The 144,179-nt window shown below is 45.2% G+C and overlaps 1 protein-coding gene and 1 pseudogene across 5 annotated transcripts; both read right to left on the reverse strand.

The window, feature by feature from the left end:
* Positions 1-41,668: 41,668 nt before the first annotated feature.
* On the reverse strand, positions 41,669-118,375 carry GPBP1 (GC-rich promoter binding protein 1). 5 transcript variants are annotated; one of them, XM_077462695.1, is made up of 11 exons: positions 117,839-118,141; positions 113,606-113,662; positions 103,222-103,341; positions 95,189-95,312; positions 81,873-82,096; positions 73,614-73,680; positions 69,467-69,645; positions 64,888-65,004; positions 61,806-61,990; positions 58,635-58,737; positions 41,669-41,933 (listed from the first exon to the last, which is right to left on the reverse strand). In XM_077462695.1, the coding sequence occupies exons 3-11, from the start codon at positions 103,282-103,284 to the stop codon at positions 41,778-41,780; spliced, it is 1,218 nt and encodes a 405-aa protein (XP_077318821.1). In that variant the 5' UTR covers positions 103,285-103,341; positions 113,606-113,662; positions 117,839-118,141; the 3' UTR covers positions 41,669-41,777. The 5 variants fall into 5 exon arrangements, with proteins under 5 accessions (XP_077318821.1, XP_077318820.1, XP_077318819.1 ...); XM_077462694.1 differs by lacking the exons at positions 113,606-113,662; positions 117,839-118,141 and adding an exon at positions 118,247-118,375; XM_077462693.1 differs by lacking the exons at positions 113,606-113,662; positions 117,839-118,141 and adding an exon at positions 118,193-118,359.
* On the reverse strand, positions 79,362-79,504 carry LOC143941784 (U2 spliceosomal RNA; annotated as a pseudogene).
* Positions 118,376-144,179: the final 25,804 nt, after the last annotated feature.

The raw sequence follows: 144,179 nt of genomic DNA on the forward strand, positions 1-144,179 counted from the left end.
CCTTCCCCTCCCTTTTCCTTCCCCCCCCTCTCTCCCCCCTTTCCCCCCCCCTCCCCTTCCCCCTTTCCCTCCCCTCTCTCCCCTCCCTCCTCCCCCCTTCCCCCCCCCCCCTTCCCTTCCCCCTTTTCCCTCCCCTCTCTCCCCTCCCTCCTCCCCCCTTTCCCCCCCCCTTCCCTTCTTTTTGTCCCCCCAAAACCACGGTTTCACTCATCACGAGGTCCTTCCTTTCTTTCCCCCCCCCCCCCCCCTTCCCTTCCTTAATCCAAGATATACTTCTACCTAATTGATAAATTATTATAATATTATTTATCCAGAGCCGGCGTTTACCAATCCCCCATGTTCACCGTGGGGGGACTTTGTGGATCTCCTTACCTGCAGCCTGTTTCTTGAAGTGGGGTGAGCGGATCTCCTTTTTTACATATGGGGAATTTGTGTATGTAAAATCAATAACATCATGATAATTGTATTGCTTATATTTTTACATGTGTGTATTATTTAATGATTGTGATACTTTTGTATAGATATCCTCCTGAAGAAGCGGGCCTTTTCCCGCGAAACTAGTCGAGGAAAATTATTGTGCATCCTCTACGGTTGAATGTTCCCTATGGAGAACCCGTCAGGAATACCTCAACTGTGATGTGCATACCATTGTACTCCTTCAAGTGATATTTCATTATTGTCTTGTTTCATATTTTGATTAAACATTATATTGATTTTAAATTTTATTAGTGTTCTTCTATTACCAAGTACCGGTATAGTCCAATCTATTATAGGGCTGAATGGAACTACATATGGGGTTGGTGTGAGCGACTACCCGGTACTTCCATTCGAAGGCCCCCCCCCCCCCCTTTTCCTTTAAAAAAATCACTGCTATATAAATGCAGTGATTCCTGTGTAAATGACACTGGCAGTGAAGGGGTTAACCAGTGGGTGGCAGTGTAGGGGTTAAGTGTTCCAAGGGGTGTGTTACTAACTGTGGGGGGCTGGGCTTTAATTTAGTGAACACTGATCACTGCTCCAATCACATGGAGCAGAGATCAGCGTCACTAGTTGCTAGGCATAACGGGGAAATGCTGTTTACAACAGCATTTCCTCGTTCAGCCGCCCCGTGAGACAATCACAGGCATGCCCGCGGCGATCGAGTCCGCGGGACCCGCGACCGGGCTTACGGGGGTCTCAACCAGCACGTGAGCACGCCACCGGTAGTGCGCTCGCGATGGCAGGGCGGCATTAAAGATTGGACGTACCTGTACGACAATATGCCTGCCCGTGTCATTCTGCCGACGTACATCGGCGTGCGCTGGTCGGGAACCGATTAAAATGTTACTAAACCCAGGACCCTGCATTCACTAGATCTGGTCTCCTACTGTACACAACATGGACATGCTATAGTTTTTGCAAATATAAACTTCTAAATACCTTTTCTCATCAGTAGTACATTGCAGTCTTATGACTTTTAGGAGTTCTTGGTTAACCACTTGAAGAACGGGCCTATTTTTGCAAACTTGTTGTTTACAAGTTAAAAATTATTATTTTTTTTGCTAGAAAATTAGTTAGAACCCCTAAACATTATATATATTTTTTTAACACCCTAGAGAATAAAATGGCGGTCATTGCAATACTTTGTGTCACACCGTATTTGCGCAGCAGTCTTACGTTTTTTGGAAAAAATACACTTTTTTTAATTAAAAAAATAAGACAACAGTAAAGTTAGCTTTACCGATCGCAGCAATACCTCACATGTGCGGTTTGAACTCCGTTTTCATATGCAGATGCTACTCACGTATGCATTCGTTTCTGCACACGAGCTCGGCGGGATGGGGCATGTTAAAAAATGATGATTTTTTTTATTATTTTACTCTTTTTTTATTTTTACACTGTCCTTTTTTTTTTTGATAAAGTGTCACTTTTATTCCTATTACAAAGAATGTAAACATCCCTTGTAATAGAAAAAAAAAGCATGACAGGTCCTCTTAAATATGAGATTTGTGGTCAAAAAGTCCTCAGATCTCATATTTACACTAAAATGCAATAAAAAAAAAAAAAAAAATGTAATTTGAAAAAAAAAAAATAATCCCTTTAAGAGCTATGGGCTGAAGTGAAGTTTTGACATTGCTTCCGCCCTGCAATGGTATGGAGCCAGGTGGGGGCCATCTTCCCCACAGGGTGCGATCACCTCCACTGCTGCCAGTGGCTCCGGTAAACGTCGGAGGGCGGCGGAGGGCACCAGAGCGCGGGAGTAGGGACAGGGGTCCCTCCCCCGATGAAAGTGATTTTGCGGCGAATCTGCCACTAAGACCACTTTTATCTGAAAGCGGACTGCCCGCTGAAGAAGAGAATACCAGGGTTATGGCAGCTAGATGCTGCCATAACAATGATATTCCTCTTCAAAATGCCGCTGTATAATGACTGTAAGTGGTTAAGCTTGTAGGGGGAGTTTTCATACTGCAATGGCTGTCCTATCAGGATGCAGGACCCTTGACCCTCTGTCTGGACAGTGCTGACTGGCCCAGTGCTGATCACATGCACTCTCCCAAGAAAAAAAAAACCTCTAGCAATACACATCAAACTGAGCATGTGCAGCCTGACTTCAAAAGCTCTGTCTTATCCAGCCCCGTTCTGGAGTCAGTGAATGAAGGGGAGGACAAAGAAGACAGGATCAAACAGCCTTTTTACACAATGCAGAGGATTAACCCCTTGGGTTCCACAGTAAGTATAACAAGCATGTTTTACTGCATATACAGGCTGATTGTACTGTTGTGGGTTTAGTAACACTTTAAGTTAATCATTAATTATTTCTGCACAATCATTCGTCCTCTTTACACAGCACTGTGTTAGGAAAAAACTCAAGACCTTCCTCTTCTAGCTGATGATCAAAGCTCGCCACAGCGCCTTGAGACGATTCAGTGCGCTATACAAGTATTTCATTCATTCATTCACTGTACATTTATATGGTCAGATACTACCCTGTTTCCCCTAAAATAAGACCTAGCGGGATTGTCGACGATGGCTGCAATATAAGCCCTACCCCCCAAATAAGCCCTAGTTAAAGTCCTTCTATGTCTTATTCTCAGGGTAGGGCTTATTTTGCAGCCATCACTGACACTCATGCTAGGTCTTATTTTAGGGGAAACAGGGTATAACAAAAAAAATGCAAAAAAGTAACCACTTTTTCTAGGCCTTATATATTATCCAATCTATTTTCAATATGAATGGCTTCAGAAATATAAAATTATAATTCGACCAGGCCCTTAACTGTGGTGAATGTCTATTTTTCCGGTCCAAAGTTCTCAGCAGTGAACTGACATGTAGTGGGCACAATTCATTTTTTATTTTTCATTCAAGGAAGAGAAATAAACCCTGAGTGCCCTCTGCTGGCAAAATAGAGCAATGCATTATATAAACAAAGTGATGATTTTGTATACTTACCTGCTCTGAACAATGTTTTTGCAGATTAACCCAGATCCTCTAGGGTCCCCCACTAGCACTCCTGCCTCCCCCTATAGCCCACCACTTTCCCACTAAGTGCCCCCAGTCAAGCTGCTTGTTATGGAGGCACTCATGCAGGTTTGCTTCCGAGCTATGCTCTGTGTCCATTGACACACAGAGTGCAGCTCAGCCCCGCCTCTGCTCCCTCCTTACTGGCTGTAATTGACAGCAGCAGAAGCCATTTGCCTCGGAGCAGCTGCTCTCGGACACAGTGCTGGGATTGCTATGCACAGTAGGCTTTGTACCTTAACCCTGGGTTCACACCTATGCATTTTTTTTTGCATTTTGCAGTGTGCAGAACGCACTACAGTCCATTTAACATGGTTTTCTACGGTACAAGTTCACATCTATGCGTTTTGCAGCTGGTGCGTTTTTGGAAAGGGTCTGGGGCTGGGTAATAGGCTTCAATGGAACCTGGAACCGCACCAGAAATGCAAGTGTTATGTTAGTGATGCAATTGTTTTGCCTTTAGTGATTGTAAAGGCAGAAGTTTTTTTTTGGTTTTTATCTTAAAGTGGTATTGCCACCAAAAAATAAAAAATTGTTTAAAATTCTTTAAAAAAAACAAAATAATTGGGAGAAATTTTTTTTTTTACTCACCTCTAAATACATGTTGCTAGGGGGTCCCTCGTAGTCTGCCTTCTTCCTTGCCCGGGCTGGTGACATCACTTCCCCTCACGCCGCACAGTCATCTGGGACCTGTCATGTGTCCCAGGTGACTGTGCGACGTATCACGGTGCCCTGCGCTGCTCGCGCATGCGCAGTGGGTGCCCGGCTGTGAAGCCACAGCCGGGTGCCCACAGTACGAATGACGTCGCCACGAGAGGAGCGGGGAACGAGGGGGGGGCTTCGTTCCCCTGCATCGGTGGACCCTGGGACAGGTAAGTGTCCGATTATTAAAAGTCAGCACCTGCAGTATTTGTAGCTGCTGACTTTTAATTTTTTTTTTTTTTTTTAGGGGCACCCCACTTTAATGCCTTTTATGCATTAAGATAAAAAGGCTTCTGTGTGCAGCAGCTCCCCTCCCTAATACTTACCCGAGGTCCCTCTCTGTCCAGCGATGGCTAGCTCATGCCCGTGGACAATCGTGGAGAGAGGGGGTGGGGCTGGGTCGGGGCTCCGTGTCTGAATGGACACAGGGAGCTGCGATTCAGCTCAGTTGCCCCCATAACAAGCTACTTGCTATGGATGCACTGAACAGAAGAGGGACCCAAGAGGAGGATCCAGGCTGCTCTGTGCAAATCCACTGCAATAGAGCAGGTAAGGGGCGGTTCACACAGGGGGCGATGCGAGGCGACACGACTTGCCTCGCCGCGGCCTGCCGCGACCTCAGCGGCGACTTGCAAATGACTTCTGTATAGAAGTCAATGCAAGTCGCCCCGAGGTCGCCCAAAAGTAGTACAGGAACCTTTTTTCTGAGTCGGAGCGACTCGAGTCGCTCCTCTTAGAATGGTTCCATTGTACAGAACAGGGGCGACTTGTCAGGTCGCGGCACGGCAAGTCGTGTCGCCTCGTGTCGCCCCCTGTGTGAACCGGCCCTAAGTATAACATGTTTGTTATTTTTATAGAAAAGAAAACACGAGATTCTACAATCACTGTGACAAAAAATCCTGGAAGCAGATTGATTTCTATGCAGAGCTGTACCAGGTTTGGGAAGGTAGTGAAGGATGGAGTTTTAGCGCCCTCTGTTGTCTGAAGTACACTAAAAGCCCTGCTTAACAGAGTTAACATTGCCAGATGCTTCATATTATATATATATATATATATATATATATATATATATATATATATACACACACACACACACATACTCATGGTTTCAGTTGAACACCATTTTAAAGCAAAGGTGTAATGACAGAAACCGTAGTAATACAAAATTAAAAGAAATGTAGGAATATTTGTTGACAAGACTTTGTAAAACCTTGCTGTGCACACATACATGTTAAAGCCCATGTGCAAAAGCCCAATTCCCAAAAAGTTGGGATGCTGTGTAAAATCTACATAAAAACAGAATGCAATGATTTGAATAGAAAACTTCTCCAATGTTTAAGCAGAGAAAATGTACCATTTGAGGATAAAAAATAAGGTATTTTTTCCAATTGATGACAGCAATGATTTTTTTTATTATTTATTTTACTCTTTATTTTTTTATTTTTACAGTCCTTTATCAAAAAAAAAAAAAAAAAAGTGTCACTTTTATTCCTATTACAAAGAATGTAAACATCCCTTGCAATAGAAAAAAAAGCATGACAGGTCCTCTTAAATATGAGATCTGGGGTCAAAAATTCCTCAGATCTCATATTTACACTAAAATAATAAAATAAAAAAAATAAAAAAGTAATTTAAAAAAAAAAAAAGTCCCTTTTAAGAGCTATGGGCTGAAGTGACGTTTTGACGTCGCTTCCGCCCTGCAATGGTATGGAGCCGGGTGGGGACCATCTTCCCCTCACTCAGCTCCATACCACAAGAGTGGGCAGGGTTCGATCTCCTCCACTGTGGCCGGTGTCTCCGGTAAGCGTCGGAGGGCACCAGATCGCCGCAGTAGGGAGAGGGGCCCCTCCCCCGATAAAAGTGATTTTGCCGCGAATCTGCCGCTAAGACCACTTTTATCTGAAAGCGGACCACCTGCTGAAGAAGAGGATACCAGGATACCTTGCTGTGCACACATACATGTTAAAGCCCGTGTGTACAACCCCAATTCCAAAAAAGTTGGGACGCTGTGTAAAATCTACATAAAAACAGAATGCAATGATTTGAATAGAAAATAGAAAACGTCTCCAATGTTTAAGCAGAGAAAATGACAGCAACATGTTTCAAAAAAAGTTGGGACAGGGCAACAAAAAGCTGGCAAAGTAGTGGTACTAACAAGGAAAAGCTGGAAGAACATTTTGGCAACATGATCGGGTATAAAAAAAAAAAGAGCATCTTAGAGCGTCAGAGTGTCTCGGAGGTAAAGATGGGTAGAAGTCCACCAATCTGTGAAAAGCTGCGGCTAAAAATTGGCAAACAGTATCAGAATAATGTAAAATTGCAAAGACTTTAAAATATATCGCCAGCTACAGTATATAATATCAAAAGATTTTGAGAATCTGTGTGAGGGGGACAAGGCTGGAACAAAATATTGGATGACCATGATCTTTGGACCTTCAGACAGCACTGCATTAAAAACAGGCATGAGTCTGTTATGGACATCACTGCATGAGCTCAGGAATACTTCCACAAAATCACTGTCTGTGAACACAGCTCGCCGTGCCATTCAGAAATACAAGGTAAAGCTCTATCTTGCAAAGATATATGCATATCTGAGCATGATCCAGAAACTCCACCATTTTCTCTGGGTCAACACTCATATAAAATGGTCTGTTGCAAAGTGGAAGACTCTTCTAGGGACAGACAAATTGAAATTTGACATTCTTTTTGACAACTACGGGTGCTGCGTCCTCCATGCTAAACAGGATAGAGACCTTCCGGCTTATTATCAGCACTTAGTTCAAAAGTCTGAATCTCTGATGGAATGGGGAGCATATGCAATAGGCAGCTTGCACATTCACAGTCAATATCCAGGTTTTAGACAGCATGGCCCTGTCCAAACTTTCTTGAGACGTGTTGCTGCCATCTATTTCAAAATTACCTTATTTTTTTCTTAACCACTTTAAAGGAGAAGTATAGCAAAAGTATTTTTATTAGAGATGGCCTTGTGGTTCGCCCGGCGGTCGGTTCGCGGCGAACTTTGCACGTTTGCAATTCACCAAACCAGCGTACTTCTGGCGTTGTTTTGTGGCGGACATATTCGCTTACATTGTGAAGAACTTTGACCCATGACACATCCATCATGGGGTACAGGACGGCCAATTGAGACATTTCAGCACATGGACATACCCCCTACCTTTTAAATAGACTTGATCTGGCGGCCATTTTACATTCTGTCTTTTGTCAGTGTAGGGAAAGGACGCTGTGTGGAGCAGGGACAGTCAGTCTGTTACTATTAGGTCCACAAAAGTCCTTTTAAGGACTGGTATAGGTGTACAGTATATAGGGTTGTAATACATTATAATATACTTTCTTTCAAATATAGAAAGCATATTATAGTGCACTGCAGTGCTGACCGATTCTGCAGCTGTCATTTCTTGGTGTTGGGACAGTTTGGTGTTTGGAGCAGGGACAGTCTGCAATTCACTAGCTACTAGCTAGCTACTCTTAGGTCCACAAAGGTCCTTTTAAGGACTGGTATAGGTGTACAGTATATAGGGTTGTAATGCACTTATAATATACGTTCTTTCAAATATAGAAAGCGTACTATAGTGCACTGCAGTGCTGCTGACCGATTCTGCAGCTGTTGTTTCTCGGTGTAGGGACAGTTTGGTGTTTGGAGCAGGGACAGTCTGTAATTCACTAGCTAGCTACTATTAGGTCCACAAAGGTCCTTTTAAGGACTGGTATAGATGTACTATTTGGTGTGCAGTATATAGGGGTGTAATACACGTATAAAATACTTTCAAATATAGAAAGCATAGTATAGTGCATTTCCGCTGTGCAGCATTGTGACTGCTGAGTGGTTCTGCAGCGATACTACAAAGAGTGACAAACGCAATTAGAAAAAAGTATTATAACTGGTGTGATAGACCAGTGGCCCCCCAAAACGACAGATTGAAGCAGAGTGTTATATACCTTCTTCCAAATATACTGCACTTCTCTAGAGACTTTTGTCACAGGGTCATTTAAAAAATGACAGGCGGAGGAAGAGGCAGGCCCTTCCGCAGGGGTGATAGGGGTAGGGCAGGAGCAACAGGCTTGAGCCAAAGTGGCAAATTGCAGAAGGTGCGCTCGATTACGTCAAAGGACGCACCAGACTTGGTTGAGTGCCTCACTCAGCCTTACTCTTCTGCACCCTCTTCACTCTGCTGTGTGCACCCCCAAAGACACTACCACCAACACCACCATATACCCTCCGCTTGAGTCACAGGAATTATTTTCCGATCCATCACAAGACATTGCCAATGCGCAGCCATTCTTGGCATTGGATCAGGAAGAGGAGGTAGTAACAACCGCCACTCAGCAGTCCGACGACAGTACCCAGATCAGCCCAAGGAGGTTGGTCCCCGGTGTTGCTGCCTACTCCGAGATCTCTAATTATAGTGGTGGGGAAAGTGACGTCGATGATGACGTGCCTAGTGATGTCACGTGGGTGCCCACAAGAGAGGAAGAGGAGGGGAGTTCAGAGGGAGATATGGACCAGCAGATAGGGAGGAGAAGCAGGCGGGACTTACATTGCACAAGAGGGACAAACCAGACTGCTAATGTAACAGGAGCGAGGCATCAACCATGTACGGTCAACCATGTATGGCGCTCCCAGGACGCCGGCACATGGCTCCGCAGTGTGGGCTTTTTTTAACGTGTCCGCTGTTGACAATAGTGTTGCCATCTGCAAACTTTGCAGTCAACGCATAAGTCACGGTAAGCCCAACACTCACCTAGGGACGACCGCCTTGAGAAGGCACATGAGCTGCCATCACCGAGCCCAGTGGGAGCAACGGAACCCACAAAGCCACACTCCAGGCTCTCATCGTCCAGCCTCTTCTACTTCTCCTTCTCCTCAGAATTGTCCTCCACTCTACCTTCCATCATGCCGTCCTCACGTTTTTCTGGAAAAAGGCAGGCTTCCGTGGGCCAAATGTTCGAGCGTAAAAAATGATGACGCCGCATAACCCTCTTGCTCAACTGTTGACCGCTGGCTTGTCAGAACTGTTAGCCCGCCAACTACTGCCTTATAAACTGGTGGTCTCGGAGGCCTTTCGAAAATTTGTGGCTATTGGAACACCACAATGGAAGGTCCCAGGAAGGAAGTATTTCTCACAGAAGGGCATCCCAGAGCTATATGGCCATGTTCAGCGGCAAGTGAATGTATCTCTGGCACAGTGTCGGTGCCAGGATACATCCGACCACAGGCACGTGGTCTAGCAAACACGGGCAGGGAAGGTATACAACTTTTACTGCCCACTGGGTGAACCTTCTGACGGCCGTCAAGCATGTAAACCGTGGCACCCGTGTAGATTTGGTTTTACCGCCATGGATTGCATGCAGGCCTGGCTCTTCTTCTTCTCCTCCTCCTACTCCATCCTTCCTCTCCTCCTCGGCTGACTCCTCCTTTTCTGCTGCTAGCGTCTCTTCCGCTGCGCCGCCCAAGATCCCCAGAACCTATTCGACATGCCAGGTGAGACGTTACCATTCTGTGCTGCGTCTGTTGTCCCTGGAAGCCAAGAGCCACACTGGCCCTGCACTTCTTTCAGCTTTGCACTCACAGGCAGATCAGTGGCTAACACCGCTCAATTTGACAGCTGGTAAAGTGGTGGGTGACAAAGGTGCCAATCTGCTTAGCGCATTGAAACAGGGCAAAATTACACACATGCCATGCATGGCACACGTCTTAAACTTGGTCGTGCAGCGATTCGTTGTCAAATACCCTGGGGTCCAGGACATCTTGCGGCAGGCAAGGAAAATCTTGCCCCATTTCAGAGGATCTTACACGGCCATGGCTCACCTTGCTGACATTCAGCTGCGACACAATCTGCCGGTCAGACGTCTTTGCGATTCCCCAGCAGAAACGTGCAGTTAACGACTACATCGCGCCAGTGGCTGCTCATGCGCGACGCATGCAGACTTCTGCGGCCATTTGATGAGATCACCAAACTGGTCAGTCGCAGCCATGGCACCATCAGTGACATCGTACATTATACCTTCTTTATGGAGCATGCATTGCGTTGTGCCATGGAGGAGCAGGAGCAGGAAGATGAGGAAGTCGCAATGCTGGATGAATTCCCGGGGGGCTACTCTGAGACAAGTCATCAACAGGAGTCTGAAGAGGAGTCAGAGGAGGATGGTGCCGGGGCGGATGAGGAGGAGCAAGAAGAGCATGCTTTAAACCTTTCTGGGATCCCTGTTGTTGTCCATGGATGGGGGGGGAGGAGAACGAGGAGGACGACATTATCCTGGATGATGAGCAGGAGCCAGGCCACCACACCGCTTCCAGTTTAGTGCAAATGGGGTCCTTCATGCTTCAGTGTTTTAACAGGGACCCCCGTATAAAAAGCATAAAGGTCAAGGACCAGTACTGGGTGGCAACGTACTTAGACCCCCGGTACAAACACAAAATGGCGGAAATGTTACCACCATCACAGAGGGCTGTCATAATGAAGCACTTCCAGGCCATGCTTAGAGAAATGCTGCATTCTGCTTTTGCGTGCACTGGCAGAGGAATTCCCACTCCCAGAGAAAGAGTTGCGGGTACCAATCCAACAGCGCCTGCAAGAAGAGGGCGGTTTGAAGATGTGTTGGTCACTTCTGATATGAGATCATTCTTTCAGCCGACCCATCAACAGGTGTCATCCGGATCCAGCATCAGGGAACGACTAGACCGTCAGGTGTCTAACAACGGGTTAACGGCTGATGTGAATGCTCTGAGAAGTGATGAACCCCTGGATTACTGGGTGGGTAGGCTTGACCTCTGGCCAGAGCTTGCCCAATTTGCAATGGAACTGTTGGCTTGCCCCTCGTCCAGTTTCCTGTCCAAAAGGACGTTCAGCGCAGCAGGGGGGGATCGTGACCGATAAGCGTACTCGCCTAGCTCACGACAGTGTTGACTACCTCACGTTTATAAAAATTAATGAGGCATGGATCTTGGAGGAATTCAACACATGACCAGTAGACCATGTATATGCATAACTCTATAAACGATTTATATAATCTAGAACACGGACCTTTTTTCTACCTTTGGCTCACTTGTACAAAAAAAGCACACCATACTATATGCCCGTACCCTCCTGTTTGAAGAGGTTCAGCAGTGTCATATTTTTGGTTCCCGCAGCGAGTTGCTGGTATCAATGCTGCTGTCAGTGCTCTCTATCACGGTGCTGGTGTCAGTGCTCTCTATCATGGTGCTGGTGTGGTGTCAGTGCTCTCTATCTCGGTGTTGGTGCTGGTGTCAGTGCTCTCTCTCACAGTGCTGGCGTCAGTGCTCTCTATCTCGGTGCTGGCGTCAGTGCTCTCTATCTCGGTGCTGGTGTCAGTGAGGGAGATAGCAGCGGAGAAGCCAATCAGCAGGCAGTGCCAGCACCATGGCTGAGGATCAGCACTGGACTGGCACCTCCAGACCACTGCAGTGGAGCCCTGCATAGGTGGGGGGTAAGGGCCGGGCAGAGGGAGGGGTCAGGGGCTCAAGCACAGGTTGGTCATCTCCTGCACCCCCTTCATAGCCTGGCCTGACCTTGCCTCTCCTCCATGGCCTGCATGCGCTCCTGAATTGACAAAATTTCACAGATAAAAAAAATGCTTGCCGTGGTCGATCCCAGATTTATTAAATACTTCTGGTATGTCAGAGTCCATGTTGTGGGACTATGTGTGCACAGCTATTAAGTATTTTGTGGCTGAAAGTATGACCTGGAGGTTTTTAAGGTTCGCCTGCCATTAAAGCGAATGGGGTCCGCCACGAACCTTGCGGTTCGCGAACATCTGGGTACGTTCGCGGATCGCGTTCGCGAAATGTCCCGTCGGAAGTTCGACCATCACTAATTTTTATGCAGTACTTCTCCAGTGGTTTAGAGTCCAGTTAGCTCTGCAGTCCTGTGACCTGTTTTCAGCAAGTCCAGGCTCTGGAAAGATCCTGACCATATGGTTGGGATCCACTCAAAAGCCTGGATCAGCACCTGGCTCAGCCTCTTAGCAATCCTCCGAGAGCTTGAGCCAGCCCCGCCCCCCCCCCCCCCTCTACAGCCCAGTGGTTCAGTGAGTGCTGGAGGGGTGAGCAGAGATTCTGTTTAAAGCTTTCTGCTCATAGTGAAGGGGGAGAACTGAGCAATCAGCGGTGTTTAATCACTCATTTCTCACTGCAGAGAAGGAGGTGGATAGATGCAGCATTTTTTTTTCAGAAAACTATACTTCTCTTTTAAGACCAGGCCTTTTTTTACAAAGTACAAATCTGTATTTTTTGCTAGAACATTACTCAGAAGCCCCCGAACATTATATATATATATATATATATATATATATATATATATATATATATATATATATATATAGTATCTCACAAAAGTGAGTACACCCCTCACATTTTTGTGAACATTTTTATATATCTTTTCATATGACAACACTGAAGAAATTACACTTTGCTACTGTGTATTGTATTGTGTTTTGGGAAAGGGAGGGGGGCGGTTTCCTGGGCTCTCCTGTCCCACCAGGAACCCCTAGCATTGCGCTGGCTGACCATAGCGATTATCTGAGACCTGAACCCCTCCGATCATCTCTATGGTATAAGAAACCGGAAGCGAGGGAGCATTTTATCACTTCCAGTTATGCAATTGTAAACAAACCCTGATGGGTTTGAAAAAAAAAAAAAGCATTGAATAATGTCGATCTTGGTGTGATCCAAAGCTTTGGAGTACCTGTGACTGCCTATTGCTCCCTCAATGAACTGTAGCTCCCCAGTGCCAGCAGCACTCGTGCAGCCCCAGACCATGACACTCCCACCACCATGCTTGACTGTAGGTCAGACACACTTGTCTTTGTACTCCTCACCTGGTTGCCGCCACAAACGCTTGACATCATCTGAACCAAATACGTTTATCTTGGTATCATTAGAACACAGGACATGGTTCCAGTAATCCATATCCTTAGTTTGAAAATAAGCAGTTTGCGGCTTTTCTTTTAGCATCATCTTTAGAAGAGGCTTCCTTCTGGGACGGCAGCCAGCCATGCAGACCAATTTGATGCAGTGTGTGGTGTATGGTTTGAGCACTGACAGACTGACTGCCACCTCTTCAACTTCTGTGGCAATGCTGGCAGCACACACATGTCTTTTTCCCAAAGACAACCTCTGGCTATGACGCTGAGCATGTGCAAGCAACTTCTTTGGTTTACCATGGAGAGGCCTGTTCTGAGTGGAACCTGTCCTGTTAAACCTCTTTATGGTCTTGGGCACCGTGCTGCAGCTCAGTTTCAGGGTCTTTGCAATCTTCTTATAGCCTAGGCCAAGGATATGCAATCAGCAGACCTCCAGCTGTTGCTAAACTATAAGTCCCATCATTAGTGATGGACGAACTTCCGACGGGACGTTTCGCGAACGCGAAATGCGAACGGACCCAAACGTTCGCGAAACAGAACGTTCGCCGCGGGCCCCATTGACTTCAATGGGAGGCGAACTTTGCAAACCTTCATGTCGAATTTGCGGCCACGTGGTAATTATTAGGGGGTAAAACGTAGTCCCACCATCTGGACAATGACATAATACATGTATGAGGTGAATTTGGGATCGATAACTACAAGCATTTTTATTTTATTTGGGAAATTGTTCTAACAATTCAGGACTATGGAGCTAATGAAGGCAATGGAGGAGAGGGAAGGTCAGGGACCAGGGTAGGCAAAGAAGAGGGTGCAGGAGATGATCACCAGCAGCGTGACATACCGGAATGACACATGCACCGTGATAGAGGCATCTGACAGCAGCACCGTAATACAGAGCACTGACAGCAGCACCGTGACATACAGCGCTGACAGCAGCACCGTGACATACAGCGCTGACAGCAGCACCGTGACATACAGCGCTGACAGCAGCACCGTGACATACAGCGCTGACAGCAGCACCGTGACATACAGCGCTGACAGCAGCACCGTGACATACAGCGCTGACAGCAGCACCGTGACATACAGCGCTGACAGCAGCACCGTGACATACAGCGCTGACAGCAGCACCGTGACATACAGCGCTGACAGCAGCACCGTGACATACAGCGCTGACAGCAGCACCGTGACATACAGCACTGACAGCAGCACCGTAAGCAGCCCCAGGAGGAAGTCAGCACAGCACAGGGATGGTGTGATCCCCTCATAATAAGAACCCCCAGGAGGAAGTCAGCACAGCACAGGGATAGTGTGATCCCTTCATAATAAGAACCCCCAGGAGGAAGTCAGCACAGCACAGGGATATCATAAGCAGCCCCAGTAGAAATATGACACCGCTCAACCTCTTCAAAGAGGAGGGTAGGGGCATATAGTACGGTGTGCTTTTTTGGGTCAAGGAAGTGAGCCAAATGAATTAAGAAGGTCTGTGTGCTTGATTAAAAAAATAGTTTATAGACATATACATGGTCTACTGGTCACATGTGTTGAATTCCTCCGAGATCCATGCCTCATTCATTTTTAGAAATGTGAGGTAGTTAACACTGTGGTGAGCTAGGCGAGTACGCTTATCGGTCACAATCCCCCCTGCTGCGCTGAACGTCCTTTCGGACAGGACACTGGATGAGGGGCAAGCCAACAGTTCGATTGCAAATTGGGCAAGCTCTGGCCAGAGGTCAAGCCTGCCCACCCAGTAGTCTAGGGGTTCATCACTCCTCAGAGCGTCCACATCGGCCGTTAACCCAATGTAGTCGGACACCTGACGGTCTAGGCGTTCCCTGATGCTGGATCCGGATGACACCTGTCGATGGGTCGGCTGAAAGAATGACCTCATATCCGAAGTCACCAACACATCTTCAAACCGGCCTCTTCTTGCAGGCGCTGTTGGATTGGTACCCGCAAATCCTTCTCTGGGAGTGGGAATTGCTCCTCTGCCAGCGCACGCAAAAGCAGAATGCAGCATTTCTCGAAGCAAGGCCTGGAAGTGCTGCATTCTGACAGCCCTCTGCGACGGCGGTAACATTTCCGCCATTTTGTGTTTGTACCGGGGGTCTAAGTACGTTGCCACCCAGTACTGGTCCTTGACCCTCATGCTTTTTATACGGGGGTCCCTATTAAAACACTGGAGCATGAAGGCCCCCATTTGCACTAAAGTGGAAGCGGTGTGGTGGCCTGGCTCCTGCTCATCATCCAGGATAATGTCGTCCTCTTCATTCTCCTCTCCCCATCCACGCACAACAGGGATCCCAGAAAGGTTTAAAGCATGCTCTTCTTGCTCCTGCTCATCCGCCCCGGCACCATCCTCCTCTGACTCCTCATCAGACTCCTGTTGTTGACTTGTCTCAGATAGAGTAGCCCCCCCTGGGAATTCATCCAGCATTGCGACTTCCTCATCTTCCCGCTCCTGCTCCTCCACAGCCTGATCAATGACACGACGCAATGCACGCTCCAGAAAGAAGGCATAAGGTACCATGTCACTGATGGCGCCATGGCTGCGACTGACCAGTTTGGTGATCTCCTCAAATGGCCGCAGAAGTCTGCATGTGTCGCGCATGAGCAGCCACTGGCGCGGTGAAAAAAAACCCAGCTCCCCAGAACCGTTTCTTTCGCAGAGTTCATACAGGTAGACGTTAACTGCACGTTTCTGCTGGAGCAGCCTATCAAGCATATAGAAGGTTGAGTTCCATCGCGTCGGGCAATCGCAAATAAGACGTCTGACCGGCAGATGGTGTCGCCGCTGAATGTCAGCAAGGCGAGCCATGGCCGTGTAAGATCTTCTGAAATGGGCCGAGATTTTCCTTGCCTGCCGCAAGATGTCCTGGACCCCAGGGTATTTGACAAGGAATCGCTGCACGACCAAGTTTAAGACGTGTGCCATGCACGGCACGTGCGTGATTTTGCCCTGTTTCAATGCGCTAAGCAGATTGGCACCGTTGTCACACACCACTTTACCAACTGTCAAATTGAGCGGTGTTAGCCACTCATCTGCCTGTGAACGCAAAGCTGAAAGGAGTGCCGGGCCAGTGTGGCTCTTTGCTTCCAGGCACAACAGACGCAGCACGGCATGGCAACGTCTCACCTGGCATGTGGAATAGGTTCTGGGGAGCTTGGGCGGTGCAGTGGAAGAGACGCTAGCAGCGGAAAAGGAGGAGGCAGCTGAGGAGGAGAGGGAGGAGGATGGAGTAGGAGGAGGAGAAGAAGAGTCAGGCCTGCATGCAATCCGTGGCGGTAAAACCAAATCTACACGGGTGCCACGGGTTACATGCTTGACGGCCGTCAGAAGGTTCACCCAGTGGGCAGTAAAACTGATATACCTTCCCTGCCCGTGTTTGCTAGACCACGTGTCTGTGGTCAGATGTATCTTGGCACCGACACTGTGTGCCAGAGATACATTCACTTGCCGCTGAACATGGCCATATAGCTCTGGGATGCCCTTCTCTGAGAAATACTTCCTTCCTGGGACCTTCCATTGTGGTGTTCCAATGGCCACAAATTTGCGAAAGGCCTCCGAGTCCACCAGTTTATATGGCAGTAGTTGGCGGGCTATGAGTTCTGACAAGCCAGCCGCCAACCGTTGGGCAAGAGGGTTATCCGGCATCATCATTTTTTTACGCTCAAACATTAGGCCCACGGAAGCCTGCCTTTTTGCAGAAAAATGTGAGCTTGGCGTGATGGAAGGTGGAGTGGAGGACAATTGTGAGGAGAGAGGAGAAGGAGAAGTAGAAGACGAGGCTGGACGGTGAGAGCCTGCAGTGTGGCTTTGTGTGTTCCGTTGCTCCCACTGGGCTCGGTGATGGCTGCTCATGTGCCTTCTTAAGGCGGTCGTCCCTAGGTGAGTATTGGGCTTACCGCGACTAACGCGTTGACTGCAAAGATTGCAGATGGCAACGCTATTGTCAGCAGCGGACACGTTAAAAAAAGCCCACACTGCGGAGCCATGTGCCGGTGTCCTGGGAGCGCCAGATGTGACCGTACATGGTCGATGACTCGCTCCTGATACATTTGCAGTCTGCTTTGTCCCTGCTGTGCAATGTAAGTCATTGCTGCTTCTCCTCCCTATCTGCTGGTCCATATCTCCCTCTGAACTCCCCTCCTCTTCCTCTCTTGTGGGCACCCACGTGACATCACTAGACACGTCATCATCAACGTCACCTTCCCCACCGCTATAAGTAGAGATCTCGGAGTAGGCAGCAACACCGGGGACCAACCTCCTCCTTGGGCTGATCTGGGTACTGGCGTCAGACTGCTGAGTAGCGCTTGTTGCTACCTCCTCTTCCTGATCCAATACCAAGAGTGGCTGCGCATCAGAAATGTCCTCTTGATATGGATCGGAAAATAATTCCAGTGACTCAAGCGGAAGGTATGTGGTGGTGGTGGTGGTGGTCGTGTTGTTGGTGGTAGTGTCTTTGGGGGTGCACATAGCAGAGAGTGAAGAAGAGGGTGCAGATCGAGAGGATGAGGAGGGTGCAGAAGAGTAAGGCTGAGCGAGCCACTCAACCAAGTCTGGTGCATCCTTTAAAGTAATTGAACGCACCTTCTGCAACTTCCCACTTTGGCTCAAGCCTGTTGCTCCTGCCCTACCCCTACCACCCCTGCGGAAGGGCCTGCCTCTTCCTCTGCATGTCATTTTTTAAATGACCCTGTGACAAAACTCTTAGTCCCTATACCGCTGAAGGACTGCTGCAGTATAGGTGAGCGGTCAGCAGTGGTGCACGTCAACCCTATCTATTGTGGACCGATAGCGGTCCTTACAGAACAGCAGACTGTACCGCACTCAAGCCTATGTACCGTAGCACCCTATACCAAGTTACCAGTCCTTATAAGAACTTTTGTGGACCAAGCAGGTTGTGTATTAGTGTTTAGCAGACTGTACGTCAGTCCCTATACCGCTGAAGGACTGCTGCAGTATAGGGCAGCGGTCAGCAGTGGTGCACGTCAACCCTATCTATTGTGGACCGATAGCGGTCCTTACAGAACAGCAGACTGTACCGCACTCAAGCCTATGTACCGTAGCACCCTATACCAAGTTACCAGTCCTTATAAGAACTTTTGTGGACCAAGCAGGTTGTGTATTAGTGTTTAGCAGACTGTACCTCAGTCCCTATACCGCTGAAGGACTGCTGCAGTATAGGGCAGCGGTCAGCAGTGGTGCACGTCAACCCTATCTATTGTGGACCGATAGCGGTCCTTACAGAACAGCAGACTGTACCGCACTCAAGCCTATGTACCGTAGCACCCTATACCAAGTTACCAGTCCTTATAAGAACTTTTGTGGACCAAGCAGGTTGTGTATTAGTGTTTAGCAGACTGTACGTCAGTCCCTATACCGCTGAAGGACTGCTGCAGTATAGGGCAGCGGTCAGCAGTGGTGCACGTCAACCCTATCTATTGTGGACCGATAGCGGTCCTTACAGAACAGCAGACTGTACCGCACTCAAGCCTATGTACCGTAGCACCCTATACCAAGTTACCAGTCCTTATAAGAACTTTTGTGGACCAAGCAGGTTGTGGATTAGTGTTTAGCAGACTGTACCTCAGTCCCTATACCGCTGAAGGACTGCTGCAGTATAGGGCAGCGGTCAGCAGTGGTGCACGTCAACCCTATCTATTGTGGACCGATAGCGGTCCTTACAGAACAGCAGACTGTACCGCACTCAAGCCTATGTACCGTAGCACCCTATACCAAGTTACCAGTCCTTATAAGAACTTTTGTGGACCAAGCAGGTTGTGTATTAGTGTTTAGCAGACTGTACCTCAGTCCCTATACCGCTGAAGGACTGCTGCAGTATAGGGCAGCGGTCAGCAGTGGTGCACGTCAACCCTATCTATTGTGGACCGATAGCGGTCCTTACAGAACAGCAGACTGTACCGCACTCAAGCCTATGTACCGTAGCACCCTATACCAAGTTACCAGTCCTTATAAGAACTTTTGTGGACCAAGCAGGTTGTGTATTAGTGTTTAGCAGACTGTACCTCAGTCCCTATACCGCTGAAGGACTGCTGCAGTATAGGGCAGCGGTCAGCAGTGGTGCACGTCAACCCTATCTATTGTGGACCGATAGCGGTCCTTACAGAACAGCAGACTGTACCGCACTCAAGCCTATGTACCGTAGCACCCTATACCAAGTTACCAGTCCTTATAAGAACTTTTGTGGAACAAGCAGGTTGTGTGTTAGTGATTAGCAGACTGTACGTCAGTCCCTATACCGCTGAAGGACTGCTGCAGTATAGGGCAGCGGTCAGCAGTGGTGCACGTCAACCCTATCTATTGTGGACCGATAGCGGTCCTTACAGAACAGCAGACTGTACCGCACTCAAGCCTATGTACCGTAGCACCCTATACCAAGTTACCAGTCCTTATAAGAACTTTTGTGGAACAAGTGAGTTGTGAATGTTTAGCAGACTGCAGCAGAAGGGCAGCAGTCAAGTATAATATCCTTTCTATATTTGGAAGAAAGAATATTATACATGTACAAGCCTATTACTGTACCACTGATACCAGTCCTGAAAAGAACCTTTGTGGAACTAATAATAACAGCAAGTCTTTAAAATTACCCTCACTGCCTGACAACACTGCTTCCTTCCTGTCCCTATACAAATTGGCAAAAAAAGAGAACGATTAGTGGTTACTGGAACAGCTCTTTTGTGGACCTTGATAGTAACAGCTAATGATGATGATGATGATGATGAAAGACTAATCTGGCTGTCCCTGTAGCATACACCGTCCTTTCCCTTTCTCTAAACTAACAAAAGACACTCAGGCTGCTGCAAGAATCAGCAGCACAGCAAACCTATCAACACCTAACACCTATACCAGTCCTGAAAAGAACTTTTGTGTACCAAATAGCTAGTGGTTTATCTCTCCCTACTCCACACAGGAACCTGTCCCTATCGTAACAGAAGAAAGAATGTAAAATGGCCACCGGATCGGGTGTATTTATAGGTTAGGGGGAATGTACAAGTGTCCATGTGCTGTCATGTCTCAATTGGCTGTCCTGTATCACATGATAAACGTGTCACCAAAGGTTAAAGTTCTTGTATACATTAAACACGTAAGTCCGCCGCGGCGAACGACGGAAAAAGGCGTTCGAACGTGCGGACCGCGAATGTCGGAAATTCGCCACGAAACGACCGCCGGGCGAACCGTTCGGCCATCACTACCCATCATGCCTCTGCCTCTAGCGGTCATGCTTGTGGCTCTAAGAGTCTTGCTATGCCTCATTGGAAGTGTAGTTCTGTAACATCTGGAGGTCCGCTAATTGCATATCCCTGGCCTAGGCCATCTATATGTGTAGGGTAACAAATTATTTTTTTTAATTCTCGGAAAGCTCTTTGCCATGAGGTGCCATGTTGAACTTCCAGTGACCAGTATCTGAGAGTGAGAGCGACAACACCAAATTTACCACACCTGCTTCCCACGCACACCTGAGACCCTGTAACATTAACAAGTCACATGACACCAGGGAGGGAAAATGGCTAATTGGGCCCAATTTGGACATTTTCACTTAGGGGTATATTCACTTTTGTTGCCAGCGGTTTAGACATTAATGGCTGTGTGTTGCGTTATTTTGAGGGGACAGCAAGTTTACACTGTTATAGTAGCTGTACACTCACTACTTTACATTGTAGCAAAGCATAATTTCTTCGGTGTTGTCACATGAAAATGTATAATAAAATATTTACAAAAATGTGAGGTGTGTACTCACTTTTGTGAGATACTGTATATGTTTTTGAGCAGAGGCCCAAGAGAATAAAATAGTAGGTGTTGCAATTGTTTATGTGCAGCAGTTTTTCAAATGCAATTTTTTTTTTTGTGAAAAAGTACATTTTTTTGAATTTCAATGCACAAAAAAAATACAATACCCAATTGTTTGGTAAAATATAAAAAATGCTGTTGAGTAAATAGATACCAAACATGTCAAACTTTAAAATTGCGCAGATCCATGCAATGGCGACAAACTATGTAAATTTTACTATCTGTAGGCGATGCTTTAAAAGCCCTTAAGTTTTACCTCTTTAAATTTACATAGGAGGTCTGGCACTAGAATTACTGCCCATGATCTGACATTTGCAGTGATACTTCCCATGTGTGGGGCGATCGCCGATTGCACATTCACCTTTGCGCATGAGCATGGGGGGGAGATAGGAGCACTTTAAAAAAAAAATAAAAAATGGTTTTATCAGTTTTATTGTTATCACAGTGAATATAAATATCCCCTATGATAGCAATAGGCAGTGACAGGTACTCTTTATGGAGAGATATGGGGTCTATTAGATCCCAGATGTCTCCTCTGCCCCCAAAAGCTTGGGATCGCACCAAGATCGGAATTATCCAATGCTTTTTTTTTTTTTTTCAAACCCATCAGGGTTTGTTTACAATTGCGAAACTGGAAGTGATGAAATGCTCCCTCGCTTCCGGTTTCTTATACCATAGAGATGATCGGAGGGGTTCAGGTCTCAGATAATCGCTATGGTCTGCCAGCGGAATGCTCAGGTTTCCTGGTGGGACAGGAGAGCCCCCCTCCCTTTCCCAAAACACAATAAAATTCAGAGGTGCCTGTGGAGGTTTGCCTCCTGAATTATTCATGCTTTAAACTCCGAGTGGAAAAACCTCACATTTATTACGTTTTTTTTTTGCTTTTGAGGGTTGTTTTTTTTTTTTTTTTTATATTATTTTAACCTAGACAAATTTATTTGATGGACACTCCCTTATATATGGACTTGTTGATATAAGTTTTTATGTATGAGAAGGATTTGGGTAGTGAGCAGTGCTGTGTATATATTCATTTGCTTCCTGCTTGCCTATTTTGTGGGGTTTTTCTTGGTTGTTTTTACAGCCAACAAGGGATTTTGCCTGGTCCCATGGACTACAATATATTCAAACCACCTGTTCTTTTCACCCCTTTTATGTAGGTCTAATGGTTGAGAATTCAGGTATGATGGCGCTTTACTCAAAAAAAAAAAAAACAGACAATATAAGCATGGGTAACCCACAGCTACACTATATTATCAAAAGTATTAGGACACCTGCCTTTACACACACATGAATTTTAATGGCTTTCCAGTCTAGGTTCAATATTGAGTTGGCCCACCCTTTGCCGCTATAACAGCTTCAACTCTTCCAGGATGGCTGTCCACAAGGTTTAGGAGTGTGTCTGTGGGAATGTTTGACTATTCTTCCAGAAGTGCATTTGTGAGGTCAGGCACTGTTCTAATTAATCCCAAAGGTGTTCTATCGGGTTGAGGTCAGGATTCTGTGCAGGCCAGTCAAGTTTCACCATGCGAAGAGGCCAAGCCCAACCCCTAAAATAAACCACCACACCATAATCCCCCAACCCCCCCCCCCAAAGATTTGGGCCAGTGCACAAAGCAAGGAGCATAAAGACCTAGACGAGCGCGAGTGGAGTGAGTGTAAAGGCACGTGTCCCAATACTTTGGGTAATATAGTGCATTTATCTGGCTCAGATACACAAAAACATTACAGGACCAGTTAAAGCCATTTAGCCCTTATCCTGCACACCAAGGTTACTATCAACAGTTAGTATCAGGCATCATAGACGCTCAAAGCCCCTGATTGGTTGGTACAGACATTACAGAATAAATCTTAATTTCTAAAATCTGCTTGACGGAGTCCTTGTTAAACTGAGCAATCTGTGCCCTATTCTACAGAATGTGAATCCCAGCAATCCAGATTTATGATACAACCAATCCAATGGGTGCACAATCAAGCAGATCAGTCAATTTGAATCAGCTTGTGTTATATACCAGTCTTTCAGCTACAAGGCTCAAATTTAATCTGAATCAGACAAAATTTGAGCCGTCCAACAGAGACTGCATCCAATCAGATGCAATTCATGTTTGGGTGTTCCAACAGGCACAATAGTTGCTGGAGTACAATAGCCAACAGTACAGATTCCACCACCCATTCTGTTCAGCATGGATACAGAAATCTATTGATTTTCTCTCATTCAACCTGCATACAGGGGAGATTAGAAAAGCTGTCAAGTTTTAGGCTCAATTCACACCTAGGCAATTTGAATCGCAGGCGTAATGGGCACGATTCTGACAGAAATTTTTGGACGACGCCCCACAAATTTGTTGCGCGACAATCGCGGCAAAAAATAAAAAAATCACATCGGCGATTGGGGTGCTATTAGGAAGTAATAGCATCGCAAACGTGCCCCGCATTTTGCCATGATTTGGAATCACGGGCAGAATCGTGGAGACTTGGTCTGATTCATATCGCCTAGGTGTCAATGGAGCCTACTGTCATCGAAAATGAAAGAAAATCTCAAATTTTGGGTTGTCCTCAGAACAGTAATAGAAGGGAAATCTTCCCATGGGGACACTAATTCTGGTGACAACCAATGAGTCCCTCACAGTTCCTGTTATAGCTATAAGACAGGGAACGAAATCGTCCCAGTAGGACACAGATGGGGATTAATACCATAACAAGAGTTATAAGCTGCGCCCCAAGCTACATCACTAACTTAGTCTCAAAATAGCAACCTAATCATTCTCTTCATTCTCAGACCCTTGTCACCTCCTCCTCATCCCATACTCTCCTCCCGGACTTCTCCCAAGCCTCTACCATCCTATGGAACTCCCTACCCCTGTCTGACCTACTCTGTCCACTTAGAAATGTGCAATTCATTTTGGTCCAAATGTAAAATTCAGCCAAATTTTTGGGTTGTTCTGAAAATCGAAAGGATTCAAATTGATTCTGTGTGAAGAATAGATTATTGTTAAGGAGCGGGTCTGGAAGCTGGCAGCTGCGTCCTTAACAACCAATGACTCAGCTGTCAGTGGGCTTCCCCACCGAGAGCTGAAACGTGGAAAAATAAAAAAAAATGAATATCAGCAATAGAAAATTCATTATTCTGACAATGTTTGCTTTTGGTTACTATGGTGACCCTTGGATACAAGCCTCCCCTCAGTGGCAACATATGTATTTTTCCCCTGTGTGGCGATTGAAAAACATTATTTTTTTTTGTCATTAGGACACTGACAGGGATATGGGGGATTGCTTATTGCCCGTTTTTGTGGGGGGTCAAGAGTGATTTTGTCCCTTTTCGCTCCGTTCCCTCCTTGTGTTATTTGAGTGCAAGGTGGGGATTGAAAGTGAGGCTTGGTCCTCGCCTCGCCCCCATTCACTTTCGGGTGTGGGTTCACGTTTGATGAACAGTGGGTATTGATGCGTCGGTCTGACGTAATCACGCGGCCAGCGAGGCTGTGCCGCTCGGGACGCCATTTCCGCATTTATGCGGAGACGGGAATCCTAGTGCGGCTCTGATATCGAGGCTTGGTCCCCGCTGATGTCTAGCGGGGAACCAACGGTGAGAGGCCAATTGTTTGTGACGTCTTACAGTGCGTCACTTCCGGATTCATGCGGAGAGGAGTTCTCCGATACAGTTCTGACACCGAGGCTTGGTTCCCGCTGGCATCCGGCGGGGAACCAACGGTGATAGGCCAAGTGATTCATCTAGTGGGAAAGGGATTGGCTGATGTGCCATGACGCAATTTTGGCGCCATTTTCGCCTTTTGAACCGCCCACACTGTTTGTGCCGCCCATGAGAGGAGGAGGCTTGGACTTTGGGATACAATTTAAAAAGGGGGCAACATGGCGTGTCACCCGAGCCCCGAGAAGACGTGATATTTCACGAAACGCGTCGGGCGGTGTGACACGCTATTTATTGTCTCTAAACGAATAACTGGTGAAAGGGTACTGGAGTAGAGGATCTGCGTCCAGCCGGTGCTACCTACTGTGACATGCCCCATTGTGCTTGACTTTTTGTAAGTGCATTTTCTGTTTTTTTATTATTTTAATAAAACGTTTTTACACTATTTGGAGTTTTTTTCCTCCTCTTTATGGCTGACCGGTTATTGTCAAATATTGGAATTTGACTGTTCAACAATTTGACTTATGGGTGGAGCCTATGGACGCCTGAGGAGTGCATACAGCCTTGTCTGACTTTTAGAGCATACAATCTTAGAGCATCTGGTAAGGAGCAAATTCTCACTTATGGTGGTGGTGCACGTTTACAGTCGCTGAGCTGCTGGAATTTTTTTGAACAAGAACTTGGAAATACGCTAATATTACATTTTGACACGTGGTGTTTTACCTTTTCCTTTATGGACTGATTTTAATCAATTGGGCAATTTTATGTGATTACATTATTAATTTGTCAATAATCTAATATGTCTTTTCACTTGAATTAAGATTTTGTTCATTACCGTCTGTTAGCTAAATTTATAAGGTATTCATTTGCACTTATTGAGTTGTGGTTACAGACGTTACTATACATATATGTATCATTTCTTCTTTCTATTACTAGATTTTTTGTTTTCATTTTTGTAGTAGTACTCACTGGCACTTTTTTCTTTTACGATTTGTGGCATTGTGATAATATTTGATTTTTATATTGGGATTACACACGACCTAAGTTCACACTTAGGACAGCGCGGTCCTTTTTAGTAATTTATGCGAGCAGATATATTTTTTGGGTATATAGCAGGACGGCAGCAGTATTGATGTGTGCACAAAGACACGTTCTTTTCGTTTCTTTTTTCTGAATAGTAGATGGTAGCGCGATTTTTTCACTTATTTTCCTCAATAGAAAATTCAGGGCCCTTCAGGACTGGTATGGATTTTTAAAGGGAACCGCACAGCAAAAATTAAAAGCATGCAAAAAGGGGAGCGGGAGCGAATCACACACACACACACACCCCGAACCATGAAAACAATGTTCCCCACAAAGGCCTGGTATGCGTTTTTTTTGTTTTGTTTTTTTTCAGAATTTTCTGTTGCCGGCGTTTCTTTTGTTGACATTTCAGCTCTGAATGGGGAAGCCTACTGACAGCGGATGAGTCATCGGTTGTTAAGGATGCAGCAGGCGGCCTCCCAAACACCCTTAATAACCAGACCAATTTTCAGCTTTTGGTGCTCTCACATTTTGAATGACAATTACTCAGTCATGCAACACTGAACCTATATGAAATTTTTGTCCTTTTTTTCACACAAATTTAGCTTTCTTTTGGTGGTATTTAATCACCGCTCGTTTTTTTATTTTTTGTGCTATAAAAGAAAAAATACTGAAAATTCTGTAAAAAAATGAATTTTTCTTTGTTTCTGTTATAAAATTTAACAGATTAGTAATTTTTTCTTCATAAATTTTGGCCAAAATTTATACTACTACATATCTTTGGTAAAAATAAGTACAAATTGGTGGATATTATTTGGTCTTTGTGAAAGTTATAGAGTCCACAAGCTATGGTGCCAATATCTGAAAATTGATCACACCTGAAGTACCGACGGCCTATTTCAATTCTTGAGACCCTAACATGCCAGAAAAGTACAAATACCCCCCAAATGACCCCTTTTTGGAAAGAAGACATTCCAAGGTATTTAGTAAGAGGCATGATGAGTTTTTTGAAGTTGTCATTTTTTCCCACAATTCTTTGCAAAATCAAGATTTTTTTTTACTTTTTTTTTTTTTTTCTCTTCACAAAATTGTCATATTATCAGTTTATTTCTCACACAGCATATGCATACCACAAATTACACCCCAAAACACATTCTGCTATTACTCCCGAGTACAGCGATACCACATGTGTGAGACTTTTACACAGTGCGGCCACATACAGAGGCCCAACATGCAGGGAGCGCCATCAGGTGTTCTGGAGCACCCAGGACAATTCTGACATTTCTCTCCTACATGTAAAAATCATTATTTGCTAGAAAATTACATAGAATCCCAAAACATTATATGTTTTTTTAGCAAACACCCTGGAGAATACAATGGTGGTCGTTGCAACTTTTTATCTCGCATGGTATTTGCGCAGCAATTTTTCGAATGCTTTTTTTTTGGAAAAAAAAAAAAAAAACCACAGTAAACTTAGCCCAATTTTTGCATAATGTGAATGATGAAATTACGCTGAGTAAATAGATACCTAACATGTCACTCTTCAAAATTGCACACGCTCGTGGAATGGCGCCAAACGTCGCTACTTAAAAATCCCCATAGGTGACGATTTACTTTTTTTTTACTGGTTACATGTTTTGAGTTACAGAGGAGGTCTAGGGCTAGAATTATTGCTCTCACTCTAACGTTCATGGCGATACCTCACATGTGTGGTTTGAACACTGTTTTCATATGTGGGCGGGACTTACGTATGCGTTCGCTTCTGCATGCGAGCACATGGGGACAGGGGCGCTTTAAAAAAAAAAAAAAAAATGTATTGTTCATTTAACTTTTTTTTAGTTTGACATTTTTTTCCCCAAAAATAAATTTTTTGATCACTTTTATTCCTATTACAAGGAATGTAAATATCCCTTGTAATAGGAATATGGCATGACAGGTCCTCTTTACAGTGTGATATGGGGTCAATAAGACCCCACATCTCACCTCTAGGCTGGGAAGTCAAAAAAAAAAAAAAAAAAGAAGATTCTGGCTTTGATCGTATTGGCAAGTCGGTAAAAGCACCGGAGGGCGGCGGGGGGGGGGGGGGGAGGGATGTCTATGGCTGGGTATCTCAGAGTATGGCTGGGTATCTCAGAGTATGGCGTTGCAAGGTATTGGCGGGTGTTGCAGAGCATTGCAGAGTGTTGCAGGGTATCGGCGGGTGTTGCAGAGCATTGCAGGGTATTGGCGGGTGTTGCAGAGCATTGCAGAGTGTTGCAGGGTATTGGCGGGTGTTGCAGAGCATTGCAGGGTATTGGCCCAGGGGGAGCGCGAGAGTAGAATTCTGGGAGGCCGTTAATTAACGGCCTCTCAGAGTTAAACAACCGCCCTGAAGCCGTTAATCGGCAATGGGCGGTTGTTAAGTGGTTAAGAACCACCTATTCTTCCCACAGAATAAAAAATTCAAAAAAAAAAAAATATATAATTGGTTAGAAAAGAAACAAAAACGAAAAGAAAAGAAACTAAAATTAAACAAATTCTGAAGCGAATCAACGAAACAAAATTGGTAATAAATGTAATCTATCCAAAAAAATAAAAATGTTGCACATGTCTAGAAGCCTACTCTGCCCCACCTAACAAATGTACTTTTATTTTCTCCATCACCTCATCCGCCACAGTTATTACCTTTTGTATCTCTTGACCTTCCCTCTTAGATTGTAAGCTCTAAGGAGCAGGGCCCTCTGGTTCCACCTGCATTATATTGTAATTGTACTGTCTGCCCTCATGTTTTAAAGCGCTGCGCAAACTGTTGGTGCTACATAAATCCTGTATATTAATAACCATCCCTTAATCTTACAAAAATAAAGTTTTGCCTCGAGTTCCTCTTTTACTAGTCTAGTACAGACCAATAATTAGCTACACATTTTGAAAAGAAATCCAAACATTTTGTATAAAAGGCAAAACTGAGTGCTAAAAGGCAATTCCACTCAAACATTCAGTAAGTCTATTCGCATTAGCACGTTTCCAAAGTCGCACAATTTCCAATGGAACTTTGGATTAGGACTTTGATGGTAATTTTGGTGCGCTTTAGATTTAACTTTTTATTCTGTGGATCAAAAAAGTCACACCAAAGTAGTGCAGGCACCTTTTCAAAGTCGTAAAGCTTTTTTTTAGTTTTGGATAGAGTGGAGAGGGATAAGAGCACCTGGCAGTTTTTATTGCGGCCTGTGCCCCTGTTAGGGAGACTCACCCTCTTTATTTGTTCTGTTTACCATTTTCATTGCAAGTGAAAGTAAAGGAAAACAAAAAACCCAGAAAAGTAAATCGAGGAGAACTCTTTCAATGGGAACACTAGTTCTGGTGACCTGGGGGTCCCCAAGGAATTCCCCTAATTTGTAGGGATTTCCTCTTACTTCCTGTCTGGCTACAGGACAGAAAGTGAAGGGAAATCTCCGAAATGGCACACAGATTGCAGGGGAAAAAAAAAAGTGTCAGGTTAAACCCCTCCCATATTCTATCCAAAAGGGAAAAAAAAAAAAGAATGGGTTTTGTCCATCGTTCTACATTAACCACTTGCTGGCCAGGCCTTTTCTGGAACTTTTTGTTTACAAGTTTAAATTAGTTATTTTTGGTAGAAAATGACTTAGAACCCCCAAACAAACAAAACAAATAAGGAATCTGACCTTCTGAATGTCTTGGTCAGTTCCAGATAGTGTAGGATACATCTCCTAACATCCAAATAATTAAATTCCTTCGCCCCGGAGGGATTGGGACAAAAAGAGGGCAAAACTATTTCCTGGCTTCTATGAAAGCTGGATGCCACTTTCGGCAAAAAGGCCGGATCGGTCTTTAAAACTATCCGGTCCGGAAAAATAACGCAAAAGGGAGCCCTGACTGATAAGGCCTCCATCTCACTGACCCTCCTGGCAGTTGTTACTGCTACCAGAAACACTGTCTTCAGAGTAAGCTCTCTCAGAAAACACTCCTTTAAAGGCTCAAAGGGGGGTCCAGTTAAGCTCTGTAAAACTAAAGATAAATCCCATCTGGGAAAGGACAGACCCTGGACCGGTCTCTGTCTGGACAGGGCCCTAAAGAACCTGACTACCCATGGGTTGGCAGCCAAATGATCTTCCAAATAAACACTGAGGGTTGATACTTGACCCCTGAGGGTACTAATGGATAAGCCTTTATCTGCCCCACATTGTAAAAATTCCAAAACTGCGGAGGAGCTCCGTACTGGGAAAGAGCTCTCTGCGCACCACTTGTTGAAACGTAACCAGACCTTTTCATAGATCTGGCGAGTTTCCTTCTTCCTACTGTCCAGGAGGGTAGAAACTAGTCTCTCTGAAAATCCTTTAGATTTTAATAAACCTTCCTCAGTAGCCAGGCCGATAACTTCCACTGGCGTACTCGTGGGCAGAGGACTGGCCCCTGAGAGAGGAGATCGTCCCGAGGGGGCAAGAGTAGGGGAGGTTCTACCACCAACTGCTTTAGCATTGAGAACCATGCTCTTTTGGGCCAATGTGGAGCCACCAGAATCAGAGATGTGCTTTCCATTTGAAACTTTCTCAGAACTGCTGGCAACAACGCTGGAGGTGGGAAGGCATAGCAAGTTCTGAAGTGCCAATTCTGGTTCAAGGCGTCCACGCCTAAGGCTCCCTCTCCCCTTTTTAGGGAGAAAAAACAGGGGGTTTTTGCATTGTTTTTGGACGCGAACAGGTCCACCTCTGGAGACCCCCATCTCTATTATGAGATTGAAGACCTCCTGGTTGAGAACCCAATCGCCCTCCCTCAGCCTCTTTCGGCTGAGAAAGTCTGCTACCACGTTTTTCTCTCCCCTCAGGAAAACTGCTGAGAGTGAAAGGGTGTAGGTTTCGGCCCAGGACAGGATCTCTGTCGCTAAAGACAACAGGGCTCCGCTTCTCGTGCCACCCTGCTTGTTTAAATAGGCCACTACGGAAGAGTTGTCCGACCGCACCTGAATGTGGTGACCCCGGAGCTCTTTTTTGAAGAATCTGAGGGCTAGTCCCACTGCCCTTAATTCTTTCCAGTTGGACGATCGAGTCGCCTCGCCGTCCTCCCAAGTGCCCTGGGCTAGAAGGGAACCCACATGTGCCCCCCAACCTTTTCCACTTGCATCTGTGGTCACTACCCGAGAAACCAGGATGAGCCACAGACGCCCCTGCGACAGATTCGTCATTTTCCTCCACCACCAGAGGGATCTCTTTACCTGGTGTGGAATATGTACTAGGGTGTCTAGAGCCTCCTGACTGTGGTCCCACACCCCTAGGATGAAGGTCTGTAGGGGACGAAAATGTAGCCCTGCCCACTGCACTGCTGGGAGGGTAGATGTAAGGAGACCCAATACTGACATCAGAACCCTTATGGAAACCAGCTGGTTGCTCTGAAGAGAGGCCACCGCTCTGTCCAGCTTTTGTACCTTTTCTCTTGGTAGAAAAACTCTCGACAGTGTTGAGTCCAACAGGAAACCTAGATAGGAGATCTGTTGTGAAGGGGATCAGGCTGGACTTTTCCAAGTTCAGAAGCCACCCCAGGTCTGTAAGGACCCCTTTGGTTAGATCGAGATCCTTGACCAACTGTGTTGGGGATGCTGCAAATAAAAGCAGGTCGTCCAGGTAGGCTATTATACATATCCCCTGGAGCCGAAGAAAGGCCATGGCTTCTGCCAGGACCTTGGTAAAAATGCGGGGTGCAGAGGATAGCCCGAATGGTAGGGCCTGAAACTGAAAATGTACTGTTTCTCCCCCTAAATCTATGGCAAGGCATAGAAAATTCTGCGAGGCCTCCGCTATAGGGATGTGTAAATACGCGTCCCTTAGGTCCAGAGATACCATGAAACAGTTGCGGGGCAGAAGAGCCCTTACTGAAAAGATAGACTCCATGCGGAATCTTTTGTATGTCACTGAAGCATTCAGGGGCTTTAAGTTCAGAATCAATCTGAATTTTCCTGAGGGTTTTTTCAATACGAAGATGTGAGAATAAAACCCCCTTCCCTCTTCTGCTTTTGGGACCCTGAGAATAACATCCTGATTCTCCAATTCCCTCAGAGCTTCTAGCAAGGCCTCGGCCTTTACCATGCACCTGGGTAGATGCGTGACAAGGAGCCTTTGAGGGGGTGGTCTTAAGAATTCCAAGAGGTACCCCCTTCTTATTACCCCTAAAATAAATTGATTGGGGGATATTGTCTCCCACTGTGGTAGAAAGGCCCCCAGTCTTCCTCCCACTGTAGCTGGCATGTCACTGGGTTTTACGGGCTGGACAGGAGGGCGAAAAATCGCCCCTCCTCTGCCCCTGCCTTTTTGGGGCCAGGTTTTCTTTTTCCCCTCTGGTTTAGGGGTTTCCCTACGCCCTTGCGGACGAAACCCCTTTTTAGTTTGTACGGGGGTTTTCCGTTTAAGAGGAAAGGATTTTTTCCTGTCCGCTGTCCGGTCTAGAACAGTCTCTAGCCCTGGGCCAAAAAGGAGGTCCCCCGTCAGGGGTATCCCACATAGTTTTATCTTGGAGGCATTATCCCCTGGCCATGTTTTTAACCAGAGGGCCCTTCTGGCCGAATTGGCTAGAGCCGCCGTTCTGCCTGACATGCGGACGGACTCAGCAGAGGCATCTGCTATGTAAGTGATCCCTCGCAGCATAGTAGGGAAGGATGACAGAATGGTTTCCTCATCTGTGCCTGCCTCAATATGTTGTTGGATCTGTGAGAGCCAGTGCTCTAAATTGTGAGCCACAACTGTAACTGCCATTTCAGGCTTTAGATTGCCGATAGCCGAGTCCCACGTTTTTTTAAGCAGAGAGTCAATCCTTTTGTCCATGACATCTGCCAAGGCCCCCATGTCTTCAAACGCCAAATCTGTGTGTCTGGAGACCTGGGAGAAAGCGGCATCCAATTTGGGATTTTTATTCCAAAGGCATGCCGGGTCCTCTGAAAATGGGAACCTTCTTTTGAGGGATCTAGATAAAAAGTACCAGTTACTTACCGGTAACTGTCTTTCTGGGAAATCTTCCAGGACGGCACACCTGAGAGATGAGAGGCTCCTCCCTACAGGAAACACAATCAATCGACAGCTGTTTTAAGTCCCCACCCTTCCCCTTGATCCTCAGTTTGTAGAGAAGTAACTCCTGAACCAGGTTCACAAGGGAAATCATTCCTCATAGGTACTCACCTTCTAGTGTTCTAGAATTTTCCCTCCTCCAATGGACGGGAAGTAGGCCTGCCGTCCTGGAAGATTTCCCAGAAAGACAGTTACCGGTAAGTAACTGGTACTTTTCTCAAGTCATCTTCCAGGATGGCACACCTGAGAGGATAAACAAGTACCTCAGGCCTACCTTAGGGTGGGGCCACTGCAAGACCCTCTTGGCGAACCTTGGCTCTGCAGTGAGCTTTACCTCCACTCCATACGCTCATATGCTTGATGAAGGCATCTTAGCTGGATCATGCGGCTGATTTGCAGGTCTGCTCCACAGATGTTCCTGCCTTTTCTGCTTCAGATGCAGTATCTAGGTGAAATGGGCTCTTAAAAATGGAATCAGAAAACATGTTAAACTTGTAGGTTAGCAATGTTGCCTATCTCACACATCTAACAACCATGGCCTATTATGCCTGTAGGTGCTACTTAGAACCACTAAAAAGATAAATAAGAGACCTGTGTAAGACAAGGACACTACATTAATCAATAAGAGGGCCTGTCTTAACACTATCCTGTTGAGGGAAATAAAACTGCTTCCTTTTTATCTTTATGTCAGCAAAAGACTAAAGGGAAGCCTACTTAAGGGAAATAGATTAACAGAAGCTTGAACCCTGGGTTTAAGGCATGCCCAATCTATGTCCTTACTTACGCCTGAGAGCCTTCTTCAGGAGATTAAAGTCCCTAGCAGGAGTAGACTACCCATATTGCTATGTCTAGTTTTGCTAAAAGGGCAAAATGAAGGCCATGCACCGAGCCGAAACCTATTCGATCGGGTATACATCTTTATACTTCATCCTCAGGCCCTAATACTCCTCTGAACAGAACTCTCCAAGTTCTTACTAAACAGGGCGATTCATTATCCCCTTCCTCCAGTGTCCCATAACCCTACAGGGCTTCAACCCTAGGAAATGGTTCTGGCATCCCTGAATGCAAGTGGTCAAGGTTTTCTGACATGTGGCATCTGCAGCCCGAACTCCTGGCCCCTCCATGGAAAAGAAGGCTGAAATACAAAAAGGTGATACATGCATTATTAATATCACAAATAAAATGATCATAGATTGTGGGCATGGCACAATAGATTTAGACAGAAAGGACACAAGCATAGACAACAATGTTGTGTGCCTGAGTGTGACTAGCTAAACCAATATATCAAATATGGGAAGAGACCCAAATCTGAACCTCAATGTAGACAAACAGTCCTCACAGTCTGGTTTTCTGATGTGCTGCCAAGACGTAAAAACATTAAGACTCAAGCAAACCCTAAATGCTGCGTATTTCTTTAGTGCAGCTAGCTAGGTCATAACTGATATATAAATACGGAAAGGACAGGAACCCCCTTTACTGTTGTGCTTTACCTATGTACAGCAAAACAAGGCTATAAATATAAAGACAGAAAGACCCAAACTTCTATGTTGTGTATTTCTGACAAACCACCACAGTTATAAGATTAATATGAACACCAACTCCCGTGTTGTGCATTTCTGCTATGCCACAAGGAAAAATATGGAACACAAGACAATCCTTTCTGTCATGCACTTCTGTAGTGTAGTTCAGATAGAACCAACACTGAGAAAGGACACAAGCGACCTGCAGCATTGTGTTTTTCTGAAACAGAAAGCACCAACAAGCTTCAATCTTGAGTATTTCTGCTGTGCAACAACATAAAAGCAGACACTGAGGAAAAAGACAGACAGCCTTTACAGCTGCAATCTTTCTGGTCTTCTGCAAAATAAAACAATATCGCCATGATGAGTATTCCTGCTGTGTAGCAAAACCTCAATCAGAAGGGACAGATAAGTTTAGGGTTCCCACACCCGTGCGACCCAACCTGCGACTTGGGACTGCAAGACGCATGAGAAGTCATATACTATGGCCTCCAATGGGTACCATTTGTGTCTGTGCGACACCAGCAGTCCCTGATTCCTGGATCCACAGACCTCAAGATTACACAGGTCGCAGGGAAAAAATAAAAAAATAGCAATTTTCAGGTCGAACAAGTAAGGGGTCCCCAATGCTGTGACTCCCTGGAGGATTGCAGCCAACAAACCCCTGCTGTGTATCCCTAAGATGCAGAAAGGTAGATCCATGAGAAACACTGCTCACTGCTGTGCCTGATATACAAACGATAAGGCAGTAAATATAGGACATACAGGACACAAACATTCAATCTTTGTGTATGTCTGATGTGTAGTAATATACCAATACTGAGCAGAGAGGCCACCATCCTCAATGTGTCTCTCAGCTGAGCAGCAAAAACAAAATCAGAAAAAGACAAGCAACCTTCACTGCTGTGTTCTTTCTGATATGCAGCCAATAAGGCAGTATATGCAAGACATAAAAGGACAGACAACCTTCAATCTTGTATATGTCTGATGTGCAACAATATAACAATTCTGAATAGAGATAGCACATCCATATTGAAGCGATTTGGCCTTGCAATTCAACATGTCAAATCGCATGGCTAAAATCAGCACAACACCACTTTGTGGTGTTACATGGATTACCAAAGGCAGTATATGTACTACACCTGGCAGGGGTTCAATTTGTATTCCTGCTATGTAGCCCAACAAATTCGAACCATCAATTTTCACTGCTGCCTTTCTGATAAGGCAGTAATACAGGACACAAAACCTCACAGACCTTAATGCTGTATAAATCTGATGTGCAACAATAAAACACTATGAATAGAGATAGCACATCCATATTAAAATGATTTGTCATGCGACTCAACATGTCAAATCGCATGCTTAAAGAGGAAGTAAACCCTGATGGGTTTACTTCCTCTTTTTTTCCCTGCAAAGGTAAAGCATAATGGACTACTATGCATCGCATAGTAGCTCATTATGTGTCACTTACCTGACACAGGAGCCAGCGAAGTCGCCGCTGATCCCTGTAGTCCGCCGCGTCCATCTTGCTGGTGGCGTCTCGCAGCTCCGACCAATGACAGCGGCGAAGCCGCGATGACGTCACTCCCGCGCATGCGCACGGGAGTCGCGCCTCGCAGCTCCGCCGCTGTCATACGGCGAGGCCGCGATGACGTCACTCCCGCGCATGCGCACGGGAGTCGACAAATTTGGCAAATCCATTCTTGGACTTGCCGCATTTAGTGCGCATGCGCGCCGCTGTCTACGGCGCATGCGCCGTAGACAGCGGTGCCCATTTTCGGGCAAATATCTCCTAAACCATATAGGTTTAGGAGATATTTCTTGGACCTACAGGTAAGCCTTAATCTAGGCTTACCTATAGGTCCAAGTTGTTTGGAAGGGTTTACTTCCCTTTTAAACTCGGCAGCCATTGCCGTTAATAGCCCTGTCTGAATCAGCACAACGCCACGCAAATCAGGACCATCAGACTTCACTGCTGCCTTTCTGATAAGTAACCAACAAGGCAGTAAAACAGGACACAAAGCCCCACAGACAGACCTCAATCTTGTGTATGTCTGATGTGCAGCAATATAACCATTATGAGCAGAGATGTCACCAGACTCAATGATGTGCATTTCTGCTGTGCAACACAAAACCAGAAAGTACAGACCACCTTCACTGTTGTATTTTTCTGATCTGTAGCCAAAACAAAGCAGTACCTTTAGTATATAAAGGACAGCAAACAAGCTTCAGTGCAGTGCATTTCTGATGTGCAGCAATATAGCCCTTATTAAGCAGAGATGTCACAAATCTCAATGTGTATTTCTGCTGTGCCACAAAAACATCCCAGCAAGCACAAACCTTCACTACTGAGGTCTACTGGTGTGCAGCCAATGAGGAGTCATGGTCTATCCCTTTATGAAATAACCAACAGGCAATCTATTTCATAGACATAGCCTGGGCTGTAGATACTAAACCTTCACCACCAGGAACAGATCCTAAAATGGTTGGACAACCTACTATTAGTAGTAGTTGTTGTCCTACCTTACCTCCATAGACTGAGCAAACGCTAGCCAGCACAAATCCAGGTGGTGCTGATTAGCAACTAAAGTCTCAATGAGCCCAGCCCTAGAGACCAATTTAAGACAGCCTCTAGAAGAGGTGGTTACCAGTTTAGCCTGGGAGGTAAATAGCTATTTGCAGGCTTCAAACAATCAATTATGTAGCTCTTGCATAGGTTTGCACAGAAAATCCTCAATTAAAAGGATGTAGGGAGCGATCTATGGTGAATCGCCTTTAGATCTGCCACTGAGTGGATTGTAGCCAAAACCAATAAAAAAAGTTTCTTCTTACCTCCTACACTATAATATAAACACAGTGTAAAGGTGGAGTGGGAGGTTGGAGCTTATGAAAGTTAACTATAGCAGGCAACCCCCAAAAGGAGGATCTGTGACAAGGGAACCCCTACTGTGCCACACAGAAGCTTGATCTCTGCCCATCCTTGAGTGTTAGGTCAGCTTTTAAACATTGTGAAGCAACTTCAGATTCCTAGCAGCTGGGCTAATAGGGCCGGTAACCTAGTGCACCTGCTGACCAGGGGAGCTTCTGAATCCACCAACCACTGCCCAATTAATAACCTGTTCAGTGGTATACCTGGCCTGTAAGTAACTTTGTATCTACCAGGTCCCCTCTGTACGCTATATTCATCCCTACTAAATGTACCACAACTGGGCATGTAGGGAGAGGCTGGCAACCTACTGCTGCGATAACCACAGTGTCTCTGCTGTAAGAGGGAGCTGTGGCTGGTGGTTTTAGCAGTGGCATCTGCGCTATTTGTATCCCGACCCCAGGTTCTGCACTGCACCAGTCAGTATATACACGGGGAAGGGGGCGCAATGGCCTACCTACCTCTTTCTCATCTGAGGTGGTTTAGGCACACTCGTTCCTCTGCACCACCTGTCCACCATACAGCTTCTCTGATGTAAGAGGGGCTGCAGCTGGTGTTTTTAGCAGAAGCTTAAGGGCTATTTGAATCCAGACCCCAGATGAGATCTCAAATGCCCAGAAACCCTCTGGCTGGAATTGGGGATTTTGCAGCTAAATTCCCACGGCAAAAGGAAAGTAAAGTACTCACCGTTGTCGTCTTCCTCTTTTTGCCCCAGCCAGCGGGCTTGCTTTTCCATCCTTATGGTCCACACGCAAGGAGGATAGCCGCCAAAGTGCTCCCCCCCCCCCCCCCCAACTGCTGTCCCCATAGGGAGGTGCCAGGTTAGGCTGTGTCCTGCACTGTACCAGTCAGTCTATATACATGGGGGGGGGCAATGCCTTCCATTCCTCATTCCCATCTTCATATCTGAGGTGGTTAAGGCAGACATCCACCGTAGTAAACTGGTGCCTCCTCGCTCTAGAGAAAGGAGGATGTGGGCGCCTGCTCCTACTGACTCTCAGCCTTCCCTCCTGGGTAAGAACGCCACTGCCATTTTCCCGAAGTTTGAAAATGACGAGGGTGCTTGTTGCCACGCCCTCTCCGGCAGCCCACGCGAGCTACCGGGGACCCAGGAGTCGGGGACAAGATCCCCCTGGAAAGAACCGATGGCCAGCACCCCCGTCTGAACAGCCACCTGTACAGGTAAGGAGGGGGAGACAGGATAATGGCCCCTGAAGTTCTGGGTACACCACTGTACCCAGGGTCCTTCAGCTCTCAGGGGGGCTCTTCCAATTTCTGCTGCCCGCCCTGAGGAAAAGATAGGGGAACCCCCCCCAGGAAGGACAAGAATATCCTACCAGACCCAGAGGCTTCCCAGGCTTGTGGTCCGGCTCCCAGGGGGAGACCACCAGCCCCAGGCTTCGGGTCATTTGGAAAAAAACAAACAGTTTCGCTGTGTAGGGAGAAACGCAATCAAAAACTGAGGATCAAGGGGAAGGGTGGGGACTTAAAACAGCTGTCGATTGATTGTATTTCCTGTAGGGAGGAGCCTCTCATCTCTCAGGTGTGCCGTCCTGGAAGATGACTTGAGAAAAAGGGTTTTCTCTCAGGATCCTGCCACTCCTTTTTAACTGTTTCCATTAAAACTTCGTGCACTGGAAACACCCTTCTTTTTGGTTCCCCCAAACCTGAATACATTTGGTCATGCAGGGTTAGGGGCTTTTTATCCGTCTGAATACCGAGGGTTGCATAAATTGCCTTTAAGAGGTCCTCTACCTCATCAAGGGATAATTTATATCTGGAGGCTTTCCTGGACCTCCCGTCCTGGTCCTCCCCCACTGAACCCTCCTGGGAATCGGAAGAGGAACTGTCTGGAAGTTCCCTACCTGTCCCTGAAGGGCCTGCAACCTCTGTCCCCCCTGTACTAGCAGGTTGGACCGGAGCAGAACTCTGTGCTAGAGGTGGGGTTGTATCCTGGGGAGATGGACCCGTGGGAAGCTGAAATTTTTCAAAAAGGGACCTAAAAGAAGAGAAGCTGGACGAGAGCTCTTTGACTGAAGCTGCTAGTCCTGACTCCTGTTCAGATTCCCTTTCCCTAACGAGGGAGTCAATACAGCCTTTGCACAACACTTTGGTCCAAGATTCCCCTAAAATGTCCCTACAGGAGGCACACTTCTTTTTAGAGCTATGCGTAGACCTAGTTTTTCCGTAGCTTTCTAAAAAAAAAGGAAAAAAGAAAAAACAGAAAAAGACAAAGTCAATCCAAAGCTCGGGATACAACCCTGGGAGTGCACTAGACCCTTTTTTAAAAGAAGGAATCTGAGCCTCCCCTCCCCCCTGGCCACCCAGGGGGTCTGCCCCCCCCCCCATGATAGAACCATATATTGGGGTGGGGGGATCCTAGATAGAGAGTACCCCTCCCCAGGGTGCTCTTACCTTAGGAATGCTGGAGATAGAGTCTGTTGTTTGAGCCTCAGCTTCCGACATGACTGCAGGTGGCTGCTTACTACAGAGTTCCAGGCTGCCTGTGCGTGTTCCGAACTCATCTCCTGCTTGTGCCCGGCCCTCCTATCAGCTCCACGACCCGGAAGTCGATCGTATTCGAGGTCAAGCCTTAGTTTCCGCCGGATACGACGTCGCCCGTCGTTCGGCCCGCTCGGTTCAAAGAAAAAAGGGGCGGACTGTACCCTTGTACAGGGAAATCTTTCGAACGGCTTGCCAGCTGCGTCCCTGTAGACGCGATAGGAGTCCCCCACGACCTGAAGCCGCGCTCGACTCGGAAGGGGTGGCAGTACCTGGTGAGGTAAGTAAACCGTTCGACCCGCCCGACATGCGGACGTTGGTTTCGAACGGTTTGAACCCAGCTTTCTCCAAACGAAGCCCCTGCTTCTTTCAACCGGGTTCTTTAACTAAAAAAATGGCCACAGCCTCCCAGACTGATTGGCCTGGTTCCTTGCACAGTGTCTCCCCACCGGAGGAAACACTAATAACTGAGGTCCGGCAGGGGAAGTAAGAATTTATGGGCTGGTGCAGTGTTTCCAGAGGAAGAGGAGGAGTCTATCTCTCATAGTGGCTGTCCTGAAAGACGATTAGGGAAATAATGATTTTTAATTGTAAGCAACAAATGTCAGAAAAGGTTTGGTCGTTAAATGGTTAAAGCGGTAGTAAACTCAAAGAACTACAAATAACTACAAATCTCAATATATAATTTAATTTAGGCATTTTCAATCAAAGTAGCGTATATGGTATGCCCAAAAAACAAAAAAAAAAAAAACAAAAAAAAAAAAACCTTCTTACCGTTTATAATATAGGTTTTTGTGAACACTCCTGCTTGTATCTCGCCATTACTACTGCTGTCTTCCATGTCTATACAGTAATAAATTTCCACCCTCAATATGTAGCTGTGGCTATAATTCCGTGCGTGCGCATTATTCCCTGAAGCCAAGCCCTGTCTCTTCTCCACAAACCCTGTGACATAGCGAGTCACATGGGTCCAGGCTCAGCTTCTCAATGGGAGTATTGTAGGATGTCGGGCTGACGTCAACACTAGGAAATGACGCAGCCCCGGCATAGACCCTGGATTTTTCCGGCAGGGTCTATGCTTGCCGGAAAATTACGGCATGCGGCGCATGCGCGGGTGACGTCATAAGAACAATACAGATTGCCTTGCGAGTAATCTGGTAAGAAGATATTCATCTAGCACAATACATTTCCTAACCTACAAATGTCCATATACAGAAAAGTAGTCTGAATGGGTACACGACCACTTTACAATCACTTTAAACTTCCCTCATTTACACACAGGAGTTCTTTCCTTTGATAAAAGAACAAAAAGATGCTTAGTGTCTTCTTATTCACCTGTTGTAATAAAACTTGGCACGCTGCCTTTTTTCCAGCTGTGAGAACTCTCTGCACTTGTTAGAAAGATCGTAACATGCTGTTTTTGCGATTTCAACTCTTGCCGATTAATCGTGCAGCTCTACAACCTGTAAACGCATTTTAAATGCTGTAGTAACAATTTTGGATGGATTACCTTCTTTTTATCAAATTCAGGTATTGGTCAGAAGCCTGAAATTTTTATATCAAAATAGGTTTATTTTGAACAGTTTAGTCCATGTCACTTCACCAATGCCAGGCTCTACAGATACCCAAATAAAACCTTGATAGTGAAAACAATGAAAACGATGCATTTAAACTGTGGAACTGGAGAAAAAAAAAAAAAAAAAAAGTTTAAAGGCCTCAAAACAAAAATAAAAACTGAATATTTTATCTAATAAACATGCTACATCATTTGTACGAGACTGCAGTGGAAGAAACAAAAAACTGAAAAAAAAAAAAAAATAAGTATTGTCATTAAAGTGCTTCTTTTTTGTTTTGAAGACAAATTTACCAAAAACCTTGGCAAAATACTATACAATTGGCTTTCTTTCTTTAAGGTGGTTCCCTTTAATAAACTGTCACATAGCCATTTAGTGAGAGGCTGCCAAGAAGAGGAATCAAAGTTTACCCAATCAAAATCCTCAAACATCTACAGTGTCCATTACCAATAGGCAGAGAGAGAGAGAGAGAGAGAGAGAGAGCGCGCGCGAGAGAGACACAAAGAACCAGCAAAACTACTTCCATGTAGAAGCGCACCGATAGGATGAGCTCTGAGCGACAGTAATTTTTATTTTGTGTTCACAATTATCTTCCAAAGAAAAATAGTTCTGATTAGTCAGCCAGTTCCTCACAAGTCATCATCGGATGTGTCACTGCTGCTGGTCTCCGTGTCATTGTTTTCATTGGTGGTTGTGAAAGTATTGTGTTTCCAGGGGTCGAATTTTAATTCGAATGAAAGCCCGTTTTTCAGGAGACTATTCTTCCTCAGCCCATTCTTCTGTAGCTGTAGAAAGACAAAAAGGAGCACAATTCAGTATTACCTTCTAGAATCTGAGATGCTGTAAAAAACAGGATTTTTAAAACAGCTTACCTGTAAAATTATTTTCTTTAAAGTGCATCAGGGGACACAGAGCCATAGTAGTTACTATTTGGGTTACAGGCCATCTTTAGGCGATGGGCACTGGCAGACCCCAAGACAAGAAGTGCACTCCCTATATAACCCCTCGCACTACTGGGAGTAGCTCAGTTTTGTAGCCAAGCAATATGCATGTACATATACACAAAGAAGGGAGGGACCTCTGTGTCCCCTGATGTACTTCAAAAGAAAAGGATTTTACAGGTAAGCGGTTTTAAAAATCCTGTTTTCTTTTCATACATCAGGGGACACAGAGCCATAGTAGTTACTATGTGGGATGTCCCATAGAAATGGCAACTGAATGGAGGGAGACATGACAAAAAAAAATAAATAAAAAAAAGGTAGGGCAATAAGAGGCCAGAGGCCCAAAGGCAACATCCTCATAACCTTTAACATTGATTTGATAGAATCTGGTAAATGTATGGACTGGAGTTGCAGCCTTGCAGATCTGAGCCATAGAGGCCTGGTGATGCACTGCCCAAGAGGTACTAACAGCCCTGGTGGAGTGTGCATTAACATAAAAAAGGAAGAATTTTCTTCTTTAGACCATAAGCTTGAACAATCACTTGACAAATCCATTTGGCAATAATATGATTTTTTGTACTCACCGTGAAATCCTTTTCTCTGTCATTCACCAACCGACACAGCTCCTCTCATAACCATTGGGTTGTTATGCCCTATTACTAGGGAGATACAAGGCATTAGTTGTAATACAAAAACTCAGAACTCTTAGTTCCGCCCAGGGGGGCGGTCCCTTGGGCAACAACCCTCCACCCTGCCATGCAGTCATCAGTACGTCAACAAGCAGTATAAAAAAGAGAAAAAGGAGGGGCGGGTGCTGTGTTGGTCTGTGAATTACAGAGAAAGGGATTTTATGGTGAGTACAAAAAAATCCTATTTTCTTTTATATTCACCGACCGACACAGCTGGTCTCATACCCACAAAAAAAAAAAAAAAAAAAAACAACAGTGCGTGGAGAAATCCGCACAAAAAAAAAAAACTGCAAAATGTAATTAACTTAACGGTACTGTGTTTTTATCGAAAAAATGTAAAAAAAGGAAATATATATTGCATATTCAATTGCAACTATAAGGCCGCCTGCAAAACTTTGCAGCCAAAACAGGCATCAGCCGATGCACTGCATCTACCTTGTAAAACTTGGTAAACGTGTGGACAGACAACCAGGTCGCGGCTTTACACACCTGAGCAACAGACGCTTGGTATCGGAAGGCCCGAAACGTTACGATTGCCCTTGTGGAGTGGGCCGTGACCGGAAAGGGGGGCACATGCCCCTTCAAGGCGTAGGCTTGTACTACAATCTGTCTGATCCACCTGGAAATGTTGGCCAACGAGACCGCCATGCCTTTCTTGGGACCAGCCACCAAAATAAAAAGTGAGTCTGACTTATGAAAGGGAGCAGTGGCAGACAAATACACCTTCAGAGCCCACACCATGTCCAGAGCGTGAAGGGCCACCTCCTTAGGGTGCTTCAGCTTAGGACACAGAGATGGTAATACAATGTCCTCATTAATATGAAAAGCCGAGACCACTTTCGGTAGAAAAGACCGTTGCGGATGCAACACCGCCTTATCCTTGTGTATAACCAGATAGAGCGACTTGCAAGACAAGGCCACCAGTTCCGAAACCCTCCTGGCTGATGTGATAGCCACTAGAAAGACCACCTTCTGAGAGAGTCAACAGGGGAATCTCCCTACTTTCAAACGGCGTTTTTTGAAGCGCCGATAACACCAGGTTCAAATCCCATGGAGGCAACGGTGGATGCACCGGAGGGACTACATAACGGACCCCCTGAACAAAGGTACTCACTAAGGAGTGAGACGCCAGAGGTCGCTGAAAAAGATATTTGCCCATTAATGGTGCTTAACGTCAATTTCTGGTCTACTCCTCGCTGAAGAAACAGCAGGATCCTGGATATAGAAAAAGGAGTGCGAATGCCATCCTTTCTTCTCACACATGGAGATGTAGGCCTTCCAGGTACAATGTTATATCTTCCAGAGAAGATTTTCGTGCTCTCAACATAGTCGGGATCACCAAGTCCGACAGACCCCGATTCCTCAACACCTGGCTCTCAATATCCATGCCGTTAAAGCCAGCGATGGGAAAGCAGGATGTAGAATCGGACCTTGAGACAGTAGGTCCTCTCACAACAGCAATTGCCAGGGAGCGTCTGCCACCAGATGCACTAGGTCTGCGTACCAAGGACACTGAGCCCAATCTGGGGCAACCAGTATTACTGGGATCCCCTCGGCTTCCACTCTGCGAAGCAGGCATGGTAACAGTTTCAGTGCAGGAAAGGTGTAGATCAGCTGGTACTGATCCCACGGAGCCACCAGTGCGTCTGACGCATTTGCCCACGGATCTCTTGCCTTGGACATGAATCTTGGTACCTTCCAATTGAGACGGGAGGGCAGAAATCCACGTCTGGTGTGCCCCAACCTCAGGCACAGTAACCTGAATATCTCCGGATGCAATGCCCATTCTCCTGGGTCCAGCATCTGGCGACTCAGATAGTCCGCCTGCTAGTTCTCCACTCCCGGGGTGTAAATGGCCGACAAGGCTGGTACGTGTTGCTCTGCTCACCGAAGTATGTGAATGACCTCCGATGCAGCGGCTGAGCTCCTTGTTCCCCCTTGGTGATTGACTTATGCCACAGCTGTGGTGTTGTCCGACTGGATCCTGATCGGACGCCCCTGAACGCTCATCGACCATGTAGAGAGGCACAGCCTGATCGCTCTCAATTCGAGCAGAGTGATCAGCAACTTGGATTGTTCCGTTGACCAGAGGCCCTGAGCTGACTGAACCCCCATCACTCCACCCCAGCCGGACAGGCTGGCATCCGTTGTGATCACTGTGCACTTCCAAGGTAGGAATAATTTCCCAGACTGAATCACCGGGGACCCCAGCCACCAGATCAGTGAGTCTCTGACTGACTGGCTCACCTGGATCTGTCACTCCAGGAACACCTGAGATTTGTCCCATTTTGTCAAAATCTCTGTCTGCGGGACTCTGGTGTGGAACTGGGCATAAGGTACTGCCTCGAAGGAGGCTACCATGAGTCCCAGGACTCGCATGCAAAAGCAGAGTGACGACCACTTGCAGTTCATAAGCAGTTTTACTGCGGATCTGAGAGTCTGCAGTTTGTCTGAAGGGAGAAAAACTCTCTTCCATGGAGTCCAGCAGCAAACCTAGGTACTCCAGACGCTGGGTCGGTACAATCACCGACTTCTTTAGGTTCAACAGCCACCAAAATTCTTGCAGAGTCTGCATGGTGATTGCCACATCCTCCTCTAATTCTGAGGCGGAAGGTGCCCTCAGGAGGAGATAGTCTAGGTACCCCACAATTGCGATCCCTTGTTGACGCAGCAACGCCAAAACTGGAGCCAATACCTTGGTAAAGACTCGGGGGCTGATGCCAGACCAAAAGGTAGTGGGCTTCCCCAACTGCAAATCACAGAAATTTTTGATGCCGAATTAATGATTTGTACAGCGCACAACGCGAACTGAATCGCCTCAAGGCGCTGTGATGAGCTTTGTTGTCCAGCTCCTAGAAGAGGAAGGTCTTGAGTTTTTTCCCGAAGACCTGGTGGTTTTCTTCCAAGCGGATTTTGGTTGGAGCGTTGCTATGGAGCGTTCCATAGCCGAGATCCTTGGACAGCGAATCTCCGTTCCCCCTTTGATTTGCACGGGATTTGGGAACAAGGAGGAGGTTTTGGTTAGATGATCGAAGACTGCGGTTGGGTGTGTAGTGTTTTATTTTCTCGAGTAGGTATTGAGGAGCGTCTCCATGCATGCATTTGTGGGTGAGGCAGAGGGTCTTGAATGTGATCCGATTCTTTATGGTTAGCCAATGTAGGCTCCTCAGGGAAGGGGAGAATGATTCCCAGGGTTTTCTTTCCTGTTATCAGCCTTGCCGCCGTGTTTTGGACAAATTGTAAGCGCGCAAGTTCATATTGGGGGTAATCCTATGTAAAGGGAGTTTGTGTAGTCAAGTCGTGAATTAATGACTGTTCCAACTACCACTTTGTCCTTCTTTGGGATGAAAGGGATGAGTCTGCGTAGCAGATGGTGAGAACCACTGACTACTGCTCCTATTTGGGCATCCATTGACATTTGCGAGACAAAAGTGACCCCGAGACTCTTGACCTTGGCCTTTGGGGAGATGGTCTACCCAAAGACGGTGGGTGGTGTCCAGGGGATCTTGGTTTGGGAATTATGGTTTGCGTGTAGGATAAGAAGCTCTGTTTTTGATTCGTTGAGTTTGAGGGAGTTAGTGGTCATCCAGTCTTCTATCAAAGTGAGGCAAATTTTCTAGTTGCTGATGATGGTCTCTTTGTCCGGTGATACGCAAGTAAAGTTGCGTGTTGTCAGCGTACGAGTGGAAGCAGAGGTCTGATAATCTGATGATTTTGAGGAGTGGATGGATCTATATGTTGAAGAGCACTGGCGACAAGGGCAGTCCTTGAGGGGTTCCGCAAGAGACTGCCCGGGTTTCAGAGGTGAATTCTCCCGAGTTTCACGGTCTGTGAATGATTTCCTAGGAAGGATGCGAACCATTGAAGATCTGAGCCTGTGACTCCTGCTACTTCTGTGAGGCGGATGAGTAGAGTGCCGAAGGCATATGGGTATGTGCAGGTACGCTTCCTGGATGTCTAAGGACGCCAGGGAGTCCCCTTGATGGAGTGCAGCGACTACTGAGCGAACAGATTCCATTCTGAACCTCTGCACTTTTACAAAGTGATTGAGGGCTTTTAGGTCCAAGATTGGACTACCCCTTCCTTCTTGGGAACTACAAACAGATTTGAGTAGAATCCCTGGAAACATTCCGATTCCAGACCCGGTACAACCACCCGCGACTCAGCAGGTCCCTTACGGCCCCCAAGAGGGCCCCCAAGAGGGCCCCCAGCGAGCCGGGGATACTGGTATGCTGGAGGGGAAGAATTTGTTTGGAGGCCAAGAGAGAAACTATCTTGTAGCCTGAGGAAATCATATCGCAGACCCATTGGTCAGATAGCCGAGAGGACCACCGGGCTGCAAACTCCCGAAGGCAACCCCCCACTCAAGACATGGGTGGGGGCAAACCTTCATGCGGTAGCACTTTTGTTCGCAGGCTTGCGGTTCGAGTGACGTTTTTGTCCTTCCGTGGTCGTCCTCTCGGACTGGGGATGTTGTGCCGAAGCTCCGGGCGGACGAAAAAGCAGGTTTGTGAACGGAAAAAGCGGGCCCTTGCCTACGGCGTGGCTCCTTCGCCTTCCTGGCCTGTGGGAGTAAGGTACTCTTACCACCGGTGACATTTTTAATAATGTCATCCAAAGAGGCTACAGAGAGCCAGTCGCCAAGGGAAGAGCTGTCAGGGCTTTTTTGGATGCCTGGTCAGCAAACCAGCATTTTAGCCAAATCAGGCGCCTCAGCACCACAGCTGACACTGAAGCCCTGGATAACAGAGGGAGAGTATTCAGGGCCGCATCACAGACTTACTTAAGGCCTTGCACTAGTTGGTCTGCTAGTTCCACGCAGACAGGAGAAGCTTGTTGCTCTCCAAATTCGCGGTGCAAAAGTTTTGCCCACTCAGTGTCTGCGACACAAGTGCGGATGCCAGTACTGGTCGCATGGTTGACCCCACAACCATAAACAAGGAACGAGCCACTGCCTCGGCCTTCCTGTCTGTGTGATCCTTGAATGCAGAAATCCCCTCTACCAGGATCATGGTTACTTTATTTAACCTGGATACTGGGGGGTCCACGACCAGAGGAGCGACCATTTTTTGAGAAGGCTCTCCTCAAAAGGGTAACGCACCGCCATGTATTTGGGGACCAAAAAGGTCCGTTGCGGGGCGACCCCATTCCTTGTAAATGAACTTGTCAAAATAAGTCAGATACGGGAACACCTTAGGTGAACGTGCTGGCTTGCGGGACCCAAAAAGGGGCCGCTACATCAGCAGAGGGATCTGCTGGCAGGTGAATCTTCAGGGTATTATGCACAGCTGTGATAAGTGCTCCAACAAGCGCTTTGTCGCGCACGGACCCAGACGGGGACTCATCCTCACTGTCCAAATGGTGCTGGTCAGCGTCATCTGACAAGACAGAGCACTTGTCACCAGCCTCAGCAGGACCCGAGTCTGCGTCAAAGCTTTCCCCGGAGGAGGGGGGGCAGGGGCCACTTTATTGCACCCTTTTTCCCCCGCACCGCCTCCATCTTGGCAACAAACTAATTGAGGACCGCCGTCAGGGTGTCCATGGGCACTGCACAGTCTGCAGGTGACCCAGTTGCAATTGCCTGGATTTTGGGGGAAGAAACACCAGTTTCTGAAGCCATGCTGACCCTACCCTGTCTGCCACCCTAAGGGGACTTAGGACAGTAACAGTCCCACCCTCCTTACTGCCGCTGGCTGAGGGGCTCTTTCCCGCGGGACTCATCACCCTGAGGAGTTCTGCGCTATCCATCAAGTAGTGCCTGTAGTCCATGTTGACTCCCAGGTGCAAATGAAACAATGCTGCGTCGGTGGCAGCAGCTGCAAATGGCTCCAAAACCGGCCTGAAGTGTGCTCAGACTTCAATAAAATGTCCACCCAGCGTCCAGCACAAGGACATAAAACACAGGGAAAATGGCTGTGAGCATAGGAGCACATGCTGCCGCTAGAGAACACTGAAAAACGTGTTCAGGCTTCGAGAAAATGGCCGCCGGTGTCCTGTATAGGAGATCACCAGGAAAATGGCCGCTGAAGCCCAGAAGAGCATGCTGCCCTTGAGCACACCTAAAAAGGCTGCTGAAGCAGCTCCATGAGGTACAGGGAGAAAACAATGGCAGTGAACACAGCGCTGTACAGGACATCAGCAAACCCTCACAGACAACTTCCAGGGGCATGAAGAACAGGACCCAGGACACAGCTAGCCAGCGCAGCGCCCCGCCCCCCCCCCCCCCCCCCCAGGTGAGAGCCCCTACATAGATACACACACAAACACACACAAACACACACAAACACACACAAACACACACAAACACACACAAACACACACACAGCTCAGCAGCCACATGCAGCATCCCCCCAGAGAGGGGGGGGGGGAGATAGGGACAGGAGAGAGAAGAGAGGGAGGTGAGGGACCCCTGAATCGACCTTCCAGGGTATGCCCTGGCAGGGAGAGCTGTGCTCAACAGTCCTGAAGAGCTGGGAGACATTCCATCACAGGCCCACTCACTGATCAGTACAGGGTGGCTGCTGGCCCGGCATACTGTGACGCAGACATCAGTAGCCCGGTCATATGTATGCCCCAGAGCATAAAAGCTCACCGATTACCTCTGGAGCTGAGGTTTCTTCGTGACCTGCCGAGCACATAGCTGCAGTCTGCACACGCTCAATGGCCGGACTGGGGAGACTACAAGGATAAGAGTATCCAGCCTGTCACCCAGCTAGCTGTTGATAGTAGATCACAGGATCAATCATCTTGTGCAAAAAGGCACGCTTCGGCATAAAAAAGCATGGACCGATGGACCCGCAGGGTTCCTAGGTCCTTCTCCTTCACTAGGCAAAATAAAACTGATGACATGGCAGGGTGGAGGGTTGTTGCCCAAGGGACTGCCGCCTGGGGAGAACTAAGAGTTCTGAGTGTTGTAATACAACTAATGCCTAGTATCTCCTAGTAATAGGGCATAACAATCCAATGGTTATAAGAAGAGCTGTGTCGGTCGGTGAATATAAGAGAAAGTAGATTTTGATGCTGCTTATCTTTTAGGACCTTCTGGCAGTACAAACAAAACATCTGTTTTGCGAACCTGAGCGGTCTCCTTTAAATAGACTTTGACCGCTCTTACTACATCAAGGGAATGTAGTGATTTCTCTTCCCTAGATCGAGGCTCTGGGAAGAAAGAAAGCAGAATAATATCCTGGTTCAAATGAAAACCTGTCACTACATCTGGTAGGAACTCAGGATGAGGCCGCAATACCACCTTATCTTAAGACAGAGCCGTCAATTCCGATACTGTTCTGGCAGAGGATATGGCAACCAAAAAGACTATCTTTCTTGTCAAAAGAACCAAGGGAATTTCCCATATAGGCTCAAAAGGCTGTTTCTGTAACGCCGACAAGACTAAATTCAAATCCCAAGGATTTAGAGGTTCCCTGACGGAGATTTATTCATGTTACCCTCTGAACAAAACCACATGCCAGAGAGCGAGAAGCAAGAGGCCGTTGGAAAAATACTGATAAGGCCATGACCTGGCCCTTGATAGTACTCAAGGCCAGATTTATTTCTAATCCCATTTGCATGAATTCAAGGATCCTACCTATGACATACTTCCTGGGGTGCCAACCCCTGGATCCACACCAGGAAACATATGCCTTCCAGACTCTATAATAAATGACTCTGGAGGCCGGCTTCCTAGAATTAACCAAAGTAGACACTACTGAAGGGGATAACCCACGGTCCTTTAGAATGAGGGTTTTTAATAGCCAAACCGTTACATTTAGCGTTTGTAAGGTAGGATGGAATAATGGGCCTTGAGCGAGAAGGTCTGGCCACAATGGCACCTACATAGTTAGTAAGGTTGAATAAAGACACCAGTCCATCCAGTTCAACCTGCAGGCAGAGTGAGAACATGCAAACTCCAGGCAGGTAGAGTCACGGTTGGGATTTGAACCAGCGACCCTTTTTACTGCTAGGCGAGAGTGCTACCCACTACACCACTGTGCTGCCCCACCTACCGCCATCTTTATGATCTCGGCAAACCAAGCTCTTCTGGGCCACCAGAATCACTTCCTTCCATTCCTGCTTGACCCCGCAGAGAAGGCGCGGAAGTAGCAGAACCGGAAGAAACGCATAGATAAGTAAAAACTGATCCCATGGGAAGACCAAGGAGTCTGTTCCACACACTAGCGGATCCCTCGTCCTTGACGCAAAGTTGTTGAATCTGGACGCGTACAGATCCACATCCGAAATACCCCCTCTTTGACATATCGACAAAACGATGTCGGGGTGAAGGGACCATTCTCCCAGAAACAATTGTTGGCGACTCAAGTAGTTCGCCTGCCAATTTTCTATCCCTGGAATGTTGCTTTCTGTCCAAGCTAGAACATGATTCACCTCTTTTTGGGCTGCATGACTTCTCGTGCCCCCCTGATTGATGTAGGCCACAGCCGTGGCATTGTCAGATTGAATCTTGACAGGACAATTCCGTAGCCTGAGCATCCAGGACTCTAGGGCCAGATGTACTGCCCGAATCTCTAGAATGTTGATGGACAAGGTCCTTTCTGACTTGGACCATTTCCCCTGGACAGAAGCTTCTTCCAGGACTGCTCCCCAGCCTAGAAGGCTGGCACCCATTGTTACCACTTTCCAGGATACTGGTAGAAAGGATTTTCCCTTTTGGAGGTGGCTGGATATCAACCACCAATTGAGGCTCTTACGTACCTCAGGGGATAAGTGCATTGGAAAGTCCAAAGCCTGAACCTTCTTGTTCCAGGCCGACAGAATGGTGTTTTGTAGCAGTCTTGAATGAAACTGCACATAAGGGACTGCCTCGAAGGAGGCCACGACCTTCCCTAACAATTTCATACACAGCCGAATGGAAGGATTTCTCTTTGCTTTGACAAGTTGAATCAGATCTTTCATGGAGCCGATTCTTGCCTGGGGTAGGAATACCTTCTTTTGAACGGTATCTATGACCAGCCCCAAATACTGTAATCTCCTTGATGGTTTTAAGGAGGATTTTTCTAGGTTGAGGATCCAACCTAGAATTCCAGGTAGCTTATAGCTGAGATTAAACTTTAGTTTAGACCAGAGACTGATTGATCTACTAAAAGCAGATTGTCTAAATAGGCTAGGAGAGTTAAATCCGGAGCCCTTAACCTGGCTAAATGAGGTGCCAGGATTTTTGTGAACACATGCAGTGTGGTGGCTAGACCGAATGGCAGAGCCACAAACTGAAAATAATGGATTTTCTACCTCGAAGCATAGAAATTTCTAATGAGCGGGAAATATTGGCACATGGAGATATGCATCCTTGATATCGAGCGATGTCAAAAACTCCCCTCCTTGCAAAATGGAGACAACCGATCGGATTGACTCCATGCGAAAGGCCTGGATATTTAAGTGCCGGTTCAGATCTTTGAGATCTAGAATGGGTCTTACCTCGCCGTTTGGTTTTGGAACCATGAAAAGGTTTGAATAAAACCCTGAACCCTGTTCCTCTAATATCACCTCCTGGGATAAGAGATGATCCAGAGCTAGAAAGACTTCCTTTTCTCTGGATCTCTGGGAACATTTGATCTTAGAAAACGAGGAGATGAGAATTCTCTGAACTCTAGTTTGCAACCTAGAGAAATTGAGGAAGCCACTCACCTGTTTTGACATTGTTCCAGCCAGATCTTTGAAAATTGCAGAAGCCTTCCCCCCACCCGAGCGGGGGCGCCCCTTCATAAGGAGGCTTTAGCATTTTGGTTTTGCAGGCTTTCTGCCCCAAGTCCTCTTTTGGCCCTGGGACTGCCCTTGAGGTCTTCCTCTTGAGCTTGATGGTGGAGGCTGTCGAGACTGCCAAGAAACAGATGCTCCTGGCACTGGAGAGGAAGCACGCTTAAAGAAGTTTAAACATTTCTCCTTTATCGTTATAAGAGAACTTTTCCCATTAGAGATCCTTTGGATATATTTATCTAGATCATCTCCAAATAACCGTTCACCATGAAATGGGAAACTGGCCAAGAGCTTCTTACACAGTGCTTTGGCTGACCAGCTTTTCAGCCACAGGACTCTGCGTGTATGCACTAGTCCTAGCATAAGCCATGAAGCTTGAATGATAGAATCTTTCATAGCATCCACCGTAAAATATAGTGCATCTGATACTCCAGCCCATTGCTGGGCCTGCTGATCAGGAAGAATCTTAAGTAACTCCACAAACTGATCCTTTATGGACTGAGATACACCAATTGCCGCAAGAACCGGCTGTGCTACTGAACTTGCCAGAGACATGTTGTTCTTAAAAAGAAATTCCAACTTTTTATCTGTTGGATCCTTTAACATCTGCACATTGTCTACCGGACAATTGAGATTTTTATTCACCGAAGTGATTGCAGAATTGCTGGAACCCCCCCCCCCCCCCCATTTCTTAAAGAAATCCTCCTCCATAGGATACAGTGTATAAAGCTTTTTTGGAAGAAAAAAAATGCTTATCTGGGTGTTCCCATTCAGAAGATATCAGCTTTTTTAGCCATGAATGGCTAGGAAAAGCATCCCCAGATGGGGGAGGCTTTAGTGATCCCAAACCAGAGGTGAGCTCATCAATAGACTGCTCTACAGGCAGCACAAAGGTTGAGAGAACCAATTTAGTAAGGGAGTGTACCAGCAAACTGTCTTGTGAGACTACTCCCTCGAAGTTAGGATCCTCAGAAGAGGAGATATTAGTATCTTTCAAATATTTTAGAAGACCTTCCTGATCCCCTGCCCCTTGCACCTCAGTATGAGGGTCCTGAGCACTGGATGCTACGTTTGGACCCACTAAGAAGAGTACAAAAAGCCGCCGATCGGCCACTGCATTTTTCCATTTATTTTTATTTTTTTCAAAAAATGAATCCGGGCTCTTATACCCCAGAGGAGGGGAATCCCGGCATAGGGGGGCCACAGGCGGCAAGACCAATCCCCCCTCTTTTGCTTACTGGAGGATCTGCTGCTTTGGCAGGAGGAGGAGGAAGTGATCGGCTCCTGAAACAGTGCTCTTTCCAGCATGAGGCGGTGAGTGCTCAATACAGACCCCAGTGGTGACACACAGGCATGACAACATTATTTACTTAGAGATATTCATAAGAAAATACAAAAATATTTCTTAGAAAACTCCACTTACCTTCCCGCCGCAAGGGTTTTCTGTGGTAAACCAACAGACACACTCTTGACCCTTAACGTGGGCTCCGTAAACCTTCAGAAGTCGGTGAACCTAGAGGTAACCCACAATCCTGGACCTGCAACAGCACCCTGCCAGTAAAACTTTATGGCCTTACTACCAAAAGTACTGGATCCCAGAATCCAGCCCTCTAAAAAGAGAAGCATTCACAGGCAAAACCTTGTTTCTTCGTACACGAGGCCCAAATGACACTTTGAATGGATCCGGTCAGCATGGCTAGCCCCAGCAATGATTGCGCCAGTGGAGCTCAGCACATCTCGTGACCAACACCTTAGACACTGGCGGAAAAAACTGAAGTACACCTAGTAGTGGGAGGGGTCATATAGGGAGTGCACTTCTTGTCTTATGACGTAAAAGTGTCCATCACCTAAAAGGTGGCCCATAACACACATAATAACTACTATGGCTCTGTGTCCCCTGATGTATGAAAAGAAACATTCTTTGTCTGCTTGGCAAACTACAGACATTCGCAACATGGCACCTATTTCCCAAGATGCATTGCTTGGGCCTAGTGGGCCTAGTGGCCAATCTCCAGGCCCAAACACTGCAGCATTACAAAGCATGACAGAGAATGTAACCTCTTCTAGCCTATGTAAGCATTCACATCTTACACAGGGTATTTTTCAGAGTGGCTGAGGAGTGTTGTGAAGAGGACAGTACCAGAAAAAAAAAAAAAAAAAAAAAGGTGAGCTTTAACTGCCTCCCGCCCACCGTATAGACAAATGACAACGTGCGGGATATGACGTCACCCAGTCTCACCGTAATCGCATGCCCGTGGGGGTGCACCGTTTACTTGGGACATGGCGCAACCCTGATCTCAGTAAAGAACCGATGCCACGGATCTTTACCCATATGATTGGCCGTGTCCAATCACAGCTGATCCCACGTAAACAGGGAAGTGCCAGTAATAGACTCTCCTCACCTCACACTGACAGAGTGTGAGGAGCGAAGAGCCGATCATGGGCATTTCGTCACAGGGGAGACATGTATAGGCAATCAGGGCTCTGATCATCAGTGCAGCCCCAACAGTGCCGCCCAGGTGAAGGAGAAAACTTACTACTTTACTAATTTAACATTTTCTGACAAAAACTTTATCAAAAAATAAAAAACCCGGCAGTGATTAACCATTTAAGGACCAGAAAGATTTTCCCCCTCAATGACCAGGCCATTTTTTGCGATAAGGCACGGCGTCGCTTTAATCGACAATTGCGACGTTGTACTCTACCAAAATTGATGTTCTTTTTTTTCCCCCCACAAATATCGCTCTCTTTTGGTGATATTTGATCACCTCCGGGGGTTTTTTTGCGCTATAAACAAAAAAAAAAAAAGACAGATTTTGAAAAATATTTTTAACTTTTTGGCAATCATAAATATCCCCCAAAAATGCATTTCTTCATCAGTTTAGGTTGATATGTATTCTACATATTTTTGGTTAAAAAAAAAAAAATTGCAAAAAGTGCATATTGTATTTGCGCCAAAGTTCTAGCGTCTACAAAATAGGGGATTGATTTATAGCATTTTTGTTTAAAAAATTTTACTAGTAATGGCGGTGATCAGTGATTTTTTTGTGGGGCTGTGACATTGTGGCAGAAAGATCGGACCCTTTTGGGAACAGTGACATATATACAGCGATCAGTGCTAGAAATAGCCACCAAAGTATAATTGTCACTGGCAGGGAAGGGGTTAACACTGGGGGGCGATCAAGGGGTTAAGTGCTCCCTAGGGTGGTGTTTCTAACTGGGGGCAGTGTAGTGACTGGAGGAGGAGACAGATCGCTGTTCCTAATCACTAGGAACAGCTGATCTGTCTGTCTCTCCTCCCCTGACAGAATGGGGATTTGTCCATTTACATTGACAGATCCCCGTTCTGTCTCTCTCAAGAGCAATTGCGGGTGGCCATCGCGGCCACACGCATAGGCCTTTGCATCGTACCGCTAGCATGCACCCTAGAGGTTTTAAAGGAGCCGACATACAATGATGACGATTTGCCAAAGAAAGACAACCTGCTGCAGTACAAGTGGTTAAATACCACCAAAAGAAACATCTATTTGTAGAAAAAAAAAAAAGAATTAAAATTTGAGTACAGCATTGCATGACCGCACAATTGTCATTCAAAGCATGACAGTGCTGAAAGCTGAAAATTGGCCTGGGCAGGAAGGGGCTGAAAGCGCCTGGTAGGCAAGTGGTTAAAGAGACTGTCACAAAGGCTATAATGGGCAGAGTCTCTTTAAAGTGGTTCTAAATGTACATTTTTTCTGTAAAACAAGCATGTCATACTTACTGTGCAACAGTTTTGCAGAGTAGCCCCGATCCCCCTCTTCTTGGGTCCCCCCCGCGGAGTACCCCTATAACTAGTCGCTTGCTATGGGGGGCACTCACACAGGTTGACTCCTAAGCCTAGCTATCTGCATCCTCTGACACAGACAGTGGGACTTGGCCCTGCCTCCTCTCCAATGGCTCCTGCTGCTGTCTCTGTCAATGAGGAAGGAGAGAGCAGACAGAGCCTCTGCTCTTGTACACATTGCTGGATCAAGATCTGGCTCAGGTAAGTAGGGGGGAGTGGCTGTGGGGCACTGCATGCAGAAGGTTTTTTACCTTATTGCATAGAATGCATTAACCACATGCCGACTGGGCCGTGGCCGAAAGACGGCTACAGCGCGGTCGGCTTATTCTGGGAGGGCGTCCATGGACGTCCTCACAAAATCTTGCTCCTGCGGGCCCCCTGGGGCACGCAATCGGAAACATCCATGACCCGTTTACCACGTGATTGCTCTGTCAAATGGCAGAGCGATCACAACAGACCGGCGGTTGCTCCCTCCCCTTCTCTGTACGGATCGGTACAATGTGAGGGGAGAGGGGGAGAGATCGTTTGTAGGAGCACTGTGGGTTAGATGTGTAGTGCCCACAGCGCTGTTCAGTACCCATTCTAGCCACATGCATACTCTGCCCATATTCTGACTCTGCCATACCCTGATAATATGACAGTTTTGTGAAAAAAAAATAACTTGATTTTGCAAAGAATTGTGGGAAAAAAATTACAACTTCAAAAACCTCACTGTGCCTCTTTCTAAATACCTTGGAAAGGGGTCATTTGGGGGGTATTTGTGCTTTCCTGGCATGTTAGGGTTTCAAGAAATGATAGGCCATCAGTACTTCAGGTGTGATCAATTTTCAGTGATTGGCACCATAGCTTGTGGACTAACTTTCTCACCAACCAAATAATATAAACCAATTTTTATTATTTTTACCAAAAATATGTAGGAGTATAAATTTTGGCCAACGTTTATGAAGAAAAATTACTAAATTTTCTTAAATTTAACAGAAACAAAGACTTTTTTTTTGACAGAATTTTTAGTATTTTTCTGATTTATAGCACAAAATATATAAAACCCAGCGGTGATTAACCACTACAATACAGGGCACTTTCACCCCCTTCCTTCCCAGCCCAATTTTCAGCTTTCAGCGCTCTAGCGCTTTCAGTGACAATTGCGCGGTCATGCTACACTGTACCCAAATGAAATTGTTATCATTTTGTTCGCACAAATAGAGCTTTATTTTGGTGTTATTTATTCACGACTCCGTTTTTTTTTTTTTGCGATATAAGCGCAAAAATAGCGGAAATTTGGAAAAAAAACTATATTTTCTTTTTTCTATTTGAAAAGAAATCCAATAAAATCAAATTTTGTCATAAATTTAAGCCAAAATGTATTCTGCTACATGTTTTTGGTAAATAAAAATTCCGTTAAGTGTATAATAATTGGTTTGTGTGATCACGGACATATGTACGCAAATGATCATGTACATATGTGTGCAGGTGATCACGTACATATGTGTGCAGATAATCATTGGGACATGTGATTTTAGTGGGACATATGTGGGGGACATGTTTTTATTATTAGGGACATGTGTTTTTATTATTTGGGGACATGTATGTTTTGGGGACATGTGTGTTTTGGGGACATATGTGGGGACTGTGTTTGTACTGTGTGGTGTGTTGTGTGTTTACACTACACTGATGATCAGTGAGTAAAAAGCTGTAAAAAGCAGCCCATACTCACTGATCATCAGCCGGCTGCAGCGTTCTGCTCTCCTCTCCTCAGCGGTGACTTCCGTGTGAGGAGAGGAGAGCCGATTGCCTAGCAACCGGCTGTTTGTTTACATCACATGACGGCCGTGATTGGACACGGCCGTCATGTGATCAGGAGGGCCAATCACAGAGCCCTCCTGCCGATCTGAGATGTGCCGTGTCCGGGTGACACGAGCACATCGGGATCGCGCCGCTGCGCGAGCGCGCGATCCCGCTACTCCTGAAGGACGTTCCTGAATGGCTTATCAGGAGTAGACGGCTCCCACCCGGCCGTATATATGCATTGGCCGGGTGGGAAGTGGTTAAATACCACCAAAGAAAACTCTATTTGTGTGAAAAAAAAAAAAAAAAAAGGACAAAACTTCACTGGTTAGGAAGGGGGTTTACGTGCCCAGTGGTCAAGTGGTTAAGTGGTTAAGGTTAAAAAAAAAAAAGAAAAAAAAAAAACCTTCTGGCCTTAAGAACCACTTTTATAGATGCTGTTCACAAGGGTTAACGAAGAGGGGAAAGCACTGCCCCACTGCTAGGATAAATTTTTAAATTTTACTTATACTGGGGTTTGGCTTAACACATAAGCATTACCTGCTGACTTATGATCTGGAACTCCCTCAGCTCATCTTCTGTTAGTGGTGCATAGATCTCATCGTTTTCACTGTCTTCCTGCCAGCCCATTTCCTTCAACAATCTGAAAGTCGCAAAGTGACAAAAGGTTACTGTGGGTTGTCCGATCAACGAAAACCTTTTCTATACCTTTTAAAAGAGAATCCTTCAATATATCTTCTAAAGAGAAAAGTTAGACCTCATTTTTAAAACATTTCTTTATCTTAGTTTGTTAACACCAATCTAAATGGCACCCGATTTATGAAGCATTTATACATACTTAAACAAGAAATCTCGCAACTGCTGACCTTTCCATCAGAAAATGCTGACATGCTTGGCCAGTCAATCACCTTTACCCTCAGATTCTTTAGCAAAGCAGTGGTCATCTTGGGAGGTGTGTTTGGGGTCATTATGTTGAAATACTGCACTGCGGCCCAGTCTCAGGAGGGAGGGGATCACGCTCTGCTCCAGTATGTCACAGTACATGTTGGCATTCATGATTCCCTCAGTGAACTATAGCTCTCCAGTGCCAGCAGGACTCATGCAGCCCCAGACCATGACACTACCACCACCATGCTTGGACATGGTTATATAAATATATACACACTCATATACACTCATATACACTCATATACACTCATATACACTCATATACACTCATGCAAGAGGATAGGATAATGCGGAGAATCTCAATGGGCAATTGGTTAAACATGCAGGGTCTCGCCATTTGGACTGAAAGCCAACTCTGCAGTGACCAAACCTCTCATGCTCCTTTGCTGAGGACCAGAGGCGTAGCTAGAACCTTCAGGGCCCCCCTGCCGGGGCCTTTCCCTCAGGGCCAGAGACCCTTTACTCCTGTCACAGATCCCTTTATTGCAGACCCGTAGCGGATACCCTTTCACATGTTCTGCAGTGGGCCCCCTTCCTGCTGTCTTGGGGCCGCCCCACAGTGGGAGAATGCCAGGGCCCAGTTGCAACCCTGACAGTTCCACTACTGGTGCCAGTAGTATGTATTTTTGTTATTTTATCTAGGGACAGCTACACCTAGGTTAGTCACAGTAGGTGGTTGGGTGTAATTTATACCCCTGATGGGCTCCTCTGCACCCCCCCCTTCTGGAACCTTTAGTTCGGCCTTCTCTGGATCCCCTTCCACCACGACAGGTCCTTTACCCCCTCCCACTGACTGGTGTATGGCTCAGGAACAGGAAGGTAGGGCTGACTCAGAGATGGGGTTACCAATCTCTAATTCCTTCTCCAATGACAGGTCCTCTTTACACTTCCCTCTGGCCAGTGAAAAGTTCAGGGACAGAAGGGTGGATCAGGCTCAGTGACAGGGGCATGGTTACCAGTCTGTAATCCCCTCCCTCCATGACAGGTCCTCTTTCCCCCTCCTGATTGGTATATGGCTCAGGGACAGAAGGGCAAAGCAGGCTCAGGGACATGGCACAGGGTTACAAGAAGGGACAGGGGGGCTGCTGTCTCCTCTCCCGCACTACCACACCATCATCTCACTCTGCACCTTTTGCCCCACCCCCTCCGATGCGCCCTCGCACCGTGCTGGGTACTATGGATATTCGGCACAGGGGAGCCGCATGGGCCCAGATCACATTTGAGACCTCTATAGCTACACCCCTGCTGAGGAGCATGTTGTGTGGACAGGGAAGTGCTCCAAAGTTCACTTGAGTGATGAAAGCAAATTTCATGTATTTGGGTCTGATGGGAAACATTATGTTCCTCGTCAAACTGGGGAAAGACTCAACGCCAAGTGTGTAAGGAAGTCAGTGAAAGGTGGAAGGAAACGCATCATGGTTTGGGGGATGTTTTCTGCAGCAAGAGTTGGGCCTCTTATACAGCTATATGGCAGAGTGAACGCAAATGTTTAGCACAACCTTCTTCGACAACATGCGGTTCCTTGAGCTGAAAACAATGAAATAAAAAATGGCTAGAGTCCTGATCTAAACCCAATAAAAAAAAACTCTGAAAAATGCTTGGTGACAAAGTTATGGCAAAGAAACCAACGATAATCACCAAACTGTGGAAGAGACAGAGTGGAACAAAATCACATCAGAGGAGTGTGAGAGACTAGTGATGTCCTGTGCAAAAGGTGCTGAAGTCATTCAAAGCAACGGCCTGTACACTTCCTACTAATTGTTGATTGTTGTAAACTTGAGAAATTTTAGTTGTAACCTCTCTCACTGCTATAGTCAGCAATGTTCTCTAATTGTCATCATTGTGTTTTCTACAAAATTATATTTTTGGTGTCAAGTGCCTTGTTTATTTTGAAAAACAATGTTCTATTAGCATGGTATAGCCACAACAAAAATTCCATCAAATGAGCAATGAAGATTACATTATTTCTGGGGAAAAAAAAAAAAAACACAAGTGTTCATAAATGGTTCTCCAATTTTGATCACCAGTGTATAAAAAAAAAAAAATATATATATATATATATATATATATATATATATATATATATATATATATATATATATATATATATATATATATATATATATATATATATATATAATGTATATAAAATGTATATAAAACTGCATGTTTTAACTGCTCCTTTTTTTTAGGGGAGGGGGAGAGCAGAGGTCTACTTACCTAATCCTCCCAGCACATGACTGGTCTGGCGTCCCTGCGCTACAGCGGTCTTTAGTGTACTGTTCTTTGCAGCATCACGCCCAGAGCAGGCTCCATAGACCAGAAACATTCCCCCACTGGACCGTGTGGGAGTGTTGTTTTCCAAAGGATCGGGCGAGTATATGCATTCTGCTCACCCTTGACAAAACAAGCATGGGAACAAAAAATTTTGCCCGGAGTTGGACTTTAAAGTTACAGCAAAAAAAAAATCCTTCCTTATTTTTATAGCTTGCAATAAAAGAAGAACATCAGACCATTCTTTAGAAGCAATTAATACAAAATTTAGAAAACCTTAAGGGTTCAAACATTGAGAACTGCATTCCTGATTCATAAAACAAATCCGTTTTACAATCCACAGGAATGTGAGCACAGCCAATAACCAGGTAAGAGACTAGACTGCTGGACCTCACCCACTGGTGCCCTCAAGCTGGGGTGGATGTTGTCTGAATTTTTTTTTTCAAGTTGATGTGCCACAAGGCAACACTCATCGTATCTGCAACTTACCTGTGCTCTGCCTCCAGTGAACTTGACAGAACAACCTCCTGAGGGAAAGTAGAAGACCGTGTAATTTGTCTGGAATTGAAGGAATTTCCATTCCCCTGAGGGATTTCATTCTGATCAAAATTCAAGTTGATGTCATGTTCCTGACAAATATTCATTCTATTAGAAAAACTGGAAGAATCAACCTCCTGTAACAACACAAGCAAAGATTAATTTACATGTAAAGCCATGTATTATTTCAACTCAGTGATTGTAAAGGCTTCCCCCCCCCCCCCCTTTCTTAAAACAACAAACATGTTGCATACTTACCAGCTCTGTGTAATGGTTTTGCAGAGAGCAGCCTCGATCTTCCTCTTCTGGGGTCGCCCGTCAGCCCTGCTGACTCCTCCACAGACAGAGCAGGGCTTGGCCTCGCCCCCAGGTACTCGTCACTGGCTCTGACTGACAAGGGCGCCCACTGCTGTATCTGAGCCAATGAGGAGCAAGAGACATGGTTCTTGTGCTCATCTCTGGATCGAGATCCTGCTCAGGTTCAGGATTTGGGGCGGGGCTGGGGGGGTTGCACACAGAAGATTTTTAACTTACTGCATAGATGTAAAAAAAAAAAAAAAACCCTTCTGCCCTTACAAACACTTTAAATACACAAGGGAGTAGTTAAAACCTTCCAGGCATTTTTTTTTCTTTCTTGGCACTGTGTCCCATTGATAAAATTCCCCTTTGTTTCCTTTCCTACATATACACTGGGAAGTGAGAGCAAATCCCCTCTCAGACAGCTGTCACTAATACAAATGTTGCCATTGGAAGATTTCCTTTCTATTCCTGTTCCAGCAATATGTGACATTTTTATTTTTACTCACTTTGGGTCCTGGTGGCAATGATTCCTAGTACCAAAAAAATAAAAAATAAAATAAAGTGAATCTCCCCAACAGGCAACAATAAAAACCTGGCTAATTATTCCGCACGCTACCTGAAATAGCAAAACAATTTGACCTTTAGATACACTTTAAAGGCCTTGACAGACTCAAGTTCAGATCAGTCATTCTCAATCCAGAATTTAGTTCCCGTTTCGCATCTCTCACAAACATAAGTATAAAAAAAGTTTATTTCATGTCCAGGGTCAATTAAAACCTACATGACCAAATGTTAAAGTGGTTCTAAAGGCAAAAGGTTTTTATAATCCTTCTGTGTGCAGCTCCCCCAGCCTCCCTTATACTTAAGCTGAGCCAGATGTTGATCCAACTGTGTGCTTCAGAGCAACATTGTTGCTTTCTCTCTCCCCACACTGTTTCAGAGACAAAGGGACTCATTGGCTCCTGCTGCTGTCAATCACAACCAGTGAGAATGAAGTGGGGGCAGGGCTGAGAAGCACTATGTGCATCAATGGACACACAGAGCACGACTTGGGAGTGAGCCAAATGAGTGTCACTATAGCAAGCAGCTTGCTATGGGAGCACTCAGCAGGGTGAAGAAGCCAGCAGCAACAGCAGGGGACCAGAGAAGAGGATTGTTTGTGCAAAACCATTGAACAGGTAAGTAGAACAGGTTTGTTATTTTATAAATATCTTTACAATCCCTTTAATGTTCTGGAGAGGTTTACGCAACAATAACGTTTTAACCACTTTGCAAACCAAAAGCATTTGAAAAACCATCTTAAAATATATATTTTGTACAATCAGCACATATATGGACAAAAATTTGAAAGAAAGCACAGTTTTCATTTTCCTAATAAGTAGGGTTGCAGTGATACCACTTTAAAACAGAGTACAAGTACTGATAATTTTTTCAAGTACTCGCAGATACCGATTAACGATACCTTTTTTTTTACTTTTTTTTTTTTATATATCAAGTGACAGTTTTCAAAGCACAATACAATACAGGCAATGATGGCTGGCACCGATGGGTGGCACTTACTGATGGACACTGATTTGCAGTACTGATAGGTGCACCGACTGATGGGCACTGATGGCTGGCACTTATGAGCACCGATCGGTGGCGCTGACTGATGAGCACTGATAGGTAGGCAGTGGCACTGATAATTGCTGGCAGCCTGGCATTAAGAAAATGTAATTGACGCTATAAAAGAGAGTAACTATACAAGAGCCCATCTTGATACACCCTGTACTCGGCCTCAGTAAGTCTAGTCAGAATGCAGCAGTGGCCAGCTTGTTACACCCAGCCCACATAATTAGTGAACTATATGGGCTGGGTGAAGCAAGATGTCCGCTGCCGCTTTGTGATTGTAGGCTATGGAGGCCGAGTTCAGGGTGTACCAAGATGGGCATTGCCGTGTACAGCCTCTGGTGGAGGCTTGGGCCGTCACTTCCGTTAATGATTCTGACAGCCCGGTCACCAACGTACATGGCTGCCCCACACCCCTGCCCACAGGCTTACCTTCAAAGCTCTGCTGCACTGCAAGGTTTATGACTGTGCCACGCTCCACTCTGCCTTATCCCACCCACTCCGCCTGCCCACTGACTTTCGGTATCGGGTGAAGCATCAGTGGCATTTGCCCGAGTACAAGTACTCCGGCAAATACTCGGTATCGGCGCCGATACCGATTCTAGTATCGGTACAACCCTACTAATAAGTAATGTATTGTTATAATACATTTTCAAATATCAAAAAAAAAAAAAAAAAAATCTCCTCTATCTGGAGTACAGGGACCTGAAATGAAAACATACCTCAGCACTACGAGATTGATAAAAGGTGTATATTTTTCCAAATATTAGTTCTTTTCCAGCACAATGGCCTGGATAGATATTTATGGTGTAGCTGGGTCATTGTGACTGCCAACCAACTTAAATCCACCCAGCTAGCGGACGAATAGTGCCACAAATCCGACGGTAAAGCGCCACTAAAAATAGCAGCACTTTACTGCCGACGCACCTCCTGCTCCAGTGTGAAAGGGGCCTCAGGGTACAATTATGAGGAAGCTCTGGGAGGTAGAACCTGTGTCCAATATGGTCATATTTTACCCAGATATCACCTTCCAGATAATGATTCCTATCCTATGGTAATGCCAACTTATAGGCATAGGAAATAATCCTACAACAGTTTTCTAAATCCTTTATTTATACATTTTTACCTCTTGCATTGAAGTCTGAGATGAATCTGTCAAGTCATTATGTACAGTTTTATTTGACCTGAAGGTTTCACTAGAACTTTCAATGTTGTTCTCGTCCAATAGTGCATTGCTGTTCTCCTTTAAATGAAAATAAGGAAAAGAAAATATTATAAAATGCAGCCTCCGAAAGGGCTCCCCATCTTGTTGGATATTTAGTTCACTTCTGTCTAAAGATGCAGGCTGATGTCTAGCCAAGAGAATTTTCTTTGGACCTACTGAGCCTATAACTGGCAACCCCAAAAAATCAAGACCTTCAAACATAGATATGTGGCTGTACATGACTGCGTGCATGGTTCAGATGTTCTAATCATGTAGCCTATGTCTATATCACCATACATGGCCTAAGCTAAATCACAAGACGTAATGGCAGCATAAACTGCCAGTGTATGGTCATCTTTCTAAATGTATCATACAGGTAACACATAACATTACCTAAAATTCTCATGTACAAACCTGAGGCCAAGCTAAAAACAGTTATATCAGTTTAAACAGCCAGCACACACATAGAAAGAATATATTGCTATCCTAGGTCCGGAATACTACGATGACCCACCAGAAATGAAACCTTGCACAAGTCTCTGCTGAAAGAAATCTGTTTTTGGTACTAGAACCTCACCATCTACCGTGTGCAGCCAGTCTTCTCAAAATTGAGCCTCTAAAAACATTATTACACGTGTATGGATGTAAAGCAGATATCCTCAAATGCCCATAGCTACAAAATAAATGCAAATTGACAGCCCTGTTCCCAAAAAAAAGATATATGGTAGGCCACAGACATGCCAATTTGGCAGAAGGTATGTTATACTTCTGGCAGATGGTCGATTACTTTTTATGCCCCAAATTCATTAAAGTAGTTGTAAAGGCTGAAGGTTTTTTACCTTCATGCATTCTATGTGCAGTGTGCAGCTCCCCCCTCAGGCCCCCCTAATCCTTACCTGTGCCCAATCCTGATCCAGCGATATGCTTGAGAGCCGAAGCTCTCACAGGCCTCTCCCTCCTCATTGGCTGAGGTGCAGCAGCAGGAGCCATTGGCTCCTGCTGCTGTCAATCACAGCCAGTGAGGCAGGAGCGGGGGGCTAACCCATGCTCTCTGTGTGAGGTGGAAGGGGGGGCAGGGCTGACCCACGCTCTGTCTCTTATGGAAACAGACCTCAGGCTCAGTAACGAGCACGCATGAGTGCCCCTATAGAAAAATTGATGCTATGGGGGCACTCGACAAGGGGGTGAGGCCCAGAGCACCATCAGGGGACCCGAGAAGAGGAAGATCAGGGCTGCGTTCTGCAAAATCATTACACAGAGCAGGCAAGTTTTCTTTGTTTTGTTTTTTTTTAAATGCTTTTCTTTAAACCAGTGGTCTAAAAGTACCGGCCCATGGGTCATTTGCGGACTGGTTATAAATGGCCCGCAGCAGTGATCCTGGACGGGTTTGCACTGCAGAGGGGAAGGCGCAGAAGAGCTTTGTCTCCGTCTCCTGTGTCCTCTCTGGTAGCATGCTGCCCAGAGAGAGTACAGAGCGGAGGAAGGATCGGAGAAAGGATACGCCCATCGCCCCGCCCACCTAGGCACTGGTGATCGATCCTGCTGCCACCTCAGGGTGGGAGATTGTGTCTTTTTCTGGGTGTCCTGTCACTAGGTGTGTGTGTAAGCCAGGAGCTGACAGGAGGAGAGGTGAGCGAGCCATCACACTGAGGCAAGTCCTTAGTGGGGTAGCTGGGGTATTTGTGCAGTGTGGGGGGTAATGATTGGTTAATAATGCGTTTTGGTGACATCAGTGCTGGGTTAATAATGCGTTTTGCTGACATCAGTCCAGGGGGTTAATAGTTCTCAGAAGGGGAACTGTAAGCTCAGCACACAAATATACACATTTACTAAAGGCAAATCCACTTTATACTGCAGGTGTACTTGAAAGTGCAGTCGCTGTAGATCTGAGGGGTACATGCAAGGAAAAAGTCTGCATGCGGCCCCCATGGGATATGAAAATGTGTCATGTGACCCTCAGGTCATTTGATTTTGAGACCCCTGCTTTAAACCAACATTGCTTCAAAAAAATCTCTCTCCTAAAATGTTCCCCCCATAGTACAGCTCACAGAAATATTATGCAAAGTAATTTCCAAACACAGCCCAATCTCTAATGCACAAACATCTAACAAAAAAAAAAAAAAAACACACACATACCGTAGTAAGCTAGTCTCATACCTGTTCAATAAAACTGGGTATATAATAAAAAATTGCTCAAACAGCTGTAGTCTTTGTAAAAATCGCAATATATGATAATTAGGTCTGGAGTAAAAAGGTAACTGAACTGAAATGTACTTCTTAACGTTCCCAGCAAATTCAAGCTGTGTGCACCTTTTCCTTCCTCCCAAGCCTTTCTATGGGCCTATGTTGACAAGCAAAAATAGCTGCCTTCTAGGCACGCTCTGCATGCCTTTAAGATTAGCCTGAAATGATTCGGAGATCATTCACAAGCCACCAATAGGTGCATGCTGCCCCCTTCTGATCTGCATTGGACTTCCTTTTAAGCTGCATCAACATGCTTTGAGCTGCTTCTGCATTCCCAATGACTTGTAGGGACAGAGAAGCAGCTTAGACATAAGCAAATGTCAGTCAACATTGGCACTCTCAGCCTAGCATTGTAGAGGAAAGTTGGGAACAAAATGAAAAAATAGCTGACAATAAATGTCCAATGGAGCATGATGTCCTAAACATCACCTTTTGATTATAATCAGCAAGAGGTTACCTTGGCTTTTTTTCAGCATGACGATTCCTTCCCCAAAGTATTATTTACACAAACGCTTTTCCTGAACTTCTGGTTTGGAAGTTAGAGCAATGTATAGATATTGCGGTCTCACTGCTCCCCTTGCACTACAACTTCCAAGATTCATTTTATCTGCATATTCCAATGGGCATGCCCTTTAGCATTAATTCATGAGTGGTGCGGGTCAGTGATGAATGGGGTGGATTACACATTGCAAAGACTTTTTTTTGAGTGGCAGCCCTGGATGTGTTGGCACATACAGTAGATACCTAGTCTATAGCGGGAATGCCCAGGGAGGTGTGCCTACATCCTATAGGCAGCAGTACCATGTAGAGCAGGGGTGCCCAACCTTTTGAAGAGCGAGGGCCACTTAAGCGACTTGGTAACCAGTCGCAGGCCACAATGAGCAGAGCAGGCAGATGAAAGATCCGTGCAGAGCAGACATGGATACAACCCACTCTACTCTATGGGACCTTTGATCCGCCCTGATGGAAGGGGATTGATCCCCTTCTGTTTTTTTTTTTTTTTTTTTTAGCGAATCAGATTGGAGGTAGGCGGGTGTAAAAACACAAATCTGCATCTGCTATTTCATAGAGGTGAATGGAGGGTCCGATTGAGTCAGACTGATTGTGTGAAATGGGCCTTTCACACTAATGCAGCGTAGTGCACCTGTGTCTTTGCTACACTTTGCCCTAGACTTCTATTATATCCTGCAGGGGTGGTGCACTTTCTGAAAGCACACCAAACCCTCAGGTAATAACAGAAGTCTATGCCTCAGTGCAGGTATCCTGAAGGTGCACTGCACCCGCGGATCAGTTTGAAAGCAGCCCAGTAACCACTGCACAGGTATGCCTATATTTACACACACTGCAATTTTAGTAATAAAATGACCTTTAATAACAGGTCTTCCATTCAAGTATTGCCTGCTGTTGCGATCCCAGGCAGAGTGCATTTGGTATCACTCCGACTGTGGCAAGAGATAGCGCTGTACAGGAAGCATCAGCTTATACAGCTCTGCTCCACAGTTGCTTGCTTTGCCGGCTTCATTAACACAGATGCTCTGTGACAGCAGGTCTGCAACCCATGATCTGAGCTTGCCAATCTGCCATCCCACGGAAGGAGGTCGCAAGCCACATCAGGGGGCTCCGCAGGCCACATGTGATCCCCAGGCCACTGGTTGGGCACCCCTGATGTAGACTGTAGAGTCAGCATTGCCACCCTCATAAAAATAAAGTCAGCCAAGCAGAGTTTTATTATATTTCAGCATATGCAACCCAACACTGGTATTCAAAGATTTATAGGACCATTCATGAAGGTTGGAAATATTCCACTTAATTTTTTGGATTGGGTTTTGTGATGTAATCTTTTACAGGAAAGAAAAAAAAATGGAGAGGCAGATGCCTATAAGATCTAGTTATCTGATAAGTAGTTTTCACTGAAGGTAAACTCTGCTCATGTTTTTTTCCATCATATGCGCGATTTCAATTGGTTGGGAACATGCTTACTTTATACCCCTGACCGACAGCCTAATCGCTTTTGCAAACCCCATGCCCACTGTGAAAAGATCCACAGAAAAATATTTCCCACAGCCATGTATCTGTGTTGCACATGCGTGTATCTAAAAATCATAAAGCTGGCCCAGTGTTAAAAATATAGGGGAGGGGTACAAAGTTTTTTTTTTTTGTTTAGGATACCAAACTCCGTACCACTAGGTTCGCATTTAACAAATAAGTCAATTCTGTAAACCTTATCCCCTCAGAACAATGCAGTGCTTTACACTACCTTTGTTGGACTGGAATCCTTAGGTTCTAGATCCTTAGAAATGTCCATCCCATTCTTTGCGAGTGGTACGTGGGTACTACTTGTTGTAATCGGATACCCAGACCATGAGAAATCATCTTTCATCCCTTTTCTAATGACCAGCATTCGAGAACTTCTAGATTTAGAATTCAAAGGGTATTCTGCATGAAATAAAATTGCCACAAAATACAGTTTAAAAATACTCAATATGTTAAAGTTTACACAGAAAGATATAAAATGCTTTGAAAAGTAATCTCTCCTCCCCACCCCCCCAAATGTTGACATTTACCTTAAACTAAAGTGTTACTAAACCCAAGAACCTGCATTCAATATATCTGGTCTCCCACAGAACATGGAAATGCAATTATTTAAATAAATATAAACTGCTAAATGCCTTTTTTTCATTAGCAGTATATAGCAGTCTTGTGACTACTATCAGTATCTGGTGAAAGCTTGTAGGAGGAGTTTTCATTATCCTCTGACTGTCCTATGAGGCTGCATGACCCCTGACTTTGTCTACACAGTGCTGATTGGTACTGTGCTGATCACATGCACCTTCCCAAAAAAAAAAAAAGAAAAAAAGAAAACCCTCTAGCAATACACACCAAACTGAGCAGGTGCAGAGTGTCCCCAAGGCTCTGTTCTATCAGGAGATGGATTGGGGACAGTAAAGAAGGGGAGGATTAGAGAAGACATTGTGGAGGATTAACCCCTTAGGTTGAGAAAAAAGGAAACATAAAAGCCTGACTGAGCTCAACCTCAATTATACAATCTGTATGTTGTATCTATAAGTGTAACAGGACCCAGTGATCTGACATATGTATAGAAATCAGCTTTATTAAACCCAACTATCTAAACAATACAACACCCACTATCTCATAAAAGCATAATTGGCAATTGTTAGAAAATACATACACACAACCATAGCAGCTGCTGGGAAATTGTATAAACAACCTCCTCTCTCAAAAGAAAAATAGGGAGAAAAACATATTTTAGCACATATATATTTGAATATATGTGCCCCAATGGGGGGGGGGGGGGGGGCGACAATATGTGTCAGCAAAATCATAGTTATGTACGAGTGCCTCCTTCCGATTTTAAGATAATTTATAGCTCCTGGCTGAATGTTGCAGAAAATTCCATAAAAATGAATTTGCATGGTGAATTATATCCCAGGGCTATTAAGAATTAAATGTTATACAAAGTCTGTCAAGAGACGACTTTCTCCTGGATATGTAAAAAGATCCAAACCAGATGTGGACAATGTCGTCCCCATGTGGCCAACATTGTTTGGACCGTGATGTGAGATCTACCCACCTGAGGGTGATGCAATGGGTCACTGCTTGTGGCTAGTAGCCTATGAAGGCCATAAGTGTATCCTATGTGGGATCAGTCCTTATGTATCAAGCGTGAAAATGAGAGCAAAGTGGTGGCTTACATGGTAAGCATAAAGTACAAATAAAACTGGAAAACTCGCAGGGAGGGATGTCCTTATCACATAGTGAGTGACTTGTGTAGCACTACCTTTGCGAACTGAATCGCCTCAGGGAGCTTTTTGCCCCTATAGTGCTCTTATGGTACATTAGCAAGCATCTGCTGTCCTCCCTTAATTGGCAAATTAATCACATCTGAAACATCTCCAAATGTGTGATATGTGGCTTATCATTGCCCAGTGTGTAAGCTATCAGTATGATTTGAAAAGAAACCAAAAGCCATTCAACGCTCAAAATAGAGGAAGTGTACTTGACCATCCATGTGGATCTTGAAAAGTCCAAGCTGTACTTGTGGCAGTAAAGGGATCAGTCCATATACAGGATAATAACAGTGGGTCTCAACCTCAGTCCCCAAGTACCCCCAACAGGTCATGTTTGTAGGTTTTCCTTTATCTTGCACAGGTGCTTTAAATCAGAGTCAATGGCTTGGTATTTTGGACAGCTATTTTATCCAAGAGAAATTCCCAAAACATGGCCTGTTGGGGGTACTTGAGGACTGACGTTGAGAACCACTGCCTTAAAGGAATGAATGGAGGCGGTAGGAGAGGAGGTATCCCAAAAGCTGGATGCATGGGACCAAACTGGAACCCCTTAGGTTCCACAGTAGGTATAACAAGCATACTTTACTGCATACACAGACAGATTTTACTGTTGTGGGTTTAGTAACACTTTAAAGTGGTTGTAAACCCTTACAAACCACTTTGACCTACAGGTAAGCCTAGATTAAGGCTTACCTGTAGGTCCAAGAAATATCTCCTAAACCTATATGGTTTAGGAGATATTTACAAAAAGACAGGCACCGCTGTCTACGGTACATGCGCCCTTAGACAGCGGCGCGCAGGCGCACCAAGCAGGCCACAGATCACTGTGACATGCCGCTCGTGTCGGCTCCCGTGCACATGCGCGGGAGTGACGTCATTGCGGCTCCGGCGAAACACAGCGCCGGAGCAGCGAGACCCGGAAGTCACTCCGGGATACATGCAGCGGCAAAGATAAAGACGGAGGACCGCTTCAGGTAAGTTATTCATAATGAGCTAGTATGCTATGCATACTAGCTCATTATGCCTTTGCCTTGCAGGTTGCATTTATTTTTTTTTTTAAATAGCCTTTACTTCCTCTTTAAGTATAACTACAATTTTAGTTTTGGATAGCATAGAGAGGGATTAGAACACCTGTCAGTATTGCTGTCTATGCCCCAATTAGTGTGATTAACCCTCTCTAGTAGTTCTGGGGACCTGAAAGTGAAAAAGAAAGGAAACCCCAAATGTTGGGGTTGTCCCTTGAACAGTAAGAGAGTGGAAATCTACCGGACACCAGTTCAGGCAATCCTGGTAAAAACGAGGAATTCCCTCACTTTAGAGGAATTTCCTCTTCCTTTCTATTTCGGCTATGGGGTAAGTAAAGAAGAAGTAAAGGGAAATTTCCCAATGGGACACTAATGACAAAACAAAAAAACTGAAAGGGGTTATAACCCTCCCTTAACCAAAGTAGAGAAAATAAAGCTTTGCCTTTAGTTCTACTAAATTATTCAAGAAAATAAATATATACATTTTTAAATCAGAATACACTTTATGTTATGTTAGAGATACTGTTCCCTTGACCATTCAGGGCAACACTGTGCCTTTAAAGGGCACCACCAACCTCCAGATACCCACCTTACATAGGTTCCCTCGTAGCACATTGCTCCGCTGCAAATCAGTGCTGCTGAACTGGAAGAGTGTTGACATCCCCCTTCCCTGGTCATGTGACATTGCTCAGGTCTAGCAATTGGCTTCTAGGCTGGGGCATCGTCATTAGAGAGAATATTACATGCATAATTAGCCTATCAAGAACATTTACATGGATGTGTAATGGAAAAGACGACATCAGTGTCTGAAGTGCTTGAAGAAGAGTGCTGTAGATGCACAAAGAACAAACAGCACTGGAAGCAAGGATGGATTCTACTGATGTCAAGAACATGAAAACACTGAAAAGACCACATGAAATCCACAATATACACATAGCAGCAGAAACCTTTCAGAACAATTACTTGTTTAGAAACGATTTAGAAGGAATCGGATTTTAGTGACATGAAAAGCAAGCTACTTGTGTGTGGCCACAGGGCTTACATTCTAAAATGTGAAACTTTCTCCTACAATTTTTGATCATGTATAAAATGGAGCTTGTGTTTAATAAAAAAAACAGTACATTTACCACAAAAAATAAAACACCCTTTTGGGCTCGGTTAACACTACTGCAATGAGATTTTGACATGATTAGGTCATACGACTGATGCAGATTTGGATGTGGTTTGCACATTCCATGGGGCCAAATTGCAAAGGAAATCACATCAAAGTAGCACAGGACCCTTTCCCAAAATAACATCACAGCTGCTGCATTGATGTGAACAAGCACCATTGGAAGCAATGTAATTTCCACTGCCATGCGATTCAGTGTGACCCAAGTCTCATCAGAAATCGCATCAATGTGATCCAGGCCTCAGTGTTGATAAAGAGGCAAGTCCCAAGACAGGAGCAGATCGTGGGAAAAAAAAAATACAATAAAAAACTAATCTGCATTTGAAACTTTCATCAAACGACTAATGAACATATTTCAGGTAGCAGGCACTGTCCCATTCAAAAATGTAACAGACTCACCCCACACTCCAGCAGAGAGAGACTTGTTTTGGTTCACTTCTTTGTCATGCTCAGGATTTAGAGAAGGCTGTAAAACACACATTGATAGAAAAATATAATCAATCAAAATAACAAACTGAACATCCAATAAAATACAAGGGAACATATTAGACATTAAAGCGATTGTAACGTTTTGTTTTTTTAAACACCATCAACAAACATGTCAATTCCTACCTGCTGTGTGTGCAATGCAATTGTACAGCATTGCCACAAACCTCTTCTCGGGTCCCCCACAGGTGCTCCTGGCCTCTCTTCTGTCCAGTGCCCTCATAGGAAGCTGCTTTCCATGGGGGGACTCGTGCGTGCTCACTTCTGAGCCCTGCTAATGCGTCCATTGACACAAACAGCCTTCAAACACCTAGTATATAGTTAGCAAGGTTGAATAAAGACACCAGTCCATCCAGTTCAACCTGAGTGTGGCTGTGTGTCTACAACTGTCCCTATCCCTGTACATTGTACAGGGATAGGGACACACTCACATTACATGCAGCCTCTCTCTCCTCTTGGCCTGACAGAGGCAGCGGACGAGGCCAGAGGATCCCCTGCTGACATCAGCCGGGAAGGGAGGAGGGAGGAGGAACAAGCTGCCCCCCCCCCCACCGCAGCTGTCATGCGAGAGAAGAGGTGGCGTGTCACATGATCGCCGATCTGTGCTCAGTAAACAAGGTATATAGCTGCATTTTTAACAAATCACTGTCAAAGGGGGGCATTAGATGAATCAAAGAGGAGAATGTAACATTAACCCTAAGGCCTCTTTCACACAGGACGGATCAGTGATGATCCGCCCCGTGGACATCCACTTGCTCAGCGGGGATCGCGCCGTTGATCCTCTCTGAGCAGGAAGATGACAGGTCTGTCTCTGCACACAGTGCAGGGATGGACCTGTCAGAGCACCGTTCTCCCCTATGGGAGATCGGATGACGACGGACCGCAAAGTCCATCATCATCCGATCCACAGATGGATGGAAAAGTAGGTTTTCCTCAGACAAACTTTTTCGGATCGGAGCGGGTCGGATGTCAGCGGACATGTCACCACTGACATCCGACGCTCCATAGGAGGTCTTTGGAGCATCCGTTCAGGTCCGCAAAAAAAAAAAAAAAAAACTGACAGGCGGGCCTGAACAGATCGTCTGTGTGAAAGAGGCCTAATTTGAGAAGCAGGACGGGAGGAGGTGGCACAGACACGGAGCAGACAGTCAGAGAGGGGAGGGCGGGAAGAGGATGGAGGAGAGGACACAAAGCAGGACTCACCAGCCCTGATATATGGTGGTCAGTCAAAAAAAAATTAACGATTGGGTCCTAGAAAACTGGTGCATGCATCCTCCACCAGTAAAGTATGCATCTTCTTAAGATGGGATCCACCAGATCACAGGTGTCCAACTTGCAGCCCTCCAGCTGTTGCACAACTACAAGTCTCTTGAGGCATTGCAAGGGTGACAGCTACAAGCATGACTCCCAAAAGCAGAGGCATGAGGGTCTTGTAGTTCCACAACAGCTGGGAGGGCCACCAGATTGACATCAGTGGGAAGATACCACTGGGAAAGATCAATGATCCAAGTTTTGGGAGGCTCATTGCAAGCAGTTGAAGAAGCAAAGAGATGCTTCCTCGATGCGGTATGGCAGAAAACAGATGGTTACTTACAGATAATGGTATTTCTACGAACCTTCCAGGGCGGCAACACGAGAGATGATAGTGTTTCCTGTAGGGAGGAGCCTATCAGTTCACAGCTGTTAAAAGGCCCCACCTTCTCCCTTGTCCCTCAGTTGTTTAAAAGTAATTCTCCAACCGATTCACAAGGTGTCTTTAGACACTTAGGCACTTACCACCTATTATATACACTCTTTCCTCCACCCATAACAGCGGGTAGTAGGCCTGCCATCCTGGAAGTTTCGTAGAAATACCGTCATCGGTAAGTAACCATCGGTTTTCTCAGCTCACCTTCCAGAACGGCCACACGAGAGGATAATCAAGTAACCCGCAGGCCTACCTTAGTGTTAAGACCACTGCCTGTAGCACCTTTTGACCGATGGCTAGGTCTTGCTGCAATAGGACCTCCACTCGGTAGTGCTTCAGGGAGGTGTCTTGGCTGGACCAGGTGGCTGCGTTATGAATATGTTCCCAGGAGGCTCCTGCTTTTTCAGCCCAGGAGGTTGCCAGGGCTCTAGTCGAGTGTGCTTTCAACTTTGCTGGTGCAGGGATACCTGAGCTTTCATATGCTACAGAAACGGCTTGCATTAGCCACCTAGGGACTGAGGATTTTGAGGCCTGAAGTCCCTTCCTTGGTTCAGAAAAAATAATTAGGAGGTGATTGGATCTCCTAACATTCTTAACACTTTCTAGATAAGGAGGAGGCATCTCCTTGCGTCTAAGCAATGGAATCTCTTTTCCCCCTCATTTTTAGGGTTGTCACAAAAGCATGGTAGGTTTATTAACAGCGTCCTATGGAAGGCTGATGATACCCTGGACAGAAATAAGGAACTGGTCTGAGAGTGATCCTGTCTGGTAGGATCAACAAATTATTTTTTTTTTTAATGGAGAGACCCTATAGCTTCTAGCTATGGTAATTGCCAGTAGGAAGGGTAATTTTAAACTTAATAACTTAAGAGGAACCTCTTCTATGGGTTCAAAGGGGTGTCCAGATAATGCTTCTAGAACTCTGGTTACAGGGATAGCCCTATCTCTGGCCACCAAAAAATGTAAAGGGTTCCTTTGCTAACCTTATCAAGAAAAACAGAAAGCACAGCAACTTGTACCCCAAGAGTGTTCACTGCTAGACCCTTCTCTACCACAGCCATAAGGAATTCTAGGAAACAAGTTTCACACCAGGTACAAAAGGTTTTCCATACTTTAAAGTATATCTTTCTGGGTTTCCTGCTCAAGGAGTGTCTATCATTCTGTCTAAGCAACCTTTACCTCTGAGCATCTGGCGCTTACTAACCAGGCTGTCAGATAGAAGAACTCCAGTCTGGGGTCAAACACTGGACCCTGAGAGAGCAAGTCTGGAAGGTCCGGAAGCTTCCAGGGAGGCGCCACCATGAAACAACCAGGAGGAAACGCCCCAATGACCGGCTGAGTTTTTGAATGACTCAAGGAATAAATGCCAGAGGAGTGAAGGCATAGGCCAACTGGAAATTCCATTTCTGGGCTAAGGCCCTCTGACTCTTTGCTGGGCAAGGGAGAAAAACTTCTTTACCTTCCTGTTCTTGAAACTGGCAAAGAGGTCTATTTCTGGGCGGCCAGCTTTTTAGACTAATGCCTGGAATACCTTCGGTTTCAGCTCCCAGTCTCCCTGTGACAGATTGGCGACTGAGCAAGTCTGCTTCCTGATTGTCCACCCCTTTTATCTAGATTGCCGACAGTGAGAGTACCCCGTGTTCAGCCCAGCTCAAAATCTCCTTTGCCAAGTCCAGAAGGGCTTTGGATCTGGTTCCCCCTGGTGGTTTAGGTAGGCTACCGCCGTGGCGTTGTCTGAGCAAATCTGGATTTGAGGTTAGAAGAGGATCCGGCTACCCCCTTGTTACAGGTGCCCTGTGCCTTGGCTTTTTCTAGGTGGGATCCCCAGCCCCAGGCACTTGCATCCATGGAGAGCTTTAGTGGATCCCACTGACCCCATGTTCTGCCTTTTTCCAGATTATCTGGGGCTGACCACCACTCCAGGGAAGATTTTACCTGAGGGGTTTTGACTAAACGTTTGTCTAGGGATTCGTTCCTTTTGTCCCAAAAGGAAATGTCTCTGGAATGTAGTTGCGCCCAAGCGACTGCTGGGATACTGGCTGACATGAGAACACACAGGGGCATCGCTAAGCCTTCTGATGGCTGCAACAAATTTTGCCACCTTCTCCCTTGGGAGGAAGAGCTTTTGGAATCTACCCGATAGCCTAGGCAGGTTTGGACCTGAGCCGGTACCAGGGATGATTTTTCACACACTCACCCACCACCCTAACTTCTGCAGGAATGAAATTGCCCTTTGGGTTTCTGTCTCTACCTGAGCGGCTGACGGACCAACGGTGAGAAGTTCATCCCGGGAAGGTATTAATGCTGTTCCCTGGAGATGCAGATAGGCCACTGTTTCAGCAAGGATCTTCCTGAAGATCCTTGAACTGGCTGCTATCCCGAAAGGGAGGGCCCTGAATTGCCAATGGCGAGTCCCTTTCTTGGTTACCAATGCAAATCTCAGTAACACTTGGTGCTCTGGGTGGATTGGGACATGCAAAATAGGCATCCCTGAGATCCAAAGTGGTCAAAAAGACACCTTTTAGAAGTTTTTTTTTTGCAGTAAATACTCTCCATGGAAAACCTCTTGATCTCTGGGAATCGGTTTAAGTTCCTGAGGTTTGTGATCAAGCGGTACTTCCCTGATGGTTTGGGTACCATGAAAACATGGTAGTAAAAGCCTTGGCATATCTGGCTTTTTGGTACTAGTACTACTACCTGCTGTTCCCAAATCCCTTCTAGTAGGGCTTTCTTTTTTAATGTATCCTTGGGAGGATGCGTTACTGTAATTAGAATTCTCAGCAAAGCCGCCACTTATAGGCGGTAGCCTTCCTTGATCAGCTGAATGATGTACGGACTGTCTGAAATTTCCTCCCACCTTGATTCTGGCGTTTTGGGCTGGAGCAGGAAAGAGAAAATTTTGCCTTTTTGTCTACCTCTGCAGTACCACCACATCCTAATGGATTTTTTTTTTTTAGCTTTTTGCTGCTTTTGTTCCGAGGGGCCTCCGAAAAATAATTCTGTACCTTTACCTTTTGGGTTTGACCGGAAATATTTTGCCTTTCTCGGAGGACCTGGACAAAACATTATCAATACCCAGCCCAAACAGTAAGGACCCTTTAAAGAGGCCGCCACAAAGTTTAGCCTTTGAAGTGAAGTCCCCCTTCCCAGGCTTTAACCCAAACGGCTTTTTTTTTTTTTGGAAAGCCAGTGGAGGAGTGTGAAACACACTCAAAAACTCCACCGGTGCCAAAAAATGCACACACAGAGTGAAACACAAAAACGTGCAACAAGTGTTACACTGTCCTCCACTAGGGAAGAACCTTACCCTGATCCCCGGGGCATTAGGCTCCAGACAGGGACCAAAACCAGACGGACCCCCTTTCTCTGGAGGGTCTGCCGAAACAGACCCACCCAAGTACTAGGTGGGGCTCCCCCGAAGGGAGACCCCATGAGTGAAGGCGAACCAAGTCAAAAGGCCTATGTCCCCCCCCCTCCCCAAGACGTTCAGGGTTGGCCCGAGGACCCACACCCTACTCATCACACTGTGACAAAATGTGACAACACCAAACAAAAAAAAAAATACAAAAAAGTGACAAACGCCGGGATAAATAAAAAGAAAGTGGATAGAAGGAAGGCGAGAGAAGTGAAAAGTGGCCATTGTACAGTACAACGGCCGGCCCTTTGGCCAGGAATAAAAAATTCCTCTGGTCCTAGCCAAAAGGCTGGGCCCTAGAGGCAGGTGCGAAAAACATGTGTTGTGGGGAAGTGACCTTGGTGCCATAAATCAAAGTGACTAATCACAGTGAATATACAGCACCCTTGAACTGCCCCTTCGGCACATTCACCACTGGCTTTTCGTTGCAACCCTGACCAACAACCCAGATCAGCACAGCCCCCACTCCCCACAGAAAGGCCTGAAGTTTTCAGAGCTTAGGGAGAGCCCTGGATGAAGATTCAACCTTCACTCCTGTCCCTCCTTCCTAACTGCACTCAGGAGATACTAACCACTCCCCCCACAAAGGGGAAGCCAGCATTCTCTCCCAAATAACTGTGTGACACCAAAACTACGCCACCTCCTGGTAACTGATAAGAACAGATATTACACTTGATCTTAGCCAACAGTCCAAGAAGCAATACTGCTCTCCTAGCAGAGTAAATAAGGGTGCCTGCCTTGTCTGACGCTTTTACTGCATCCACGGCTGCCAGGAAGGCTACAGCCTTCCCTATTACTGAGAGGGAATAAAGAACTGCTTGGGACTTATTACCCTGTGAGTGGTGCTTATTAAGCCTCCCTATTCAGAATTCCACATTCCTAGCAACAAAGGTGGCTGGTAATGCTGGGACCATAGCAGAGGAATTGGCCTCCCAAGCCTTTTTCAACAGGGATTCCGATTTGCAATCCATAGCATCTCGGATGTTCCCTGTGTCCTCAAAGAAGAGGTCAGACCGTTTTGTCACCTGGGAGAGAGTGGCGTCCAATTTTGGGACCTTTAGAAATTTTTCCGCTTCCTCCTCTTTGAAGTGGAATCTTCTCTTCCAAGTTTAAGGTTTGACCAGGCCCTCTCAGGAGACTACCATTCCTGAAGCACTAAATACTTCAGGGACTGGTGTATGGGAAACACTTTTGATTGTGTTTTAACCAACCCCCTATACATCTCGTGCCGAAGTTTCCTTGGTTCGTTTAGGGATCTCTTCAGTGGCATAAATTGCTTGAAGGAGTCCCTCCAAGTCCTCTAGACCAAAGAAATGTCTGTTTAGTTTGACACCTTCCACGTCACTATCCAGGCCCATATTAGTCGCCTCCTATGAACTGGGCTCAGATTTTACCTGGCTTCCTGCTTCTTCTATCTTATCTTCTTCCCTAGCCTGAGCTGGGGAAAGGCCCTGAGAGTTTGGTACAAAAGCACTTGGCCCAGGTCTGGAGAGAACACTCTCCTAAGAGGAGGGACCCTCTTTGGGGGAATCTCATCTGCATCTATCACCTGGGGAGCGGCTACAGAGGGGCGAAAAGACTGTATAGTGGCCAGCAGCTCTGTTTAAACAGATTTCTGAAAATCTTTCATTAGACCTGAGGCCTCTTTCCCAGCCAGTTTGTTAATACAACTTAACAAAATGTCTTGGTGTGAGACTTAGATAATCTTTCTCTGCAGTTAAAACACTTTTTATTGGCACTAGTGCTAGCGGATGTAGAAGGTGGTTTGTCAGCGACCTCCCAAGATCCACCTGGGGAGCCTGCAAGAGAACAGGAGATAAATGAAAACATCACTCTTTCGGTCCACTTCAGGGATGGCTGCAGGCCCCATACCCGAGGTGAGAGCCTAGGGGTTTCTTAAGGACCGCTAAAGGCTGGTGTTACTCTGCATAATAAGCAAAACACACTTACTGGGCCCCAACTTTCTCTTGCCTGCAGCCACCTAAGCTGCCACCTTGCCATCCTCTTTTTCCATGAGGTGGGTAAAAGCAGACTGCATGCCCCGCCCTCTTTCTGCCCCGACCGGAAGTCCCGTTTCAGTGCAAAAGGTCCTCCCCCTGGTGTCTTACTTCCTCTAAGCTCTAGGAAAATGTTGCCCTCTGCACACAGGGGAGTATAGGGGGAGACCCGAGCTGCTGAGCGGCGTGCAATGGCAGGGGAACCTTAAGAACACCCAGACCGCCTGCACCATACCCTGGGGCAACCTGTGAGAAGCTTGAAGCGGCAAATTGGTGCAGCCCTCATCAGCATTGCTGAACCTGGCTCACAGGGCTACCATCCGACTTTTTTTAGTTGTCTGGTCAGAGAAAAAAAATAAACATTTTGCTGTAGGAGAAACACAATCAATACTGAGGGACAAGGGGGAAGGTGGGGCCCTTTAACAGCTGTGAACTGATTGCGTTTCTTTTAGGGATGAGCCCATCATCTCTCGTGTGTTGCCATCCTGGAAGGCGAGGTGAGAAAAGAGCACGACACCCCCCAGCAGATGAAATCGGCACTCAGCATTAACCCCTTTCATGGAAAAAAAATAAAATAAATAAAAAAAAACAACACGGAACAGTAATAAAAGTGCCCAGCAACCTACAGTATGTAAATTGAGATGGCCCCCAATGCTCAGGCCACTCACTAAATGATTTTTCAGGGACAAGGCAAATGCTGGACCTGGAAAACACCCCACGCTATCCCCACAACGTCCAGTCATATTCGGACGCAAAAAAAATACCAGGCTAAGGTTGACCATACCAGATAGCGGCCATCAAAGCTCTAGCAGCCCAACTCTAATAGGAGGGTTACCCTGGGCTAGCCTACAGTTTTGTTTTGTTTGCCAGTGTCTAATCCTTCTATAGGTGGCAGTATAACCTAAAAGTTAAACACTTCTCCCAATGGAGAAGAAATAAAAAATAGGTTTTAGTCAGATCACTTAAATATTGCTTAATAGTGTGTACTCTTCTATACTGCCAACAGATGGCGTTCTTGTTCACATGAGACACTGCCAACACCAAGATTAATATTTTCCTCACTGTCTACTCACAAAATCTTCAGCTTCAAACTGCTTGCGTTTTTCACGATCTTCTTTTCGTGATGTTTCATTCTCTAAAGAGCTGCCTTCACGATGCCCATGGGTTTTACCTCCATGGAATGTGCTACTTCGAGAGCGGGAGCCCGTACCATTAAATGTACCACTGAGATTTACATTTTCCGATCCGTTCCTGCTCTGGGAGCGCCACCCATTCTTTTCTTTTCTTCCAAAATTACCTTCAAAACAGAAAAGAATATTGCATTGGGAATTTGTGTTGAAACATCAGTTTTTTTTAATAAGAGGACAATTTTCATAGAATAATAAAGCCAATATGTTTGCTGTTCTACAAAATTATTTCTGTTCCTCCAGGAAAATCAAGTAAACCTTCACAAGGCCAAGCACAATTTGTGGTTAATTGACAGGTCAACCACAAACCCAAAAGCAGTGATTGGATTGAGGCTTCATGAAATTCTGCAAACTTTAAAATGAATCGCTTCAGTACCAGGCACTTTTACCAGGCACTTCCTGTCCAGGGCAATTTTCAACTTTCAATGTGGTCACACTTTGAATAAAAAAATTGCACGGTCATGCAACACTGTACTCAAATGAAATTATCTTTTTTTCACACAAATCGAGCTATTGGTGGTATTTGATCACCACTTTTTTTTTTTTTTTTTTTTTTTTTTTTAGCAAAATCTAAAAACGTTTTAGTTTGTCAGAAAATTGTGTAAAAAAGTAATTCTCCTTCACTGATTTGCATTATTGAAGCTGCACTGATGGGGACTGATGAGGAGGCACTAATATGCAGCACCGAGTTGCATAACTAATGGGCACTGACATCACTGAAGGTCACTGTTGGGACTGCACTGATCAGTGCCCTGCTTATCTGTACAGGTCTCCCTGTAAAAAAAAAAATGCCCCTGATCGGCTCTTCTCTCACGCTGTCAGTGTGAAGAGAGGAAAGTCAATAACCGGTATTTCCTTGTTTACATGAGATCAACTGTGACTGGACACAGCTGATCACATAGGTGAAGAGCCGCGGCGCACAAGTGCGGGGAGACTGGGCAATGTCATATGACGTTGTCCCAGAACAAGGGAACACCCCGCACTGTGTTCTGACTTGCTGTCTCATTCCCGGAACACAGGAGAGCCTATCACAGCAGCTCTCAGCCTCTCAGAGCAATGTATTCCATCAATGATTACAAAGCTCTTCCTTTAATTGTCCAAGTCAGAGTGGTGGGTTGATGACGTCATAACCTCCAACGTCAATCAGAGGAAGCTTTGTATTCATTAATAGAATACATTGCTTGCTCTGGCTGGCACTTCTGTGTTCCGAGTAGGAAACAGGAACCCAGAATACAGTGCATTATGCTGTATGTAGCCTCAGCTACATACAGTTTATACCACACAACTAGCAGCCTCACAGATTAGTGAGGAACAGTTCATTTGGGCCAACTTGTACAGTGTGTGGAAAGATGATTCTGAGTCAAGACAGAACATCTTAAAATAGTACTAAAGTCTAAATGACTTTTAACCTTAAAAATTGGTTGTACAGGTTTTTTTTTTTTACCTTCGTGCATTCTATGCATGAAGGTAAAAAAACCTTCAGTATTCAGCCCGCCCCCCCTAATACTTACAAGAGCCTGATTTCAATCCAGCGATATACACGAAAGCAGCTGCAATCCCAACGCTCTGCCTCCTCATTGGCTCAGACAGCAGCGGGAGTCATTGGCTCCTGCTGCTGTCAATCACAGCCAGTGAGGAGGGAGCAGGGCCCAAGTGTGAGCACACACACACACACAAGTGCCCCCATAGAAAAGGAACTTAGAGGGAGGAGCAGGATCGGGGCTACTTTGTGTAAACGTATTTTACAGAGCAGGTAAGTTTAAAAAATTTTTTTTTTTTTTTAAATAACAAAGAGCCTTTAGTATAATTTTAATGCATCACCTGACCCACCCCCCTCCTGTTACGAGAAGCACGCAGTTCGATAACAGTACAAAGAAAGAAGGGTCCTTTAAGCTGCACATCACTACAAGACCCCATATGTAAAAAGTGCAAACAGTCTCAGCCCGAGCTCCATCCAGACCACCCCAACGTGTTTCGCCCCATCCAAAGGGCTTAATCATAGGGAGCTTATAGGACTCTTCTCTCTTTGTATAGGGATTTTAATTACTACAATTTTATTATTCTGAAGAAATGCCTGTTTATCTGTGTCCATGTACAAAATGAATGTGAATTGGAGTGGTTTTACAATCATCAATCAGCTGCTGCACCTGCAGGGCTCTAATGAGGAAAGCTGCAGGGTTTGCAACCCTTTAGCCATGATTTCCCTTTGGGAGTACCTCATCAAAAATGACATTTTTGTTGCAGGGTTGCCTAAAATTTGACTTGCATCTTACTGCAGACTTTTGGGAAAATCAGTGAACCAATCACACAACCCTGAAACAACATTTCTGGGGGCGTTCCATACACCATCTGTGTATAGAACACTTCCAGATTGTCATATTGCATTTTATAGAATATTACAGCTCCGCAGATTGCAAAAGGTAAACTCATTTTTAATTATTATTGTACAGGATTTATATAGCCCCAACAGAGAGAGAGAGAGAGAGAGATGTCAAAATTGAGGTTGAATGTCGGGGGTGGGCGGGACACAGCTATCCAACACCAGCCAATGGGATGGGATGGGATCTGGGCGGGTGTGTGGGGCCCCTCCCCTTTCTTAAACAGCACAGTCATTGGCTGGAAACCAGCTGGGCCCCGCCCACCTCCGACATCACGCCAAATTTGTCAGCTCCTCTCTCTCCATACAGTTTCACACACCGCAGCGCTACAGAGAGCAGTTTATAGTTACATTATCAGCTGTGAAACCTGCCAGTGCCAACTAGTGCCATCCATTACCATCTGCCAGTGCAATTTAGTGCAATCTGCCAGTGTCACCTGCGAATCAGTGCCATCTGCCAGTGCCACCTAGTGCCCAGTGTCTGCCAGTGCCAATTGGTGCCAACCAGTGCCACCTGCCAATCAGTGCCAGCTTGTGCCACTTGCCAGTGTCACCTGTCGGTGCCATCAGGGGCTAAAATATCGGCCGCAAAAATCAGGATCATATTACCCTTATCGGTCGACCTCTAGTACAGTTACAATGCAATTTAATTCAAACAGGAATCAGAAGGTCCTGCTTGTTAGAGCTTACAATCTAAAATAACATTCAAATACAATAGGACATGTGTAGAAACTGTGTGAGTAGTGTATAATAATATATTATATATAAAAATAAAAAAAAATATTCCACCGAGGTTTGGTAACCTGAAAATCATTTTACTCTTCTCATCTCAATTCTCAGTAAATAATAAAATAAGGTACAACTGAAAAACATTTTTTTTTTTAATTTTTTTTTTTTTATAGATGCGAGTTTTCTCCATTTACTAGGTTTGATCTGCCATCGTTATACTCTTCTGAAACACTTGACTGCCAACCTTGCAGTCAGCCAATCACTTGTTGGTGCCGTCATCACGCTGTTTAGCCATAGAAGAGCCCATGGGCAGCCAATAGGTAGTGCCCACATCACCCACACAGAGAAGGACTCTCTTACTCAAGAAAAAAAAAAAAAAAAAAAAAAAAAAAAAAAAAGACAGATGACTGAGGGCCAGGAGCATTACATGACACTAATTCAGTTAAAAGTGGAGTTTTAGATTTTGTTTAAAAAAAAAAAATATATATAAATGAATCAGCAATCAACTAGATGCCGACCGCCGTCTGTCAAATGACGGCCAGGCGGCGCACCTACTGTGGCGGGAGGCCGTCATATGACGGCCTCCCGTTTAACCACTTAACAACCGCCCATTGCCGATTAACGGCTTCAGGGCGGTTGTTTAACTCTGAGAGGCCGTTAATTAACGGCCTCCCAGAATTCTGCTCTCGCGCGCCCCCTGGGGCGCGCACTCGAGAGCATCCGTGACCGCCGGGTCCACAGGACCCGGCGCATCACGAATCACGGTAAACGGCCGCTCAGCGCGGCCGTTTACCACGTGATCGCTCCGTCAAATGACGGAGTGATCACTTGTAAACAAACCGGCGTCATGTTTTGACGCCGGTTCCTCCCTCCCCCTCTCTGTACCGATCGGTACAGCGGAGGGGGAAGAGATCGGTGTCAGCAGCGATGTGGGCTGCATCTGCAGTGCCCACATCACTGCGCACCGAAATTTAACCCCTCAATTCCCTGCCATACCCTGCATTACTCCCGCCAATACCCTGCATTACTCCCGCCAATACCCTGCATTACTCCCGCCAATACCCTGCATTACTCCCGCCAATACCCTGCATTACTCCCGCCAATACCCTGCATTACTCCCGCCAATACCCTGCATTACTCCCGCCAATACCCTGCATTACTCCCGCCAATACCCTGCATTACTCCCGCCAATACCCTGCATTACTCCCGCCAATACCCTGCATTACTCCCGCCAATACCCTGCATTACTCCCGCCAATACCCTGCATTACTCCCGCCAATACCCTGCATTACTCCCGCCAATACCCTGCATTACTCCCGCCAATACCCTGCATTACTCCCGCCAATACCCTGCATTACTCCCGCCAATACCCTGCATTACTCCCGCCAATACCCTGCATTACTCCCGCCAATACCCTGCATTACTCCCGCCAATACCCTGCATTACTCCCGCCAATACCCTGCATTACTCCCGCCAATACCCTGCATTACTCCCGCCAATACCCTGCATTACTCCCGCCAATACCCTGCATTACTCCCGCCAATACCCTGCATTACTCCCGCCAATACCCTGCATTACTCCCGCCAATACCCTGCATTACTCCCGCCAATACCCTGCATTACTCCCGCCAATACCCTGCATTACTCCCGCCAATACCCTGCATTACTCCCGCCAATACCCTGCATTACTCCCGCCAATACCCTGCATTACTCCCGCCAATACCCTGCATTACTCCCGCCAATACCCTGCATTACTCCCGCCAATACCCTGCATTACTCCCGCCAATACCCTGCATTACTCCCGCCAATACCCTGCATTACTCCCGCCAATACCCTGCATTACTCCCGCCAATACCCTGCATTACTCCCGCCAATACCCTGCATTACTCCCGCCAATACCCTGCATTACTCCCGCCAATACCCTGCATTACTCCCGCCAATACCCTGCATTACTCCCGCCAATACCCTGCATTACTCCCGCCAATACCCTGCATTACTCCCGCCAATACCCTGCATTACTCCCGCCAATACCCTGCATTACTCCCGCCAATACCCTGCATTACTCCCGCCAATACCCTGCATTACTCCCGCCAATACCCTGCATTACTCCCGCCAATACCCTGCATTACTCCCGCCAATACCCTGCATTACTCCCGCCAATACCCTGCATTACTCCCGCCAATACCCTGCATTACTCCCGCCAATACCCTGCATTACTCCCGCCAATACCCTGCATTACTCCCGCCAATACCCTGCATTACTCCCGCCAATACCCTGCATTACTCCCGCCAATACCCTGCATTACTCCCGCCAATACCCTGCATTACTCCCGCCAATACCCTGCATTACTCCCGCCAATACCCTGCATTACTCCCGCCAATACCCTGCATTACTCCCGCCAATACCCTGCATTACTCCCGCCAATACCCTGCATTACTCCCGCCAATACCCTGCATTACTCCCGCCAATACCCTGCATTACTCCCACCAATACCCTGCATTACTCCCGCCAATACCCTGCATTACTCCCGCCAATACCCTGCATTACTCCCGCCAATACCCTGCATTACTCCCGCCAATACTCTGCATTACTCCCGCCAATACTCTGCATTACTCCCGCCAATACTCTGCATTACTCCCGCCAATACTCTGCATTACTCCCGCCAATACTCTGCATTACTCCCGCCAATACTCTGCATTACTCCCGCCAATACTCTGCATTACTCCCGCCAATACTCTGCATTACTCCCGCCAATACTCTGCATTACTCCCGCCAATACTCTGCATTACACCCGCCAATACTCTGCATTACACCCGCCAATACTCTGCATTACACCCGCCAATACTCTGCATTACACCCGCCAATACTCTGCATTACACCCGCCAATACTCTGCATTACACCCGCCAATACTCTGCATTACACCCGCCAATACTCTGCATTACACCCGCCAATACTCTGCAACACCCGCCAATACTCTGCAACACCCGCCAATACTCTGCAACACCCGCCAATACCCTGCAATGCAATACTCTGCAACGCCATACTCTGAGATACCCAGCCATAGTCGGTGATACCCTGCAATACCCAGCCATAGACATCCCCCCCCCCCCCCCCTCCCGCTGCCCTCCGGTGCTTCTATCGAATCGCTAATACGATCAAAGACAATCTTTTTTTTTTTTTCAGGCTTCCCAGCTTAGAGGTGAGATGTGGGGTCTTATTGACCCCACATCTCACTGTAAAGAGGACCTGTCATGCCATATTCCTATTACAAGGGATGTTTACATTCCTTGTAATAGGAATAAAAGTGATCAAAAAAATTATTTTTGGGGAAAAAAATGTCAAACTAAAATAAATAAAGTAAAATGAACAATAAAAAAAAATGTTTTTTTTTTAAAGCGCCCCTGTCCCCATGTGCTCGCATGCAGAAGCGAACGCATACGTAAGTCCCGCCCACATATGAAAACGGTGTTCAAACCACACATGTGAGGTATCGCTGCGAACGTTAGAGCGAGAGCAATAATTCTAGCCCTAGACCTCCTCTGTAACTCAAAACATATAACCAGTAAAAAAAAAAATTGAATTGTCGCCTATGGGGATTTTTAAGTAGCGACGTTTGGCGCCATTCCACGAGCGTGTGCAATTTTGAAGAGTGACATATTAGGTATCTATTTACTCAGCGTAACTTCATCTTTCACATTATGGAAAAGTTGGGCTAACTTTACTGTTTTTTTTTTTTTTAAGCCCAAAACTGTTTTTTTTTTCCAAAAAAAAGCATTCGAAAAATTACTGCGCAAATACCGTGCGAGATAAAAAGTTGCAAAGACCACCATTGTATTCTCCAGGGTGTTTGCTAAAAAAACATATATAATGTTTTGGAGTTCTATGTAATTTTCTAGCAAATAAATGATGATTTTTACATGTAGGAGAGAAATGTCAGAATTGTCCTGGATGCTCCAGAACACCTGATGGCGCTCCCTGCATGTTAGGCCTCTGTATGTGGCCACACTGTGTAAAAGTCTCACACATGTGGTATCGCCATACTCGGGAGTAATAGCAGAATGTGTTTTGGGGTGTAATTTGTTGTATGCATATGCTGTGTGTGAGAAATAACCTGATAATATGACAATTTTGTGAAAAAAAAAAAAAAAAAAAGTAAAAAAAATCTTGATTTTGCAAAGAATTGTGGGAAAAAATAACTTCAAAAAACTCATCATGCCTCTTACTAAATACCTTGGAATGTCTTCTTTCCAAAAAGGGGCAATTTGGGGGGTATTTGTACTTTTTTGGCATGTTAGGGTCTCAAGAATTGAAATAGGCCGTCAGTACTTCAGGTGTGATCAATTTTCAGATATTGGCACCATAGCTTGTGGACTCTATAACTTTCACAAAGACCAAATAATATCCACCAATTTGTACTTATTTTTACCAAAGATATGTAGTAGTATAAATTTTGGCCAAAATTTATGAAGAAAAAATTACTAATCTGCTAAACTTTCTAACAGAAACAAAGAAAAATTCATTTTTTTTACAGAATTTTCGGTATTTTTTCCTTTATAGCACAAAAAATAAAAAACCCAGCGGTGATTAAATACCACCAAAAGAAAGCTCTATTTGTGTGAAAAAAAGGACAAAAATTTCATATAGGTCCAGTGTTGCATGACTGAGTAATTGTCATTCAAAATGCGAGAGCACCGAAAGCTGAAAATTGGTCTGGTTATTAAGGGTGTTTAAGTGCCCAGTGGTCAAGTGGTTAAACAGGGAATGCACGCGATCGTGCGCGCGCATCCCTGTTTCTTCGGTGGCGGCGTGTCACAGAGACAACGCTCGCCACCGAAGGGGGTGAACAGCCATTCGTTATGGCTGTTTACCACGTGATCGGCCGTGATGAAGTCACGGCCGATCACAGATGGTCACACCCCGAACGTGCACGGCGCATGCGTGCGATCGCGAGCGCGCTTCGCGTCGGTGGCGGCGTGTTCCCCGGGAACACTGTTCGTCACCGACGCTGGTAAACAGCCATTGGCCGGCTGTTTACCCACGTGATCGGCTGTGATCCTTTCACAGCCAATCACTAAAATGTAAACAAGCCGCGGTAACGGGATGTTACCAGGTTCTCCTCCTCACACACCGATCGTGTGTGAGGAGGAGATTGCGGTAACATCTCGTTACCGCATACAGTGTACACCAATCATACTGATTGCCCCCCCCCCCCCCCCCCCAATAAAGAGGACCTGTCACCACCCCTCATAGTACCTGTCAATCACAGTCAATCGTAGTACCTGTCCCGGCCCATCAGGGTACCCGAGTACCTGTCCCGGCCCATCAGGGTACCCGAGTACCTGTCCCGGCCCATCAGGGTACCCGAGTACCTGTCCCGGCCAATCAGGGTACCCGAGTACCTGTCCCGGCCAATCAGGGTACCCGAGTACCTGTCCCGGCCAATCAGGGTACCCGAGTACCTGTCCCGGCCAATCAGGGTACCCGAGTACCTGTCCCGGCCAATCAGGGTACCCGAGTACCTGTCCCGGCCAATCAGGGTACCCGAGTACCTGTCCCGGCCAATCAGGGTACCCGAGTACCTGTCCCGGCCAATCAGGGTACCCGAGTACCTGTCCCGGCCAATCAGGGTACCCGAGTACCTGTCCCGGCCAATCAGGGTACCCGAGTACCTGTCCCGGCCAATCAGGGTACCCGAGTACCTGTCCCGGCCAATCAGGGTACCCGAGTACCTGTCCCGGCCAATCAGGGTACCCGAGTACCTGTCCCGGCCAATCAGGGTACCCGAGTACCTGTCCCGGCCCATCTGTGTAACAGAGTACCTGTCCCGGCCCATCTGTGTACCAGAGTACCTGTCACAGTCCATCTGAGTACCCGAGTACCTGTCACAGTTCATCTGAGTACCTGAGTACCTGTCACAGTCCATATGAGTACCTGTCACCGTCCTTCAGAGTACCCAAATACCAGTCACCAAACCATCAGAGTACCTGTCACCAGGCCATCAGAGTACCCGAGTACCTGTCACCAGGCCATCAGAGTACCCGAGTACCTGTCACCAGGCCATCAGAGTACCCGAGTACCTGTCACCAGGCCATCAGAGTACCCGAGTACCTGTCACCAGGCCATCAGAGTACCCGAGTACCTGTCACCAGGCCATCAGAGTACCCGAGTACCTGTCACCAGGCCATCAGAGTACCCGAGTACCTGTCACCAGGCCATCAGAGTACCCGAGTACCTGTCACCAGGCCATCAGAGTACCCGAGTACCTATTTGCAGCCCATGTCTCATAGAATATACGTTGGGGTGTTTGCTTTCCAAAATGGGGTCATTTTGTGGGTAATTTCACTGTCCTGTGGTCCAGGACCTTCAAAAGTGTGATGGGTAGGAATGAAATGAGATGTGTCATTTATGCTCCTAGAACGCCTGAACGTACTACTTCAATGTTCGGCCTCTCTATGTGGCCAGGCTGTGTAAAAGTCCTACACATGTGGTATCGCCATACTCGGGAGGAGTAGCAGAATGTATTTTGGGGTGTAATTTTTGTTATATCATGCTATGTGTTAGAAATATCTTATAAATTGACAATTTTGTGTGAAAAAAAAAAAAATGCGTTTTAATTTTTTTCCACATATTCCAAAAACTTCTGGAAAAAAAATTAACCATTCAAAAGACTCATTATGCCTCACAGATTATACGTTGGGGTGTTTGCTTTCCAAAATGGGGTCATTTTATGGGAAATTCCATTGTCCTGGTACTCCAGGGACTTCAAAAGTGTAATAGGTGGTTGAGAAATGAGATGCGTCATTTTTGCTCGTAGAACATCTGAAGGTACTACATCAATGTTGGTGCTCTGTATGTGGCCAGGCTGTGTAAAAGTCTCACACATGTGGTATCGCCGTACTCGGGAAGAGTAGCAGAATGTATTTTGGGGTGTAATTTGTTGTATGCATATGCTGTGTGTGAGAAATAACCTGATAATATGACAATTTAGTAAAAAAAAAAAAAAATCTTCATTTTGCAAAGAATTGTGGGAAAAAATGACAACTTAAAAAAACTCACCATGCTACTTACTTAATACCTTGGGATGTCTACTTTGTAAAAAGGGGTCATTTGGGGGTCATTTGTACTTTCCTGACTTGTTAGCGTCTCAAAAAATGAGGTACACCTGATGTACTGAAGGCCTGATCAGAAGTGATCAATTTTCAGTGATTGGCACCATAGTTTGTAGACTCTAACTTTCACAAAGACCAAATATATACTAATGTGGGTTATTTTTACCAAAGATATGTAGCAGTATAAATTTTGGCCAAAATTTATGAAGAAAAATTACTAATTAGCAAAAATTTATGACAGAAACGAAGAAAAAGGCATTTTTTTCACAAAATTTACATTTTATTTATAGCACAAAAAATAAAAAACTCACTAGTGATTAAATACCACAAAAAGAAAGCTCTATTTGTGTGGAAAAAAGGACGCAAGTTTCATATGGATACAGTGTTGGATGACTGAGTAATTGTCATTCAAACTGTGAGAGCGCTGAAAGCTGAAAATTGGTCTGGTCAGGAAGGGGGTGTAACTGCACTGTATTGAGGTGGTTAAAGGAGTTGTTAAGTCTCAAGGTTTTTCACCTTGATACATTTTTTGCATTAAGGTAAAAAACCTTTTGTGGTGCAGCTGCCCCCCCCCCAGAGTCCCCATTAACCTCCCTGGCGGTGATCCAGAGTCTGGCTCGGGCTGGCATTTCAGTACCATAAGCGGTAAACCCGAGCCAGACTCGGGATCGCATCGCTGGATACAGGGAGAGTTACTACCTTGTCCCCCTGATCGTGCGATGTCCTCCGCTTGATTCACAGTGCCTGAGTGCCGCCGAGCTCCGTTCCCTGGACGTTACGGCACACGGGAGGGGAGATCGGCGCCAAATTCAAAAAAGTAAAAAACACACAAAACACACACAGTACTATAATCTTACAGATTACAGTACTGTATAAGAAAATTACACACCCCATTTGTCCCTAGTGGTCTGTGCAGTGCCCTGCATGCACTTTTATATTATAAATACTGTTTTTTCTGCCTGGAATTTGGAGATTGTCCATAGCAACCAAAAACTGTCCCTTTATGTCAAAAGTGATTTAAGACCAACTAGAGAACAGCGATAATAAATTAGAATCATTTGCAGAATTGATCGATAGCGATTTGTGGGGAAATTCGTCATCAAACACTAAATCTAATGACAGCGAAAATTCTGCAAATGAGCAAATTTCTGTGTTTTTGGATTTGATTACATTATTGAATAATTTTTATTATTATTTATTATATTATAAATTTTATCACACCTGGGATGTCTGCTAGACTCTAGTTTGAACAGATTTAAGAGCGTTATTCCTAAGAATTGCAGGCCTACAATATAAAACGCCAAATTTCCATGCCGCTTTCAGCACCTAAAATCAGAACTAACCATACCGCCAGGGAGGTTAACAGAGCTCCTGCTGCTGTCAATCAAATCCAGTGACAGGGGGGGGGGGGGGGTCAGAGTCCTGCTATCCGTGTCAAAAGCACACACGGGTGCCCCCATGGAATGCGTCTCTCCGTGGCTTTCAATATCATTTCTACGCTGACGACACTCAAATCTCTACACCGCTCATCTCACTCAGTCTCCTCACGCATCACCAACTTACTAACATACATATCTGTATGGATGTCACAACACTTCCTTAAACTCAACTTGTCCAAAACCGAACTTATAATAATATTTCCTCCCCCACGCACCTCTTCCCCTGACTTCTCTGTCAAGAGTAATGGCATAACCATCCACCCATCCCCACATGTCAGGGTGCTAGGTGTTATCCTAGACTCTGAACTCTCCTTTCATCCCCACATCCAATCACTTTCCAAAGCTTGCCGCCTCAACCTCCGAAACATCTCTAAACTACATCCCTTTCTAACCAATGAAACCACAAAGCTCCTGATTCACTCCCTGGTTATCTCTCGCCTTGACTACAGCAACTCCCTCCTCATTGGTTCACCTTTAAATAGACCTTCCCCCCTTCAGTCCATCATGAATGCTGCTGCCAGACTCATACACCTTACAAACTGCAGTGTCTGCTACCCCTCTCTGCCAATCCCTCCATTGGCTGCCACATGCCCAACGAATTAAATTCAAAATACTAACACTTACAAAGCCATCCACAACTCTGCCCCCAGCTACATCTCTAGCCTAGTCTCAAAATACCAACCTAATCGCCCACTTCGTTCCTCCCAGGACCTCCTGCTCTCCAGCTCCCTCATCACCTCCTCCCATATCCGCCTACAGGACTTCTCCCGAGCCTCGCCCATCCTCTGGAACTCACTACCCCAATCTGTCAGACTGTCTCCAAATTTATCCACTTTTAGGTGATCCTGGAAAACTTTCCTCTTCAGAGAAGCCTATCCTGCCTCCATCTAACAACTTCACTATTCTCTCCATTAGCTCATCCCCCACAGCTATTACCCTTTTGTATAACTTGACCCTCCCTCCTAGATTGTAAGCTCTAAAGAGCAGGGCCCTCTGATTCCCCTTGTCTTGAATTGTATTGCATTGTACTGTCTACCCCAATGTTGTAAAGCGCTGCATAAACTGTCGGCACTATATAAATTCTGAATAATAATAATAATAATAATAATAATAATAATAATAATAATAATAATAATTAGGAGGAGGAGGGATCAGGAGCGCCACCGGGGGGAACACCAGAAGCGGAGGATCAAGCTGCTCTGTGCAAAACACCTTGCACAGAGAAAGCAAATATGACATGTTTGTTATTTTAAAGAAGAAGAAGAAGAAAAAAAAACCTTTACAAACACTTTAACAGGAACATTAATGCTATTAAAAATTACCCCTGGATGTACATGTACCACTAGTTATGTATATATTTACATTTTGTAATTTATTTATTCATTAATTTTTATTTATTTATTTTTTTCCCCACTATACCGAGTGAGATCAGGCAGGTGACAGGTCAGAAACTGTCAAACTCCAGGTGACTTCTGACCCAAACAACGGCTTCCATATTTCTTTCCCAAAAGGTTCCTGTAGAAAGTCAGACTGGAATATCAAACATACCTCCATTTGAACGACCAAGAGAAGCATCAAATGCATCGGATGAATTGTGACGTCTACGCGTTACACTGTAGCGGCTGTCTGGACGCACAACATTCTCAGAAGGTTTGTCACTGCTTAAAGAGGTCTGTGTGAAGAAACATAAAATACTTCCGGTCAGGCATATATTGAAGAGGCATTAAACAAAACAAACATCTAAATATTACAATCACCAACAAGGAGAAGGGACAATGCCATAAAAAACAAAGGGGACGTTTTACTTTAAATGGACACGTTTATCAGACATATCACATGTCCCAGAATGCTACGGGACCATTCACAAGGCACATACGACGCATGCGAAGTAGGATGCCAGCAGTGAAGTCGCAAGCTCTTACAGCCAGCTTCCAACACTAAAGATGTTGGCACCAGGAACCCAGAGACTATTGAAGAACTAGAACGGGTGAGGGCAGTGCTGGATCCCTAGACAGAGAAATATAATTATGACTGGGAGGTCAGTGATCGACCAGCTCTAGTCAACCAGGAAGGGCAAGAAAAAAAAAAAAATCTGAAGCAGGTGAAAAAAAAAAAGAAAATTCTGCAATACCCAAGGAGTTTAAACGTATATTGCTGCAATCACTAAATTGTAACGCTGCCCATACATTGTTCAGTTTTTTTTTTCGTTCAGCCAGCAGGCTGAATGAAAAAAAAAAAAAAAAAAAAAAAAAAAAAACCTTCAACCAATTCCCACATCCACACAATCAAGGTGGATGATGGAAACCTTCCTTCTGCGCAATTGTATTCCGACAGCAGGGAGACTCCCCTGCAGTCAGAAAACACAGATCAACCCTGCAGCCTAGTGATTGCAGCACTGATCGAGTGACTTATCCGACAGGGCGACTGGTAAATTGACTTAACCACCTCAATACTGGGCACTTTCACCCACTTCCTGCCCAGGCCAATTTTCAGCTTTTAGCACGGTCACATTTTGAATGACAATTGCGTATATGACATGCAATGCTGTACCCAAATACATTTTTTATCATTTTATTCCCACAAACAAAGTTTTCTTTTGTTGGTATTTAATCACTGCTGGGTTTATTTTTTGCTAAAATAAGACAATGTTGTAAAGTAATTTTTTTCCTTCATTGATGTGGGCTAATAGGCTGCACTGATGAGGAGGCACTAATATGCTGATGGGCACTGATAGGCACAGATTGGCCTCACTGATGGCCACAGACTGGTATCACTGAAGGGTACAGGTTGGCATCAGTAATGGGCACAGAGTGGCATCATTGATGGGCAATGTTGAGGCTGCACTGATGATCAGTGCCCCAATTACCTATACATGTCTCCCCTGTGAGGAGATGCAGCTGATTGGCTCTCCACTTCTCTCAGCGTGAGGCGAGATGGCATCTCTGGGTTTACATGTGATTGGACACAGCTGATCACATGGGTAAGGAGCCGCGGCTCTTTGCAGAGATCGGGGGTTGCACTCTGTCCACAGAGTAGCAGTTGGTGATGTCACCTGCGCAAATGAAGGCACAGCATACCGTGCCGTTCCTTCAGAGGTCTGTGCTATAAACAGGGACTCCCCTCCTGTGTACATGAGTGACAGGAGTGACATCCTTGCAGCTCAGCCAGTCAGAAATCCGGAGTCCGCAAACCTGGAAGGAAGTCCTGTCAGCAGTGACAATGTGCTACTGGAGGGCTTCATTTTAAAAGGTATTATAATGTGAAAACTAGCACATTATTACACGTAACGGATGTGTAGTTGGACCAGGAATGCAGGTCAGTGAACTTACTTTGATTTAAGGAGCCAACTGGAAAGCCAGTTGGCATCTACCCAGAAATGGACCTAAAATGATCTAGCTCAGCCGTCATTAAATGGCGGCCCGCGGTCAGAGTCCGGACCGAGCGGGGCTTCTGCCCGGACCGCTATGCCGCCTGCGTAGTGAATTACAGCAATCACTGGTTTGCTGGGACCGCGGGTTTCCCTAGCAACCAGTGACACTGTGCGCATGCGCCCGCCCCCTGCTCCTGGCCGCGTCTCTCGGAGCTGTGTCTTACTCACGCTCACAGGCAGTAGGGGGTGTGATGTCACGTGCGCGCCCCGCCCCCCATGCTGCCCGCGGTTCCTGACTCCCGGGTCCTGGCTCTCCTTGAGGCAGCTTCAGTTGTGCCCTTCCTCCTGCAGTTGAGGTATGTGGGCACATTAGTGATCATGCACACTGTTGGGTATATATTAAGGGGCACACTGATGGGTATATTTGTACTTTGCACAATGCTGGGCTTTTTTTGTAAGGGGCATGCTGATGGGTATATTTTTTATATGCACACTGATTTGCATGTTTTGTTAAGGTGCACCTTAACAAAATATGCCCATCAGTGTGCACTTAAAAAATATACCCATCAGCATGCCCCTTAAAATAAAATGTGTCCATCAGAGTGCCCTTTAGCATAAAATAAGGGTCACGCTGATGGGCACCTTTTATGTTAAGGGGTACTCTGATGGACAAATTTAATTTTACGGGGCAAATCTCATGTTTTTGATAGATATACAGTGACTACAATCTTTCTGAGTCATAGCACAGACTTGAGATACGAACCTCGGCCCAAAGAAAATTTTGGCGACCGGACCTCCTTGAATTTTAATTCATTAGCCCTGATCTAGCTGATCAAGGAGAAAAACCTGTGCTACAGCTGCCCTCGTGCCCCCCCCCCCCTTTTCTTATGAGCCCAGCAGCTCCAGCCATGGTCTCTGCCCTCATTGGATAGATTGATAGTAGCAGGAGCCATTGGCTCCCACTGCTGTCAATTAAATCCAGTGACACGAGAGCGTGTCAAGTTGAGATCTGATCTAAAGGCCAATGTGTTTTTTAAATAGATTAGGGAAGCACTGTCATTTTTTTCCTCATCTATGACCCATTTGGAAAAATCCCCCTCAATTCCTATTCTGAAGAATAGAGAGTGAAAGGAAATCTCCAAAGACAAGTTGTCACCAAAATTTCCCTTTGTTTAAATAATAATTTTTGTTCTGACTAGCTGGAGCGTATGTTGGGTTTTTTGTATGGTGTGTATTGCTCTTGGAAGAGCACCTTTCATTTTGACAGTTTTAACTTAGTCTGAGCAGCTGACGTCTGTGCTTTGTTGGATTTGGTACAGACACACTGGGGGTCTTTCACCTGCCTTGAGTCTGGGCTTCTGGTGTGTGGCCAACTCCACGGTGTACCAGCTTTCAAATTATGCATTGCTATATACACTCACCGGCCACTTTATTAGGTACACCTTGCTAGCACCAGGTTGGACCAAGCCCCCCCCCCCCCCCCCACTTTGCCTTCATTCTTCATGGCATAGATTCAACAAGGTGTTGGAAACATTCCTCAGATTCTGGTCCATAGTGACATGATAGCATCACGCATTTGCTGCAGATTTGTCAGCTGCATAGCCATGATGCGAATCTCCCGTTCCACCACATCCCAAAGGTGCTCTATTAGATTGAGATCTGTAGAGTGTGGAGACCATTGGAGTACAGTGACCTCATTGTCAATTTCAAGAAACCAGTGGTGAGACAATTTGAACTTTGTGACATGGTGCCTTATCCTGCTGGAAGTAGTCATCAGAAGATGGGCACACTGTGAGCCTGTGTGAATTGTAGCCTTAGTTTCCTGTTCTTAGCTTACCCGGTGTGGTCTTCTGCTGCTGTAGCCCATCTGCTTCAAGGTTTGCATACCTTGTGGTTTTTGTTTTGAGTTACTGTTGCCTTTCTATCATCTTGAAACAGTCTGCCCATTCTCCTCTGACATCAACAAGTCATTTTCCTCCACACAACTGCCACTAACTGGACATTTTACTAGAGACGGTTGTGTGTTAAAATGCCAGTGGATCAGCAGTTTTTGAAATACTCAGACCAGCCTGTCTGGCACCAATAACCATGCCACTTTCAAAAGTCAAATGCATGGAGTTTTTGCCATACAATTGGCTAATTAGCAATTTGTGTTACCAAGCAATTGAACAGGTGTACAGAATAAAGTGGCCAGTGAGTGCATATATCCCAAGTTGGCAGCTCAAATAACCAAGTTAGGGACCACACGCTGCAGAGATTCCTTGTGGGTTCATGCCGATTTGCAAAAGTTGGCAACAAAAACCTGTGTTCTTAACCTAAAGGTTTGAAACAGTTTAAACCAGCTTTTGTAATATACCTCACCTCCTGTTCTGATGACAACTGCAAAATTTTGTATTTCTCATCACTTTCTTTGCCAGGGACAATGGTCACCAGGACAAAAGGAAAAAACTCCCAGCGGGAGCACAAACAGCAACAACAACCTGACAGCGGTTCTAACCCCTAAGCCCTGAAATGATAGCAAACAGACCAACAGACAGGTATGTATAATGCTGATTTCTACCCAGGCTTGTGCCTTTGCTGACCTCCTGACATGGTCACTTTAAACAAACACCCATATAAGTAGTCAAGGACATACTTATATGGAGCGGTGCTAATTGGGGGGTAGGGGAAGGTGTTATAATTCAAGCTATAATGTTTTATTAGATCCGTTTTAGTTGTAATAAACATACTCCTGTTTTGCACTTTTCTGTGTAATGTTAACCTTCTCTATACTTTATGGTGAATCAGCAATACCACCATTCACCAGGAGATGGCAATAAAGCTAAAAACCGGAACTGACAACTAGCGGAAAAAATAAAAAAATAAAAACGAAAAACCGGAACTGACACTTTGTACAACATTTTTGATTATATTGTAGCTCTCACCTACACCCTCTCCCCTCAACAGGCCTTCTGAAAAGAACACCCAACTCTGGCTAGGGTCTTGGAATTTATTTTATAATCCAGGTTGACAAGTGGGATCCTCATCAGGGGGTTGATTTACTAAAATTGAAGCGTGCAAAACCTGGTGCAGCTGTGCATACTAGCCAATCAGCTTTTAGCTTTAGCTTCTTCAAAGTAGCTTTGACAATAACAACCTGAAATCAGATTGGTTTCTATGCAGCGCAGAGTTCTCCAGTTTTAATAAATCAACCCCAATGTGTCAGGCAAAGACCCTGTTTTAAGGGCCTTCTTTTAAACCTTGAGGGAATACTATCAGGATCTGAGGCTTTAGAGCTGAGTATATTCATGGGGTACTAAACTGCAGATCCATGTAAATTGCCCAAGACACTTGAATTGTGACTTTTCTTTAAACCGCATATCCCATAGACCAGCCTTTTTCAAAACTGGCTTCCCATCAACCAATGACATTGGTGGATAAGGACAACGTTGGGCGTCTGCACAGCATCCTCGTTTGCCCCTCTCCATCGGCTTTGGAGTCACATTAGCCGAGTGACCCCCGGTTCACACTGCCACAATTTGAGATTTCAAAGTCGCATGGCAGGTCGCACCCCATTAAAGTGGTTGTAAACCCTTTCTCCAGATATTTAACTTATAGGAAAGCCTGGAATAAGGCTTCCCTATAGGTAGTGGAAATATCTCCTAAATGTGCACCGTTTAGGAGCTATATCACTTGTAGTGTGCGGATGATGTAATTGGCGCATGAGCTGTGAAGAAACTGACCTCCGTGCCGTTTCTTCCCCAGCGTGTGCCATTATTGACGGCTCCCTTGCACGTGCCTCAAAAGGAAGAGGGGCAAAGATGGACGCGGCCTGCACAGGGGACAACGATTTTTGGATTTTTTTTGCAGGTGTCACATAATGGGCTAGTATGTGATGCATACTAGCCCATTATGCTTTTAATTTGCAGGGAGCAAAAGAGGAAGTAAAACCCATCAGGGTTTACTTCCTCTTTAATGGCAATAGACCTGTTCTAATCGGTGCTACTCAAGTCGCACTTAGAAAAAGGTTCCGGCACGACTTTTGCTGTGACTTCAATACAACTTGTGTGCAAGCCGTAATGACGTCGGACTTGAAGTCGCAGCATTGTGAACCCAGCCTTAGGGAGAGAAACGGAGGGAGAAGAGGAACATTTGAATACTAGTCAGTACCAGTGTGGAAAGATGTATTAGCTTTGTAAGAATAAATCACCTTAACCACTTCAGCCTTGGAAGGATTTACCCCCTTCCTGACCAGGCCATTTTTTGCGATATGGCACTACGTCGCTTTAACTGACAATTGCACGGTTGTGCGACATTGTACCCAAACAAATTTGATGTCCTTTTTTTTCCCACAAATAGAGCTTTCTTTTGGTGGTACTAGATCACCTCTGCGGTTTTTATTTTTTGTGCTATAAATAAAAAAGTGACAATTTTGAAGAAAAAAAAATATTTTTTTTTACTTTCTGATAGAGATATATATCTATATCTATTTTATTTATTTTTTGATTTTTTTTTTTTTTTGATAAAAAAAAAAAAAAAAAACTCAATAAGCATTAATTGGTTGCTCAAAAGTTATAGCGTGTACAAACTATGGGAAAGATTTAGGGACTTTTTTCTATTGTTTTTACTGGTAATGTCGGCGATCCGCGATTTTTAGCAGGACTGCAAAATTGCAGCGGACAAATCTGACGCTAAGTGACACTTTTTGGGGACCAGTGACACCAATAGTCATCAGTGCTATAAAAATGCACTGTTCACTATATAAATACTGTATTAATGACACTGGCAGGGAAGGGGTTAACACTAGGGGGTGATCAAGGGGTTAACTGTGTTCCCTGGGAGGTGTTTCTAACTGTATGGGCTCACTGGGAGGAGAAAGAAAATTGCTGTTCCTGATCACTAGGAACAGCAGAGATATCTCTCTCTCTCTCGGGATCTGTTTGTTTTACACTGACAGATCCCCGTTCTGGCTCAGTTTCCCGCAAACACGGGTAGACGGCAGACAAAGAGTCCGCCGACCACGTGGGCTCCCGCGGCAAGCACGCAAAAGCCAGTGCATGAACGGACATACCAGTATGTCGTTTCGCACAGCTGAGCCAACTTGTCGCAGTATAACTGCAGCGGCTGATCGGCAAATGGTTAAAGAGGAACTGCAGTCTACTTACACAATTTGTAATAAATACATCTTTGCCATTCTGAAGCTTCCAACCACTTTGCATAGTATTTTATATATATTCTGTACTTGCTAAATATGCTGCAGAAATCTCCCTCCACCGAGTCTGGCTGCAGCTATTTTAGCTGTGGGCAACTGAAGCTGCTGCCTGTTCACTTCCTGGATTAACACAGACACTCCTCCAGCTCTGCAACTTTCATTGGACCTCTTATGACTCATGCCCCCTCCCTTCCTGGCAAACTCTCATCAGAGCGAGAGAGCTGTGCATGATGTCATAAGCCTAGGCTAATGACCAGAGAAGAAAAAAGGAAGTGGGCTGTATAAGGTATTTACTGGCAGAAAAAAAAAATGTTTTACTATCCAAAAGATAAAACAAGGGCAGGAGATTTAATAGATAGAAAGATGAAAAAAATGACTGAAGGTCCACACTGATGCGATTCAGGAAACCTTGCGATTCCTGTGCAGATTTCCGCATTGCAGGTGGCTCACACCAATATCTGCGAACTACCACGGGTGTCAATGTAAAGTTAATGACACCCCCAAATTGGTTCGCAGATCACAGTGCAAACAGTGAAATGCTACAGGATTCGGATCGCAAAGTGTCCTGCACCATTTTGGTGCGAATGCAATGCGATTTTAGCCATACAGTTTGTAGGGCGGAATTCACATCACACAGACGTTGCATGTAATGTCTGGCATTGCACTAGTGTGAACCCAGCCTTAATGTTGGGTGTCCTATGTGTGTGGATGCTGCTGCATTATGTAAAACTATTAGTTTTGTTTCTTACATATTAGAATTGGGTGCGCTGAGATTGTTCAGAATTTTAAAGGGTGTCCTGAATGAAAGAGAAACGCGGCTATAGAGATTGCTGATTAGTATTTCCTGACAGATCTTTGGGCCTTTCCTCTGGTGAGCGCACCTTGTGTTTTGGTGGTTCCTACAGCATCGTACAATGTACAGGCATCTTCTAACAGTGTGCTGACATTACCAAACTTCTGCTTTAAAATACAAGACAAGCGGAAACCAACAACAGGTTACAGAAAGAGAAGGAGTTTTACCTTTGTGGAGGGTGGCGGTGGAGGGAAATTAAGCCAGGCTGGAGCAAAGTCATGCTGCGCCATTTAGGTCAAGTCACTCGGCTAAAGTGAAACAAGGCTCTAGCTCCTCATTGCAAGTCCCTGTAAAATAAAGGCAGGGGGGTAAATCAAACCATACCTGTCATCAGCTAATAGAACACAGAAATAACCCCCTCCTCCCCACTACATAGCAACCCCCAATTCTATCAAGACTCTTATCTGCCTTAACTCATGCTGCAGCCAGTGCAAAAATGTCATATGAAGATCTACCTTTCTCAGAGTGTAGATTTGTACAATTAAAAAAAGGTGAACACTCTCCACCACTTCTGCACCCCAGTCCCCGCTGTTCTTACCCCTGGGGTTCCAGGATGGATCACAATGATTCTCTGTGCCAGGAGCTCTGATGCCCTACAGAAAGGGGAGAAGCGCAGGGATTTGGGATCATTAAACCGCTACACCACTCACACAATTAGAGAGGACCATGAGGGCGGTGGTTGGGTAGGGTATTCATTCAACTTTTTTGATATAGTGAATTTACATTCTAAAGTGTTACTAAACCCACGACAGTAAAATCAGTCTGTATATGCAGTAACGCATGCTTGTTATAATAACTGTGGAACCTAAGGGGTTAATCCTCTGCATTGTGTTAAAAGGCTTTTTGATCCGGTCTTCTCTTAACCTCCCCTTCTTCCATTGTCACTAAACTATCCCCTGATAGAACACAGGCTAAGTGACAAGCTGCACATACTCAGTTTGGTGTGTATAGCTAGTTTTTTTTTTTCTTTCTTGGGAGAGTGCATGTGATCGGCACAGGGCCAATCAGCACTGTCCAGAGTCAGGGGTCCCAAAGCCTCATAGGACAGTCAGAGGAGAATGAAAACTCCTCCTACAAGCTTTAACCAGACACAGATAGAAGTCACAAGACTTCTAGGGTTGGGGTTTGCAGCGTCCTTAAGTGCCCAAGAACCCGTGGTTGGCACGTAACTGCAGGTCCCGGATTGGCCCCTGTGGATTGGGGAGCTGGTCCTTTGCTGCAGTGTTTGCCACTCTCCTCCATCCCGCCGGGTTTCCCTTGAAAACCGGCAGCCCACAAACAAGATGGCTGCTGAAGTCTTCCGCCTGAAGACTCTAGGCTGAAAAGGACACGGCTCCGGTGTTCCCGGCCCATCGAGAATGCTACATGTCGATTCACTACCATGGTGCCAAAGAGAGGAGGATGACAAGCCATCTGCTACCCGCAAACAAGAAATGCAGACTCTGCACTCCAGGGACAGGGTAAGCCTCCACTGTGGCTTCCCCTGTAGGACAACAAAAATGAGAGGGATAAAGGGTCCCTAAACCCCCCCCCCCATACCTAAGGCAAAGCGGAGCCCCGAGTTCCCCAGGGAAACTGCCCTAGTAAAAAAGAGTGGCCAGGGTCGGGAGTTTCCTGCCACCTAGCACGGAGGCCTGACAGCATAAAACATCAGCAATCTTGTAGTGATCCTGTCTGGAAACACAAAATACTGGAGGGACTCTGGTCTCACACCTGTATTTAAACTAATGTGGATTGTGTTTCCTATGCTAGGTGGGAGGAACCTCTCTCTCATTAAGCGGTCCTGGAAAACGACTGTCGAAAAAAGGTATTTAGCCACTTATATTTAGTAAAAGAATTGCATTTCCACGTTACGTGTACTGTGGGAGAACAGATATAGCGAATTATGTAATTAGCGGACCTCCAGCTGTTGCAAAACTACAAGTCCCATCATGCCTCTGACTCTGGGTGTCATGCTTGTGGCTGTCAGAGTCTTGCTATGCCTCATGGGATTTGTAGTTCTGCAACAGCTGGAGGTCCGCTAATTGCATATCCCTGCTTTAAAGCATTTTTTTTTTAAATACTCCAAAGAAGCTGAAAGGAGACCATAGGCTGTCATTAAAAAAACCAAGCGCAGAGAGAAAAAAAAAAAAAAAAAAAAAAAGAAGGGCTGCCACTGAAGAATAGAAAGCATCAAACCAAAGTTTTCTGGGTTGCACTCTTGTTTCAGGTTGATCATTGAGAACTGGTCAGGAGGTAAGCAATGGAAGCCTCTATATACAGTGCATTCATACAGTATTCAGACCACCTTTACTTTTTTTCAAAGTTATGTTGCAGCCTTATACTACAGTTGTTTAACCAGCAGAGACCCGCGCTATAGCCAAATGACGGCTACAGTGCGGACCTCCTTTGCTGGGACGACGTCTATTGACCTCGTCCCGTGCACAAGCGGCCTGCGCGCCCTGTGATTGGCGAGTCTACGAGACTCGCCTGATCACGGATCCGAGCAAGGGGTCAATCCCGACCCCTTACCACATGATCAGCTGTCAGCCAATGATAGCTGATCATGTGATACATCGGAGCCGGTAATCAGCTATTTTTCCTCCTCGCGCTGACAGCGCAAGGAGAAAAAAAAAGAAAAAAAGAGGCGATCACCGGCGGCCGTGATCGGGACATCAGTCCCGATCACGGCCAGCTTACCAGTGCCCACCTGCCCCTGCCACCTCTGTAATAAAAAAGTGCCCCCCAGCAGTGCCCATAGTGCCACCCATCAGTGCCCACAATCTGCCTCAACAACGGTGCTGCACCCCAGTGCTACATATCCGTGCCCATCAGTGTCATCCACCAGTGCCCATCAGAGCCACCCATCCGTGCCCACCAGTGCAGCCTATCAGTGCACTTCAATGAAGGAGAAAAATGACCTGTTTGCAAAATTTTATAACAAACTATTAAACATGATTTTTTTTTTTTGCATCTTTTTTTGTTTGTTTAGCAAAAAATAAAACTCCCAGCTGTAATTAAATACCACCAAAAGAAAGCTCTATTTGTGGGAAAAAAAATGGTAAAAATTTAATTTGGGTACAGTGTTGTATGCCCGCGCAATTGTCATTCAAAGTGCATCAGCGCTGAAAGCTGAAAATTGGTCTGGGCAGGAGGGGGGTTTAAGTGCCCAGTAAGCAAGTGGTTAAATTCATTTTTTTCCTCATTAAAAAGGATAACAATCTTTCTCAACAAGTTACACCGCCTGCAGAGCTCAGAGACAGGATTATTACAAGGAACAGATCTTGGGGCAAATACAAAAAAAACAAAAACGAAAAAAAAATAAAACACAATTTATACTGCACTGACGGTTCCCTAGACCACAGCCCATAAGTTCTCAAATGGAAGAAGTTTGGCTCAAACAGTACTCTTAAAGTGGTTGTAAACTCATTACAACCACTTTAACCTACAGGTAAGCCTAGATTAAGGCTTACCTGTAGGTGCAAGAAATATCTCCCAAACCTAAAAGGTTTAGGAGATATTTGCAGAAGTAGAGGCACTGATGTCTACGGCGCATGCACCATCAGACACAGGCGCACTGAGCATGCCGTTTCTAACTGCGATCAAGACATTAGTGGCAGCACCAGCTCGCATGCGTGGGAATGACATCACCGTGGCTCCAGCCAGTCACAGCGCAGGAGCTGCGATACCCAGAATTCACTCCAGGATAAATGGCAGCGGAGGAGGCGGCGAACGAGGGCCGATGTGGGGGCTTTGATCTCAGGTGAGTAAATCATAATGAGCTAGTATGCTATGCATACTAGCTCATTATGCTTTTGTCTTGCAAGGTGTATTTTATTTTTTATAGAGGCTTTACTTCCTCTTTAAGCCTCGTACACACGATTGGATTTTCTGCCAACAAAACCTGGACTTTTCTCTGAAGGGCGTTGGCCCAAACGCCTCTTGCATACATACAACGCACAATTGTTGGCAAACAATCACAAACGTAGTGACGTACTACGTGGCTTTTCAGCTCTTTAGCGCCACCCTTTGGACTCCTTGTGCTAATTTCATGCTCGTAGAAGTTTGGCAAGTGTTGATTCACGCTTTTCATTTAGTTTCTGAATGGCCGTTCGTCAACCAGACAATGTTGTGGAATCGGAGAAGATAACGTGTTATTTATTTACATTTTAGTTAGTAAGGCTAAATACAATTGTCCCCCATCTCTGTACACCATGTCTCTTTATTATATTATTTAAGGTACCCATATAGCGCTGTCAATTTACGCAGAGCTCCACACATACATTGCACTCACATCAGTCCCTACCCTCAAGGAGCCCACAATCCAAGGTCCCTAATTCACATTCATATACTAGGGCCAACTTTTTGGACAGAAGCCAATTCACCTAACAGCATGTCTTTGGAGTGTGGGAGGAAACCGGAGTAACCGGAGGAATCCCACCCAATTATTATTGGCCTTGGAGTTATTGTTTTGACATTTTTTGGGTTGAATAATGATTTGGTTTGGTATATTTTCTATATTTTTGGATGCATAGAATGCACTTTTTGGTTAAGTTCTATTGGCAGATAGCATGTCTAATTTTATTTGTTTTCTTTTTTTAATGCACAATAAAAAAAAAAATTGTGTAGAATAATACTTGGCTATGTGTTTTACTGCAAATGACCATTTGGGAGAAGGCAGTTACATTTTAAAAAATTCAATGTAAAATTAACAAGGGACACCAACATAGTTGTATCTTTGATCTTAAAGCGGGAGTCCGCCGGGACTCCGGGTTTTTTTTTTTTTTTTTTTTTTAAAAGCCAGCAGCTACAAATACTGCAGCTGCTGACTTTTAAAATAGTGACACTTACCTGTCCAGCGCGCCTGCGATGTCGGCACCCGAAGCCGATCTCTAGATCGTCTGTCGGGTGCTGCCGCCGCCATCTTGGGTACGGGAAGCAGGAAAAGGAGCCTTTCGGCTTCATTTCCCGGTTCCCTACAGCGCATGCGCGAATCGCGCTGCGCAATAAGGACGGTCCCCGCTGCCTCTGGGATCTGTGTGTTTCCCAGCAGGCAGCGGGGCACTTGCGGAAAGGGGCGTAATCTACGCCCCTTTCCGCAGAGAGCTATCCCGGAAGTGGGTGCAGAATACCTGTACTGTACAGGTATCTGCACCCCCCTCCCCCCTGAAAGGTGCCAATTGTGGCGCCGGAGGGGGGGAGGGTTCCGATGAGCGGAGGTCCACTTTAGGGTGGACCTCCGCTTTAAAGCCTAGCGGATAATAGTGTTGTGGTAACTTATATAATATTCTTGCTATTACTAGCAATAACTCCTTCAGTATCAACAGCAAAGCAGCTTCATTATTATCCCATTAACCCTTTCCTGACGAGCGTACGCAGATGTGCGTACTCGGCTTTCAGGGGGTATACCGGGATGATGCCCACACCTGCAGGCATCATCCCATTTTTTTTAGCAGGCGATTGGCTATCCAGGCATAACAACCGATGCGGCTAAAAGCCGCTCGGCTGTTATGCCGGAGGAGCGGGAGGGGACATCCCCCCTCCCGCCGCCTCCCGCCGCTGTTACCGGTGCTCCCGCTCGATCGGGAGCACCGATTCCTGGTGCGATGCCTCCGGCCGCTGGGGAGGAACTGGAACAAAGCCGTAATCGGCTTCCTTCCAGTCTCCTCATAGTAAACACGGAAGCGACGTCATGACGTCGCTTCCTGTTTACTCGGCTGCCAATGGCGCTGGTTTTAAAAAAATATCCGGTATTCAGAATCGCTGTTTTCGGCGATCTGAATACATTGAAGTGTAAAGGAGGGGTGGGGGGTCTTTTAGACCCCCGATCCCTCCATAAAGAGTACCTGTCACCGCCTATTACTGTCACAAGGGATGTTTACATTCCTTGTGACAGCAATAAAAGTGATCACATTTTTTATTTTATTTTTTTAAACAATTTAGTCCTTTTAAAATAAATAAAAAAATTTAAAAAAATTTTTTAAAGCGGCCGCCGTCCCCGCGAGCTCGCGAAGCAAAGAAACCGCATACGGAAGTCGCGCCCACGTATGTAAACGGTGTTCAAATCACACATGTGAGGTATCGCTGCGATTGTCAGAACGAGAGCAATAATTCTAGCACTAGGCCTCCTCTAACGCTAACCTGGTAGCCGTAAAAAATGTTTAAAGCGTCGCCTACTGAGATTTTTAGGTACCGTACTTTGTCATCAATCCACAAGTGCGTGCAATTATAAAGTGTGACATGTTTGGTATCCATTTACTCGGCGTAACATTATCTTTCACATTATGCAAAAAAAGGGATAATTTTACTGTTTTGTTTTTTTTTTTATTCATGAAAGTGTCCCTTTTCCCAAAAAGTTGCATTTAAAACACCTCTGCGCAAATACCGTGTGACATAAAATATTGCAACAATCGCCGTTTTATTCTCTAGAGTCTCTGCTAAAAAAATATATATAATGTTTGGGGGTTCCAAGTAATTTTCTAGCAAAAAATATGGATTTTAACTTGTAAACACCAAATGCCAAAAATAGGCTTAGTCATGAAAGGGTTAAAGAAGAAGAGAACGTGCGCTGCATTTCGAGATTTCATAATTTCCTGCGTCACGAATGTTGATTCTCCATTACGAATGCTAGTTTACAAGACCAACCACTTCTGGCTCGTCCTTGCTTCTGAGCATGCGTGTTTGTAATTTGGACTTTTGTCCAACAGACTGGTGTACACACGAACAGAAAATCTGACAACAGACATTTGTCCACAGAAAATTTTAAAACCTGCCATCCAACATTTATCTGCGGAAAATCTAACAATTGTCTGATGGAGCGTACAAATGGTTGGATTTTCCATCAACGGCCTGACATCACACATTTCCCTTCAGAAAATCTTATCGTGTGTACGAGGCTTTACAAGGGTTGGTCACCGCCCGGGTGATCTTGGGAACCTTCAGGGTCTTTTCACATGGGCGTTCCTCCCGGCGGACTATGTTTTGCTCCGCAGGGGATCGCTGCCCTGATCTCCGCTGAGCAGGCGGATGACAGGTCCGTCTCCGTTCACTGTGCAGAAATGGACCTGTCAGAGTCCAGATCTTTTCTATGGGGAGATCTGATGAAAATGGACGGCCTGTCACCAGCCATCTGGATTTCAGACAGGATTGGCTAGCATACCAGCAGCTGTCAGCTGACATGTCACCGCCGTTCTATAGAGGTGAATGGAGCTTCCAATCAGGTCTGCCTGAAAAACTGACAGGCGAACCTGATCAGAAAGCCTGTGTTAAAGGGGGTCTTAGTATAGTCTTCCCTAGATCTGTGCCTTGCAATAAGTCTGTCTCTGAGCTCTGCAGGCAGTTCCTTTGACCTTATAGTTTTTGTTCTGATGCACCATGCATTGTCAGCTGTGAGGCCTTTTAGGCCTTTCATGCACACTGGACGTTAAAATCACATTATATAAACGCCAGTAGCTTCGCAGTGAGTTTTTCAACTTTTTTTGCAAGATCTTTTTTTTAATGGATCAAAAAGGTTAAAAACCGCTGGTGAGCCGCGTTTGAGCGTTTATTGGAATTTGACGTTAGAGAATTTTTACAGCTGAAAAATTCCTCTCAGAACCCACTGGATTTGGGTTTTTATAAAGCCAAAAAACGCCCCAGCCAAAAACTGCTGATAACAGCCAGTGTGCGCATGGACACATAGGATAACACGATGGGGAGTTTATTGGCTGTAGAAAAAAAAAGTCTGAAGCCAAAACAGCTGCTTTAAAAACATCCAGTGTGTATGAGGCGCTAGGCTCCATCCACACTGAAGCTCAAAAAAGCTTTTTCTGGACGCCAGATTGCTGGCAGAAAACGCTGGTTGAAAAACGTGCTTTTAACAGCGTTTTGTACTAGCGTTTATTAGCGTTAGCGTTTATGGGCGTTTTCAATAAAAATACACAGAGGACACTCCAAAAATCCCACAGTGCATTCCAAACTCCCACAATGCATTGAAAAAATAGAATGCCGAACACTAATTAACGTGTGTTTATGAGCGTTTATCGGCGTTTGCCATTTTTTGGAGGTGAAAAATGGCACTTTGAACGCAAATTTCTAGCGTTCAGAAAAAAGCCAATAAACTTCACTGCTCATTAAAGCTAAAAAACGTCCATGTGTGCATGGACACATAGGCTAACATAGAGTGGAGTTTATGGGCTTTTAAATAAAAAAAATAAAAACGCCCAAACTCCAATAAACTGCAGTTTATGAGCTCCAGTGTGCATGGAGCCTTATAGAGAGGCGTTTGCCTTTCCAAATCACGTCCAATCAATTTATTTACGATAGGTGGACTCCAATCAAGGTGTAAAAACATCTCAGCAATGAGCAAGAGAAAAAAAAAAAAAAGGTACCCAATATAAATTTCAAGTGTTGTTGCAAAAGAGTCTGAATACTTATGCCAATGTGATATTTCAGTTTTTAATAAATTTACAGGCATTTCAAACTATTTTTTTTTTTTTTTACTTTGTCATTATGGGGTACTGAGTGTAGATTGAGAAGAAAAAATGAATTTAACTACTTGAATTCCAGGCCTTTGACACTTTTGTTTACATGTAAAAATCTGTATTTATCATCACCAGAAAATGAGTTAGCACCCCCAAACATTATATTTTTTTTCAAGCAAGGGCCCTAGAGCAGTGATGGCAAACCTTGGCACCCCTGATGTTTTGGAACTACATTTGCTATGATGCTCATGCAGTGTAGATGCGTATCATGAGAAATGTAGTTCCAAAACATCCAGGGTGCCAAGGTTCACCACCACTGCTCTAGAGAATAAAATGGTGGGTTTTGCATTTATTTTTTGTCACACAATATTTAAAAAAAAAAAAAAAAACACAAACAAACCACACACAACAAACAATATATAACCCAATTGTTTGGTAAAATATAAAGTTACGCCAAGTAAATAGATACCAAACATGTCATGCTTTAAAATTGTGCACGCCCGTGTAACGGGGACAAACAACATAAATTTTACTATCCATAGGCGACACTTTAAAAGTCTTGACAGGTTCCCACTTTAGATTTACGGAGGTGCTAGAATTACCGGCAATGATCTAACGTTCGCGGTGATTCCCCATGTGCGGGTCGATCGCCGTTTGCATGCGTGACCAATGTACACTTTTGCCTTTGCGCACGAGCACAGCAGTGTCAGCAATAGGCATGCGACGTGCTCTTTATGGAGAGATCTGGGGTGTGTTTGAATGCTTTTTGAAAATGATGTATTTGACATCTGGGTAAACCGGGAGTGATGTCAGGTCACCCTTCCAGTGTTTTCAGTACATGTTTTGCATTCTTTCGAGTTCTGATTAGAATTAGCCTGCCTATGTAACGCCCCTTGTTACCATAAACGTACAATTGTAATATTAATGTGATACCTACGTAATCATGTGTATAAAAGCCTTCAAATGCGTCATAATAAAGTAGAACGGTTATTTGGAAAAATGCTGAGCGTATCTTTTGTGTCTGTTCCCTACTGCAGTAGTTATTCATTTGGAACCACTAATCAATATGAGGATAGGAGTTGCCTATCATCAAAATATCCATTTCAGTACCATAGCCAAGAGCCAAACAAAGCTGATCTTTGTTAGTCTCTCTGATTAGCAGTCAGAACCCCCGGCTGGTCGATTGGGACTACAGAAGGGACGGGAGGTCCCAGTAAAGCCACAGAAAGCGGTAGGAGAGGGGCTGTCCCTTCCAGCTGCTTGTAGAATGCTTTTACAAAAGAGCCGACTGCAGGCATCATTCCGGTATAACCACTTGAAGTGGAGCAACATACGAGCATGACATTGGTCATAAAGTGGTTAAAAAAAACTTTAAAAAAGTGAAGGGGATCTGAATACTTTATGCATACACTGTATTCTTAGCATTAATGTCCATCCAATGCTGCCCCAATCTAGGGCTGAACAACTCTAATAACAGACCACCCCATGCCAGACATTTCTGCCCACAAAATGACCCCATGCTTACATTTCCTAATTTACATTATAGATTTCACAGAACCCAGCTTCTACAAGTGAAAGAACAATTTTCATTAATACAAAGGACTTGTGCTAGAGAGAAGCCCATATCAGGCGAGGAGGGCAACAAAATGCACTAGGATCACTCTATAAAAAGAGTCTGTGAGTGGACCTAAACCACTAGACTGAAGAGTCAAGGACCAATAGACCATTAGATAGAGAGATTGGGCAGCATGTGGCAGGAAGTATCCATTACATGCCTCTAGATCCCAAGGCCTGGGGAAATATTAGGGATAGGTAAGCAGGTACATACGTACACTCTCATACAATTCTAGGGCCCATAAAAGTGGGCACAGCATACAAGAGAGCAGGTTGAAAACAATACTTCCCTACACTTAGGATGTGGGCACGAGAAGTCTGTATAATCCAATATACCCAATGAGAGGCAGAAGATAGGTGCAGCATGCTGATGAAGTACAACTACAGGCTACTAACTGAAGAACAGTATAAACAAAACCAGTTACTATGTGATGCACAAACTTCAAAGTAATAACATTTATTTTTATTTTTTTTATAAATAAAACACTTCCTTCACCTCTGACTGAGCCGGATCTTCCTTCATTTGTGTCTCACTCGCTCCCCTTCTCAGGCACTGCAGAGAACAATGGGAGGGTCTCAGCAACAGAGGCCGTGCTGTCACTCTGGAAAGCATTGTATAAGGACTAGGTGAAGACAGACGAGCTACAGGCCTTAAATCAGCAGTAACAATGCTGATCGCCATTTAAATTCCATGTATGTCTCCACACTGGTCCATTTGCGCTTCCATTGTAGTGTTAAAAATATTGCTTAAAAAAAAAAAAAAAAACACACACACACAACAAAACATGCACCCACCTCGTTGAAGTGCATTGAAAATGCAGCAAGAATGCATCAATAACGCACCCATGTTATATTTTTGCTATGGTTTTTGAGTCACATGACCTATCAAAAACACACCATGAGCACAGTAAAATTGTGGCAACATTGACTGCATTTTCAGCACCATTATCAGCCGCCAAAATTTTGGTGTATCTATAATTATATTATTTCACGTACGTGTAGTTTGATATCCAAATCAAAAAGGCCAAATAAATTCTTAAAAAAGAAAAAGGCTATATGTAAATCCCAGCGTAATATTTATCAGCAGAGTAGTGGAACGTATTACAGTTCTAGTTGGGGAACATTAGGAATGAGTCTATTCCTCCACCCCCAATTTTGCTAATGGAGGAGACAGCAGAGTCCCTTATTTTTCTACAAGCACCTTATATCATCTCTATGGAGAATAATCATTGGGACCTTTATGTAGAAGGATTTTTAATGTTTTTCTATGCATGTCTGAAAAAAACTGACACTTGCGCAGTTTGTGTTACAATTTGTATTAACAAACTCTTTCCGTCGGTGCAGAAAAAACACTCACCACTGCGGGGTAAATTTAGTAAAAATAAATAAATAGAGGCTGTTCACTTATCAAAGAGAATATTAGCGATGGCAGAGAGATTGGTGTGTGCAGCCAGTCACAGACACGGCAGAACACAAGGGTTCATTTACTAAGCCAGGCCCATACAGAATACAATTTTCTTTAGATTTCTTCCTTTTGATTTGCCAAAGCCATATAATATCAGGTCAAACCTAAACACTTTCCAATTTGAATGCAATCAGGCAGTACCTTCTACTACATAGTTTAGGGCTGGATCACACTGCCGCGATGTCGGACATCGTATGTGATTTGTACCGCACTGCTCTGCAAATCATCTGCAATGTCTGTGCAATTCAAATTCAACCATACAGTCTGTATGGCTGAATTTGCATTGCATTTGGATCAAAATCGTGCAAGACACTTTTTTGGTCCACACTAGAATCGGATCGCATGGGTGTCCACACCCACGCAATCCGATTCCTGTCCGAATTGACGATATGCAAACTGATCTGGGGATGGCATTAACTTTCTATTGACACACACAGCACTTCGCATAGGGCAGTGTGAACTGCCTGCGGGTGACATGCGATGCGGGAACCTATACTGGATTTGCACAGGTTCTCACATTGCAGCAGTATGAACCAGCCCTAAAGGAAAATCTAAAGAAAATTGAACAAGAAAATTGTATAATGTATGGCCAGTCTATAACTGGAAAGTGCAGAATCTGGTGCAGCTGTGCATGGTAGTCAGCTTCTAACTTCAAGTGATTGTAAGGGTACATTTTTTTATTTTATTTTTTTAAATAACAAACATACCATACTTACCCCACTGTGGAGCTTGTTTCGCACAGAGTGGCCCCGAACCTGCTCTTCTGTGGTCCCCCGACAGCTCCTCCCCTCTTCTGATAACCCCCTAGGAGAATCTCTTCCCAGAGGGGGTTACTTTGTAGACGTGCTCCCAAGTCCAGCATTCCATAGAGGCCAATGCAGCACTCGGCCCCGCCCCCCCCAGTGCTCGCCTCATTGGATTTGATTAACAGCAGCAGGAGCCAATGGCTGCGCTGCTATCAATCTATCCTATCATGAGCAGAGAGAGTTCGAGAAAGCCAGATCAAGTTCGAGGGCTCATAGAGGGTAAAACGGGGGGCTGGGGGCCAGTCACTGACAGGTGTTTTTTCACCTTAATGCATAGGCTGCATTAAGGTGAAAAAACACAAAGGTTTACAACCCCTTTCAGCTTGTTCAATTGAAAAAGAAAAATGGAAGCCGATTGGTTTCTATACAGAGCTGCACCACATTTTGCACTCTCCAGTTTTGATAAATCAATCACAGAAAACCGATTTTGCCCCTTTTGTTAATTAGGAGCAGCATCTGCACTATTTGCTATGTTTAGAAGAGTGGTGCAAGTTGTGCTTGCTACGCTTTTTTTTTTAATCCCCCTGCCTGCAATTTATCCAATCCAACATCACAGTTCAATATTAAACTGTGGGGGTTATTTACTAAAGGCAAATCCACGTTGCACTACAAGTGCACTTGGAATTGCAGTCGCTGTAGATTCGAGGGGGACATGCAAGGAAAATAAAAACCAGCATTTTAGCTTGCACATGATTGGATGATAAAATCAGCAGAGCTTCCCCTCATTTCAGATCTACAGCGACTGCACTTCCAAGTGAAGAATGGATTTGCCTTTAGTAAATAACCCCCTGTGTGTAGCTAGCTATAGGACTCCTGGTCCTCAGGCTTGGGAACAGGGAAGTGCACAAGAACAGGTGGATAGAATATAGAACGGTTATGACCCGATCAGGATTTTTTTCTCGTTTCTTGGTTTCCCTTTACTTTCTGTCCCAAAGACAAACGTGAAAGTGAGAGGAAATCTCACAAAAATACATTTAAACACAGGAGGACTTCATCTGGGAAGCATAACGTTTGTCTATACTTCCCAGATAATTCCTCCTGTGGTCACAGGAGAAATTAAGTGATGGGAAGTTGTCACTGGAACAGGAAGTGAGGGGGGGAGTCTTCCAATGGGGACACCTGTTTCAATGACTAAAGCTGGCCAAGTACACAGATTTCTTTCATCAGTTTGCAGGATGAAAGTTGAGCCGTGGGAGTCCCTGTGGGCACCATCCAACTCAGCAAAAGTCCTTGCTCAACTGTCTTTTGTTGAAGGAGCCAGATGTAAAATTGTCAGCAAAATAATGACTGCAACCAGATGCAGGCGCTGATTGAGTATTTTGACAGCCGCCTGTGAGAATAACAAAAAAAAAAAAAAGAAGAAATCTGTGCGCGTATGGACAGTCATCAAAACAGGTGTCCCCAAGCAGATGTCCCCTCACGTCCTGTTCCAGTGACAACTGCCCAATAGCTTCTCTTCTGTCCGAGTGGTTACCCTGACATGTCCCAAGCAGGGACACAGACAGCTATCACCAACTGACAGGGGCTCTAATCCTCCTCTAGTCTATCCAAAACCGAACAAAAGTTTATTGTGTTTACACACAGATGAATGATTTTGTGTGAGACCTCACTAAACCCTCCATAGGTGCTCTGTGGAGTCCGGCAGACCCTCAGCACAGCCCTTGAGGTAGAACTAAAACAAAAACTTTTTTTGTAGTTTTAGACGAGGGAGTAGAGCCCCTGTCGGGCTTTATTGCCATCTGTGTCCCCATTAGGGAGATTCATCCTCTCCATTTCTCCTGTTTACCATTATAATTGAGAGAAAACTGCACATTTTGAGTTGTTCCCACAACAGGGATCACTTGCTTTGGAAAGATTTCCTTCCACCTCCTATTTGGCTATGGGATGGGAAGGGAAATCTCCCCGTCTGTGTCCCCTTGAGGACATTTTCTTCTACTTCCTGTTTTGGTACAGCAAGGGAAATCTCCCCATCTGTGTCCCCTTGAGGACATTTCCTTCTACTTCCTGTTTTAGCTTTGGAACAGGAAGGGACATCTCCCTGTGTCCCCTTGTGGAAATGTCCCTCTACTTCCTGTTTTGGCTTTGGGGTAGGACGTGAAGGGATATCTGCCTATCTGTAGCTCACTGGGGAGACTTCCTGTTTGGCTACTAGCCAGGAAGTGAAGAGGAATCTCCACTATGGGGCACATGCCAAAATAAACTGACAAATCTTCCCTTGCTTTATACAAAAGGAGAAAAAAAAAAGTTTTCCCTTTAGTTCTACTTTAAAATTGGGAGACCCAGCACATGCAGACAACGAACAGCTTTGGAAAGAGCATGTTGCTGGTGCTCCACATGTGAACGTAAGCCCCCATCGCCAGGTTCTCAGTGAGCAGCCAGGGGCCCCTAGGGGACACATGTGGCTCCCAGTCTCCCCCCTCAGTGTACAATGAGGATAGGAAAAGTGAGTTGTACTCACACATTGCTCCAACTAGGAAGCTTATGGACTAGTGAGAAGGGGGGCTGCAGTCCCAGCTCACAGGGGGACGCACTCTCCTCATCGGTGGACGCTCAAACGACCCGAAACACCACAAGACACATGCAGAATATCCTTGCAGGCGCCTCCGCGGACTCCTAAAGTCGGGGTCTTTCCAGGCTTAAAGGCCCCCGGTCGTCCCCACAGAATTCACCGCAAAGTACCCAAACCTTTAGCTGCCCCTACAGGTGCCTGTTTTGGTTTGCACCACACAGTGGACTTCACATGACTAACGGGGGCCTCAAAGAGTTTCAGGCAACCAAGCCGAAGCCTCCCGGCTCTTCCCGTCCAGTTCACCTGATTGTGCGCCGGCGGCGGCCACCCGATCACGAGCTGCGAGCAAAAACGTACTGCTTGGAGCCATCGGGCGGCGCCATTTGGGGGCGAAGAGGTTAAAATGCGTTCGGAGGCAGTCAATGGGGGGGCTCCCGGGACTTCCCACGGCGTGACGTCATGTAGTTCCGCAAACCAGACAACATGGCGTGGATGACGCGGCCTATCACATGACGGGGCGGGGCTGGCTGTGCTGTTATGTATACTGCTGGTTTAGAGTAGAAGCTTTCTCTGGGCAGTAATGAGATTACCATATAGACCAGGGGAGAGGTCATTCCATAGGTTTATACTGTCTGGACCCAGCTGTCCTCCGTGGTTACATACAGCACACCTTTCATAGCTAATAAACGTTAGACACCATTAAAGTCTAGACTTTACTTTATGGATAAAATAAGAAAACTCCTAGCAGGTCTCTTTTTAGTGGTTTTGTACCCTTGGGGAAACTTACCTCCATTTCCTGTCCTAAAGACAGGAAGTGAGAGGAAATCTTGTTGTACATGCGTCACGCTAGCACACGTTTTTACGTGTGACAGCTTAGGGCAGTCCAATTCAATGAGCAACAAATGCGCCAAGAGAAAACCCTGCGTGACAAAACCGGTGCTTACTAAGCGCACTTGGTCTGCACTGCAAGCGCAAGACACAACTGGCTAAACTACCTAGAACATCGCCTCTCCAATTTGGAAGAACTATACCGGGCACAAGCCACGGAGTAGGCACAGGACAAAAAAAAACAGTATGTACTTCAAAAACTGCACAATTTGGAAAATAGATCCAGAAGGAGCAATCTGCGATTTGTGGGCTCTCCCCTGTTAGGAGGGAGGCAGCATCATAGGAGAAGTCCATGACTGAGAACAGTTCTGCTAAGGCAAAAAAAAAGGAAAACCCCAGGATCTGCAACATGTGGACTAAGTCAAAGGCACTACAAGCAGGGGGCAATTGTTAGCGTTAGGGCGTGTGGTGGTAGGCAGAAACGGAAGGCAGTGAGGCTACTCACGTGGGACTTCTCTTGAGGTTGAGCGTCGCCTTCGTCCAGCTCTCTGCTGATGGTGCAGTGGCGAGCCACGGATCAGGAAAGCACCCGATCTGCCGGTCAGACAAGGGAGAATCTGCAGCCAGTCAGGTACTGGAATCGGGTCGGTGTCCAAGAGTTGGAAAAGGGCCGGCAGGTCCGCAGGGGTTTGCAGCGTGTAGGCATTAGCATCCTTGCAGAAGGTCACAGATAGGGGGTAGCCCCAATGGTAGGTGAACCCTCTCTGCTTCGCTAAATCCAGAAGGGGGTGAGGTAAAGCCCTGCGTCTCAGAGTTGCTCTGAATAGGTCCAGGAGAAGTTCCACTCTTGAACCTTCCACATCCACATCGCCGTGCTCCCATGCCCGTCGAATGTTTTCCTTACGGGTGTAGCGATGAATTCTGCACACTACATCGCAGGGTCTGCTTGGGTCTGTCGGCTTTGGTCCCAGCAATTTATGTACTCTGTCCAACTCGCATACCAGCTCTGGATTTGCCGTCACTGTACGGAAGATTCCCTGCATCAAGGCTCCAAGATCTTCAGAATCTGAGCATTCCGGGATCCCGCGGAGCTGCAGATTGTTACGGCAGCTCCAGTCCTCCATGTCTTCGAGATGAAGCTGGAGTACAATGGCGGTGTCCCGATGTTGGTCTCTCGCCCATTCCAGCACTAATACCCTGCCCTCCAATGAGAAAACCGAGGTTTCCCCCGTCGACAGCCGTTCTGACAGAGTCGAGACCTCCCCCCTCACCTCCTGGATCTCTCTTCGGTGGGTTTCCTTGAGTCGTAAAATCAGTGCCTCAATATCAGATCTGGTGGGGAGGGCCTGGAGGAGAGTTCTAATGTCTTGGTCCACAAAATTAAGGTTGGGTGGTGGGCTGACAGCCATCGTCACTCCCTGTATACTCCCTGGTGCACTCCGGGAGTAATAGCTCAAGGCTGGAGAGTTAAATGGGGCCGAACCGCTGCTCTGTGATCTGGTCGTCTGCAGAGCGACACGTGCAGGGCCTCGAGACGCCGTGATCAGGGTGCCTGATGAAGGGCTCTGTAATTGCCTAAAAAAACGGTGATTCTCACCCGAATTCTTGGCGACAGGGGTCCACCGGGTTGTTGCTCTCCTTCTATGCTTCTTGGCAGGTAGCATACCGGTTTTCAGTTACGGAGATGCCGGGTGAGGAAGGCCAGGACCAGGAGCTCTGTAAAGAACCTACTTCACTCGGCCATGTCCAGGCCACGCCCCCTGGATTTTTTTTTTTACCTCTAAATGGCTGTTGCTAGGGGGTCCCTTGTAGTCTGCCTCCTTCAGTGCCTGGGCTTGTGACATCACTTCCCCTCGGCACAGGAAGGACTCAGCTCTGCCCCCTCCCTCTTGTCAATCATCTGGGACACGTGACAGGTCCCAGATGATTGCGCGGCCAATCACGGCACCGCTCACGCATGCGCAGTGGGTGCCCGGCTGGTGCCCACAGTTACAATGCCGGTACCGCAGAACGGAGGGGGAGACGAGCGGTGCTTTGATTCCCCGCATTGCCGGACCCTGGGACAGGTGAACGTCCGATTATTAAAGTGGTTGTTAACCCTTACAACACACTTTCACCTACAGGTAAGCCTTGATTAAGGCTTACCTGTAGGTGCTGTAAATATCTCCTAAACCTACATGGTTTAGGAGATATTTAGAATTCCATGTACAAGGATTACTTCTGTGCATGTGCTGATGTACTCGGCGCATGCGCACTTTAGAAGGGTCACAGCGTGCCGTGACTGGTGGCTCCCGTGCACACGTGACTCCGGCCAGTCACAGAGCCGGCGAGGAAATCAGGGACATCGCTGGCTCCTGTGTCAAGTAAGTGACACATAATGGGCTACTATGCGATGCATAGTAGTCCATTATGCTTTGCCTTTGCAGGGAAACAAAGAGGAAGTTAACCCATCAGGCTTTACTTCCTCTTTAAGAGTCAGCAGCTGCAGTATTTGTAGCTGCTGACTTTTAATTTTTTTTTTTTTAAATGGCAACACCTCTTTAAAGAGGAAGTAAACCCTGATGAGTTTACTTCCTCTTTCATTCCCTGCAAAGGTAAAGGATAATAGACTACTATGCATCGCATAGTAGTCCATTATGTGTCACTTACCTGACACAGGAGCCAGCGATGTCACCGCTGTCCCCTGTAGTCCGGCACATCCATCTTCTCGGTGGGTCTTGCTGCTCCGCCGCTGTCATTCAGCAAAGCCGCGATGATGTCACTCCCGCGCACGGGAGCCGTCACGCGCGGCATATTCGCCGTTGATGGCATGCGCCGTAGACAGCGGTGCCTGTCTTTCGGCAAATATTTCCTAAACCGTGTAGGTTTAGGAGATATTTCTTGGACCTACAGGTAAGCCTTAATCTAGGCTTACCTGTAGGACAAAGTGTATTGTAAGGGTTTACAACCACTTTAAGTAATAGCTCCTCTCTTCAGGTCAAAACCCAATACAATCATAATACCAGCCCAAATTCCCCAAATAACTTTCCCCCTATGAAAATCACCTCTTGGAACCTGAATGGCTTAGGTCCCCCATCAAGAGACTTAAAATCCTTTGCTATCTTAAGAGACTTAAAACCAACATTGCCCTACTCCAGAAGACCCACCTATCATCCCCTGATATTCATTGCATGAAAAAAACTCTGGGTAGGCACTGTCCTGGGCTCCAATGCAGTTAGACGCAAAGCCGGGGTCCTCATCTTGATTCGCAAAAACCTCCCCTATGTTGTCAAGTCTGTAGATACCGACAGTCAGGGTTGCTTCCTCTCTGCACATATTCACTTAGCAAAACAGAGATCTCGTGATATCCAACATATATGCCCCTAATAGCCCTGGTAAACAATTATTTGGCGAGATCTGCACTTGGCTACTAAGCAACCCGCGCGTCCCCCATAAAGTTGGGGGGGACTTCAACAACACTCTACATCCAACAGATGACAGATCCACACCCAAACGTCCTTGCGAACTACCCAAAACTTCTGATTTAATGCACTTCACATCCACTATGCATCCTCTCCACTTCCACGACATTTGGCGACTCTTACACCCAGCGGACAGGGAATTCACTTTTTACTCTAATCCACACAACGTCTTCACCAGAATCGATTACCCTTTCTGTACTGACAGCCTTGTCCCAATGATCTCCGGAGCAGATATTCATGACATAGCCATATCAGACCACGCCCCAATTTTGGCAACTCTAAAAAAAAAAATAGCAGAACCCACCCTCCTCAATGTTTACAGGGGTATATGGTCAAGTGGCCCTTACCAACGGGGAATCAGGCCATCAAATTACTTTTGAAGAAGGGAAAAGACCTCCTAGATTCGGGCTCCTGTCGACCCATAACGCTTTTAAACCTGGACATTAAAATCCTCTCTAAAATTCTAGCCACCAGACTAGCCACCATCATTCCCTCTCTGATACACCCTGCTCAGTCAGGTTTTCTGAAAGGGAGAACAGCCACGTTAAATATCCGAAAAGTAATGATGGTCCTAGAACATGCTAAATGCAACCGGGGGGCGGGGGACGACTATGCCATCATCACTCTGGACGCATAGAAAGCCTTCGATAATGTTTGCTTTGAGTGACCTTCAATGGCCCTGTCAAAAATGGGGTTTACTGGCCCCTTCAAACATCTCGCAAACGATATGTACACATCCCTCGCAGCCAGACTGGTGGTGGCTGGCCTCCTCTCGGATGAATTCCACCTCCACAAGGGTACGAGACAAGTCTGCCCCATATCCCCGCTGCTTTTTTTTTTTTTTATTGAAAAAGCCAACTTTATTGAGGTACGAATGCTTGGTACATAAATTGACGGAGGCCAACATGGCCAAAACGATAGCACATATATAGATACATTACAGTAACCGTGTAGCATAAAACAAACTACCCACAAGAGGTAGAGCCATCACATAGTACATATGTATGTATAAAAAGAGACAAAGGAAAGGGGGAGAGAGGGAGGGGAGAGGAGAAAAAAAAAAAAAGGGAGAGGGAAAGGAGAAGATGAAGGGTGAGTATATCAAGTACACGTTTCACCATCTGCCAACCATCTACCCCAGACCTTTTCGTATTCAGGTGAACACCCCCTATGCACATAAATCAGCTTCTTATATGGAAGAGTATCATTTACCTCTTTTTTCCAACACTGGATTGTGGGGGGCAGGGCCTGCATCCACCTTCTAGCCACCGCTTTCCTTGCCAGGAATAGGGTCTCATGCAAAAAGGTGCGAAGAGATTTATCAGCTTCTAAGCTAGGCATCAGACCGAGCAGGCACATTTTGGGGTCTAGGGTAGCAGGTGAACCCATCTGGTCATGCAGGAATCGTATCACTTGCATCCAGTATGCTTGAATAGTGGGACAGGTCCATAGAAGGTGATAAAGGGAGCCCGGGGTATGACCACATTGACGGCATCCCGGATTGTACATGGGCTTGAAACGTGCTATATTCTGGGGAGTTAGATATGTCCTGTGTATGATATACAGCTGCGTGAGGCGATCTGACAGCCGGGGGGATACATATTTCACATCCCCCAGAATGTCATCCCAATCCTCATCCGCAATAAGCCCAACGTCCACCTCCCATCTGGTCTTAGCAGCATAGGCCAAGGCCATGACACCAGGGAGACGGATAGCGGAGTACAAGGTGGAGATTAATTTAGCTGGCTCAGTACCCGTAACTGTATCTACTATAGAGGGATCCCCGCTGCTTTTTAATCTTGCATTAGAACCCCTTAACCCAAAAGGGCCCATAACATGGGATCAGCATTAACGAACATGAGCTACGCACATCCCTCTTCGCCGACGAAGTTCTCTTATTCTCAGCTAATTCTCAGATGTCCTGTCACGTACCTGGTGTAAGGAGCCCAGAATGCAGGGAGCGGCCTCTCGTAAGCCTCTGGCTCGAGAATCCCTGGAAGTGGGAACAGGAATTCAGGAGTTCAGAGGGCACAAGTGCCAGGCTGGTGTAGGACTGGTCCGGACCAGAAGGAGCGGAGGATCCACAGGAGCGCTGGATAGTAAACACCCGGCAGACAGGTAGGAACAGCAGAAGGCAGCGGGCACAGGCAGACGGGCTGGAACAGCAGGTGGCAGACGACAGCAGGCACAGGCGGTCAGGCTAGAACAGCAGGTGGCAGACGGCAGCAGGCACAGGCGGTCAAGCTGGAACAGCAGGTGGCAGACAGCAGAGTCAAGTACAAGCCGGGTCGGTAACAGGCGGGCAACAATGGTACACAGCAAGAGGCAGAAGCGTAGTCAGACAGGCCGGAGGTAGGAGGCTGGCAGCAAGCAAACGTTGTCAGGAACAGGCCGGGTAACTGGAATCAGAGGCAATCAGGTAGCAAGTAGCAGAATAACTGGACACGCTGTACACTGGACAGCAAGGAGGCACAGTGGCAGATTCCTTAAGTAGCCCTTTGGGCGCCAAAAACGGTCGCTCGGCGAGTCTGCGCGGCCCCGCAGGTAACCGTGCGCCCGTTCGTGACCCTGCGCACCCGTGTGCGTCCGTTCGCACCATCGCGCACCCGCATGTGCCCATTCGTAACAGCGCGCACCCGCGTGCGCCCGTTCGTACCAACGCGCACCCGTGTGCGTCCGTTCGCGCTAACGTGCGCCCAAGGATACCGACGCGTTCTTAACATGGGGATTCTGCGGGCCGGTCTCCTATATGCCATTGGACCACTGGGACGACCATGACATGTCCACCATTAAAAAAATATTCAATTAATTTAGACTTTGCTCAGGTCTCCGCATTAACTATAATAAAAGAAAAATCCTCCCCATAGGCACCCTCTCCAATCCTCCTTGGGGCCCCCCCATTCACCTTTCACAGTAGCCAAATCACACATAACCTACTTAGGCATCAAAATATGGAAGATACCATCTTATATTTACCACCTCAATTATCCCCCTCTGGTCAAAAAAATATCTTAATAATTGGGAAACTGGATGGATCTGCCTCTCTCGCTCCTTGGAAGATGCCACTTAGTAAAAATGGTCAGTTTTGCACACTTACTGTACCCACTTCAAACAATTACACTACTTCTGGATCTTCAGGATATTAAAATCTTAAACAAAGCTATCTCTAAATTTATCTGGCAGAATAAACGACCACATATTGCTTTTGCAAAATTATATCTTACCAGGCGCGAAGGGGGTGTTAGTCTTCCTAATGTCAGAGCATACAACCTAGCATGTCTACTCCAGATAGGCCTAGGTTGTATATCACAAGCCTCCAGCTACTCAAACTACTTGAGTGAATATCAAATGGCCCATCCTTACTCCTTGGTGGCCCTTCTTCACTGCAAGTGGAAATCTATTCCCTCAACCATACAACATAACCTCCTCTTACAGGACACAGCCATAGCCTAGACAAGAAGTAAGAAAAAGTCTGAAACTCTCTCCCTTCATGTCCAGGCACCTTCGGATCAAGGGGAACCCAAACTTCCCACCCGGGATGGAGCACAAACCTTTTTCCATCTGGCAACAAAAAGGCCTCACCAAATTCTCTACACTATGTGACGTGGAAGCGGGGCAACCCCACAACTTCTTAGTCATCGCTGAAACATTCTCCCTCCCAGTCTCATGCTTTTCATTTTGAATGTGTCAGCTTCATCTGCAACTCTTGCAGAGAGGAGCGTAAAAGATTCAAAGTGACCATTACAGATCATCTGCTCCAAGAAGACTCCTATTTATCTCTGACATCTACAAACCTCTCCTGCAAAAGACTACTCCTACGATAGCATCTTCATCAGCAGCAAACTGGGGCAGTCTTTCCTGACACAGACATAGTAGATAAACTTCTACTAGGATACAACAAAATCCTACAACTGATCCCCAACGAATTCTGGAGAGAAACCCAACTAAAAATTCTTCACCGTGACCCAATTGCTCCTATGACACCTTATCCGGTCATTTTAACACTTAGCACGAATTCTCCTACAATACCCTCTCCCCACATTGGGGTATAGATAGATAAGGTTATGTTTGTGTTGATTTACCCTGTTGCGGTCTGTTGCTGCACCAGAGGCAGAATGTATGTTATGTAATGTGTCCTTTTGTGGCCTGTTGCCACATTTGGAAGTTTGCCCCTGTGTGGGAAATGTTTGGCCCCTGCGTGGGCAATTCTGTATGCCAATGAAAAACTCAATAAAAAACATTTTACAAAAAAAAATTCTTCACCGTGCCTATATACCTTTCCTCTCGGAAAAGAACAACCAGGGCACCGCCACCTGCCCCCATGCCACCCACCAAGACCTTCCCTAACTCACCGTTTCTGGGCATGAACCTACATCTCCACCTTCTGGGATCAAGTAATTTCTTTCATATTTGGTATAATCCTGCTGAAATTACCTAAAGATCCCTTGCTCCTCATCTTCGGGTACTGGGACAATCAACTAATACCATGCTCCCCCAACACCCACCCATCTGTCTCCTAGTCACCAGCAGATCCATTTTAAAACATTGGACTTCCCTCTGCTGTCCAAAGATCTTGCAAATCAAACGGGAACTTTTACACTTATTACGCAAAGACAAACTCAACACCGACCTCAAACACAAAGCCTCCAGTGCGTGTCTCTACTCCAGATGGCAGGCCTTCATGAAATTGACACTATCCCAAGAGGAATTTTAACATTTTCAAAATTCATTCTCATACTATGGGGCTCTCCCTACACTCCCTGGGAAAGAGGTCACTTCCGACAACTAACTCACAACCAGTGGGATTCAAGGTCCTAAACATGATTCAGCATGACCACCCTCCTTCCTCACCGATACCCCAATTATCAACATCCCAACTGAGAGCACCTAGCTCATGACTTCAGCCACAGTCCTAGTGTCTGTCTATAGTATAATTGGTGTACACCCCCACCCCACTCTTCCTTACTCTCCCCCTCTTTTGTTCCATCTTGTAGCTTAGGGATCCACCACAGACGATCCAGTTATCTCTGCGTGGAAGTTTTCTTATATGGTGTTGTTTCTTACTACTCTTGTTTTACAATCCACCCATGTACACAACGCCTAGGCTATATGGTTTATGCCAAATATTTTATGAAAATGTATTACCATTATTGTTATATCCTGTGTTGCAATTTCCTTCAATAAAATCTATTGGGAAAAAAAAAGAAAAACCTCTCTTTATTAATATGGTAAGTAATATACAACAAACCAACAGGTGTACTCTGTCAACCTTGTCGTCAAAGTAAGCTTCCAGTCCACAATACATCATATCACATCACCAATAGGACAACTGGAAAACCCAACAGGCTAACGTGTTTTGAGGACTTGCCTCTCCTCTGAGTTCTGGCTCTAAGGAAGAGGCAAGTCCGTGAAACACGTTAGCCTGTTGTTGGGTTTTCCAGTTGCCCCACGCCTATTATCTGATGTGAATGATGATGTATCATGGACTGGAAGCTGATGTTTTTCTTTGACAACAAGCTTTGATACAACTGACCTGACGGCTTAGTAGTATGATGTGTATAATAGCCTGTGTGCCCTCTGTCTTGTTTTATGCTTCTTCTGTTTTTGAACAATAAACAGTGCAAATACCGTACGTCTACTGAAACATAGAGGATCTTATGCCCCGTACACATGATGAGATTAACGGATGAATAATTGTCCATTTTTTTTACATGCTAATCTCAGATTGAATCTGATGAGTTTACTACAGTCACGAAAATTCCCATATGACAGAAAAAAAAATTCAGAAGTGATGTCATGTGTTGTAATGAATTTGTATTGCATTTTCGAAAAAGATAGCTGTACTGATTAAACGAAAATCGTATGATCTGGCATCGTACGAATTTTTTTTTCGTGCATGTCCGATAGAATAATATCGGATGAACTGTCATGATCGGCTCTCGAAAGCTCTGTACTAACGATCTGATTATCATACAATCGTTTCAAAAGCGGTATTTTCCGTACGATTTTCTGATCGTGTGTACGGGCATTAGTCTTTGGCATTTTATATTATGCCTGTTTTGTTTTTATTTTTATATTTTTATTTATTATTATTATTATTATTATTATTGTGAAGCATATGTACTCGTATTGTAAGTTTCTTTATTTAATTTTGTATTTATTTTATTTTCTGTGTCCAATTTACGTGAGTTACTTTTTAATAAAGTACTTATTTTACATTACTGGATTGTATTTTTTATTCATTAAATTCATGATAATTAAAAAGTTAAATAATGAACATAATATCATTTTATATATCAAAATTGTATTATTTTTTCAAAAAAACTTCGCTTTTGGCCTAGTGTAGCCTTCATTTTCGTTTTTTTCAAAATTTGCATTCGGTGCACCCCTAGTCTAGAGATACACTTTAACCACTTCAGCCCCAAAAGGTTTACCCCCTTCATGACCAGGATATTTTTTGCAATACGGCACTGCGTTACTTTAACCACTTCAGCCCCGGAAGATTATACCCCCTTCCTGACCAGAGCATTTTTTGAAATTCGGCACTGCTTCAGTTTAGCAGACAATTGCGCAGTCGTGCGATGTTGTACCCAAACAAAATTGACATCCTTTTTTCCCCACAAATAGAGCTTTCTTTTGGTGGTATTTGATCACCTCTGTGTTTTTTATTTTTTGCGCTATAAACAAAAACAGGCTGTCAATTTTGAAAAAAAAACGCAATATTTTTTACTTTTTTGTATAATAAATATCCCCCAAAAATATATAAAAAAAACTCATTTCTTCCACAGTTTAGGCAGATATGTATTCTACATATTTTTGGTACAGATTTATGGCATTTTTATTATAATTTTTATTTTTTAATAGTAATGGCGGCGATCTGTGATTTTTATTAGGACTGCGACATTATGGCGGACACATTGGACACTTTTGACACTATTATGGGACCATTGTCATTTATACAGCGATCAGAGCTACAAATAGCCACTGATTACTGTATTAATGACACTGACACGGAAAGGGTTACACACTGGGGGGCGATCAAGGGGTTAAGTGTGTCCTAGGGAGGTGTTCTAAATGTAGGGGTGATGGGCTCACTACAACATGACAGAGATCACTGCTCCCGATGACAGGGAACAGTGGATCTCTGTCATGTTGCTAAGCAGAATGGGGAAATACCTTGTTGTATTCCATAGCCTATTTGGGGGATGCCTTGTTCTCCCCATTCTGCCTCTCCTCACCACAATCGCAGACCGCCGGCGAACATCGAGTTCACAGGACCCGCGGGAATGCTTCTGCGGCGTGCACACATGTGCCTGAAAGGTTGCATATTCAAAGGAACGTACAGGTATGCCCATTTGGCTGCCTGTGCCATTCTGCCAACGTACATCTGTGTGTGGCGATCGGCAAGTGGTTAAGTGACAATTGCACGCTCGTGTGACGCTGTACCCCAAAAAAAATGTATGGCCTTATTTTCCTACAAATAGAGCTGACAATTTTGAAAAAAAAAAAAACTATATTTTTTACTTTCTGCTATAAAACATATCCAATAAAAAAATTTAAAGAATTTAATTTCTTTATAAATTTAGGCCACTATGTATTCTACTAAATATCTTTGGTAAACAAAAATCCCAATAAGCGTATAGTGATTGGTTTGGGCAAAAGTTATAGCATCTTCAAACTACGGGATATTTAATTTTTTGTTTTGTTACTAGTAATGGTGGCGATCAGCGACTTAAAGTGGTACCGCGATATTGTGGTGGACATTTGGGACACTGACACTTTTTGGGGACACTAATACTGTGATCAGTGCTAAAAATATGCACTGTCACTGTACTAATGACACTGGCAGGGAAGGGGTTAACATCAGGGTTGATCAAAGGGTTAAATGTGGGCCTGACCAGTTCTTTACTACTGTGGGGGAGGTGCTTGTACTAGGACAAGGCAAAGATCAGTGCCCCTGCTTAGCAGAGACACAGGATCCATGCCTTCTGTAGTGACAGGACAGCGATCTTCCTTGTTTACATAGGTATAGCGCCGTTCTACCTATGTACTGAGGCATCAGTGGGTTCCGGCAGACATCGAGTCCCCCTCACCTGCCAATCAGCTCCCATTGTGTCTATTGACAGTGGGAGCAGGCCACTCCAGACCTGAAAGTACCAGATCACATGGTAGGTACGTGATCCAGCGCAGGAGAGCCGCCTTGCCGTCGTATATATACAGTATATGATCAGCAAGCGGTTAAACACTATTAAATTGTTGAATCAAAAAAATATATATATTCTATTGCATCTTATTGGTCCATAGATGTGGTGGCTGCATTCATGTTCTTTTTTGACTTTTTTTCTTTTTATTTCAACTATTGATCGGGACAGCTATTTTATTTATTTGTTATTTTTCATCTTCCTTTAACAGACCAGCACAATCGGCAGTTTAGAAGGTTGAGACAAATCATTTAAAACTTTAAAACGTTAGTAAACTCAGCCACCTTATATCTAAATAAATATTAAAGCAGAGTTCCATCCAAAAGTGGAACTTCTGCTCATTTGTCTCTCCCCCGGTGCCACATTTGCCACCTTTTGGGGAGAACGGATACTTGATACCCACTTTTGGGAGACCGGGCGGTTTTTTATTTTTTTGTTTTTTAAACAAAAAAAAGAGCGACTATTTTGAAAAAAATATATATTTTTTACTTTTTGCTATAATAAATATCCCCCAATTTAAAAAAAAAAACAAATTTCTTCATCAGTTTAGGCCAATATATATTCCTCTACTTATTTTTGGCTTAAAAAAAAAATGCAATAAGCGTATATATTGATTGCTTTGCTCAAAAGTTATAGTGTCTACAAACTATGGGAAATATCTATGGCATTTTTATGTCATTTTTTTTTTTTTACTAGTAATGGTGGTGATCTGCGATTTTTAGCAGTGTTACGACATTGCGACAGACAGATCGATGACTTTTGACACTTGTTTGGGACCATTGGCATTTATACAGCGATCAGTGCTATAAAAATGCACTTATTACTGTGTAAATGTCACTGGCAGGGAAGGGGTTAACACAAGGGGGCGATCAAGGGATTAATTGTTCCCTCAGTGTGTTCTAACTGTGGGGTGATAGGATTGACTAGGAGAGGAGACAGATCGTTTTTCCTACTTAGTAGGAACAAACGATATGGCTCCTCTTCCCTGACAGCACAGAGATTTGTGTGTTTTTCCAGGCCTACACCTGCCATGCCTGAATGTCAGGAAGGGCAAGCCAGAAACCAAGATGGCAGCCACAGAAAGATGCCTGTTCTCCACATTCCAAAGAAGAAAGCGACATGGTAAATGCACAGTGCCTGCATGTTTTGACGGTTCTTGGCGCCAAATGGGCGATTTAAACAGGATCAATGCTGTCTGGTCTACAGCGTTTCCTGTGACCCCGGCCATCTGTTATCCTGAAAACCTGTTCCAGTTATTGCTTGGCTTGTTAATGACTACTCGTGCTATCCACCTGCACCTGATCTCAGCTTGCCTTTGACTCTGCTTCTGTTTACTCCTCTGGTTACCTTGCTGCCCGCCTGCTACCGACCGGCCTGTACCCCGACTTTGCTCCAGCTCGTGAATCTGTTCCTGATCTGTTCGTTTGTGTATGACCCGGCCTGCCTGTGTTCCAACCTACAGAACACTACTTCGCCAACTGCTGTGTTCATCTTCCAGTCTGTGGCACTCTACTTCCAGCTGGCTCCAGCCTTCAGCCATTTCTGGTTGTCTTCAATGTTGGAGGTCCTCTACGGTGCCATTATAAGTTCCTACCAGACCCTTCACCAGTGATCCTGCCAGGCACTTGTGCCACTCTGCACTCCCAAGCCTCTAGTCTGCTCTATCAGGGGTTCTCAAGTCAGAGGTGTAAGAGAGGCCTTCTTCTGCATATCGGGCTCTACCATCAGATAGGTGACACTGAAGCTTTATGGCACTTGGATAACATCTAAAAAATCATTGGTTGACTCCCAATTGCCTTTTTAATCAATAATATTTCTTTATACTGACTTTTTGAAATAGGAAATGCAGCAATGTAAAGGTTGGATGAAAGTTTTGCTGTATTATAACAAATACCACTACTGCTACTATGTGTGGTCTTTGGCAAACTTCAAGCCTGGAACCTTGCTTCCACCATCTCCTTTTCAAAGTTATTTCCTGGATTTCCTCCACCCACCATGTTTTTCTCCTTTTTAATTTCTTAACTTGGTCTCTTCCACAATCTTGCATAGCTCCTCTCTAGCCAAATTTCTTTCAAAATGCCTAAAAAAATTATTTTAGATGTGGTTTTGCTTCATTCTACACAGCACATCTTTATTTTTGATCATGTCCGTCCAGCTGATTTTCAAGATCCTTTTTTAGCACCACAATTCAAAACTTGTGATCTTCTTTTGCAGAGACATTAGACAGAAAATAGCAAAAGTTCTGTTTTTAGTGTAGATTTCAGTGTATGTTCCATGCACTAAATCAATGATGCCACTATGGGGCAGAGCGGTGTCTTATGCCGTGTACACACGACGGACTTTCCGGCAGACTAGGTACGACGGTCTTCCCGATGGACTTTCGGCGGACTTCCAATGCACTTTCCGAATGAATGGACTTGGCCACCCACAATCACACCAAAGTCCAAGGGATTTGACCTTGATGACGTATGACAGGCCTAGAATAAGGAAGTTCATAGCCAGTAGCCAATAGCTGCCCTAGCGTCGGTTTTCATCCGTCGGGCTAGCATACAGACGAACAGATTTTTCAACCGGACTTCAGTCCATCAGAAAGATTTGAAACCTGTCCATCTGATTTTTCAACAGCAAAGGTCCGATGAAGCCCACACACTGTCGAATTGTCCGACGGATTCATTCCGTCAGACCTTTGCTGTCGAAAAGTCCATCCGTGTGTACACGGCATAAGTGGTTAGCACTTCTGCTCTGCAGCATTAGGACCATTCGTTTTAAGCCAAGGACTCTGCATGGAGTTTGCATGTTATTCCAGTGCTTGCATGGGACTCCTCCGGGTACTTCACTTCCTCCCACTCTCCAAAGACATACTGATGTGATAATTGGCCCTAGTATGGCTATGTGCGCATTACCTTTTGGCCTCAATCAAATGTAGTATTTGTTCTTATCAATTTTGGGGAACAGAACACTACCTATACCCTAGTATTGGTATGTATGCATTACTTTTTCACCTTCTGGCTATGATCAGGTGTAGTATCTGTTTTATCAGTTTTGGGGACAGAACGCTGTTGTCCTATGCAGACGGGATGGCAGTTAGTAATTGCTGATGTAATAGGTGGGTGCTGGGGATGTATCCTTTCCTCCTGGGTTGATCCTGACTTGGTTTACCAGGCTTGTCCCTAGTTGTATGCAGGAGTCTCCCTAAGTGCTAATGCCTTCTTGTAGGGATGGGGCTGCCTTTGTCTGGCCAGGGGCTGGGAAGTGCAAGAAGCTACTGGTGATGTGCCACCTAAGCAGGGCTGTCTTTAATATTGACTGGACCCTGGGCAAACATTTTCTTGGGCCCCCTCTTGCACGTAATTTCGCTCTCCACATGCTTTGAGACATGCAATAAATAGCAGCTAGACTCAAATTCAGTTTATTGAATCAGATCAGGCAGCATTTGCGATTGGTTGCCAGAGATTACATTGTATCATTACCGCTCACTGACTGGCTGCTAGAGGTTACAGCACACATTATGGCTCACTGTTATTTTCTAGAGGTTACAGCACATGACTTCTGCTTGTTGATTGGTTGCTAGAGATTACTGTACATCAATACTGCTCGCTGATTGATTACCAGAGGTTACTGAACATCTATACCACTCACTAATTGGTTACTGAACAGCATTACTGCTCACTGATTGGTTGCTAAAGGTTACAGCACATCATCTTCTCACTGCCTGCCTTTGTAAAACAGGCTGATGTTAGGCTTAATGACCACAGTTGTAGGCAGGACTTTCAAGCATTCCCCTTTACCTCCCCAGTGGGCAGCATTCAGCAGACGTAATGGTGGATGTGACCTCAGGGGGGCATGATATACATATGAATGTCGCCTCTATTTACATATCAATGCCGAGGTAAACGACTATTTACATATTATAGCAGCTACTTTTTACATATCAATGCAGGTTATTTACATGTAAACACAGGGTCTGCAGGTAATTCATCTGTACATGGCAATAGGGCAAAGCTGGGCAGCAGCAGCAGAAGTTTACACTGAGATATCAGGACACAGCACGGGACTAAAACTTCAAGGGATAAGGGAATTTAAACTGGGATAGTTGGCAAGTATGAGGCAGCTGCTTTGGGCCCCACTACAATGATGGGGCCTAGGGCAGCTGCCCCTTTTGCCCTGCCTTAAAAATGGTCCTGCACCTAAGAGTGGCACTCCAAGGGTGCCAGAATAACTATATGGATTTTGGACCCTTCTGAGTGTCACCGGCACCTGGTTCCATCACTAACGATTCTGCTATTGCACCACGCTTCCTAGGCAGGCCTTTTGGCTAGCTCTGGAGCAATTTTTATACTGGTCAAAAAGCAAACCTTGTGTATTGTATTTTTTTTTTTTCAATTTTACCTTTTGATTGCACAAGCACTTGCATTGGTCATGTGGATTTGTTACTTTTTGCTCCGCAGAGACGGAGGGTGCAGATTACAGGACCTTCACTGAGGAGTAACCTTCATACCTTCATGGGTCATTTTACTTCCCCTAACTGGGTCCCTCTTCAGGAGAGATCTCACCTAGTAACTTGGAAGATGGGCTTCACTTGGTCCCTAGGTACCGGAGTCTGCCTGGTTTCAGCCAGGTGGACTAGAATTATTTTCGCCTGTCAGGAGCTATGCGCCCCAGGTGGTTCATGGATCGCAGCCCTTCTTCTTCAGAGGCTGGACCGCAAGTACCTAGTGCACTTCTTTTGTGTGCTGTGATTTCACAGTTCCCTATTTTTTATTTTTTTTTGTTTCACAAGTTTTTATTGGTTGAAAAAGTGGATATAATACAACTTAAAGTAACAAAATACATAGAAGCGCATATTGTATATGTAACAAAAGTCGGGTACAATTGCATTGTTGAAAAAGGACAATATTTAAATAGGTAGTACATTAAGTAAGAGATCAAATAGTCATATTAATACACCGTATTAATGGAGGACAGCTGTTTGTTAAATTGAATACAAATAGATAGGGAGAGGGGGGGGGTTGGGGAGGGTTGGGGAAGAAAAAAAAAAAGAACACTGGAATTTACAGATACAATTTCGTTAATAAATGATTACATCTCCTAAATCCTTGCTTCATTACTGAGTAATAGTTGATTTATATTCTTGAGAATTCTTGTATTCTATCCATTCATGCCATGTTGCATAGAATCTGGTGATTTTTTCCTGAGAAATACTAATAAGCTCTTCAATTTGCTCTATCTTATTTATTCTCCGAAACCATTCCTTTTTCGTTGGAACAGATTCGGAGCGCCAGTGGAAGGGGATACAATGACGTGCAGCGTTGACCATAAACATTGGTAATGATTTTAGATATTTTTTCCTAGGGATATCGTTTACATGAATGAGGTACTGTGCGGCATTAAAGCTCAGGGGTTCTGAGGATATCTTGTTAATGGTATCGTGAACCGCTTCCCAGAATGTCTGGATTAAGGGGCAGGACCACCATATGTGGATCATCGACCCTTCCTCTCGGTTGCATCTCCAGCATTTTTCTGAGATTGTGGGGGAAAATTTGTGTAAGATGGAGGGTGTCCTATACCATCTGGATAAGATCTTATAGCTGCATTCCTGAGTAGCTACATTTAGCGACCCTTTGTGTGCATAAATATGTACTTTCTCCCACTGTTTTTCGGAGATCGAAATGTCGAGGTCTCTTTCCCAGTTTTTGCATGATGTACTGGCTAAGTCTGGTGCACCCTCGAATAATGAGTTATATATGATTGAGATGAGGTGTCTGTGTGGTGTATTTTTCGAACAAAGGTCTTCCACTGTCATTAGGGGTTTTGTCCAATGATGTGATATCTGTTTGTTGGTTAGGAAATGTCTAATTTGGGTATAAGACCAAAGGGGTATTTGGAAGGGTACTATAGTGTCATGTAGGTCTTCTCTAGAGAGTAATTTCCCATATTTAAAGAAATGCTTGGTGAGGATTTCCTTATGTGGCCAGTTCTGTTTGAGAAAATTTCTTTCTAAACCTGGTGGGAAATCAGGATTGTTTGCTAGGGGGGTGAGGGGGCCATACCAGGGGGTAGAGTTTTTGGATTTGAATGTACTGTTAAAGGTTTCTAAAGTGGGTCCAACTAGAGGATGTGTCCTTATATCGCTAGAGTGAAATTTAGGGTTAATCCACGGGAGTGATTTAATTGGTAGGGGAAATTGGGATTGTTCTAGGGTCACCCAATCCTTTACAGATTGATGAATGTTCCAATCCACTATACGCGTTAAAAGAGTAGCTTGGTAATATTTCTTAAGATCTGGGAGAGCTATGCCACCCTTGTGTTTAGGGAGGTTTAATCTGGCAAATTTTATTCTGGGGGTTTTGCCTCTCCAAATAAACAAGGAGCATGCTTTACGAAAGGCTGTGAAAAAAGATGAGGGCACTCTGATGGGAACTGTCTGCATAACATAAAGGTATCTAGGTAAAATTGTCATTTTTATCAGTGAGGCTCTGCCGAACCACGAGATGTTTAGGGCATTCCATCTTTTCAAGTCTTCTCGAGTTTCTTTTAAAATGGGTAAAAAGTTAAGCTGGAATAATTTTTCTAAGTCCGAGGGAATTTCAATGCCCAAATAAGTGATGCTCGTGTCTGCCCAGGTAAATGGGTGGTTTTTCTTGCATAGTTCCACTGAGCTCGCCTGTAATGTAACGTTAAGTGCATTTGACTTGGAATGATTTATTTTGAGATTAGAGAGAAGATGGAAATGTTCCAGGTCTTTAAGGAGGTTGGGTAGGGATGTGTGTGGTTCTGATAGGAAAAGGAGCATATCATCAGCAAAAGCTGCAATTTTGTAGGTGTTGTTCTGAATTTCTATTCCTTTGATGTCATTATTAGCTCTGATCCTATTTAGCAGCGGTTCTAGAGTAAGAACAAATAGGAGTGGGGATAGCGGGCATCCTTGGCGGGTGCTGTTTCGTAAGTTGAAGGCGTTCGATAGGTGGTTATTTACGCGGACTCGTGCTGTAGGATTGGAATAGAGCGCCTTGACGTAAGATCTCATTTGGGGTAGAATCCCTATATGAATTAATACTGCGTCTATGAAATCCCATGCCACCCTATCGAACGCCTTCTCTGCATCGAGGGAGAGAAAGAATCCTTGTTTTTGTTTCGAGGTTAGCCAATGGATAATGTTTAGCGCTTTGGTCGTATTATCTCTACCCTCTCTGCCGGGTATGAAGCCCACTTGGTCTAATGTTATTAAGGATGTTAGTAAAGGTAAGATTCTGTTTGCTAGGATTTTTGCGTATAATTTTACATCTACATTAATTAATGAAATCGGTCTATAATTTGTGACTTGGGTTAAGTCCTTACCTTCTTTGGGAATTACAGTTATATGTGCTTCTAGTAATTGTTTAGGGGGATGATTTTCCGCATGTAAAGAATGGAAAGAATTCAGGAAGTGGGGTTTTAATGTTTCAATGAAAGTTTTGTAGTATTGTAGGGGTAATCCGTCAGGGCCTGGGGCTTTTCCTATCTTCATCTCTTTTATTGCTTTATCTAATTCTGTGCCAGAAATCGGTTCTTCTAGTTTTTGGGCTGTTTTATCTGAAATTCTGGGCGGACTATATTTACTTAAAAAGTCCTGAATGAGGTTGGCTCTTAGGTCAGAGTTTTGTGGGCTTTTGGGATTGGAGGGGATATTGTAAAGAGATTGGTAGTAGAGTTCAAATTGTTTTGCAATCTCCTCATTTGAGGATCGTAATTTACCTTGTTTATCCATTATCTGATGGATCGTTGCTGAGGACTTTTTACTTTGTACTGCTTTAGCGAGTAGTCTCCCACTCTTGTTGCCTTGTTCGTAATAAATTTTGTGTCTTAGTATATATTGCCGTTTGGTTTTTATATTAAGTTCCTCTGCAAGCTGTTTTCGTGCGTTTGTAAGTTCCTCAAATGTTGAGACTGCAATAGTTTGTTTATGCGATTTTTCCAGATTGTGGATGTGGGATATCAATGAGTTTATTTTGGCTTGTTTTTCCTTCTTTATTTTGGATAGTTTTTTTATAAATTTGCCCCTAATAACACATTTGTGAGCCTCCCACTGTGTGATTGAAGAGGTCTCCCCATTGTCGTTTCTTGTAAAGTAATCTTTTAATGTGTCATTAAACTCGGAAATATCTTTGGGGTCTTTCAGTAAGGACGTGTTCAGTCTCCATGTTTTGGTGCTGGTAATTTTCTCTGGGAAGGTCAGTGTCATGGTGATTGTATGATGGTCGGATATCGTCATCGGTTCAATAGTGCTTTTGCTCAGAAGGGGAATGTCCGGTTGAGTTATAAAAAAGTAATCAATTCTTGAATATTTTTGGTGAACATTGGAGAAAAATGTATAGTCCCTGGATAGGGGGTTAAGGGTTCTCCATGAGTCATGTAGCATAAGGTTTTGTAGCTGAATTTTGATTTGTTTCAGTGCTCTATATGGGAGACTCGATGTTCCATTTGAGGTGTCTATTGCGGGGTTAAGGGGGGTGTTGAAGTCTCCCCCTAGAATAATAATTCCCGACGCGAAGGTTGTTAAAAGGTCTATGGTTCGGCGAAAGAAGGCTACCTGCTTAATATTAGGGGCATATATGTTAGCAATGGTCATGGGATGATGTCCTATTTTGCCTTTCAGGAAGATAAATCTGCCTCCAGGATCTGTCATAGTGTCTTGGAGTTGGAAAGGTGTCTGTTTGGAAATCAGAATCGAGACCCCTTTTGTTTTACCTTCTGGGTTTGTGGCATGGTATGCGAATGGGAACCTTTTGTCTTGTAATTTTGGGGCTTTTTCAGATTTGAAATGTGTTTCTTGGATACAAATAATATTTGCTCTGTGCTTATGAAGCTCATCAAGAAGTCTAGACCTTTTTTCAGGTATGTTAAGACCTTTGGCATTAATTGAGAGAAATTTAATCGTTAGTGGAGTAAGTGTTTGTTTATAATCAGGCATCTTGGAGTTTTGATGTTCAGTTCCAGATAAAAATAAAAAAATAAAAAAATAAAAATAAAAAATAAAAAATAAAAATAAAGGGGGAGTGGGGATAGGGTGGGAGGGAATAGGGGTATGTGTTTAGTGTTAGACCGGGGGTAGATATAGACCTGCTAGTCTACCCTATGAAGAATCCGGTATGTTCAAAGGGCAAAGATAGTTGCCCTTTGTGTGAGTTCGGGGTCCACTCGGGATTCAATGGATGCTTGTGTTTGCTTGTTAATTATTGGAATATTAAACAAAAGGAAGTGTTTTCTTTTAACTCTTATTTTACTTTTCTTTTCTTTTCTTCCTTAAAGATACTTTTTCTAACAGATAGTGACTTCCTGCACTCGGGAGAAGTCATTTAGCATAAAATTGGGTAGTTCAGGACATTTATCAATAACGTAGGCCAGGGAGAGGGGTGGTGTTCAACCTTGTATCAGTTGGATGGCTTTAGAAATGATATGTTGTGCTACAAACTTATGTGTATACCTGCAGAAACATATTTGGAAGCTTGTTTTTTAGATGTACCAAAACGTATAACTTTTAACGATGCATTCTTATATATTTAGCGCCCTAAGGGGATTACTAAAGCGATAACCTGGTCTTTGGAGTATGCCTCTAGTTCCGGTCTAAAGGATGGTTTCACCAGATGTATATCGTGATGAAAACAATGAGCCGCTTTAAGCCACTCCAATGACCCATATTTGTAATCAACGTTATAACATTAGGAACAAGTGTTTGACCATATCTTTGTGTTTATTTTAAAACATTGGAGATGGTGTGTGTTGTGTAGTCACAGAATTTTTACCAAATGCTAGTAATAACTGTCCAGAATGGAGATACTGAATGTGTTGGCTCTGCTCTGAAAGTAGTATCTTTCCTGGTGGAATACAGGAGGGAAAAAAAGAGGAAAAAAAAAGGGATTTGGGTTGCTTTCCAGCGACTAGTGGAAACACCTCCAAACTACCTAGGGGGCGGGTCGCACCCTTGGGTTTACCACTATTAGAAACAACTCTATTACAATTTCGAACTGCAAACAATATTAACCCGTAACAACATTGTAAACATCGTAAACATCTTATACCCAGTTTTCTTAACTAGACAATCTTATCTTTGAGATAGAGAGCGTGTATGAAAAGAAAAAAAAAACATTTCGTAAAATGCAAATGTATATCTATCAATTTGTAAACTGAGCGATATGTTCGTTAACCTTAGGGTGTGTGGTACTGCACACACCCCCCCTTTTTTTTTTTTTTTTTTTTTTTGCATTTGTTCTCTTCCTTTAACCCTAAAATAAGGTCCCTGTGGGTTAGCGAGAATTGCTAACATAGCAATAAGGTATTCTAATTGCCTTAGAAATCTCTGTATTCCCTGTTTTCCTTATTCTCCTTGCCCTCATTACTTCTTTTTGGTATCATAGCATACCATTAAGAATTGGTTATCTAATCTGGGGCTTGGCATGTCTGGGTTGTTTAGAAAATTATCTCAACTACCGGGGTGATTATTACCATGGATGATCGAAAGATCCACATCAGATGGGGGGAAGGGGATGTTTCTAATGTTTCTAATCTGAGTTAGTGGGGTGATCTAAAACCACATTTAATCCACGGGGATCATGACAGTTAGGTATAGAAGATATGCCCTCACACTTCCCCTCCGCCTCCCTCTTAAGAACCCTTGATCCCTTCCCAAAGTTTCTTACCAGTCGGTGCTTAAGGAGTCCTTCATAGAGAGAGGGAGAGAGATGAGAGGAATAAGCCAGCGCGGAGCTGAGTAAGGAGCGACAGAGTGGAAATATAGCAATTAGAGAGAAAAGAGGTGAGACTTATTAGCGTGAGGTGAACAAAGTCAAAGTTATAAAGGGTTTCTAGGAGTAAGATTTCTCCTGGAAGGTAAGTATTCAGGTGTCCATTTGCTCTCGGTGATCTATGCGATCTCTGCGTCTGGGTGGGGAAATTCCGGGACTTCTTTGGTGGGCGTTTCTTCTGCTGAAGTGTGGAGACGGTGATCTGCGACGGCGGTCTCTATTCCTCTGGGATCTTGGAGTGAGGTTGTTAGAGATTGAAATCCAGGATTCGTTCGGAGTGAAGGTGCTGTACCAGTCTGGAACTTCAATTCTGGGAAGATCTAGAGTTTCAGAGAAAGTCTGGAGGTCTTCTGGTGTGCGTAGTAGTGCTGTGTGGCCCCTCCATGTAGCTGAGAGGCAGAACGGAAATTTCCATCTGTATGGAATGCCTCTGGTGCGCAGTTGTTCTGTGATCGGGCGTAGAGCTTTGCGCTGCTGTAGCGTGATATTTGATAGGTCTTGGTACAGTTTGATTTCATTTCCATTAAATATGATTCTACCTTTTTCTCTTGCTTTCTTGAGGATTGCTTCCTTAAGGGGAAAATTAACAAGGCAGCATATTATGTCTCTAGGGGGATCATCATCTCTACCCCTGGGTCGAAGAGCTCTGTGTATCCTCTCGAATTCAATAGGGGAGTCAGGGGGTCTGTCCAGGATGTCATTGAATAGAGCGGCTGCTGTTTGTTCAACTGGGTTTTGATCAGCCATTTCAGGGACCCCTCTAATTCTAATGTTGTGTCTCCTCCCCCTATTGTCCAAATCTTCTATGCGGCGGTGCATATCAATAATATGATTGAGATGGATGTCTGCATGTCTTTGCACCTGCTTTATTGCTTCTGCCTGGTGAGCTGCTGTTTGTTCTATTGCTCCTGTCCTGGCTGCAATGCTCTGTATGTCAGATCTGATGTCATTAATGGCAGCAGAAAAGGAGGCTTTTATGTCCATTGACATGGCCTGCAGGTTGGTCTGGAGGTCTGCTAGGGTAAACGAGTGTTGATGATGTGTCCCTTGAATTTGAGCGCCGTTCGCGCTATTAGCGGTGTCCGCGGAGCCGCCGGGCGGCATGGGCTGCTTAGGCGAGGCCGCGGCTTTGGGGCCTTCTCCGTGCGCTGTCCGGAACATCGCCGGAATGCTTACCGGCGGCTGCTGCTGTTGCTCCATCTAAGCCTGGGGTGCTGGGGGACTCAGATCTTTTGTTCCCTGGCGTGGATGCTGCAGGATTCGCCCTGATTAAGGAGGATTGTTCTCCCGAGTGCCGGAGCTAAGGGATCAGGCATCCATCTTCGTCCGGAGTTAGGCCACACCCCCCCCCCTATTTTTGTTCACTGGGTTTTGACTAAAATACAGTGCAAATCAGAGAAAAGAGGGAACTTAGATTGTAAGCTGCCTAAAGAGTAGCTCCACTTTTGTTGAGAAAACACATTCCCCTCTGGATGATCTATGTACATTACAAGGATTTTGGCAAACTTTGTTGCCAATTCCTACCTTTTATTATTCTGAAGAAATAGCTGTTTGTATGTCTGTGTCCATGTGCATCTGTATGGGAGTGGTCTTATAATTACCAATCAGCTGCTGCACTTGAAGGGCTCTAATGAGGAAAGTGGCAGGGTCTGCATTCCTTTATTCTCCATTCACACTTGTGCAATTTGTCATGCGACTTTGGACACATAAAGTCACATGACAAGTCACAGCCCATGTATTTCAATGGAAGCAGTTCATGCCTATGCGACTTAAAGTCGTAGCAACTTTAAAAAAGTTCCTGCACTACTTTGATGTGACTTGAGTGCCATAGACTACAATGTAAACTCTAAAAATTTGCATGAAAGTCACATCCTAATATTATCAATGCAAAAGGATTGCAACCGTCAAAGCCAATGTCAGCATCCCAAGTCGCATCTATCCAAAGTTGCAATCAAAATTACACAACTTTGAAGTCACACAAGTGTGAATGGAGCCTAAGACGTGATTTTACTTTGGAAATATCTCACCAAAAATTACATTTTTGTTGCAGGAGATGCCAAAAATCTGATTTGCATTTTAGTGCAGACTTTTAGGAAAAACAGTGATCACTCAAGCAGGAAATTACACTTTCAGGGGGTGTTCTGTATACCATCTGTGTACAGAACGCCTCCAGGTAGCCATATTGCATTGCATTTTGCAGAAAATTACAGAGCTGCAGATTGAAAAGCAAAGATAATTTTTGCTGAAGTTCAAACCGAGCATCAGAATGAGGAAGAAAGGGGCTTTTAGTGTCAGGGAAGTAGAGAGAGATCTGCTGTTCCTAGTAATCAGGAACATCAATCTCTCTCTACTCCCAGTCAGTCCACTCCCCACACAGTTAGAAACACCTCCCTAGGTCACATAAAACCCCTTTATGGCTCCCTACTGTTAACCCCTTCCCTGCCAGTGACATTTATACAGTAATCAGTGGCTATTTTTAGCCCTGATCGCTGTATAAATGTCAATGGTCCCAAAAAAGTGTCCGATCTGTCCACCACAATGTCGCAGTTCTGCTAAAAAAAAAATCACAGATCAGCACCATTAGTAGTAAAAATAATAATAATAAAAATGCCATAAATATATTCCCTATTTTGTAGATGCTATAACTTTTGCGCAAACCAATCAATATAAACGCTTATTGCGATTTTTTACCAAAAATATGTAGAAGACTACATATTGGCCTAAGCTAATAAAGAAAAAACATTTTTTTTTATATTTATTACAGCAAAAGGTTAAAAATATAGTTTTTTTATTTTCAAAAGAGTCGCTTATTTTTTGTTTATAAGGCAAAAAATAAATACCGCAGAGGTGATGAAATACCACCAAAGGAAAGCTCTATTTGTGGGCAAAAAAAAATATCAATTTTGTTTGGGTACAGCGTCGCACGGCCGCACAATTGTCAATTAAAGCGACGCAGTGCCGTATCGCAAAAAATGGTCTGGTCATTAAGGGGGTAAATCCTTCTGGTCCTTAAGTGGTT

This window comes from Lithobates pipiens, unplaced genomic scaffold, assembly GCF_037356315.1.
Source record: "Lithobates pipiens isolate NorthernLeopardFrog02 unplaced genomic scaffold, aLitPip1_a1.2 Scaffold_3, whole genome shotgun sequence".
Classification (NCBI taxonomy): Eukaryota; Metazoa; Chordata; class Amphibia; order Anura; family Ranidae; genus Lithobates; species Lithobates pipiens.

What these genes read in the sequence shown, in the direction of transcription:
- GPBP1 (XM_077462694.1), bottom strand. Translation starts at nt 103,284, where the DNA reads ATGGCGCAGCATGACTTTGCTCCAGCCTGGCTTAATTTCCCTCCACCG. An exon ending in CACCGCCACCCTCCACAAAG is followed by an intron (nt 95,313 to 103,221) that starts GTAAAACTCCTT and finishes TTCTTCACACAG; the next exon opens with ACCTCTTTAAGCAGTGACAA. An exon ending in TCCAGATCATAAGTCAGCAG is followed by an intron (nt 41,934 to 58,634) that starts GTAATGCTTATG and finishes GTCTTTCTACAG; the next exon opens with CTACAGAAGAATGGGCTGAG.